This window comes from Ixodes scapularis, unplaced genomic scaffold (genome assembly GCF_016920785.2).
Source record: "Ixodes scapularis isolate PalLabHiFi unplaced genomic scaffold, ASM1692078v2 ptg001583l_1__unscaffolded, whole genome shotgun sequence".
NCBI classification, from domain to species: domain Eukaryota; kingdom Metazoa; phylum Arthropoda; class Arachnida; order Ixodida; family Ixodidae; genus Ixodes; species Ixodes scapularis.
The window spans coordinates 730,247-874,425 of NW_024610169.1; the positions used below are offsets into that span (position 1 = coordinate 730,247).

The 144,179-nt window shown below is 46.8% G+C and overlaps 3 protein-coding genes and 1 long non-coding RNA gene across 4 annotated transcripts; 2 read left to right on the plus strand and 2 right to left on the minus strand.

Annotated features, from left to right (window-relative positions):
* Positions 1 to 13,725: 13,725 nt before the first annotated feature.
* Positions 13,726 to 14,339, minus strand: LOC120837287 (the record flags this gene model as incomplete). The annotated part of the gene is made up of 1 exon (XM_040206522.3): positions 13,726 to 14,339. A coding segment is annotated over exon 1 (522 nt), but the record flags the coding sequence as incomplete, so codon positions are not given.
* A 42,174-nt stretch (positions 14,340 to 56,513) lies between these two features.
* Positions 56,514 to 78,551, plus strand: LOC121834572. The gene is made up of 3 exons (XR_006077261.1): positions 56,514 to 56,590; positions 78,204 to 78,375; positions 78,457 to 78,551. It is a non-coding gene; the product is annotated as an uncharacterized LOC121834572 (long non-coding RNA).
* Positions 78,552 to 78,838: 287 nt separating this feature from the next.
* LOC121834571 lies at positions 78,839 to 83,784 on the plus strand. Its single transcript, XM_042288292.1, has 3 exons — positions 78,839 to 78,884; positions 79,152 to 79,240; positions 83,305 to 83,784. Exons 1-3 carry the CDS (start codon positions 78,839 to 78,841, stop codon positions 83,782 to 83,784), a joined length of 615 nt encoding a protein of 204 aa, XP_042144226.1.
* Positions 83,785 to 88,880: 5,096 nt separating this feature from the next.
* Positions 88,881 to 95,281, minus strand: LOC115325031 (protein ALP1-like). The gene is made up of 4 exons (XM_040206513.2): positions 95,216 to 95,281; positions 94,409 to 94,510; positions 91,405 to 91,534; positions 88,881 to 89,735 (listed from the first exon to the last, which is right to left on the minus strand). The coding sequence occupies exons 1-4, from the start codon at positions 95,269 to 95,271 to the stop codon at positions 88,881 to 88,883; spliced, it is 1,143 nt and encodes a 380-aa protein (XP_040062447.2). The 5' UTR covers positions 95,272 to 95,281.
* Between the last annotated feature and the right edge of the window lie 48,898 nt (positions 95,282 to 144,179).

The window sequence follows — 144,179 nt, forward strand, 5'->3', positions numbered from 1 at the left end:
TATCTCTCCTCAAAAAGCTGTGTTCAGAGGGCGTTTAAGCGAATACGAGTAAAGGGAAATACGACTTAAGAATGCGCCAAAAGATTCGCCTAAAACGCAATAGCTGTTAGTGGATAACTTCGCGGTTTCACGCCACTGATACCGCTTCATATCGACGCGAGCCATTTTCGGCACTCCGCAAAAACATTCGACGGGCCGCTGATTACAAAATAACAAGCAAGCAAGATGACATGCACGGTCAGTAAAACAGCCCCTGCCGGGCAATCTGGCAGTGCACTGGGATAGGTGCCCATGTGACCGAGAATTATCACAAATAACACAAGGCACAAGTTGGGACAAGTTTGGCAGAAATTATCGTTCAATAAACTTTTAGTTTGAGACGGGATTTTCGCAGCTTCTGCTCGGAACACGTGGAGCGAAAGCTCGCGCTGCAGAACCCAGAGATCCTGGGTTCAATCCCAAACCCTGCCCGTTTCCTACTGAATGAGTATGGTACCGGCGTGCGGTCGTGTATCACTCCTGCTTGGTGCACATTAAAGACCCCAGGCTAGCTGTTGTACCTCAGTCGATATATTGCTCATCTACAGCTAAGGCGCTAGACGCCAAGTAAGGCAGACTGACTTCCTGTTTTATAAACATACACACATAACATTTTTTTATATCGAGTGTCGTGAAAAACGAACGCGTGTCTCATAAATCGTTAAAGGTATGCTGAATCGAAATTTCGAGCTCACAAAACAAGGCTGGAAGAATAGGCGGGACGCTGCAAAATCCAAAAACATAATAATATTAATGCGTTTTATTTTCCGTCAAAAAGTGTATGACCGAGAGAGACCGAGGAAAAAAATGAAAGCCGTTTACAACCCCCTGTAACGCCGAATTAGAGCGCAGCTCTTGAGGAGGAGGAGGGAAGGGTACTAAGTTCATGTGTTCTCGGGGGGGGGGGGGGGGGGGGGACTCACGTGACCTGGGGGTGGTGGTCACGTGACCCGGGTTGCGGTCACGTGACCTTGGTGGGGTCAGAACCCCCTCCCAAGGTCACGTGGGGATCACGTGACCTTCGGGGTCACGTGACCTGGGGGTGTCACGTGACCACAGGGGTCACGTGACCTCAGGGGGTCACGTGACCCCCAGAGGAATTTTTCCGCTAGATTTAGTGGGGAAAATTTTCCGCTAGATTTAGCGGAAAATTTTTCCGCTCTATTTAGCGGGGAAATTTTTCCGCTGGATTTAGCGGGGCAAATGTTTCCGCTAGATTTAGTGGGGAATTTTTTTGTCGCTAGATTTAGCCGGGAAATTTTTTCCGCTAGATTTAGCGGGGAAATTTTTCCCCTAGATTTAGCGGGGAAATTTTTCCGCTAGATTTAGCGGAGAAATTTTTCCTTCGGATTTAGTGGGGAAATTTACCCATAATGCACCGCGCGGTTACGCCGACAGCGACGGCGACGGCGACGCCGATGGCGACGCCGCTCAAGCTGGAAACGGGCGCCTAAGAGCTGCGCTCTAAAAGCTGCATAAACCGCTAGAGATATCACTCACACAGAGATGTCTCTAACGGTTCGCCGTGTTTTTGGAAAAGAAATGTAGGATTGAACACGGCCGACGAGGCCGACGAGACAGGTCACGTCACGATTTCGATTCCCTCTCCTCTTCGGTGCGTCCAGTTTAGCTGGGTAACCGAAGCGAGTAGGAGAGAAGAGAGGCCGCTTCCCCTTATTCTCAAATTCCCCTGAGGGACAATTACGTCAAAGACCTCACGTGATCGCGCCCTTCTTTTCCAAAAGTACGGCCATTCGTTTGAGATTACCGATGTATGAGTAATATTTTGGAGTTCGTAGTGTCCCGTTCAACACCACTGCGGCCTTATTTTGCAAAATATAAGTTTCAACTCAGTATCTGTTCATAGGTACGCAGCAGGGTAAGCTTGGGAAAGGTCGCAGAAGAAATAAAAAAGGGCATGAGCCTTATGTTGGTGGTGTTTTTTGCTGCAAAAACACACAAACCAGAAATACCGTTTCGAGCAAAAGGGTTAAAGCAAGATACCTGGCTTCAGGCGCTTCGGCATACCTACAAAAGCACCTCACTTACTACAAATAGGTGACACATTTTGGATTTCTACCTCAAAGTCGGTAATTGAATTCCTAAAAGTGAATAACCCAGTAGGATGGTGCGTGTTCAGTAATAATGTTGAAGAGTTATACTATGCCCAGTGATCAACTCATGAAGACTGTAAAATAATGTATTTCAGACCAAAATGATGAAAAAAGTTCAAGAAAAGAAGCGCAATTCTAGCTGAAGAGGTGCTTGAACTTTTGTTATTTAATCTAAAATCCACATTTATCGGCTGGCAGGACAACGCTTATGTACACAAGACGCGCGTTTGCACGGGTTTAAGGGTGGGACCCATGTTTCGCAGTAATATTCTCTAAAACGTCGGCGGGGCCCTTGAACATAGATTGGTAGGAAATACAAAACACATTTTCAAGTATGTAGGTGACTACTTGGTCTTCATAGCGAAAGCAGAATTCAGCAGGACAACTAAAGACGTGCCAAGGTCGTTCACTAAAGCAGGTTTAGGCCTTTGTTTCAACTTTAAGTCCCCAAGGAACCCGAAATTAATTTTTTGGATTTTCTATTGGACGTCAAATAAAACACTTATGCTGGATGCTCTAATCTCGAAAAACGAATACCTTATTTGAGGTCTTGGTGGTTCGGGAGCTTTAACAGAATCCTGCAGCCACAAAATGAAAGTAAGCTTCTCCTCACAAATCGCGAGGCTCAGAGACCCGAACTTTCCCGACACAGTTATTTGTAGTTTCATTTGTTTATTTTGAGAGCCCAATAACGGCCGAAGCCTACATATTGGTGCCCTTGTTAGCAACACCGTAGATTACATAAAATACAAACTGAAAGGAATAATCATTTCACACACTTTATAAAAAAACGAGAAAAATGGAATAGTTACAAAGCATAAACATTATGTCAGTAGTCGAATGAAGCACTTCTTGAATTGGGGTATTTCTGGTTGAAAATGGTATTGTCATCTGATTCCAGATGGCTGAAATAGTTTTGCAGTCGGCCTGAGGGTGACGTGAAATTAGAATAATGGACATAGAGTGTCCGATTAAAACGAAGATTTATGTCGGGTTTTTATTAGTTAATTGTTGAAACCAAGGAGCTAATTTTATAATACGAATGTATGCATTTAAACAAGAATACATCTAATCGGGATGTAAGAAACTAATCCGTAACATCGAAGTGGATCCCCCCAAAACGGCAAATTTATAAAGCTAAGAAAAACAAAAAGAATGCAGCAGTCATACTATATATTCACCGTTTTTCTCATCGGATAAAGGGAGTCGCCTCGAGAAATGAGGTCAATGTCGTATCCTCAGCCCGCAACAAATTGAGCAGGATTGCAACCGAGGTAAAACACGCGCAAACATAAGCAGACAAACAGACAACAATGAATGCCAAATTAAGCACGGCATGAAGTTCGTGCCTAACAAAAAGGGTCTACGAAATCCAATTCTCTCGCGCACACTCCTACATTAGACAAACGGGGAGACGCTTAAACATCTGACTTTAAAATCATCACAGTTCGTTAAAGCTGGAACATTCTCACATTTAGCAATGCATTGCCGTGACTGCATGCAGCTGTGAATCACGGTTCAAAGACACAAATATATTGTATAAACAACAAGCTCAGTTGTCTTGAACGATATTTGAGGCCTAGCATTAAGCAAGAAAGAAAACGCCGTGCGTAAACCCACTATCTGTGAACCTCGAAGACTGAGATTGCCTTTTTGGACTATGGATAATTTATCATTCGAAGAAACAAGAAACAAGAAGCGACACCACAGTGAAAAAAAAGACCCTATGGCCGCATTTTCTGCACAATAAGTGTAGCAAAGTGCCAACTGAATTTCCTGAGTGGTGATATGTAATACTGCTACTGTAAAGCAAGGCCAAGGAACGTGTTTATTCCATTATTGCGGAATTGGGAACGGTGCTGCTCGCTCTCTCGGCGCCAGAAGAACGAGCGTCGTCATTGTTGCCTGGTCACAGGTCCCAACATGTCTTCCCCCTTCGAGAGAAGCTTGAAAGTCCTGCACCTGTTTTGGCAACCGGTCTAGTCCTCATTCAGTTGTACCGAAAGCTCGTCTTTCCTCCTCTAGAAAGGTCCAAGCCCTTCTTGTTCTACCGACAGCTTCCGCGGCCATCTGCGCTGGGTATAGTTGATGACATCACGCAACACCTTTTCTTCCGCAGTCATCTGTGCCATCTGCTTCGCTGACACCAGACCGTTGTAAAACTCTTCCGGAGACGCAATTATGTCTGGAAGTTCCTCTTCCAGTTCGTTTGGATCCAGATGCAGGGGAAGTCTACTCATGGCGTCGTCATTGGCGTAACTTGTCCCTGTCGATACTCGATGTGGTAGTTGTATCCACCGAGGATGATGGACCAGCGTTGAATGCTGGCAGCGGGACCATTGCCGGCACGGCTTTGTCGAGGTGAAAAAGTCGTACCAAAGGCTTGTGGTCAGTCACCAGGGTGAAATCCCTTCACAACAAACCGTCGATATACTTCGCAACAGGGAACACCAATTCCAAGGCCCCTTGTTCTATTTGGGATACGTTTTTCTTCTATTTTAACGATGTGCGTGAAAGAAATCGAACAGGTAGCACGTCGCCTCTAGAACGATGAGAAGGGACAGCTCCAATTGCCTGTGGTAAAGCGTCACATTCAAGAACCAGGGGATTTGCAGGGTAGTAGTGAGTAACATGTTGGACTCACTCAGTGCTGCTTTTGCTCGGTGAAAGGTCCCGCCCTCTTCTCGACCACCGTACTATATGCGTCCCTTTTGCAATAAAGCATACAGGGGGGGGGGGGGGGAGGGGGGACGACAGCGCTGCCTCTGTGGACACAAACCGATTATAGTGGGTTATGAGGCCCAGGAACTAGCGTAGTTCGCTGACGCTCGTTGGTGGTCGCGCATCCTTGAACCCCTCCAGGCTCTTGCCAGTTGGATGTAGCCCCTTACATTGAATCCTGTGTCCCAGGTGGACCACTTCTGCTTTTCAGAAGCAACGCTTCTCCTTGTTCAGCTTGACTCCGTTATCGCGGAGCACCTGCAAGGCCTTACGAAGTCTTTATTCACCGTCCACGTTCTTCTCCGCGACCAGTACATCATCATGATACACTTGTACTCCTATTATGCCTTGTAGCTGGGTTGTGGTAGACGGTTGTAAAAGAACAATACTTCGTGCTTGTTCAATACTGACAACCTCCTGGACTCCTCATCTAGGGTAACTAGATCGTAAGCTTCCAGAAGGTCCAGCGTGTTGAAGCAGCCACCACAATTCAGCGAGGCGAAAATGTCATCGATCAGTAGTAACGAATACTGCTTCGTCCGACATGCCTTGTTTACGGTGAGCTTAAAATCAGCGCAAAGCCTTCAATTACATTAGATCCGATCCTGGTTGAAATTGTTCTTGGTATTCTGCCTAGACCTCATCCAAATCTCCACGTTCAGACTCCAAAGACAACAGTTGAGCTGGAAGAATGCCGAAAGCTCGAATAACGTCGCGGCCAACCAGACTTGGTCCGTTGCATTCGAAGGTGGTTATCTCCGCGTTCACGCTACGTCCTTCGTTACGGACCTACAAACTCAGCTTTGTGTCGACGGGAATGTTGCCAACTTATCATGACAAGCTTAATGCGGTGTGTTGCAAACGAGGCCAGCTTGTTTTTTTCTTTTCTTCGTATATTCGATTCGGAATGGTGCAGACCGGAAAGCCGCAGTCCAGTTTCATGAGCAGTTCAACACTGCCCTACGTGAGCTGCCGCTGAACTTGCGCAATCAGGTTTACCGTGCCCTCTTGATGCGGTCGCGGAATAATGATATCAGTACCGCCGGCATCATTAGACTGTTCCAGAAAAGGCGCTGGCCTCTGCAGCCGATGTTTTCTTGCGTGAAGTACTGCGCTGTGCAACATGTCCAACCTTGCCACAACCAAAACATGTCTTTTTCCGAAACCCGTTGTCACTGGGTAGGTGTTAGGTTGCAAAACAGTTGCTACCACAACTGTTTTAGAGATTTGATCTTCTCACCTTCCCTTGAACCTTGCTTGAAGCTTGGATTTGAGAAGCTCGGCTCTCTTTCGCTGGCATTCTGTAGTCCTCCCTCTGGCTTCACCATGCGAGTGGCGTCTTTCGTGGCCGCCTCTCTACCAACTGCCATACCTACTGCCGAATCCAACGTGAGGTCCCGGCGTGGCATAAAGTATGTCGCAGCTTCTCGTTGTGCAGCCCAGAAAAAAATGCGGTCACGCAACATGCGGCCGGGCAGCAACCCAAAATTTCAATGGTCCGTAATTCGCCGTAAGTCCACCAGGAAATCATGAACTGTCTCATTACCTCCCATTCGACGGTTATAGAAATGAAAACTCTCAGCTATCTCATTTGGCTTAGGTGTGAAGTAACTATCCTTGTGCTTGACAGTCGCCTCATGGGTGAGCTGAGACACTTTTGCAGGTACGGCAGTCGCGGATAAGACACAGAGAGCCTTCGTTCCTAGTGCCGAGACTAGAAGCTCTCGCCTTTGATCTGCATATGTGATTCGATTTCTTTCGAAGTAAGCTTCGACTCTAGTAAGATACGATTCCCACTTGTCTGTGACCTCGTCCAAGGGAGAAACGCTGTAGACCATGCCTAAGCAGGTTACCTGTGGTGGCCCGCCTATCAGAGGACCGTTTTCTGCGTAATCGTCCGTGGTTGTCGCAAATGTAGCAGAGTGCTAACCCGATCGCCGTTGTGACGATATGTAACGATGCTACTGTGGAGCCAAAAAAACAACAAAAAAAAACTACGTGTTTATTACATGACGTCGGAATTCAGAACAACGCTGCTGGCGCTCTCGGCGCCAGAAGAACGACCGTCGCCATCGTCGTCTGGTCACAGTTCCTAACAGTAAGGAATTTGATAATCAGCGCTTTGTCTTGTGTGTTGTCTTCTCTGTGTCCTTATGTTTCGCATTATTGTTTATTATAAAACCGTACAGATAAAGTTAATAATAAAAATGTGAAGTACCAAAATGTGTTAATTACCCAATTACACTTAGCGCTAATCATATTAATTAATGGAGCATTTGTCACAACCCACTACTGCTTCAACCTTTTTTCGCGCTATGCGTAGTTTTTGCAGGAGCTATTTCACCCACGTTTCTAAAGACATCCTGGCTCTAATGCGCTTTTGATATATCATCGAAAACGATCAAGATACACAGTTTGTGATATCGTGAAATTTGCTAGAGATGCAGCTTTATGCATAAATAGTCCGTGGATATATTACTCGTGATCTCGTGATTAAAAAAAAATCCACTACGTAACTATGCACTTACTGATACGATAACATATTATGTACGTATTTTTTTTTAATTGACACATCCCAATTATTGCGATTATTTCCAGAGTTCATAGAAGGTAGAACTGTGTACATTATTTTTTTTTTCAAACACAGACATGGGAAATCTGGCCATCGTTCTTCTACTAGTGTGCATTGTGTCAAGTTGTAAGTTTCTATTTTTTGTTTTTTATTCACATATTTTGTGTCGTGAAGCGTAATCTTGAGTAAATTTTCCACGCCAAAATACGAAGCACTAAAAATGCACCTGTGAGTTATTAGGGGTAGTGCGTTTGAGTAGATTGCGTTTGTGATTCGATAACATTATCCGATACTTCAATGGAATTTCTAGAGTGTGTTGGTTAAACATCTTGGTATCGGAACGCAAAAGGATACAGGGGACACACAAAAACACGTCAGACACGGGCAGTGTTCAATTCGCAGCAGGTTTATTATCTCTTCCGGCGTGCAGAGCCCGCGTGATCTTGAGAGCGACCTGCCGCCTTAAGGTCACAGACATTCCTCTCTGCCCCAACCGAGGCTTCCTATCTCCTTCTCTTGAAACCTATCCTCCTTTCTGCTCAAAAAAGGGATTTCTGACTCACACTGTTGCCGCTTCTCTCTATGAGGAAGGCCTCGTCCACTTCTTGTCCCAACCGGTCAGGGTGCTTTTTGATAGCCGCAAACATGGGCTTGCATCCTTCTCAGCTATACACATGCGCTTTTAGGGGGCGTTCTCCTGTTACTGAAAGCTTATATGTGTGCAATTTTAATCTAGTGTTAAGGCACCGCCCTGTCTGCCCGATGTGATACCTAATTCGCGTGGTACTTTCTGCACACTCTTGAGCGCGCTTTCCAGATCGCGCGAAATCTGGTGGTGGAAAGATAGTGCGGTGCCTGATCCGCTGGTTCTTTCCGAGGGCGCACTTGCCTCTCAGAGCGCTCCCTAGCACTCCGTCTGCAGCCGTCAGAGTGCGGAACGGCGCAGGCGTCACGCGGTACTTGGGCGGTGATCACGTGGTTTTGTTGACGGTGGCCGGAAGTGGTTTGCGGTAGTGCCCGGGGTCCGGCATGCCGGCGATGGATATCTGGTTCCACAAAGCGCTTGTGCATTCGACGCTGCGAGGATTAGAACGGACTGGACGACATTCGTTTTTGACCGTAACAGGAAAAGTCGACGTGGGAAGTATTCCCAGTGTCTCCACGAAGTCGCTCATCTAACGCCGGTGAACATGCTAAACCTAAACGCCGAAGAAACAGCTCGCAGAGTTCTCCGCTGTTTTACCGGGTTTTGTGGTCGCTTCAAGAAAGGTTCGGGTTTGGTAAAAGTGTGTTCAAAGCTTCATGTCTTAAGATAACAGGAGAGCCGAATAGAATGCACCGTGAGTTGCGTCACATGGCGATATGTGCTAAATCCTGCTTGCACAATATCCCCCGAGAGAAAAATGCGGTTTATTAACCATTTCATATTTGCCTGTTCTGCCGTACGCATGACCGCTATCACAGCGCGTTCAGAATCGAAAACGCGATGAGTCGACAACTCTTTCCAAACATTGGCTTTGGACCCTTTCTTCAAAAATCAATTCGCATACTGTTTTTTTTTTTTTAACATGTTATTACGCAGAATAATTTAGGTCACAACCGTTATTTCATCACGTTGTAAGTGTAAATGTTGCGCCATCGTCCACCGTACACTGGAAGATTTTTTTTTCTTTTGATACAGTACCAATGTCAATACGTTTTACTTCCGTGGATGGTCTGAGAATGTCAGAGCGCTCTGAACCCAGGAGTTGTGATGGGCTGAATAGGATCCCGAGTAACTCTGGTGGCGAGGAAAGGGGGGGAGACGCTTTGCTGATTCAAGGTCAGAGGAAAGAGGCGACCACCCGAATGCACCACACGTTTCGCCACAAGACAGTGGAAGCGAGTATACTACCTTCTCTTCGCATTTGCCAAATTTTTCTTTGTGTTTCTTTTCGCATTTATTTTCTAGCCTATCTTCTCCGTTAACTTTTTGTACAATTTTTGAAAGTTAGTTCTGACACGTGAACGGTGCGTTGAATCATCTGACAACAGTTTTTTGATGTAGTGAAAGAATCTGTGAGTGTGCGAAATGGTAAGAAATTTCTTGGGTCTTTTTGTTTTCTCATCACTTTTCCTCTTTGCTAATAGCCCAGAGGCCGCCATTTTTGCTAGGTCTGTGGGGTGCCGTGCTCTCCCTGGTCGCACGGATTTGTTCTTTATGCTGTCTTCTCCATTGATGGACACGACTTTATCAGTGTTGATGAGATGACCGACTTAATTCTTTTTTAGCTGTCTTTAAATCGACATTTTAAAGGAAGTAAATGTTTATATGTTCTCTGCTCGTACATCCAGCATGGCTCTGTTTCTTTTGTTTTTATTTTTGGATCTAGGATTTGTTGTCCTTCTTCGTTTCCTATATCCTCAGTGAAGTGTTATCTCAAAGAATGCCTCTGAAACCATGATGTTACGTTGTTTTTTTTTAAATTTCGTTTGTGTGCATTACTAAGTAATCATCTACGAAGCGAAATATATAGGTCTCCGGAAGTCAACCAGCGAGTCATCTCTGAATTGACTGCGACATCCACGGCGCTCATATAAAGCTCGCTCAGAAGAGGAGGCACAGCGGACCCAATGCACATTCCGTTTGTTTGATTGTAGACATTCCCTTGAAACTCTGCGAGTAGCGACCGAAGGTACAACTTGAGTAGCTGTAGAAACACTCTAAGGCTTATCCTTGCGTCATTCTGAATTTTTTCAAGTCTGCCCAATGATCGCAGATTCAACTTTTTGAGTCATAGTTTTCGTGTCAGAAAAGACAGACAACTTTTTGGTGTTGGGTGAGAACACTGCCATCCGTTTGTGGTGAACCCTGCCCAAAGTCTCCAAGCAATCTCTAAAGCCGTGGTCCTCAAATGGAGTTCCGCGGACCTTTTGGGCTCCGCGAAGTCATTCTCGGGGTCCGCGAAGCCCTTATTAGTCAATACCGGCAATAAAAGCTATGTATGTTTTTTTTAGATTGACAAGAAATGTTTCAAGTTTAGAGTAAGTTTTCTCGTGTGTATGTCAATGAGAGGAGTCTAGCTCTTAGTTACACTGATTTATTAAATAATTATCATAATTTCTCTATACCTTTTCCTTCCCGTCACCCCCCATCATCTCCGAGAATCCGAAAGGGGTCCGCGAAACATCAGTGGTTGAGGACCAGTGCTCTAGAATCTAGGATTCTGAAGGAATGAGAAATGTTGAGAGGGTTTATTTGTTTTTAACGAATGTACCTAGCGCCTCTGCCACGTCCCTACTTCGGGTACTATGCACCTGAACTGCTTCTCTGGCTTATGTGTTTTTAATTTTGAAAAGCACCTCTAGATGGTTATTCCTTTCCTTTCTTATAAATGCACAAGAAGACTCCAATTGGTTCTTTTCCACTACTTCGCCGACCTTCTCCTTAATCTCTCGAAAGGAATTCGATCGTTTTTAGAAAAATATTTCTTTACCACTCTTAATGATTCTTTATTAAACGTTCCATCCCTCAACACTACAAAGTCTCCTTCCTTGTCTGATTTCAGTAAGCGCAGATCAAAGGTGTTTAGCTTACGAATAGCATTGAGGTGGCTCCTGTGCTTTTGCATCACAAGTCCCTCCTTCCAACTTGAGCGCACCTCTGAGGTCACGAATCGGTCCCGCTGGGTCTCTGGCACCATGATTAACGCTCGATGAATAGTCATCACCATGTCGACACGAGAAAGTACAACGGCTGGGTTGAACTTCGGTCCTTGGTGAGAACTGTCGCAGTATGGGGTGTCAGATGCTGGTTGGATAAGTTGAGAAAACCAGGCCCTTGAGGTTTTCCAATGTCACCTCCTTTCTTGGGGGGTGGTAGTTGTGTTTTTAAAAACATTTCCCATGCTAATTCAAAGAACCTAAATGATCCCGTCTCCACGAATTCATGCCCTTTTGTGTGTTTAAACGAGACCTATATATGTTTCACTTTGTAGATGATTACCTCGTAATGCACACAAATGAAATGCATAAAGAAATAAATAAAAAAAAACGTAACATAATGTTTTCAGAGGCATTCGTTCAGATTAGAATTCACTGATGGCACAGGAAACGAAGAATGACTACAGTTTACAGATCTAAAGATCAAAAGCCAAAACAAAAACCAGAGAAATGCTGGATCTACGAGCAGAGAACTAATACACCTTTACTTCCGTTTAAAAGCTCGAATTCAAAGACCGTTAAACATGGAATTATTAAGTCGGTCATCTCATCATCACTGTTAAAGTTATGTCTTCACTATGGGTAGGACAGCCTTAAGGACAGTGGCATTCTCGCTCACCGCTTGTCCGGAGGAAGGGGCCAAGTCATGATGAAGACATGTTCATTCTTCGAGCCCGGTGTTCGGTGGCTTGCGCCACCATGCCTGAACTGTCCTGTCTCCCCGTCACGCGCCTCGCGCCCCGTGCTTTGGCCCCGCGCTCGTTTCTCGCGCGCCGTCCGCATCGTCGCCGAAGTTCTCAGTGTCCGAAATCCCCACAAAACCAAGCCCTGCGACTAGGGATCGCACGGAACCCCACATATTTAGCAAAAACGGTGGTCTCTCCGCTATTGGCAAACAAGAAAAGTGCAAAGGAAACAGAAAGAACCCAAGAGACTTCTTACCGTTCCGTATACTCGCGGGTTCCCTCACCACATCAAGAAACGTTCCTCAGATGATTTAAAAACACTTTTTACGTGTAAGAACAAAGATTCGAAAATTATACATTAAAGTTAATGCGAAAACAAACACAAAGGAAAATTTCCCAAATGTGAAGAGAAGGTAGTATGCTGAATTCCACTGTATTCCGGCAGGGCTTACATTGGGCAGACAGGGCGTTGTCTAACCGATAGATCAAAAGAACACAAATATAAGCTTTCAGTAACAAGAGATCCACCCCTAAAACCGCACATGCATAGCTGCGAGAGATGCAAGCCCATCTTTAACGATGCGCCGGCTATCAAAAAGTACCTTGCCAGTTGGGACGGGAAGTGGTCGCGGTATTCCTCATACAGAGGAGCGACGGTAATGCGAGTCACAAATCTCTTAATTTGAGCAGAAAGGAGGAAGGTTTCTCGAGAGGGAGATAATGAGCATCGGTCGGAGGGCAGAGGGAAGAGCATGGGCTGGTGCCGGCAGGGGCGCTGTCATCCTGTTTCCTGTTCCTGTTTCCTGTTTCACAAACTTCCTTTTTATGGAATCTGAGGTGTGGCGCTAGAACTGATCTGTAGAATGCAGTATACTTGTATAAATGGCTACCGATCAATGCGTGAACTAATCACTATGGGGTTCCTCAGAGGTCTATTCTGGAACCATTGTTCTGTATTATCTATATAAATGACATTGTAAACATCCCACAAATCCGGATATAATTTTATATGCGGACGATACGACCTTGTTCTTTTCTGGTAATCATTTGCGGGACCTTGAAACTGCGGCTAACATGTGGCTAAGGGAGCTGTGTTCCTCGCTAGGATCAAATCAGCTACAATTAAACGTGAGCAACCACCAAATATGTAATTTTCAAGCCACGAAATAAACTTGATGACTAATATTATCTTAAAGTTCCAAAACAGTGTAATTGAACAAGTCTCCATTTATAAATTTTTAGGTGTTCTTTTTGAAGAAAACTTATCATGGACCCGCCCATATAAATAAAATTCACAGGAACATCTCTCGATCCATTGGCATCTTATACAAAGTTAGATCTTTGATGCCAAATTGGTTAAAACTGCAATTGTATTACTTTTTAGTGCATTCTCATCTTAATTACTGTTTATTAGTCTGGGGATCGACAACTAGGGCAAACCTCGAGAGGCTTTGTATCATGCAAAAAAGGCAATACGCTGCATAGATAATCTAAATTTCATGAACCATACAGCCCCGTACTTTTTAAAGCACAATTTGCTTAACGTTAACCAAATGCTCCATCTAACACTTTCAATTTGCATACTAAACGACGAAACGAATATTATTTAAGGCATGAATCCCATAGGATACCTTGGTTAAGAACAACCTATGGGAACCAGAAACTAGAATACATGATACCTCAATTCTTAAACAAGCATCGAGATGTTATGGGAATAATACGAAATACTGCTTCACGTGGGAGTTTCAATTGATTGAATGGAAAGCGCCGAATAAACAAGGACCAAGAAGGGGACAGAGACGAAGCGCACTCACAACTGAAGGTTTATTGAAAACAACATTGACTATTAATACCGTCTCTCAGGGTGTTGGCTCAAAAAGAAAAACTCTTTATCAGTTAAGTGCAGTGACGGCGCACTAATACACAGACTCACCCCTTGCTCTCTTATGCGGAATGCCTCGTGTATTTCTCGCGCTGTTTTGTTTTCGTATCTGCCCAGAACTGTTGTTTTTTCCAATTCCGGGCTACATGGGCACCTATCACAATGCACCGCAAGATTGCCCGACGGGGACTGTTTGACTGACCAGGCATGTTCTCTGGCCCTTTCATTTATGCAACGCCCCGTTTGGCCGACATACGATTTCCCGCAACTCAATGGTATGTTATACACCACTGACGTTGCACACTCCACGTATTGATTAGCGTGTTTCTTTTGACACACCTTACCCTCTCCCTTTTTGTTGTTTATTTTTGAACACAAGTGAGACAGCTTATGCGGCGCTGAAAACACCACTGGCACTTCAAAATGAGCCGCCACTTTTTTTAGATTGTGCGAAGGGTTATGAATATAAGGAATCACCGCCGGTCTTGTTAGTTGTCTGGAAGGAATATGATCGTCATCTTTTCTTTTCATCTTGGAAACAAGGTTATCCGCTACTTCCACCAAGAAGCGATCGGGGTACCCTCCTCGTTTTAGACGATTCACCTGCGTGAGGAAGCTTTCATCCGCGACATGGTGGCATGATTTTGCAAGGGAGGCTCTCATTAGGCACGATGCTGTTCCCCTTTTAACGAGTTTTGATTGCGCAGAATTGAAGGGCAGAACCCCTTTCTTAGTTCGCGGCTCATATTTCCAACAAACATGGTCACCTTCGAAGTTGAGGCTCAAATCCAAAAACTGAAGCCTTCCCCTCGTCATAGTTTCATGGGTGAACGTCAATCCGTGTGAATTCAAGTTAAAACAATCCAACACATCGCTGATTAAGTCCATGGTAACAGTAACGGACTTAGGGGCAAGCACCAAGAAATCATCGACATACCGACAGATTGTGAACTTCCCCATTTTTTCAATATCATTGCATATTCTCTTATCACATCCAGCCAAAAATATATCGCAAAGCACTGGTGCAACACGGGAACCGATACATATGCCTCGCTTTTGAACATAAACGCCATCCCCAAAGGACGTAAAGGTTGAGGTAAGATAGCATTCTAGTAACTCTAAAAAAGATTCCACACTTACTCCGCTCGAATTTCTAAAGCATATTTCATCGTTTTCTTCAATGCAGTTTTTTACCGCTGGGAACAGCTTATCATGCGGGATGGAATAGAAAAGGTCCTCCACGTCAATAGAAAAGCCTCCACCGTAGGACTGGTCGCCCTTCGCCAAAAATTCTATGACAGCCTCCGAGTTCCGCACCAGGAATGGGTCCCTCAATTCAAGGCCGGCCAACTGCCTGCTAAGGAAGCCCCCGACTTCTTTTTGCCACGTATCCCTTTCCGTTACGATCGCTCTAAACGGAAAGTTTACTTTGTGGGTCTTGACATTAAAGAACACATCCAGACTGAGTTTTTTGGCGGCTTGTATCTTCTTCGCGAGCTGGCTCAGCTGCAGCCTGTCACACAGATCCCTGGCAGACGTCTTGACTTTGCTGAGGGAAATCTTGTTCACTTGCCTGAAGTTCTTGAGGATGGCGGCGTGGGACTTTTCACCGAAGAGCCCTTCAGGCAGAACCACGAAACCTCCCTCCTTGTCCGCAGTCAGAAGCTTGAGTTGGCTCTCCCTGAAGTATGTCACCACGTTGCGTGTCCTTATCGTCTCTCTCCTGTTGTTCGGCTTACTTCTGATGACGTCGACGGCCTCTGAAATGCATCGCTCCCTTTCTTCCGGAATGACTCGGTCAGCGAGGGTTCTCGCCAGGCAGAGTTTCTCAATGGGTTTAGGAGTGGGCTGGATGCTGAACTTCGGTCCAAGTTACAAGATCTCGGTGACCTCCTTGGGCGCTTGCGCTCCTCCCAGGAAAAGGACTTGGTTGGGTAACGGAGCACTTGCTTTCTTCTTCCTTGGCAAAGAGACCAACAGCTTCTCCCACATGAACTCCAAGGTTTGGGACGCCAGTTTCAGATTTTCCCCGTACACCTTCTCAGCTGTCCTTGCAGTGGGACTTGATTGATAACACCAAATCCTTAAGCTGTCTCGGTACCTGCCCACTTGCTTCCAGGCTTCAGATCTCAGGATTTTGCAGATCCTTTTTGCATGTCCGGCCGAGGGCAAAACGCCCCCGAAGAGGGCCAGGACGTCCGGAGGATAGCTTCCCGTGCGGATGGCGTAGGAATAATGTCGAGCCCGGCAAGTGGTAGCGGCAATAAGGGTGGCATACGAAACACCCGAGGACGGATTATTGTTAGGAAACAAAAAAGGGCCCGTTGCAGAAGAAATGAACTGTAGTAAAATAGATAAATGGGCTAGTTGGTACATCATTGAATGGAAAGCGCCGAATAAACAAGGACCAAGAAGGGGACAGAGACGAAGCGCACTCACAACTGAAGGTTTATTGAAAACAACATTGACTATTAATACCGTCTCTCAGGGTGTTGGCTCAAAAAGAAAAACTCTTTATCAGTTAAGTGCAGTGACGGCGCACTAATACACAGACTCACCCCTTGCTCTCTTATGCGGAATGCCTCGTGTATTTCTCGCGCTGTTTTGTTTTCGTATCTGCCCAGAACTGTTGTTTTTTCCAATTCCGGGCTACATGGGCACCTATCACAATGCACCGCAAGATTGCCCGACGGGGACTGTTTGACTGACCAGGCATGTTCTCTGGCCCTTTCATTTATGCAACGCCCCGTTTGGCCGACATACGATTTCCCGCAACTCAATGGTATGTTATACACCACTGACGTTGCACACTCCACGTATTGATTAGCGTGTTCTTTTGACACACCTTACCCTCTCCCTTTTTGTTGTTTATTTTTGAACACAAGTGAGACAGCTTATGCGGCGCTGAAAACACCACTGGCACTTCAAAATGAGCCGCCACTTTTTTTAGATTGTGCGAAAGGTTATGAATATAAGGAATCACCGCTGGTCTTGTTAGTTGTCTGGAAGGAATATGATCGTCATCTTTTCTTTTCATCTTGGAAACAAGGTTATCCGCTACTTCCACCAAGAAGCGATCGGGGTACCCTCCTCGTTTTAGACGTTTCAAAAGTTTCAAATACGATTTAAAGAGGTATCTTCTGGCCTGTTGTTTGGAATAAATTTGAACGTCAATTTGTCTTTACATACACTGTCTATAGTATTATTAACAGGTCTATTTTAGCTACTGTATAAAATATGACGTGTAATTTTCATCCTTGTGAAGGTAATGGTATCCATGATATTACACTGCTGTTTCTTCCCAATGTTGTTTTGTTCTTTTTTCCCCGAAGTTTCGTATTTGTTTTTTTCCATTGACTGCTGATGCAGTGTACTGAGGGGACTGGGCCTCGTCAGGCAGAGCTCATCTGCCTTTTGTCCTTTCTCCATGTGACCCTGTGTCCGAAATAAAACAAACAAACAAACTAATAATCACGCGGGCTATTCACGCCGGAAGAGGGAATGAACTTGATGGAGTTGAACGCGGTTCATGTCTGACGTGTTTTTGTGTGTCTCTTGTCTCCTTTTGCTTTCGCATACCAAGATCTGATACTTCGTTTTTGCCTTTACGAACACGGCAAATTTTTATTGGATATCGTTATCGAAGCTTGTCTTGGACATTTAGAAAACATTACGCCATAAAAAGTGCTTTAAACAGTAAATATAAACATTAACATCTTCCCTTACCTCCAAAGTCATAGATTGCATAAAATGCAGAATTTGAAGAGAGATCGTTTAAATTTGTTTAGAGGGCATTATACGGTCGTTTCAGGGAGCAAACAACCTTTATTTATATAAACTTTAACGCTAAATGAAAAAAAGCAAGCTGAGTAGAAAAGTCGCGTGACGTCAATTTTCCCGCTAAGCTTAGTGGGAAATTGATCTCCTGATGTCAGGTCATGGGGCATTGATTCTCCCGCTAAATGTAGTAGAAAATACACGAACACGGGGACGGACTGAATTTTGTGATGGTGCTGTTTCGTTAGAAATCAATTTATGCTTCAATAAGCAGTCTAACTTTTCACAATTACAACTACGAGAGATTCGAGCACGAATAGCACAATAAGTTTACTGCAGGCATCTCAGTGTTAAATGTTCGCAAGCACATTTTCGATCAATATCAAAGATACAGGCTCAAACTAGATCATTCCTTCAATCGGTACCATTCTCAGTAAGAAAATAAAAATAGCTTTTGGTAGCAGACAATATTTATTTCTATCTTTAAGTAGGGCCCGTTTTTCGTCATTTTCTTATTTAAATGTTCAAAAATCGTGTATAAATTTTCAGTCAAATGACGGAAAATACTTAAACGTTGGCATCTGGTTTTAGTTGCTGAAACTCTATTTGGGGTGGCCAGTGCAGACATAGTGTCCGACGATGCGTATATTTGTTTTGTTTGGTGTGAAGCACGCAATGTTTATGTTTCCGTGAACACCCATTGCACTTTATAAACTCCTTTTCCTTAGATCGTGTGCAATCGTGTTGTTCATTTTTTTCAAACTGTGTAGCCGGTGTTTCTAAACATTATATATATTTTTTTCTTTATTTCGAAAGCTTTTACACACGCAGTGCTCCTCCTTACCGCCGCAACTTCTGACTTTGTCTTCTTTGCGTCTTCAGTTGGGGTTCTTCCAATGGATTTTCGTTTTCTTGAGCATGGTAAGTGTCATTCAAACTCCTTTCCACCTTTAGTGTATGTATAATATTCTTCACACGTAAATTAAGCTCCACACCGCCTTGGTGTTAAGAAACTTCAATTGTCTGGAAGTAGAATTTATCACAAGCTTAAATATTGCAAACTTAAAAAAAAATAATCTGACACGTCAATAGAAGTGAGGACCGGTAACCCGCAGAGCGAAATATGGCGACCCCCGTCAAGCGAAATAGGCACGTGGTGACTCGCTCTGTAGGTTCAGGATCTGGAATTTCTGCTGCTGGCGCATGAATATTCCCGGAATAAAAAAGAGTGCGGGACTAATGGCCCGTTCACACTAGAGGCGGTCATCGGCTTCCAGTCTGAACGCGCGTTTTTGACCACAAAGCGGCTGGAATCGCGTGGATTTACCTGTCGCTACCGGGCCGATTCCTCCCAACCGCTTTCGTAAAACCGCGAAGCACCAACAAATCGCAACGGGGCAGGCTGGCGTGACGTCGGTGACTTTCCAAACAACACGACGCCCGTCCATGGTAAGACGTCCTATAGTCGGTAACAAGTCAAGCCTTGAAGCTCCGACCAGAAGCGTAATACACCCGTTTGAAGTTGCTCCGCTGTCCAGGAAATGGTGGCCTGGAAACGAAGCATTCGCTTTCAGCAAAACTCTCTTAGGTTCAAAGTACGCTGACGAAGTGTTTGTTTCATCTGCAGACGTGTATTTACGAGACTTTCCGGAGAAATAAGTGGGTAAAAGCGGTCCTGAGTTAAAGATTTCCTTAGAAAGGGCGCAGTGTGAGATAAATTGGCGATAAAATGCAGTCAATCCTAAGCAGCGTTGCAAGCTTTTGACGTTGTGTGGCTGCGGGTACTCGGTTATTGCGCGCAGCTTGCCCTCGTTCGGACGGAGTTGTCAATTACGAAACTAACAATGTTACTCTGTCGAGAAGCGAGTTGCATTTTTCTAGGGTGATCTGTCAAGCCGGCCGATCGCAATTGTTTGATGAGAATCTTAAGATGTTAGAGGTGTTCTTTGAAACACTGGGAAAATGAAAAAACACCGTCATGCAAGTAAGATATCGCCATGTTGAACTTCCTGTCACCGAGAACGATGTTCATTGTCGCTGGAAAATAGCGGGCGAGTTTGAAAGACTGAAATGAAGGCGAGTGAACTCTAAAAATCCTCTGTGAAAATTAAAGGCGGTCTTGGGGCATCAGTGGGGTCCAGCTCAATCCGCTGGAACATGTCTCTAAATTTTTATATATTCTTTTTTTTTTTTTAAGTTGGCTCACACGTAGTGTTCCACTTTATTGCCTCCAGTTCTGAGTTTCTATTTTTTGCATCCTCAGGTAGGGACGGTTTATGTCAACCTTACGAGGATCTTGGTAAGTGTCATTTAAACTCGTCTCAACCTTTAGTGTAGGCATAATATTCGTCCCACATAAGTTAAGCTCCGCACCACCATGGTGTTAAGAAACTTCAGTAGTCTAAAAGCACAATTTATTGCAAACTTACATAATACAGGTTAAAGAAAAGAGAGATAATCTGGCACGAACATATGAGTGAGGACTGGTCTCCCTCGGCATAAGACCTCCGTGAAGCGGAGGAGGCATGTGGTGTCTCGCTCTCCTAGTTCAGGCTCTGGACCTTCTGCCGCTGGCGCTTCGGGGTTACCGGAAGAAAATGGGGTGCGGGACTTATAGCCCGTTCACACTGGAAGCGGATTTTGGCTTCCAATCTGAACGCGCGTTTTAAACCAAAAAGTGGCTGGGATCGCGTGGATTTGCCTGCCGCTACCGGCCCGATTCCTCCCAACCCCTTTCGTCAAACCGCGAGGCGGCAACGAATCGGCACGCGCTGTCCGTGACTTTCGAAACAAGACGACACCTGTCGATGATGAGACGCCCTATAGTTGCTGACAAGTAAAGAACAGCCCCGAATCCTCGCCCGCAAGCGTAATCCACCAGTCTGAAGTTCCTCCACTGTCGAAAAAATGGTGCTCTGGAAACGAGGCATTTCGCTCTCAACAAAACTCTTTCAGGTTTAAAGTACGCTGAAAATGTGTTCTTTGATATACCAACGTCTTTTTAGGGGAATCTCTTGAGAAATATGTGGGCAAAATTGCGCCCGAGTAAAAGTTTTTCTTAGAAAATCCGAGGGACGGTTGCATACAATACCTGTGTCTTCAACTTAAAACTAATTGAGGCCTTTGTTGAGAATATGAAAAGTATGCAGCCAACCTCTTCATCATTTCAGTGGCTGCCACTCAAAGCGTGTAAAAGTGAGAGTAATTCGAAACCTTGTCAAAGCAGAAGTTAAAAAGTCCAGTTTTCATTCGATTAGTAAATCTCTTTATTGCCTTGTATAGCGCTTCAAAGTTGCAAGTAATCCTACGGAGTACATTTCAGGACATCAGATCGAAAGAATAATAAACCTTTCAGGCGAGTAGTCCTTCCCTACTTTCAGAGATTCTTCCACAACATCAAAAGAATAGCCAACAGATTTAATGTCAGAATCTCCTTTCGCACAGGTTATTGGCTGTTCCAGATGGCCCCTTTGCTTCAACACAGGTTTCGCGAAGCACAGAAAACACGATGTTGAGTGTGTGTCAGAAATTGTGTACAAGGTACTTTTTGATTGTAACCTGTATCGGGCAAACTGGAGGTTGTATAAATGACAGCTTATCAGAACAGAAACGTTGCACAAAATATAAAGGCAAATACACTTAAGTATATAACGATGTAGTTGAATGTAACAATCGTGTACCGCTGTGCGGTACGCAAGTGCTCCTGTAAAATTGCAAGGAAACATTAATAACAAGCGATTGATAAAATAATTGTTAACGTTACTAAATCACCGAAGCAGTGTTAACAAGACCTTGTTTTGCGTAGGCTCTGAACTACGACGGGTTCCTGGGTTTTGAGTGAAGGTGACCTTGAAGGTTTTTTGTTGAGGTGGTAAGAGTGGGTGACGTGGCCTTCTGTGTTTCGTTTTGTGCTTCCGAGCAAAGTTGCTCCGGCGAAGAATGAGGTTGTAGCGTTCACTTAGCGAAGGTTTAGTGGTGGAAGAAGAGGCGTTTGTCCCGACGTTGTTTTTTTTTGTTATAGTGGTTCCTTAACCTGCGGCCACGCAGCTCATACACCATACAAAATACAGGCTGCAGACACGACTCACCACAATATCCATAGTTCCAATGCAGCCTGCCAAGTTTCTTCTTGAACTCATTGCCAGCAGTGTGATCGCCGTCTTTAGGATTCAGTTCTAAAACTTTGTTCTGCTCTCTATCGGTGCCTAGGCCGGAATCGCTTGCCTCTGTTTCAGCATCAAACGTTCGGTCAAGATCCGGTAGGCGTAAGGAAGCGGCGTCATTTATAGCGCTTGATAGCCGAGGGTAGCGTCCTGTTGCTCTTGTCCCCAACGCCACTATTCTCCCCTGCGCAAAAGCAGATTCAAGGGGTTAGCGATCTCACTGCAGTATGGGATGAATTGGCGATAACGTCCGGTCAATCCTAGTAAACGTTGCAAGCATTTGACACTGTTTGGCCGCGGGTACTCGGTTATCATGCGCAGCTTGTCCTCGTTTGCACGGAGAACTCCGTTGTCCGCTACGAAACTAAGAACGTTGCTCTGCGGAAAAGCGCATTGCATTTTTCTAGGGTGATCAGTCAAAACGCCAGATTGCACTTTCTTGAGGACAATCTTAAGATGTAAAGGTGTTCCTGGAAAAACTGCGAAAAACACAACGATGTCATGCCAGTGAGCTATCGTAAACGTCTACGCCCTGTGACTGAGAACGATGTCCATTAGGGGCTGAAAATTAGCGGGCGGGTTTGAAAGATTGAAAGAAAGGCGAGTGGACTTTAACGATCCTCTGTGACTAGGGATGGGAGGGCTGGGAAAAAAACCCGAAAATTGTAAGGAAAAGCTGTTTTTTTCAAGTGTTTTCCCCCGACATAATATTGGAAACAAAACACACACGAAAAAACCTCAGTTTCTCAAGTATTAACAAACCAATTAAGCACACGTTTGCAGGAACGTTAAAACTGATATCACTGACCCCATCGAAAGGAGAAGTAGTGATCACCCACCTCTGAAATGAGTTTTGTCAGCAGAGCAGTCGTAATTTCGATTGGGCTATGCTCAGCATATTACACCTTTCAGCCCCTAAAAAAACAGAACGGCGCGACAACGGGGAAAGTGAAGAAACAGAAGCTCCTCGGGTTGTCTGCCACCTCGACCCGTCGTTGAACCGTTTTCTTCAAATCGAAAATTGCTGCAATATCCCGGTATGTGAACGATTTTTTATTGTGTGTACTAAGGGAAGTTGGCAAACAAAATGACGGATGCCTCAAAACCATTCTGAGAAGTTTCCAACAATGTTGCATGGGGTTCAACTTCACGCATGAGCTTCCCATCAGGAGAACCATCAAATATCGTGATTTTGCATTCGCATTCAAAGGAAGACATGTATGCTGGAGGTACCAAGCCCGTTCGGGTAAAGGGTTCCTCCCCTTTAACTCAGAGCATTCCAAAACCGTAAACCAGGCAGTAGCCACCACAGCCCTGCCATCCAGCCTATAAAAGTCCTGTGAACATCCAATCACTCGAAGCTTCCATACACAAGTATCCAGACTTCAGAATGCTGGCTACCCCCCACAAGTATTTGCCTCCATATGCGAAAGAATATGCCTAAAGATCAAGAAGACTAACGACCATATTGACTGCACGACACAAAAATGAGGCGTAAACCTTTTGCTGTGGTCCCTTATATCCATGGGATCATACATAGATTAAAAAAGATTGCGAGCCGACAAAAAATACAAGTGGTGTGTTCGGCCCCGAATAAAGCCTATTCGACGTGCCGTAAAGTGAACCTGGCACAAGTCAACAAAACAACTCTATGTGGCACCAATCACAAGACCAAATACGCCCAGTGTGAAAAGGAAGTCATTACAAACATTCTCTTGGCATGCGGGCGTTGCTGCTTCGGACAAACGGGGTGCTGCACTAATGACAAAACACGGGAACTTGCGAACAATTAAAAAAAACAAAAAACTTGACGACAGTAGGAAACCTAGCCGCACATTGTCGCGCATGCTCGTGCAAGGCCAACCTCGAGCATGTTACCATCTTGGGGCTCCACAGAAGCCAGTTTGCCTAGAGGTGCTGGGGGCTTTGGCCATAGAAGCGAAAGTAGACGAGTGCTTTGTTCGCCATTGGCCTCCCTGTCTAAAAAAGAGAAAATGTTCCTGCGAGGCAACAGCACTTCTAACAAGTAAAAAATCGAGGAGAAAGCATAAGCTAGTCGATGGAGAGTCTCTCATGAAATGCCGAACGCAGAAACAAATGAAGAAGAAAAATAGAGCAAACAAGCTAGTCGTAGAGGAAGAAGACTCATTAAACAGTTGGGAGTCCAGCGGTTGAATGCGCAGTGTTTTCTCTTATCATTCGTATAAATGATTGCATTTGTATGTTCAGCTGGTTTCGCTCAAATATAAATCACCAACAAGCTCAACTTTTCCCAATCGTAAGTCATATGAACAAAGCAACTTTAACGATGTCACCGGCGAAACCGGTTAGTTTTGAAAAAGCATTGAGCACGAGGTCTCTTCTCTTCAAACATTTTTTAACACCCCCTTCATTCATAAGTACTTACTCATTCATTTATTGATACCGTCAGCCCATTGGGCCATTACAGGAGCGGGTATACAAAAAATTAAAAGATGGAAGTAACCACCATACAATGAGCAATTAAACAAGACATTGGATTGCACAATTCCGCTTCATACACTTAAAAGCGCACAAGAAAAGTTACAAAACTGAAAGCAGCACAGGTATTAACATTTCACAAGAAAGCAGAAACTTGTTCCGTATTTGTAGAATTACGGCTTTTCACGACTGTCACATTCGACAATATTACTTATATTTTTAAAAAGGTATTAAGGGGTGTTCACGAGACAGCAGAATCGGGCAGCATATTACACTCTTTGGTGGTTCTAGGGAAAAACTGAATCTAAACCAATTATTTCGTTCAGATGGATTACGAATGAACATGTTATGGCGATGCCTTGAGGATTCGTTAGTGCTGATGTCGAAGTAATCCCATTTTTTTATCTTCATAAAGTCATGTATAATTTGAAAAAGGAATTTCAATCTTCCGCACTTGGTCCTCGATTCCAAAGTTGGGAAATTTGCGAGTTCACATAGTTTTGTAGGAGAAAATGCTTCACCGAATTCGTTAAAGATGAACCTGAAAGGAAGTAGCTGAATTTTTTTCCAATTTATGGCAATTTGTTACAGTATGTGGATCCCACAGAATTTTCGCGTACTCAATAATCAGTCTTACCAGGGCTGTATAAGCCAGGCTTTTTACTTCCGGAGTTGCACTGGTAAGGTTTCGCCTGGGGCACCATAGTGCTTTGTTGACCTTAAGACAGACTTTACCAATGTGTGTATTCCAACGTAGGTCAGGTGTAAATACTAAACCTATGTCCTTATGCGTTTTTACTCTTTTAAGTCCGACACTGTCAATGTGATAGTTGTATGCTAAAATAATTTTCTTCTAGATACTGACATGAAGAAAGATTTTTCAAGATTTAACACCGTCTGCCAATTATCACACCAGTGTTGAATTTTTTGTAGATTACGATTTAGTTCGACCTGGTCATCTGGAGTTTCTATCTCACGGTATATCACGCAGTCATCTGCAAATAGTCTGATTGGAACGGTTATGTCTTTATGCAGATCTTTTATGAATATTAAAAACAAAAGGGGACCCAAAACACTCCACTGGGGAACCCCTGAAGATACCGGTGAAAGGCAAGACTTGTGTCCTTTAACTTCGACAAACTTTTTTCTAGATGAAAGATACGATGATAACCACTGTGTGGAGGCTGGAGTTTTAAAAATGACGTGAATTTTGAGTAATAGCTTAGAGTGCGACATTTTGTCAAACGGTTTCGCGAACTTCAAAAACACTACGACAGTTTGACTGCGACAATTAATTGCATAAGAAAGGTCATGTACAGTTTCGATAAGTTGAGTTGTGGTGGAAAGTCCTTTCCGATAGCCATGCTGAAATTCCATCTCACGTTGGCCCTCGACCTTTCCGGAGTGGACTATCTGTCCCCCACACTCAAATGCGTTTGAAACCACTGGCCTAGGTGATATAAAACACCATTGAGCCGGCTAAAAATAGATGGGATGGTTGCGAGTCTATGGCTCGAGAGACGTACATGCTTCTATAGCCGGCTTATGCAGATTAAAGGGTCGGAGGCCTGTGGCGTTAGTTGCATAAAGCACCTTTGTGTCGTCTAAAGAAAATTTCATGGTGTAATCTTAACCAACTTAGACCAGTATATATCCAATATCGGAAAGCCAATGACTCTGAGAGTTCAATATTGGCCAATGCGATTCCAATATTGAAAAGCATATGGCTCAGTTGGGCCATTGTTGGGACATTCTTTGCCACATAAAATCCAATGTTGGCCCAATACTGTGTGCTGCCTGGGGAATCTCTCACCGTAACCACGTTGAATCTGCGGTAGTCCACGCAGAGGTGTGCAGAGCTGTCTTTTTTTGGTGGTAAGACTGCGGGGGAGGCCCTTGGAGTCTGGGATTCTCAAACAGCTCCGGTGTCCAGCATCTGTGGAGCGGCGTCCAGGAGGGCTCACTTGAGGACGCTGACGAGTCTCGGGTTGCACTGCAAGGGCCTGGCATCACCACTCAAGATGCACTGAAGCAGCACGTCGGCCTTGCCCGCGACTGCCATGAACATCTATGCGTACGGCCGCAAGGCGCTCTCCAGCTGCCTCTTCTACACGCTGGACACTGGACACGCCTGCAGAGAGTCTCGGACGCCGGCAGGATGGGCAGCAGCGGGTTACGCTGCGAAGTGGGCTTATAGGGGTGGCCCGGTGATGCAGTACTCTCGCCGGATAAAGGGGGTGCCTCGGTGGATCCGAGGCAAAGCGTCTCTATACGGATGCCCAGGTGGCCGGTTAGAATTCCGGCCGAGGTGCCCGCAATCTGACGGAGGCTTATTGCGTAGAAGGGGCTGCGTAATTGAGCTTCCGGTTGCACTTCACAAGGTCCCGTCAAAATTAATCCTCAGTCCTTCGCTGGGCCGTGCCAGATGACCCTCGTTGGTATGGCTCGTAAGACTCCCGAATTTTGATTTGTGTAAATGGGGTGATGTCAGGCTGGTTGCCCAGCCGGTATACGCAAGAAACAAAATGGAGTGAAATATTTCGCCTGCGATAAAGCCTCAGTCCAAGATAATAAAAACGGTCAATTTAGGCAGATATAACAACGCTGACGCCTTTTTTCTTCGTTAAAAAAAAATGCGGAGCCTTATGGCGCCTGCTGCGCTAAGCGGTGATCCTGACGGTAATTGCAAAAGCGTGCTCAGGAAGAAAATATTACTTTTTTTGTTTTACAACGCTTGAACACGACGTCTCCTAGAAGTGAAATTCCCGATCTCGTGTCGGCCAGTGCAGCAAAAGGCACGTCAATTAAATAAATTTTCATGCGTGGGTCGATATCCTGATCCGTAGGTCGGAATCGACAGACAGAAGGGAGCATTGCTGGCGACTCACAGGTATTGAGGCTGGCCGCGGCCTTCCGCGGTTAGAGCTCCATTTTCAGTGCCACTGACCTCGATGGTTTCCCTGGCTCTGCTCACGGGGATGACGGTGTGGGCACTGGTTGCGGAAGTGGCCACGCTGTCCGCAATTGAAGCAGGCGCCCGACTGTCGTTGCTGTCGCACGTTGCCCTGTTCACACCCACGTCGCCAGCTGCTCTTGGCTCCACAGGTGCTGTACCACGTTGCAGCCGCCTCTCGGCTGACGCTAGGGCAATCTCGAGCATCGGAAGGGTAATATTGTATTTCCTTATTGGTTGCACAAAGTCGGCAGAGCTCCTACAGTCTTTATAACTCTCATCCACTATTTCCTTTTAGAGCGCAGCTCTTAGAAGCCCGTTTCCAGCCTGAGCGGCGTCGCCGTCGGCGTCGGCGTCGGCGTAACCGCGCCCCTCCCTCTCCTCCTCCTCCCTCTCCTTCTCCCCCTCCTCCTCCTCCCCCTTCTCCTCCTCCCCTCCTCCTCCCCCCTCTTCCTCCTCCTCCCCCTCCTTCTCCTCCTCCTCCCCTCATTGTCCGGCTTGAGCGCAAGGAGGAAAGCAGTACGAAGGTGGAGGAGGGGGGGAGGAGAGACGAAGAGGCGGAGGCGAGGGGAGGGGAGGAGCTTGAAGGACGAGGAGGTGGTAAAGGAGAGGGAGGGGGAGCAGGAGGGGAGGAGGACTAGCAGGCATGATCACGAGGGAGGAGGAGGAATATACCCTCCACTCCTCCTCCTCAAGAGCTGCGCTCCAATTCGGCGTTACAGGAAGTTGTAAACGGCTTTCACTTTTTTCTCCTGTAACCAATGACTACCTTCGAGGGCTACGGGCACTTCCCCCTCGGAAAAATAAATATTTTTCTGAACTGGATGGAAGCCATGTAAAATAGAAACAAAAACTGTAACAGTGGTGTCATAAGTGAGATGCTAGGTCTCTAGCAAAATACGTTATTAGCCGGTGGAACTTCATTGATCCCCACTTCTCGGTAGACAGTCTCCCGAATTCATCAGCTGAATCTTTTGCTGGACTCATTCGCCACCTTGACGAAGGGACGTAAACCTCGCTACCTTCCGCGCATATAGTATTCAAAGTGCTCAAGTTTGCATTGGACTTGAACGTTAAGTTAATGCACGTTGCCACCATGGAATGTCTTATTTTCTAAAGGCTGGTTAACAAAGGCACGTCTGCTTACGCTTACTTTTTTACGTTATGAATCAACGGGACATTCGTGCTTCGAACGGCGAGTGTAATGTTGCTCCTTAAACTGGTTACCATGCATTTTACGAAGTACAGAACTCTCGGTCACTCTCGTCGTAAGTAGATGTAAGCTCTCGCAACGTAACGTAATATAACGTAACGTAACGCAACGTAACGCAATGCAACTAAACGTAAAAAACGGGGCTGTGTGGGCCATTCTTTACTTTCATGTGACTACCACCAAATGTCCGCAAAGCACGCAACCGTGTGCAGGACTTAGGTAGTGCTGGTACACTTTGTGGCGTGAATTTTTTACGAAAATGCATAGTGAACTGTTGGGCGATTGTGTTCCACATACAATTTGTGGCGTCTACGCTTTCGGCGCTCTGTATCGATTACTTTAGCGACTGGCTTATCACGTGGCATGTAGACTCGATAGCAATTCCTGAAAGAGAACTACCGAGACTATCCCGGGTTTTCAAACGTGTGACAGGGCATCAAGTTGCCATCGGCCGGACTCAAAGCGGATGCTCCGCAGGGATTTCCCGTCAAATAGCACCTCAACTCACGGCGTTGAAATAAAAAAAAATTGTGTCGTGCCTGGTTTCCTCCTGGCGCAAACACATTTTTATTGCGATGGCCTCTTCCCTCCCATTCAAAAAGGTGGCGATGTTCGAAATACAGGATGACGTCAACACCTGGAACAGTCGATGAGCATCGAGATAATCGGCGTCATGACAAAGATTTAAAACTCAGCGTGGTAACTAAACTGACATGTGCCACGTGACGTCAGTTAGCACGCTAAATTTAGCGGAACATGCACAGACGGGCGGGAAGGCGGAAAAAAAATTTAGGAATACGGAATTCTGCTGAAAAAGCATGTCATGCTTTAAATGTGGTCACTTTCATGTGTTCAGTAAGTCTGGCATGCCTTAATAGATGACGCCCCACAGCGCATATTTAGTTAATTGTGCTAAACAAAGATACATAAAAAAAACGTTCAAAAGTACCAGGAAGAGATCTCTATAATACAGTGAGGAATATAACTAATACATTGATTTTTTTTAATTACTCGAATGTTCGGATTGGAAACAGGGAAGAAGACAACGGACATATCAGTATTGATAAGCGTCACGTTACAAAATTTATTTTTATTTTAATATTCGCTACAATCGACAGTTCAGTGAATAATGCACTACGATCCTCACCTGTATTCAAAACTGGTGTACTGGATCCTAGCTGTGAGAGAGTTTTGGCACGTTTTGATTATTATTTCTGTTTACATTGTTCAGCATAGTTGAGGTATTCTCTTTGAATGTTATATATCGTGCAATCACATAACATGTGATTGATTGTTTCGTCGCATGCGCAACCTGGACACTTTGATATTCTTGCTAGTCCGATTTTCTACATTAAAGACTGTGCATAGGTGACACCCAGTCGTAGTCGGTGTTTGACTGGCTCATGTCGAGGAAGGTCTCATGGAAGCTGTAATGAAAGTTAAGGGTCCAGTCCATAGAGACTAGCATAATGATAGGATTCGTCATGCTACTGCTTCTTCGTTGCTTTGATTTCGTGAGGATTAATTGAAGGCCTCGTATCGTTCCGACAATACGGTCTTGTAAGAGTTGCCTGTAGGGTATGGGCTGATTTCGCTCCCGCACCTGTCGCCTCGTTGCCAGGTAACCCTCAGGGACAGTCGTTCAAACGTAATATATGAGGGGGGGGGGAGGGGGGAAGAAAAGCACTGAATACCTTGGCCCAATAAAAAAAAAAAGAAACAACTAAGAATAGTTATTTATTTATTTATTTAGGTACCCTCAAGGCCCTGGTGCATTACAGAGGGGAGTGGTACAAGACAAATTTGGAACACAAACAATATACAAACACTAAAAGCCAAGCACTAAAAATGTAAAAAAAAAAGATGTGTAAACAAATTAAGAAATGTATAGAACAAGGCAATCAAACAAAGAAAAATATTAACATAGGCAAGTAGTCAACGCACATTTAAACAAGTCAAAGGACGGTATGTTTACTAATTGCGCGGGAAGGCGATTCCACTCTGAAGATGTCCTTAGAATAAACGAGTTATAATAGGCGGAGGTAAGGCAATGAGGAATTCCGACTTTGAATTGATGATCCACGCGCGGCGAGATGAAAACAGGATTTAACATTAGTTTGTTTTTTAGCGAAGTATTGGAATGATAAATTTTATAAAAAAAGACACAAACAATTTATCACTTCCTGCTGAAAGAGCATGAAGTGATAAATTAGTCTTCATAGTTGAGACACTAGATGTGGGATGATAGTTAGTAAATATAAAACGGACACCGCGATTCTGTAGGGCTTCAAGGTCAGTCACGAGAGTTGAGAGACCAGGATCCCACTTTGCTGAAGCATAGTCTAGCTTGGAACGGACAAAGGTTTTATACATTAGTAGTTTAGGGACACTGGGGCTAACCTAAAGTTTCTCTTTAGGTAACCAAGCATGGAGTTAGCAAAAGAACTTGTTGTTGGGCTAGTTGGTGTCGACTGAATTGAACCATGGTTAGCGTTGGCGATAATGTGGTCAGTGCAAGTTTTCCATGACTTGTTAGAAGTGATGTGCACCTCAAGGTACTTGTAGCATGGAACAGCTTCAAGAGGAATTTCAAATATTGAGTAAGTAGAAAATATAGTGATTCGGCGGGAGATATTCATCGCTTTACATTTGTTAGTATTAAGGGACATTTGCCACAAATCATACCAATCAGCCACAACTTGTAAGTCATTTTGAAGAAGTTCGATGTCAGTAGTATTAGTGACTTCTAGATAAATTACACAATCATCACCAAAGAGGCTAATAGATCATGATACACACAGTGGTAAGTCATTTACGTAAATTAAAAACAACAGGGGCCCCAAAACAGACCCTTGCGATACACCAGAAGTAACAGGTTTGATAGAAGAATTTACATTGTTACCATGAACGAACTGACAACGATTACTTAAAAAAACATGTAATCCAAGACAGCACGTTAGGATATCGAGATTGAGTTGACCGAGTTTAAAGAGTAAACGTTTATGAGAAACTTTGTCGAAAGCTTTGCAGAAATCTAAAAAAACACAGTCAATCTGGGATTCACGGTCAAGTATGGAAAATACATCATTAGTGAAGGTCAGTAGTTGTGTCTCACATAAAAGAGATTTACGAAAGCCATGTTGGGATGGAGAAAATAAGGAATTAGAGTCCATGTAGTTAGCCAAATGAGTAAATATTATGTGCTCTAAAATTTTACAAGGTGTGCTGATTAAGGAAATGGGGCGATAGTTAAGAGGACTTTGTTTATCTCCCTGTTTATGGAGTGGAATCACCTTCCCTATTTTCCACTCCTCGAGCAATACACCGGATGCAAGAGATTGCTCAAAAATCTTGAAAAGGTAAATTGCGATGGAATTTTTAGTATTCTTAAGGAATGTAGAGGTGACACTGTCTACTCCAAAAGACAAACATGTTTTTAAGTTATCAATCAAATTTAAAATTCCGTCATAGTCAATCACGGAGGATCCATGGGCAAAAAGTTATAGTTAGGGTTTACAAGGTGAAAGCAATCATCATCTACACAAAACGCTTTTACAAAAATGTCATTTAAGATGGAGGCACACTGGTCATATGGAATAACAACACCATTATTAATGAGCGAGATATCGTTCGTTTTGTTTCTATTCATAATACGCCAAAACTGTTTAGGACTGGTCAGAACCATGGAGGGCAAGGTCACATTAAAAAATGTTAGTTTAGCGTCCTTGATGGATAGTTTATAAGCATCCTCAGCTGCATGGTAGATTTCCCAACGTGCGTCACTACAAGAAAGCTTTGCAGAAGGAAACAAACGTTTCTTTTTGTTGTTAAGGCGCTTATGTGTTACATTAAACCATGGAGACAAGGAATTGATTTTAATGGACCTGTACCTATATGGAATGAATAAGTTAATTAGAGATACTAATTTATTTTTAAATATGGACCAATCGCTTTCAACAGAGCGTTCAGAAAAATTGGGAAGGAAGTCGTCAAGGAAGCCAGCTAAATCGTTATTTAGCTGGCTTCCTTGCAAATCTTTTAACACGAGGGAAATTGCGGGGTAATTAAGGTTAGAAATCGTCTTGAATTCCGATATTCATGTTTTTCTGGACTAATTCCAATGAATGAAGCAGGGGCTTTGTTTTTAATGGACTCTTGTCTATTTATGAAATATTGCTGTCGAAGCGGCCGTATTGGGCTGGCACATACTAGTTTAGATCGGACGACCGTTTTATATGCAGTATGTTATACGCTCTCTTGTGCTAAGTAAGAATGTCTCCTAAGAAATCAGTGGTGTTGGTGCTTTGATAACTAAGTTATTGAAGTGAGTGAGCTAAGCAAGACCTTCGATGAAAGTGATACCTAGGTACTTTTATCAGGGAACAAATTAAATAGAAGCGGTAAAAATGGAGTTGTGAGAAACGTAGTCCAAGAACAATAAATACATCAGCTTTATTTTAAAAAGCATTAATGTTTATTTGCCATGTGAAGCATTCCATCAAAGTCTCAATGCCACGTTGAATAATCTCCGACTTGCTAAGATAGGAAGATCGGCGGTATGCAATGCAGTTGTCTACAAAAACATCAAGGGTGCCGAGAGTATTGAAGGTAGGTCATAGATGTCGATGAGAAACAGAAGTTGTCCCAAGACGCTGCCCTGAAAAACTTACAATTTCACGTGATGGCAGGGTATGAGGTGCCATCGGTAAAAAAAAGTGCTCACGATTAGTAAGAAATAATAAACTGCAACTGATAACATGAAAATTAATGTTTAGTTGAGAAATTCATTCAAGTAAACGTTGATGAGGAACACAGTAACAAATGCTTTAGCTAAATCAATAAAAATGGCATGCATATTACAAGAGTCATAGGAGGTAGTATGCACGTCTGTTAGAAATTAAAACAGCCGAGTTTCACAAGAAATATTTTTCTAAAGCCAGGATGGTGAGCGTGAAAATAGGTCAAGTTATGAAGGTTGTCAGTGGCTTCATAGTAGATGACGTGCTCTAATACTTTCGATAAGATGCTAACAATAAAGCTGTAATTAGATGGATAGTTGCGATCTCTAGGATTATACATGGGGATGAATGTGGCATTTATGTTTTCCCCCACGATCGAGCAGGTGCTTGCGGGCATAAACTGCATTTTGCGTATTCGTAACTTTCGGCGACGGTGGTACCGCGGAGTGAAAATAGCGCTCCCTAGCTCCTGGATGATCACTAAATCAGGAGAGTCCCCGCTTACACATTCCTAACGTGAACGCATAAGTGGAGGCCTTTATATCTCTCATATTTGACAAAATTAAGATTAGTTACGGGTCACAGACCCGACCTCGTACTACTGTTTTACGACGATCATACAAATGACAACCATTTTGCGCTTCCTATAAGCCTAGAAAGTTGCGAATCATCTTCGCTCGTTGAAACTTTCTGTCCTTCTAGCTTAGGAGCAATAAAAAAGAATCGCTGCTTTGATTTTTGTTTAATTGCGACGTACTACAATGGGTATTTGTTTACCATTTTGAAATTCACCCACCCGATGCGCGTTTTCGATCAAACTATAGTTTGATCGAAAACGCGCATCGGGTGCGTGAATTTTTTTCCGGTAAGTAGAATGAATGGAATTCGGTATTCTGGGTACATTCAGTGACTCTATAGTGTCACTGAATGTACCCAGATTACCGAATTCCATTGACTAAACTTACCGGAAGTCAATCCCGCAGAATCTTTCTCTTATTGGCTGGTTTAGCTCGTGGCGGAAGTGATTAGTTGCCCATTTTGGTGATGGGGCCAAAACAACAAAGAGACACATATAAAACGTTTCCGCGTAACAACGCATTCTCAAGGTTGGGAGCTCTGGTCATCGATGAGTTAGTACCCAACGAAAGGTGCTTTGAATTTTTCTACTTTTTTCTTATATCAAGGAGCCGCTCATTTGGTTCACCAAAGAAGATTGCCGGTTCGTTTGCTCGCTCGGGTTCCGCTGGTGCTGTTTCAAAATCTACGCCTCACACACTTCGACTAACACTCGACTTCGGTGTTTTCTATGCAAGAGAGAGAGAGACGACACAGCAAGGAGGCGAGTCACGCACCACTCGGAACGGAGTGAAAAATTTTGATAAACAAACTATACTGTCGCTACAGACCAGGAAAGTGGATTGAAGAGCTCGCACGAGAACGAAGGCTACATTGCATACCCGTCACTTCGACCGCAGAGTGCAGCGCCATGTTGGGGATGGGCTGGATGGCGACTGCTGCGTTGCGGCTCCGGTTTCAAACGAAGCTTGGTAGCTTCGGTACCATGGGACCATTCAGTGACTCTAGATCAAGCTATATTCCATCGGTATACGCAAAGCCTCGGAAACAAGCTTGAGAGAAGTAAGTTCTGACTAGTGCAATGTTTCAGTTGGGTTGTCAGATAAGCAAGAAAAAAAAATAGAAAATAGAAAATGTCTTCTCAGACACTTTTTAGGGTCATTGTAAGTTTAGAAAATTATGTTGGTATGTTTAGAATTTTTACTAGCGGCGACTTTAAGTTGGTTCGCGTCATTTTAGCCCATTGACCATCTAAGTTCTTGATCTTTCTTAGCTATCATTGTGTTAATCGCGGCGAGAGTGTTCGTCAGCTTTTTTTTGTTTTGTTTAGCTGAATGTTTTGAGTGACATGCAGAAGCTTGTTCTCCTCGGCTTCTAATATAGTCAGAAAGACAATTATTTCGTTCTCGGTTTCAGATGGACTGCTCAAATTAGCTACTGCCAAATCTTTGAGGCCGAGATTTGTTCGAATATCACCCGCGGACAAGAAAAGTATCCGAATACCAGCGAGAACACTACATGCAGAACCAAACACAAATTAAAAAAAAAATAGTTTGCAGGACTAGCAGGCAAGGCATCTCAAACAGGAAAACGTTCTCGTATTGGAATTTTGAGTGCAATAGGTAACTAGCATCTATCAAGTATAAGGGTAGGTGCACATCCTTCCGGTGCCAACCCCAAGTGGTGTGAAGGCGTTTGAAGGGACATTTTTCCGGTGAAGGCGAACTTCTCGGGTCGCCAGGGCGTGTTGGCACGCATTTCACATAGCATGGTTTACGGCTAGAGAGAGGAGTGGGGTCCAGGGTTTAGGTAAGCACCCCTCAGTGATGCACGCGTTAGTCTTTGGTCGACTCCCAGATTTGCTTATCCGATCTGCGTAAGGAATCTGAAAGCCGGCTCCTGGTTAACACGTTAATCACTTAAGAGTGTTTACCTAAATCTTGAACTCTACTCTCTTTCCTCTTCCTCTAAACCAGGCGATTTGACATTCATGAAAACGCAAATCAAATGGACAATGTTGTCCCGTTCAATTACTCCACAAAGCTTTTCTGAGTACGTCACCCGCTGCAGAAAAACAAGAGGTAGCGACATTTCTCCTTCTTATTCTTTACTTTTTCCTCTTTCTTTTTTTTTTTGCGATCCACGCACTATTTAGGGGAAACAAGGAGAACCAGCAGACGGCGGCCGTATCACCTCCTTGCATTCAAGGAGCACAATCGTTCGCGTTCCGTAGTTGCATGGACAGGTTGCTCATACATACTCAGAGTGTGTAGTGCCAAGCAAATGTTCAATAACAAGAAAGAAATAATGAAACGTGCCGGCCCCGCTTTCAGCGTTGGAATGAAGCTCACAGAACTGAGGAGTACCACGTGGTGCTCAAGAGCGTTGTAAGCTACCGTCGTCGTAAGTCAGTAAAAACATGTTTTTTTATGTTTGATTTGCACGGCTTTAAATGGTTAGTGTGTTGTGAATACGTCAGAAAAGCTTCGTGATATTCAGGCCCGCTTAATCTACACGGCGAGAAATCCTCAATCCTGCGATCTTCCACGAGCCCAAGGTCTACAAGCCCTAATTTGAGTCGCTGCTGTCTCCGTGCTAAAAAGAGCTGGAAAAACTCTAGCAATCATGCCATAGATAAACATTTATAACCTGTCGGTAGTCACGACGCCGTACTATGCAGCCATTCGCCGCAAATAAACATATGCTGCACGCGCCCATTTATGTAAAAAAACAAAAAAAACAAAAACAGGACCGATCATGCCACATTTTTATGCGTTGAATTCCATAGATCCGTTTTCGATGTATTACATAGATCTCGATTATATTGATTGCTAAGTAACAATTAAGCTTTCCAACTCAAGCTTCGTTAATTACCGGAATGGAAAACAATGCATTTAAATTAAAAAAGCAACCGACTCTTAAAATGAAAATATGGAGCACCTATTCATTTCCAAATTGACCCCAACTATCGTAAAGAAGACATGATTGAATGTAAGCTCTTTTACATATACTGAGATAAAATGTTTACGCTATCAGAGACAATAGAAGAAATGGTATTGAAAGGCATCACACTACACAATTTTAGCGGGCAATTTATAAGAATAAGTTATAAAAAGGCTCGCAGTAGACAGTTTACACAACAGAACAAGTACCCCAAATAAATTATTGAAAGGTCGCATGCTAGCTGCAATATATGTATAAAACACTAATATATATGAATGTATGTATATATATATATATATATATATATATAATTATGTGCAAGACTGAAGATATACAAGAGGTTCAAATAATAATGTAACGAGAAACAAACTACAAATGTTACATGAAAGTTAACACTCTAATAAACATGAAGTAAAATAGAGGAAACACGATAATCAGTCATCGAACAAGATGGGATCTTACGGTCGTGAAGGGAACCCCGCGTTGCCGCCGCAGCCAACGAGGAGTCACGGCCAAACCTCCTGGATTCTTAATAGCGGCCAAAGGGGTGGAGCTCTAGAGAAGGAGACGTGTCATACACTGAGCTCGGCAGTGAAATTAAAGCTGGTCGTATTTTTCCAATATAGAGGGACTCTACTCAGACGTGACTAATCATAGGGTGGCCGTCCGTGGCCTATTAATTCCTTGATTTCTACATCATTGTGCAGGGCAACCTTGCAAAATCAACGCCGACTGCTGCTACGATTCGGTTTGTAAAAGTGGATCTTGCCAGCGTAAGTATCACGAAGGTTGCACTTAACCTTGGAGAATTCCCATCGTGAAAACACTGACCAGCTTAAATTAAGCATAGTTGTCAACCATAACTGGGGATAATGACAAGGGACAAAACACAGAACGACACGGACGAAGTCTCAATAATTGTAAACCTAAAATGGGGGGACTGAGAAGAGACAAAACGCAGAACGACAGGGACGAAGTCTTTCTCAGTGCCTTGTCAGTATCCCCAATCTCGGATTTACAACTATGCTCAATTTACACCAGCAAGCCTGCACCCTCACTATTGCTTCATAACTTAAATTAGTCCGAGCAGCAGCTCTTGACTGACAGGAAACCTTGCTGGGATAATTTTGACATCCGTCTGCCTGTGTAAAAGTATGGATTCTGTTGCGTAGACAGAACTATCGGCACCTCATGCCCAAAGCCGTACAATGAAGCCCTTTGTCTTATACAGATTCGACCGCGAGTCACCGCGAGATCCGTGCATCGAATGCCGCATGGAAATTAGTTCAAGAAGAAACTTGGTACGCGGCATTCGAACCAATGATAGTACGGTGACTCTTATTTGCAGACTGTCTTTTATATGATGAACGAGTAGTGTGACCCCGGCTTAAAAAAAGCACCCAAACTACTAACTCCTCATTTCCGAATAATGATCTAAACATACACAAACACTCCTTGGTCCTGAGACATCTCGTAAGGGCAATCAGTATTTTAAATAAGTAAATATTCAATCACCAGGATACATCCAACACATAAATCGAGCTGCTAGGACTACTGGAGCTACCATGTTGCCATTGGGATTATCAACACGGCAATAGAAATTGCTATTACTGATTTTAGTGGTTTGTCTTTGAAGCTTCACTGCATGTTGCTGCTTTTGATGCGAAAGGTCCTAAGCACAATGGTCCAGAGAAAGGTTTTCTATTAGCAGTGACTATTTCGATGTGTACCGTCAGAATATTTCAAAAATTGTTTCGACGTCTGTGACGTTACTTTTGTAAAACGTCAAAATAGCGGCTTTATTATTTCGACGTACCCCTTGAATGCAGCCGTCGCAGCGGTAGCCGTTTCGTGGTTTCGTTCTGTATCGTTTTTTATGGTGTCGTCGCCGTTGCGTTGACGTGTTGACGAAGCCATGTGTTGCGTACCCAAGAGGTTTCGGTCTTAGTTGGCAGTCCAAATGACTCATTCAACGTGTGCGGGACTGGCTCAAGAGTCGACGCTTTCGGACGTGACACGCCCGGTGGCGATGCTCTGAGCTCTCGCACGTCATTTCTGCGCGCGTCTCACTTCAAAAATTTTGAATTTACGAAAGAGCCGAGCTGTATAGCCCTCTGTCTTCACTGCACGTAATCAATTTAAGTGTATACATTACGTGATACTAAGAAATTGGGCACGCTTTTTGTGCCTTTATATCGTGCGAGCGTATCTTCGTATCATTGCAGTCTCGCTTTGAATCTGGCTCCCGCCTTTTTTAACCGGGGTTCGTGGGTTCGTTGATTAGTTTCGACTTTCTGCTTGGTTCGTGTATAACGAGCCGATTAACTACGAAACGATCGGAAATTTAAATAGGAGGTTGTAAATAAAAACACTGCCTCTTTGACGTTTCCTTGACCGGTGTGGACAGAAAAAAAAAGGTGCGGCGTGGTTGTACGATATACGCGCATTTTTCAATCAACTGCAAATTTTATGACGCGACATTCAGCGCCTTTGTTTGTGTAAAACACGTAAAATAAATTGTGGGAAACAACAGTGGCGCATTCTGTAATGTTGGGCACAAACAAGCAAAGGTTACTTGCGGTCTTTGTTGATGCTGTATTTTGATAACTTTTTTTTTTTTTTTACATTGCACATTAATTAACAGATTACAAATACTGCAGTAGACTGCGCATTTGTTTTCGGAAAATGCGTGTTAAACCGCGATGCCTCCGGCAAAGAAGGTGATATTTGTTTGACCGCCACATTCGGCAACTCTCCAGTCCGAACTGCGAAGCCCCAAATATCCCAAAGCTTTTATTCGGGATACGAGAAGAAGGAGAACTATCTTGACGGGGGACGTCAGTATAATTTTGTTTTAAATTATAACGTCTCAAGCAAGTGGCGTCACAGACGTCAAAGTAATATTTTAAATTATTTTTAACGTGAACGACGAAATAGTCTCTACCTTTCCTACACTGTACCTGTAACAAATAAGAGAATTGTAACTGTATTGAATACGTACGATGCACGTTAAGAGCATATGATTTCTTTCTACGTTTTACTGACTAGGAATCTAAAACGGGAACAGCTGTTGTTATTTTATACCTAATCTAAATACCATTGATAATACGAAAGAAAAGCTGAACTACTCAAAACATAAAAAACAAAACTGAGCTAGGAGCGGCCTACCATAGCTTATCTTCTGAATTAGATAACAGCACGAAAACGGAACCGTAACTAGCGTAAACAACTTTTAGTTTGAACAACTGGCAGCAATTTAAATTTTTTAGTAAGGAGCGCCGTTTGAGAATTCGCCTGCAAATGGACCTTTTCCACATATCGACGGCGCCAGGCGGTGACTGCACGAACTAAATATCGAGGAAGTAAGCTACCTGCGCTACCAATCGATAATGGTAGCGACGCCACCAGTTTCTTCGCTCTCTGAGCTGCGGCGCGTGCCCAACGCGACTTTAAAGAGGGGCATTCGTGGCGTCCACCTAAACGCCGTGTTTTTCTTTCCGTCCACGTTCTTTTTTTGTGTAACACAATTATATATATGCTGCAATTACGTGTTCTACTCGCTGATCCAAAGCCTCCTTCCGAATTTCCTCGATTTTTCGTTCCGGCTTCCACCGCTTGGCGTCGGGCGCTCGCGCGTGCGCGACGCTTCTCGGAAAAGGTCTATTACAATGGAGAGCAGCCCAACATACGTCCCTCGCTCAGAACACGTTCACATGGTCCCACTGCATCAGTTTTCAATACGTTTTATGCCCCATGCTACCGATACTCAAACAAGAATCGCAAAAAAAGACAAAATACACACAAAAATAGGTGATAGAAAATGTTGGTCGTGAGGGACGGTGCCCTTGGGAAATGGCGACATAAGAGACCATGGTGATGAGAGAAGGCCTCCGAAAGCGCAGGGGCTTACTGGAAAAAAGGTTTAATGCCTCAAGCAATGGCCGAACCTGTTCACCGCGTCTTATTTGTCGAAGACATGGTGACTCCATCGTCGCAACTTCTCCGAGCCTAGTGAAAGGCGAACAACAGTCACTTGACATCTACGATGACGTCATTTCCGCTTGTCTTTCTTCTTCCTTCTTGTTTTACACTTGACTAGCACCACGGGACGGAGCTGCGATGAAAATATATTTTGCGGAAAAGTGACTCTTACGAAAGACATAAAAAAATACACAGATTACGTTTAAGGCGATTACATTTACATTTACACGTTCACAACTTTTTTTCTCAAATGCGGCTTTAGCTTTGGTTTTCCGCTAACTTAATTCATCCCTTACTATTATGTTTCCACAGGTCCCTGAACTGGAATGAACTGCGGCGCCAATGCTACAAGTGTTACAATGAGGAAGATTGGGACGCTTCCAAACAACGCTACGATCCTGTAATCTCAGATTAAATAAACAATTACGCACCTTATCACTCTACGTTGCAATCCTGTTCGGTCTGCTCTCATTCAGTTGCCGGCAAAATATAAATCCTTATGGTAGCGGCAACTTCCCCATAACTTTAGAATTCAGACTCGTGCCGCTCTAGTCTTTATGCGGTGCTCTACTTTGTGGGTTCGACAAAGCGAACTGCTCAGTCTTCAATCGAGTCTTTATTTCCTTCTGAATTTTATACGATCTCTGTATTGGCGGTAATACACCACCATGTAAATTTTAGATATGTCAATCCCTGCTATACTTTTGACATCAACTCATCTTCCCATGTGGGCAAAACAACAATGAAACGACGACTGCCGTGAAGCTAAAAATTGATTTATAGATGACCAACAAAAGCAGCGCGAGCGAAAAGGACAAAAGAAAGGGCATACAGGACAGGACAGGCCCCAACTCGATATTACTGGTTTCTTTTTTTTTTTTTTTATGTTAAAGGAAGCAAACACGCAAGGGAGAAATTCACTTATAAAAAAAAAGGAAGACAAACAACAACGCATCGCGCATTTACACACCTGTCGTGGATTTTCCTTCTTTTGTCCTTGTCATTTGCGCTGCTTTTGTTCACCATGTCTACCGACTACCAACTAGCTCAGTTTTCAACTTCATTACAAAACATTGCCGACGACCTATATATTCGAAGTTCTAAAATGCATGAAACACAGTAATTGAGAAGTCAGCCCTGAAATTCGCTTTTAAAGACATTCGACATCCGTTTCGGAAAGTGTAGGCAAACCTATGTTTATTATTTTCTCGATAAATATGGCATGGAACTCAGATTGATATTTAGGCCACATGACATAAGTTACTCGGCTACTTTTTGCCGGAAGTGTGAATTAATATACAGGTCACGTGAGGCAACATTTCCTTCTAAGTTTAGCGGATATACTTTATTGGTTTGAACGTCTTGGGACGTCAAATATTCTAATAAATTTACCAAAGAAACTTTGTTGGTGTACATGTCACTTGACATCAGTTTCCTTGCTAGATTTAGCGGGAGAACGCAAAGACGGACGGACACATATTTGGTTTAGTTAAATGGAGTCATATACTTTAAAAATAAACTAAACAACCTATGGCCCAACTTTTTTCGTTATCCTGCAATAACTAAACGAAAATAAAACAAAGTTTATATTCGTTATCCTAAAATAAGTAAATGTAAAGAAAGCAAAGGTTATAAGTTTTCGTTCCACACACAACCTTGCGTATCAACAGTTGTGAAATTACTCAAACAAACGCCTGCAGGGGTTTAGGGGTTCGCTCTTAAACTAACTTAAGTCGAAATGATCACATTAACAACCTGCTAATAAAAATAGCCGGATCTATTGGATATAATATCCAGGCAAAAACATGTATCACTGAGTGTAGAAAAAAATTGCACTTCTGACTAGATCACTCCCATATCTTGTGTATTGTCATCTTACCCTGGGGTACGTGCAATAAGACCGATTCAGATCGACTTCTTTCACTTTTTGAAAGGACCCTACGAACCAGGGTGTAAGATAGGCAGGTGGGGAAACGTGAGCCAAATGAGCGACTGGATTGTGTCCCCCTCGGTTTTCTCTTTTTCTGTGGCGCCATCTATGTGGAGCACCGTGAACTCTCACTCCGGGTGGGCGACCGGTGGCGACCGGCTAAACTGACGGAGATGGTTTCTCGTGGATTTTCAATGGAGGACTGTCGTGCTTACGGTTTATTTTGCGCAGTCTCCCATAGAGTTCCACGCAAATCCGATTCCGACTTTTTTTGCCTCTCGCTGCAGTGCACTCTGTCGCAAATTGGGGCTACCCGCAAGCAGACGAGTACACAATCCGGTCACGGCGCTGCGGTAGGCTTCTATGGGCCGTTTCTCCACCTGTCTATCTTACACCCTGCTACGAACACTGTTTACTCGTAAAACTGTTGAAAACTGCTACCTATATAACAAACTCGTGACACTACCATTTTCTGAGTTCTGAAGTTGCTGCCTATGTACTTTAATCTATTACAGTTAAACACGACTTTATTTATTTTGTGAACAAATACTTATCAAGAAAAAAAGAATAAACCTACGCACCATATCCTTGGTTGGGTCCAGGTCCCGGACAAACTATGGTGCCCAAACTATTACCAATCAAATCATAGCCTTATGCAGTCTAAACCCTTCTTTACTGAATGCGCCCAAGAAAGTCGAACCATCTACCAATTAAAAAAAAAATACTACAAATTTTCTTTTTTTAGTTTTCTCTTACTTATGCGTGCTGAAGTCAAGTAGAACATTTCAAGCGCAACTCGACAATGATCACCCCCTTCTCTGTCTGTAACTTTAAGAAACACCTTATCGTCTGTGTTTTTATTCTCTCGTTATTGTCTATAAATTGAGCTGTTGGCTCCCTTTGCACTGCGCTTGTGATAGGTGAATATATAAATCTATTGTAAAATGTTTTTCATTTATGGCTTTTTAGCATGTTTTGCAGTCTGATGTGCAAACCTCAGGTGATTGCCTCGTCAGGAGACACTTTGGTCCCCTTTAGCCGTACCTCGTGGAATTTGTACTTTGTATTTATATTCAAACAAACTTCCATTGATAAACCTTGATAGGTTAATAAACGTCTAGCAAATTAAAAGGGCGAGGATTGTATCGGCACGCCAATACAATGCTCATCCAGATCGAAACGGGCAAAGGTGGGGATTCAACCCAGGATTCCTGGGTTCTGCAGCGCGAGCTTTCGCTCCACGTGCTCCGAACTGGTGTGCGCTAGCCCACTTGGCCACCGATTTTTTTTTTTTTTTCCGCCAATGTTTTTATTAAAGGAATGGCTATTTACAAAGTTTTCAAATGACCACATTGGTTGCCACACACTTATCATGACCGTGAGCACTGTTTGACAGGCGAGGACCGGGATTCACACACAAATTCAAAATGTATGTGGCTCGGTCATTTCTTTGTAGCGTCACTGTCATGATTCTAAGGAATGACATAAAAAAAAGTTGAAGGGGCAAGAAGAAAGAAGATGATGCCACGTGAGACAACAATTTTAGGAGGGGAAGAAAAAGAAGAGGACGGGGTGAGAGGGAGAATCGAAGACTGAGACCGGGAGGAAGCGGCGGATGGGGTCCATGGCTACGCTCCAGGACGCGCCCGACCCTTGCTGTGCACAAGCTGTCGCGGCGAGAGTTCCGCACTCCCCTTCAGACGCCTAGGAGACAAGGGCCTTCGCTGCCTTGGGCAAGTAACTTCTGCTCGTCGACGCAACGAACTCAAACTGTAAGGCCTGCTCTGAACAGCTTCATTTCTTGGAACTGCAGATATGCTTAAGCGTGTGTGTATTATTTCCCCTTTTACTGTGTACATACTCCTTTGCTTTCCATTATATCTTCGTCTCCCTTTTGTAAATATAATGGGTTGTAAATTATTTGTTTTCGGCCTCGCCTCTATGGCATTCGCAACGTCTCCGGCCGAACCGTGACAGTCACATGCACAGCAGCCACTCGCGAAGTGGCCCGGTAATTCTTATTTACTACTGAGCCTACAGAGCGCGGTTATGGAAACGCGCTCCAATTAGAGACCAGCATTCAAGCCCTTGTGGCTCCGTCGCCTGAAGAAGTCTGCTCACGTACCAAAATCCGTCGCAGAAGTGCTGCCACGCGTGCTTGCATCCCTCTGGGACCTCCAAGTGATCCGTCCTCGACCGCCACAGCGCATATAAACCGAGAAGGGCCTGCAGCTCCCATGCCCTGCACTGCCCACTGTCGCCGAAAACCAGAAATTTCCCGCTCTTTCACTCCACGAAAATATCTATCTGCAGCGCTGCCCGAAGTTCTGCCCAAAACATTTCGCATTCGTACAGTACAAACACACATGCTTAAGTGTTTCATGCGACGGACACAACGCACAATTGATTCACCACTATTTAAAAATGTTTTTCTTTACCAGTCACGTCTTGACTGGCAGCACTTAGAAATGGAAGCGTAGAAAAAAATTCGTGACCGCCGTTCTGACATGGTACCTACGTACGCGACGAAACACATCCTGTTTTTCCGGACTTCCCTGAAAGCTGCGAAAGAGAGGGGGTGGTATAACCATGCAAATCAACTGTCTCAACAAAGAAATTGAAAAGATTCCTCCCAGCTCTTTAAACTCAGAAATCACGAGGGAATTATCTTGATCGGGAAAAAAGAGGAAACGCTGTGCTTCAGTTCTACGCTTACGAGACCCAAGCCGCCTTTCTTCTGGCTTACAAATAGGTTGTCACGCCTCATACGTTCAAAACACGAGTCCCATATAAATGTTGCGATAAATCGATGAACCTTCGCCACATCAATTTGGGAGCACCGTAACTCTTGCGCAACGTACCAAACGGTCGGGAAAAAAACAGAGTTGCAAATGAATGCGCGAGTGAACAAAGAGAGTTCCCTGGCATGCCAGTCAAGCACCTTGCTTCTGAGGCGATTAATGTCCAAACGACCGCATCTTGCACACAGTTTCTCTGCGGTCAAGCTGAGCCATACATAGTTCAACACGTTCGTCGTCTAGGTGACACCTAGGAACTGCTCCGGTTTCAAGTCCCAGTCTCCAAGCCAGACGCGGATAGTGTCTGTGTTCATCAGCGCACCCGAGACACTGCAAAAGTCTGCGATGTGTTGGGTTACAGCGCGCACTTGCTTCCTTGACGAGCACACCACCGTGACGTCGTCCGCGTAGGCGAGCACTTTAGGCGCGCCCGACGGCAGACAGCCCACGAATGCTCGCGTCACCGATAATGGTCTTGCAACACGGTGTCAGGTACAATGCGAACCGAATAGGCGACATCAGACAGCCCTGTCGTACGGATCGGGTACCCGCGATGAGAGCCGTCCTGTTGTCATTGACCAGTAGCCGTGTCATGATGTCACGGTAGCACAGCTGCACATACCGTAGCAGCCGCGCCCCGATCCCACACTCCTCCACAAGCCAGAAGAGGAACGAATGGCGAACCCGGTCGAAGGCTTTGCTCAGATCTACCTAGACGCTTCCACACTTGCGCTGCCTGGTGCACGATTCGCATCGCGTGCAGGCAGATACTGATGGTCCGTCCCTTGATGCCGTAGGCCTGGTGCTCTCCGACGACGTCCCGTAGACCCCCTTCCAGCCGCTTTGCCAGAATCTGGGCTAGGATTTTCCAGTCGCTTGTTAGCAGACTGATGGGCTGAAAATGAGCGACCTTCGAGGTTCCCTTCGAGTTTTTCTTCTGAATGAGCACCGTTACCGCCAGTCGCAGGGATGGCGACAGTAGTCCTCGCTTCAGTACGTCGGCCTACACGTCTCGCAGGATAGGACACAGCTGGCCTGAGAACGTCTTGCTGAACTGTCTACCGAGCCCGAGCACTCCTCGCCACTTGCGGGGAGCTAATTCCTTGATGGCCTCCTCGACCTTTGATGCCGTTATTTTCCGGTGCATTTGTTTTCGGACCTTTGCAGATATCTTGGGCAGCGCCACTCCAGCCATTTGGAAAACGCCGTCCTCCTCCACTTTCGTGAACAGGTCGGTGTACGCCTGGAGAAACGTGTCTTCGATTTCTTCTTGCCGGGTGACCTCGACGCCGCCTACTTGGACCTTCTCGATCTTGTTGCGGGAAGCGGGCTGGCGTCCCTTCGTCTTGAATATTCTGCTCGGCTCTTCATCTCTATCGAGGAACAGCATGCTCCTTCGAACCATGGCACCCCGGTACTCCTTCTCGAGGAGCTCCAGAATTTTGCCCTTGCAATCGCGGATATCTTGAGTGAAGAGTCCCGGGGAACGGTTTTCCTCCTCGATGAGGATTTTCAGGGTCTTCGTCAAGCGACGCTGATCTGCCCTTTTGCGGGCCGCTTTGTCCTGACTGTGCCGGAACACTTTGAGCTTGACGTCCTCTTTCAGCTCCTCCCAGGTTACCGCGTTCATAGGAGCTCTTCCCGTTTTACCCTCGAGGAGGTCCTTTATCTGCGTGCGCAGCTATTCGTCCTCAATGATGCTTTCGTTTAGCTTCCAGCCGCTCTACCATGAGGACTTCTGGGCTCGCGGTACGGGTCTACCTAGCGTTACCGTGACCAGAACGTGGTCCGAGAACGCCAAGGGTAGGACTTCTAGCACAGGCGTCGTTGCTGAAGATCCCGAGAGGTAAACACGATCTAGTCTAGGGTGACCACCCGTCCCGCATTGAGGGCTCGTGTACCGCGTCCCGCGAGAAATTCTCAAATCTTCAAAATGTCTCAAATCTTCAATATGTAAAATTCACTCTGCAACTCATGGCGCTGCCGAACAACGGAGCACGGAGAAGCGCGGATGTCGCTGGTAATCGTGTGAATCGCAAAGGTACACCATTTTCGATCCAAGCATTGTGGGAAGCAACCGTCTTTCTTGCAGGAGAAACAACGCGCATGCTCCGTTGTGCGTATCCCCTTGGCAAAATATTCTAAGAAGAATTGCTCACAAAAAGTTTCAGTATAAAATATTGTAATTATTTTGAAATCACTGTGTCAAAGCGAAAGGGTTGATGTGGATTTTTGTTTTAGTAAAGGCAGCCATACAAGGCAAAAAGCCTACAACTCCCAACGGTCGAAAAATAATATAATGTTAAAAATTTGTGTAGGACCATGTTGACAAAAGTAAGCCTTGACAGGAAACAATAACCCGAAAAAGATTTACTGTTTCTTATTTCCATCTGATGCATAGAGTTCTGCTACAGTCGAGTTTTATATTTTCAACTTCGATACATTAATAAGCATTTGGCATAAAAGGTATATCACTGGGAGTGAAAATTAATTAAGCTTAATTGCCGCAATACAATTAGCAGGTGCATGAACAGCCCAGGATATTACATGTGTTACCAGAGCCTTCGTTCGTGGTGCGTGTGTTAATAAATTTTCTCTACTTCCCCCCCCCCCCCCTGCCCCTTCCCCCCCTTGCGTGTCCCGCATTTCGCTAGCAGGAAGGTGGTCACCCTAATCTAGTCGAGCATAGTTTTCTTGCCAATGCGTGTACATTGGGTCGGCTGTTTCCTCGTTGTCGCTAGCGTCCACCAGGTCGAAGTCATGCAGCAGTTTTCGCAGTTCCACCCGGCTCACGTCCGCTTTCAGCCGCTTTGAGCAATTCCTCTCGGCCAGCACAAAATTAAAATCGCCAGCGATAATCGTTCTAAAAGGTGTGACGAAGTGACGATCAAAAAGCCGGTCATCTCCTCCACTTGGCCGCTTGTGGCAATCTTGGTCTCTTGCGAAAAGGCGACATCAACCCGCTCGTGCAGAATAGTGTCCAGCACCCATTGCTTTCTTTTTTTTGCCACAAGACTGACAGAAGTGAGGGTTGCAAACTTCAGGGGTCGCATTTTGTGGAAAAGGAGGTGTGGGCGAAGTCATGCGACGAGTACACTGTCGAGAGATGAGCAGGGAGGAAAGAGAGAAAAAAAAAAGACGTAATCCACGTAGGGGCTGGCCGGCGTCGCTCTTCCGTCGGGATGCGCGGATTCGGGTTAAAGCGCTCCCTCCGAGTAATGTTCTTGTGCCACGTGAACTGGGAGCTTGCTGATGCTTCCCTGGCCGAGTCCGCGGCGGATTATTTGGGTGTTTTCTTTCTCTTCCCTACTTATCAGTAAACGTAGTTGTGAGGAGCGCTCTTTTCTGTTCTGTCATTCTTCTCTCTACCTTGTGCGCTAAATACCTCAATATGTTAGACTACCAACTTGCCCAAATGTCAACTTTACTTCCCTGGCCGAATAGCGGTTTTACTTCCCTATTGAAAATATTTCTAAAGGGCCCGTCAGCCTTGAAGGATTATGGGACCTCACAGGAATTCAAAACCCTTCAAAAATACCCTACAGAAAAACCCTTCAAGGATACCCCATAGAAAAACCCTTTAGCCCCACAGCCCTTCAACCCGTCAGACCCTTTAGCCCATCAACCCTTTAGACGCCCAAATGACTGTGAACCACAGACAAAAATGCAGTTCAAAACATTATTGAAAATTTATTGCCGACATTTAGTTTTACATGCATATTATAACTCAAAAAGGTGATAAAAAGCAACGCTTGTTCAAACCCGGTGCAAGGAGCTGTAGACGAAAGAGATCACATCAAACAGGGACAACTGACTTCTTTATCACAAAAAAAAAAAATACATTTCAAAGTACTCACAATGCCGCTGGGTATATTCCTGATGTACGGTAGTTCAGCTAATAAAACCGAGCAGGTGCACCTCACGGACAAATACACAGTCTCAGTAAGCACGTTTAGCGAAAACCACAAACTCGTAAGCAGCACCCGCCGCCGTTGAAAAATCCCGAGCACAGTCACGGTTTCGTCCATGACGACATCGCGCAGGCGTCTTCGGCGTATTTTTCGCTCGCTGGTCTGAAGTCGGACGGACGAAGAGGCGCAAGGAGCAAGTCCGGACAGCGGCCGTCACCCACCGTCTCAACACCCACAGTGCCATAATCCCGGTGCGCAGGCACAACATGCGGTGGGGCGCTGAGTCCGACTGCCAGGCTTTGCAGCGAGTAAGCCGACACCGGCCACCATCTCCTTGAATGCGCTGAACACAATGGCACTCGAGCGGTGCTGAAGGCGGCATGCGCCGAACTATGGTTCACCTGCGGTCCCAAGAAAGAAACTGCACGGATCAAAACAGACCAAGGGGCGAGCCCTCAAAACCATGCATGCTCACCTTCCTGGAGGAAATTTGTCCGCTCCAAACATCCCGGCTCGTGGGATAACCGGAACCGCACACGAGCAGAGAGAAAATGGCTATGGCCTCCCCACTTGCACACACCCCCCTCCCCCCCCCCCCGACCGCTGGTCTGGCAGCCCTGCACCCTCTCCCCGTCGCCGGGCGGAGAGTGGCGCAGCAAATAGTGGATTGCTTATTGGGGACAGTCCCCCGTGGAGGGACCAATTCCCGGAACGAGTCGCTCACGCGTGCGTCCTTGTTCCTGGAAAGCGCGCACTGCTCTCGGCTTGTTTTTCTTTTTTTTTTTCTTTTTTCATTCATGGTTGCACGGATTTCGCCTCAAGCGGACAGGATTGCGTTCGCCTCAAAACGCCGCTCGGCCAACACCACTCGGCCCGCGGCTCGTCAATTCTCCACACGGGGCGGTCGCCCTCAGTGGCCTCTTTGGCGACCGAACACCCGGGCAGTGACAGACGGGTCCAGGAGCCTACTCGTATTTGATGGAAGAGCAGTAATAAAAGTCTGACCGTACACACACACACGATCGGCATTCTCCAAATACTTATTTTTCCCCCGTAGCGTACAATAAGCAGCCGTGGTCATTAATTCTGTGAAATGTGTTTTCTCCACCTAGGCCGTTGCCCACAGACACCTCAAGAAGCCTGAAGGTTTTCCCAACCCCATTAGAAAAGTTCTTGACAGGCTTTCAGACATTTCAAGGCATTGTAAAGGGCACTTTAGACATTTCAGGAGAGCCTCTGAGGGGCCAGTGAACCCACCAGGAAATATCTGTGCCACCTTCAAACATCTCAGAAATTCCTGAAGTCCCCTTCACACCCTTTAAAAAAGTCCTGAAGTCCCATCAGAGCGATTTTCGATAGGGACACGCGCGCTTTTGCTTTAGTGGTGCACCATCTCAGCCATTTTTCCGCCCAATCGTTTTTTATGCATCCTGAAGTGCGTGCAATCCGATGACACTCAGCTCGAGCGCGTAGCTTTGTCTGATGCATAGACGCCATTTTACCGCCCAAGTCACGCACCGAGTGCGCCAGAGTGTCACGCGCTGGCACATTCAGGGCAACAATGGACGTCTTCACCCTGAGACAGACAGACATGTAGGCACCCTAGCTCAATCTAGAGCCGTCACGCGTGACATACCTTCGAAACTTTGCCGCGGCGCCAAATATTGATCGGTATCCAAGCGTGCGAAGGCACAGAGACGCAGCGCTTCGGCATGCCAAGAAAGCTTTCACCATGCACACCGTAAGACTGGCGAAACTTGCTTTCGACGAGTTGTCCTTTTTTCTGTACGGCACTGCGCTTCCGTAAGGATTGCCTCTGGTTCCAGACGGCAGGTCTCACGGCTTACACGGGGTTTTCAAGAACGTCTTCGGCGAGTGACGACGAACCAGTAGAAAACGTGTCTTTAGCACGCTGCCACCAGCCTCCGCAACGCTGCAAAAACGAGGTTTTTCGAGATGCAAGATGGCCGTCCGGTGGCCGCATTCGCAGAGCGGGGACGCGCGACCCAGCAATTGTCGTGGATAGAGGTGTGCCATGTTCGCCGAGACGCCGCCGTCGCCGCAACCCGATCGGCGCGCCGCCGACGCCGCAGACGACGTAACCAATAACCGCAATCACACAAGATTTTTTTTTTTTTTTGCGACAGGGATGGTTTTGCACACGCTGGGTCTTCTGTGATCTGTATTGATGGCTGGTTGTTCTTAGGTGCTTTCGCCCTTCCAATTATTGTGTCTCCGCCAGTGTTGGACAAAATACTCGATAAAAGTATTTAAGTAAAGTTACTAAATACCTGCTTCATAAGGTATTTGAAATACTATTTAAACTACTTTTACTGTAAAGTATCTTGAGTAGAATACAAGTTCAATTACTTTTGAAGATAATTCCGCATTGCGTAATTTGTATCGACGTCAGTGAAAACGACAATTATACAGTTGTACAAATCTGGTTTACCGGAATGGTTTATTAGCTGGTAACAACACAAAACGGGGAAACAAATTCCGAGGAAAACTAAGCACTTTTTATGAGTTTTGAATCCGAAAGCATAAATGTCGTCCTTCCGCTCCCTTAGTTCGTCTGCGATGTAGCTGTGTGGACGGGCGGGTTTAGCTACTACCGAGGTAGTGGCCGCCGGCAATATAGAGGCTTCAGGCGCCCCCAAGCGGCCGCAGCCCCGTCAACGCGTACAGGAGAGCGGCGGCCGAGCGCGAACCACGGGGGACTCGTGACAATGAGCCAAAAGGAATCTATCCATCGATTCGCCGCTACAGACTACAGGCTTCGCTCCACTGGACAGGGGAATTTAGGTACCGTTTTGCGCGGCTTCAAAAGCTGGGAATGCCGGATCGCTCCATAAAACAATTAATGCTTTAGCATGAAAACACACACACACACACGCGCACAGATTGCAGGACTGTTTTATGCAGTCCAACTATCAGCAGCAGCAAATTGTCACGAATGGCAAGTGATGAGGCCGTGAATAACTAGAAACTAAACGTTTAATGGAGCGAACTTGTGTCCAAAACAAAATAGAGAAAGGCCAGCGTCCCAGGCGTCGATGTCGGCGAAATAGCGGGATAGAGCGCTGGGACGAGACTGACTCCATACCGCCACGCGGAGCACGTTTTGTACACGCGTGGGTTTGTGGAACATTCGGTGTAGAACTTTCGGCGCGTAGAACATTCGTAACTCGATCACACGACAAAGTTGTCGAAGTTACGAGAATGTCAAGTTGAAAGAATAAAAAAAAGAAGAGTCCGCTCCCTGGAATCGAATCCGGAGGCTCCGCGCGAGAGCCAAGCGCGGTAACCATTCAGGCACGCGCTCGCTCGGCATTGCGCTTGGCAATATCACTGATACATGTTATACCCCTGTCAGACGGGCACGTTAAATGACATTTAAGCAAAATGACATAACAAGTCGTCCAATCCGCGTGTTTAACACGCCACGCGGCACGTCCACGCGCAACGCGCAGAACCAGGATCACGATCTGATTCGCCGAGCGGTGAATGACATTCGATCAAAATGAAATTTACTTTCCCGTCTGTAAGCGAGCGCCATTCTGTACTGGCTCTTTTATTTTATTTCGCCGAGCGCATTCCAAGCAGGCGCCATAGACCCGTAGCTCTCAAGTTTTATGCAGCGCTCCAGGCGAGCAGAGCAGAATATTTGGCTCGCGTTTCGAACGTGCATCAATACGCTTCCCCACTAGAGTTTTTTATACTCCGTTGATTCTAAGTGCCAGCGTAGCAGAGGCTACAAGAGCGAGCTGCGAGCTTTCAGCGTTCCTGCCAAGCACGCGCGCCTGTGCAGTGCGAGCATCGTTCAGGAGGACGCGCTTTTGCGCGTTGCTTCGGCTTCGCTATCACGTAAAGTGAAATATACGTGCACGAGGAAGCTAGGAAAGAAAGCAAAGATGAAATGAATGTTTAATTCCTTTCATAATTCGCTGCGGCGTCGAGCTGCATAATTTTTTTTTTCCCTTTTATTAGACGATTTGTTACCGCGCATCTACAGATGCTGACAGCTGCTTGCCTTCGAACGTGGCACCTGCAAAATCGAACGCTACAGCGCCACACGGATGATGCAGCCAGCATAACCTGGTCGCGTCTTGCATACGTCTTCCGGACGCACTCCCGCCCCCTGCCCCAGGGCAACGGGTCTATTGTGTTCTGCCTTTTTCTTTTATTTCGCTGGGCGCACGGTTCAGTTCTCAGAAGATTGTGTTTTATTTTGAACTCCTCGGCGCCGGGAATCTCGCGCGTAGATGCCCGTGCCACGAAGGCGCGACTGGCTGGCGTCGGGCAGGATGCGGATCGGGTTACAGCCTTGGGCGAGACCAAGCTGCTCAAGAAAACTATGCGGCAGTCTAACAGCGGGACTCATAGCGAGAGTGTGTGTGCGATGGTGGTGCGCGACCACGAATAGTGTCCGTCTTGTAAACTAAAATTGTATCAAGAATATTAAATCCAGTGTTTTTTAATTCCAAAAACCCATTTGTCAAGACCTCGTTTATTATCAAGAAGTTATTTTATTTGAAACAACCAATACGATTACACGTCTGACAAGCGGTATTACGAGCCATTTTTGGGACAGAAAAAAAAAAAGAATATCACGTCCTGCGCCGCACCTTAGACGCATCGTTTAACTACAGTCCATATTCTTTATATGGTGAGTTCACTATAAACAAACTTGGCATACGAATAGGAGTGAATGGAAAACAAAGAGTTCCCACATAATAGCCACGTTAGTGGTCGAACCTTCTTCAAGTAGGTTGCGTTCAGAAAGGCACTTAACGTTGGGGGACGGTTTGTTAGAATTTTGAGAGTCATCCAGCTTTTAGTTAGTTTCCTGTCCTGTTCTCTGCTTATCAATGCTCGCTTACAGAGTGTTCGCGATAGAAATGTGTGAAATAAGTGACAGACTGACGACAAAGGGAAAATAAACAGAAGAAAACCTCGACGTTTTGCCATAGCAGGGTTAAATATACAACAAGCAAAACAAACTTTTTTTTGTGCCCACTTCTCATACTTTTTTATTTATTTTTTTTTTTCACACTTAAGTCCGCATTGCTGTCGTAGGTCATTTCCCAGTCTGCGTTGTGCCTCAGTGTGGCAATCTTTACTTTAGTAAAGCCACCCCTTTTGTTTGAGGATTTTTCGGGGGAAACTCTAAATAACAAAAGGCGCATTTGGTAAGGCAAGGGGAAACCTTCATTGTACGATCTTTGGACTGAAATATGAGTCACAATCGGCAAAAAAGCGATGCTTTTTTCGTGAGTTCAATCAAAGTCACCTTAGCTAATCGGAGCTAGCAACACGATTTGGTTGCCCCAAAAGAATGTTGACGTTTGCTCGTGCAACGCCCACGCCACTTCATACCGAAAAACTCGGAAAATGGCCGAATGTGAAGTTGAGATAATGACTACAAGATACTCAGAAAGGTAATCAAAACAGAGTATCAAATACTCTCGATCAGAAGTATTTGCAAGATACCAAGATACTTCAAAAGTATTTTAAATATAGTATCTTGAGTCGAGTATTTGAGATAGTCACAAGTCTGGTTTCCGTACACAGCAAAAGAGACGAGACGAGTTGCCCCATCAGCCACTCTTGGGGAAAAAAAAACAGGTGTGCAGTTTTTTGTTATACTCCCCCGAAGGGGGAACAGAGTTGCGGATTTGTTTTCTCCGAGCCGCCATGCGCTATTTGCCGAAATCGAGCACGTGAGGAGCAGAGCACCTAGTGCCATGCAGGAAAGCCACCGCTACGGTCGCTCCGCCGACGTACGTTGCCCTGCTTCCCCCTCCCTCTTCTCCTTTTCTGTTTTTATATCTTTTTTTTATGCGAAAGCATTAATAGTTTTATTGAGCGGAGCCGGCGTTGTCCTTAACCGCGAAAAATGGCAGAGATATTTTCTCTGCGCCGTAACGGCTCTTAAAATGGCTGAGGCGCGGCCCGCACTCCTCATAGTTCCAAGAAACGCCAGCCCACACTCCTGGCACTGCCACCGCTCGCTGTCGCAGCAGCGCACACCCGCCGCTACCCAGAGCCCGGCCGGACAGCGTCCACGGAGGCCGCCCGACCGGCCTCAGCGGAGGATAGCAGCGAACGCTTTCGCATTCCTACACGTAAGCAGTCTCAAGTGTCCTCCTCTAATTTCTTATGCGCGGCGGCGTCACACCGAATTTAGTCACGTGACGAGCAAAGCATCCAGGGCCGTGCAAAAAGCCGGCGCTACGGACGCAACTCTGCTACCGTATGGTATCTATATACCAGGGGTGGCCAAACCGTGGCTCTCGAGCCGCATGCGGCTCTTTGCTGGTTCATGTGCGGCTCGCGGATCCCTCGTAAAGTGACTCCCCCTCCCCTCCCCCCCTCTGCCCCTTTCCGCGTTTCCCCAAGAATGAAAGAAAGGATTTCATAATAAAGAAGAGCTTGCGGTTTGGCAGCCTTGTACCCCCGTACGTACAGTCGAGCCGCTTTTCACTCGTATATTTGCACAGATCATGCTTCTTTCAATGTTCGAGGGAGTTTGCAAGACCATAGGGGGAAAGGCAGCAAGGGCAGGGACTCTCAAATCATGTATGCACTTTGGCTTGGGGTTGAGGAAATGTTCTGTCTCAAGGCCTTTGTTGCTCGCCGGTGATACCTGTCCTCTTTAGATAAAGAATAACGGATGTTCCCTCCATATCGTTTCTTCTTGAAGGTCGAGGAAACCCTGTTTGAACTCATACATAGCTTCCACTAGTCAAAGACGTTATGTTCAAGTTTATAAAGAAGCTGCTTCTTTATGCTTTTTTTGGGGGGGGGGGGGGGATTACTAGGCAGCGGTTAGTGAAGGCGCGTCTGGAACGCTTGTATGAAAGGGCAAAAGTTTTGCTGTACCAAAGTCTTGCCAACTTTTGTCCAGAGTCTGGACAAAATTTGGCTCCCCCCCCCCCCCCCGCCGCGACTCTTAGAAGTTTTGGGATTTTGCTTGCGGCTCTTAGGCCGGGGCATCCTGGCCACACCTGCTATATACAATAAAGGCCCGTTCACACTCTTGCGACCGACTTCGACCGAGTGCACTAAAACTTCTTGAAACCTCTTAAACCACTTGGTTGCCATGGCAACCGAGGACGCCGAGGTCTGCGCTACTGCGCTTAGCCGGTCGTACCTGGTCGTAAGGAGTTGCAAGCGGCCCTCCGACGAACCAATAAGGAGTCGACAAAAAAAAAAAAAAAGGAATGTGGCTCCTCCTACCTTTTTCTTCATCCCGTCTGTCCCGACTCCCGTTCCCTCGAAGATGGCCGACGAGTTTAGTTCTTGTTTCGAGGTAGCACTTATTGAAAAAGTTGAGCAGTTCCCATGGATATGGGATACATCCCGACACGATTATCGTGATAAGATAAAGCGGGAGAATTCCTGGAAGACCATCGGCAACCTCCTAAGTAAGTATTCATTTCTCAACGTTTGTTTTGAGAGAGGTACGTATAGCGAGCACGGCAGCTGGATCGCCGCGCCCGAGCGTATTCCAGATTTTTACTGTGAATAGGTGACCAGAGATCAGCAAACTAGTTTTTATTTATTTATTTATTTATTTATTTATTTATTATACCCTCAGGGCCGAAGCATTACAAAGGGGGTGGGCAACGGAAGTACAAAAAACGCTGAAAATGGTTAGTCCGGCACAGATCATGAATAGTAACTTGTTAAAGCTTCTTTAAAGAGGACAAAATCGCCAATGGACGCAATGGGTGTGTTTCTTTAACGCGTGAAAACAGTGTATTAGCACTACGGCACCTCTGCATGTGTGTATATTCGAGGCGCACGGGCAGCTACGTACTGTTGAGACACAGATGGTCGCGGTCGGTGACGCTCGCTGCGATCCTCCATCCTTTACTTTCACGGTCTGAATCGAAAGCTGGGCACAAATGCTCCCTCTGCTCGAGCGGCACAGCTCTTATTCAAAGCTAGATCAGCTAATTGCTCAGACTCGCAGGAATCACTCCAGCCAAACACTTTCCCCCGTCTTTCAATCTCGCGGTCTGATCTGAAAGCTGGGCGCAAATGCTCCCTCTGCTCGAGCGGCACAGCTCTGATTCAAAGCTAGACCAGCTAATTGCTCAGACTCGCAGGAATCACTCCAGCCAAACACTTTCCCCCGTCTTTCAATCTCGCGGTCTGATCTGAAAGCTGGGCGCAAATGCTCCCTGTGCTCGAGCGGCACAGCTCTTATTCAAAGCTAGACCAGCTAATTGCTCAGACTCGCAGGAATCACTCCAGCCAAACACTTTCCCCCGTCTTTCAATCTCGCGGTCTGATCTGAAAGCTGGGCGCAAATGCTCCCTCTGCTCGAGCGGCACAGCTCTGATTCAAAGCTAGACCAGCTAATTGCTCAGACTCGCAGGAATCACTCCAGCCAAACACTTTCCCCCGTCTTTCAATCTCGCGGTCTGATCTGAAAGCTGGGCGCAAATGCTCCCTCTGCTCGAGCGGCACAGCTCTGATTCAAAGCTAGACCAGCTAATTGCTCAGACTCGCAGGAATCACTCCAGCCAAACACTTTCCCCCGTCTTTCAATCTCGCGGTCTGATCTGAAAGCTGGGCGCAAATGCTCCCTGTGCTCGAGCGGCACAGCTCTTATTCAAAGCTAGACCAGCTAATTGCTCAGACTCGCAGGAATCACTCCAGCCAAACACTTTCCCCCGTCTTTCAATCTCGCGGTCTGATCTGAAAGCTGGGCGCAAATGCTCCCTCTGCTCGAGCGGCACAGCTCTGATTCAAAGCTAGACCAGCTAATTGCTCAGACTCGCAGGAATCACTCCAGCCAAACACTTTCCCCCGTCTTTCAATCTCGCGGTCTGATCTGAAAGCTGGGCGCAAATGCTCCCTCTGCTCGAGCGGCACAGCTCTGATTCAAAGCTAGACCAGCTAATTGCTCAGACTCGCAGGAATCACTCCAGCCAAACACTTTCCCCCGTCTTTCAATCTCGCGGTCTGATCTGAAAGCTGGGCGCAAATGCTCCCTCTGCTCGAGCGGCACAGCTCTGATTCAAAGCTAGACCAGCTAATTGCTCAGACTCGCAGGAATCACTCCAGCCAAACACTTTCCCCCGTCTTTCAATCTCGCGGTCTGATCTGAAAGCTGGGCGCAAATGCTCCCTGTGCTCGAGCGGCACAGCTCTTATTCAAAGCTAGACCAGCTAATTGCTCAGACTCGCAGGAATCACTCCAGCCAAACACTTTCCCCCGTCTTTCAATCTCGCGGTCTGATCTGAAAGCTGGGCGCAAATGCTCCCTCTGCTCGAGCGGCACAGCTCTTATTCAAAGCTAGACCAGCTAATTGCTCAGACTCGCAGGAATCACTCCAGCCAAACACTTTCCCCCGTCTTTCAATCTCGCGGTCTGATCTGAAAGCTGGGCGCAAATGCTCCCTCTGCTCGAGCGGCACAGCTCTGATTCAAAGCTAGACCAGCTAATTGCTCAGACTCGCAGGAATCACTCCAGCCAAACACTTTCCCCCGTCTTTCAATCTCGCGGTCTGATCTGAAAGCTGGGCGCAAATGCTCCCTCTGCTCGAGCGGCACAGCTCTGATTCAAAGCTAGACCAGCTAATTGCTCAGACTCGCAGGAATCACTCCAGCCAAACACTTTCCCCCGTCTTTCAATCTCGCGGTCTGATCTGAAAGCTGGGCGCAAATGCTCCCTGTGCTCGAGCGGCACAGCTCTTATTCAAAGCTAGACCAGCTAATTGCTCAGACTCGCAGGAATCACTCCAGCCAAACACTTTCCCCCGTCTTTCAATCTCGCGGTCTGATCTGAAAGCTGGGCGCAAATGCTCCCTCTGCTCGAGCGGCACAGCTCTGATTCAAAGCTAGACCAGCTAATTGCTCAGACTCGCAGGAATCACTCCAGCCAAACACTTTCCCCCGTCTTTCAATCTCGCGGTCTGATCTGAAAGCTGGGCGCAAATGCTCCCTCTGCTCGAGCGGCACAGCTCTGATTCAAAGCTAGACCAGCTAATTGCTCAGACTCGCAGGAATCACTCCAGCCAAACACTTTCCCCCGTCTTTCAATCTCGCGGTCTGATCTGAAAGCTGGGCGCAAATGCTCCCTCTGCTCGAGCGGCACAGCTCTGATTCAAAGCTAGACCAGCTAATTGCTCAGACTCGCAGGAATCACTCCAGCCAAACACTTTCCCCCGTCTTTCAATCTCGCGGTCTGATCTGAAAGCTGGGCGCAAATGCTCCCTGTGCTCGAGCGGCACAGCTCTTATTCAAAGCTAGACCAGCTAATTGCTCAGACTCGCAGGAATCACTCCAGCCAAACACTTTCCCCCGTCTTTCAATCTCGCGGTCTGATCTGAAAGCTGGGCGCAAATGCTCCCTCTGCTCGAGCGGCACAGCTCTGATTCAAAGCTAGATCAGCTAATTGCTCAGACTCGCAGGAATCACTCCAGCCAAACACTTTCCCCCGTCTTTCAATCTCGCGGTCTGATCTGAAAGCTGGGCGCAAATGCTCCCTCTGCTCGAGCGGCACAGCTCTGATTCAAAGCTAGACCAGCTAATTGCTCAGACTCGCAGGAATCACTCCAGCCAAACACTTTCCCCCGTCTTTCAATCTCGCGGTCTGATCTGAAAGCTGGGCGCAAATGCTCCCTCTGCTCGAGCGGCACAGCTCTGATTCAAAGCTAGACCAGCTAATTGCTCAGACTCGCAGGAATCACTCCAGCCAAACACTTTCCCCCGTCTTTCAATCTCGCGGTCTGATCTGAAAGCTGGGCGCAAATGCTCCCTCTGCTCGAGCGGCACAGCTCTGATTCAAAGCTAGACCAGCTAATTGCTCAGACTCGCAGGAATCACTCCAGCCAAACACTTTCCCCCGTCTTTCAATCTCGCGGTCTGATCTGAAAGCTGGGCGCAAATGCTCCCTGTGCTCGAGCGGCACAGCTCTTACTCAAAGCTAGACCAGCTAATTGCTCAGACTCGCAGGAATCACTCCAGCCAAACACTTTCCCCCGTCTTTCAATCTCGCGGTCTGATCTGAAAGCTGGGCGCAAATGCTCCCTCTGCTCGAGCGGCACAGCTCTGATTCAAAGCTAGACCAGCTAATTGCTCAGACTCGCAGGAATCACTCCAGCCAAACACTTTCCCCCGTCTTTCAATCTCGCGGTCTGATCTGAAAGCTGGGCGCAAATGCTCCCTCTGCTCGAGCGGCACAGCTCTGATTCAAAGCTAGACCAGCTAATTGCTCAGACTCGCAGGAATCACTCCAGCCAAACACTTTCCCCCGTCTTTCAATCTCGCGGTCTGATCTGAAAGCTGGGCGCAAATGCTCCCTCTGCTCGAGCGGCACAGCTCTGATTCAAAGCTAGACCAGCTAATTGCTCAGACTCGCAGGAATCACTCCAGCCAAACACTTTCCCCCGTCTTTCAATCTCGCGGTCTGATCTGAAAGCTGGGCGCAAATGCTCCCTGTGCTCGAGCGGCACAGCTCTTATTCAAAGCTAGACCAGCTAATTGCTCAGACTCGCAGGAATCACTCCAGCCAAACACTTTCCCCCGTCTTTCAATCTCGCGGTCTGATCTGAAAGCTGGGCGCAAATGCTCCCTCTGCTCGAGCGGCACAGCTCTGATTCAAAGCTAGATCAGCTAATTGCTCAGACTCGCAGGAATCACTCCAGCCAAACACTTTCCCCCGTCTTTCAATCTCGCGGTCTGATCTGAAAGCTGGGCGCAAATGCTCCCTCTGCTCGAGCGGCACAGCTCTGATTCAAAGCTAGACCAGCTAATTGCTCAGACTCGCAGGAATCACTCCAGCCAAACACTTTCCCCCGTCTTTCAATCTCGCGGTCTGATCTGAAAGCTGGGCGCAAATGCTCCCTCTGCTCGAGCGGCACAGCTCTGATTCAAAGCTAGACCAGCTAATTGCTCAGACCCGCAGGAATCACTCCAGCCAAACACTTTCCCCCGTCTTTCAATCTCGCGGTCTGATCTGAAAGCTGGGCGCGAATGCTCCCTGTGCTCGAGCGGCACAGCGCTTATTCAAAGCTAGACCAGCTAATTGCTCAGACTCGCAGGAATCACTCCAGCCAAACACTTTCCCCCTTCTTTCAATCTCGCGGTCTGATCTGAAAGCTGGGCGCAAATGCTCCCTCTGCTCGAGCGGCACAGCGCTTATTCAAAGCTAGACCAGCTAATTGCTCAGACTCGCAGGAATCACTCCAGCCAAACACTTTCCCCCTTCTTTCAATCTCGCGGTCTGATCTGAAAGCTGGGCGCAAATGCTCCCTCTGCTCGAGCGGCACAGCTCTGATTCAAAGCTAGACCAGCTAATTGCTCAGACCCGCAGGAATCACTCCAGCCAAACACTTTCCCCCGTCTTTCAATCTCGCGGTCTGATCTGAAAGCTGGGCGCGAATGCTCCCTGTGCTCGAGCGGCACAGCGCTTATTCAAAGCTAGACCAGCTAATTGCTCAGACTCGCAGGAATCACTCCAGCCAAACACTTTCCCCCTTCTTTCAATCTCGCGGTCTGATCTGAAAGCTGGGCGCAAATGCTCCCTCTGCTCGAGCGGCACAGCTCTTATTCAAAGCTAGATCAGCTAATTGCTCAGACTCGCAGGAATCACTCCAGCCAAACACTTTCCCCCGTCTTTCAATCTCGCGGTCTGATCTGAAAGCTGGGCGCAAATGCTCCCTCTGCTCGAGCGGCACAGCTCTGATTCAAAGCTAGACCAGCTAATTGCTCAGACTCGCAGGAATCACTCCAGCCAAACACTTTCCCCCGTCTTTCAATCTCGCGGTCTGATCTGAAAGCTGGGCGCAAATGCTCCCTGTGCTCGAGCGGCACAGCTCTTATTCAAAGCTAGACCAGCTAATTGCTCAGACTCGCAGGAATCACTCCAGCCAAACACTTTCCCCCGTCTTTCAATCTCGCGGTCTGATCTGAAAGCTGGGCGCAAATGCTCCCTCTGCTCGAGCGGCACAGCTCTGATTCAAAGCTAGATCAGCTAATTGCTCAGACTCGCAGGAATCACTCCAGCCAAACACTTTCCCCCGTCTTTCAATCTCGCGGTCTGATCTGAAAGCTGGGCGCAAATGCTCCCTCTGCTCGAGCGGCACAGCTCTGATTCAAAGCTAGACCAGCTAATTGCTCAGACTCGCAGGAATCACTCCAGCCAAACACTTTCCCCCGTCTTTCAATCTCGCGGTCTGATGTGAAAGCTGGGCGCAAATGCTCCCTCTGCTCGAGCGGCACAGCTCTGATTCAAAGCTAGACCAGCTAATTGCTCAGACTCGCAGGAATCACTCCAGCCAAACACTTTCCCCCGTCTTTCAATCTCGCGGTCTGATCTGAAAGCTGGGCGCAAATGCTCCCTCTGCTCGAGCGGCACAGCTCTGATTCAAAGCTAGATCAGCTAATTGCTCAGACTCGCAGGAATCACTCCAGCCAAACACTTTCCCCCGTCTTTCAATCTCGCGGTCTGATCTGAAAGCTGGGCGCAAATGCTCCCTCTGCTCGAGCGGCACAGCTCTGATTCAAAGCTAGACCAGCTAATTGCTCAGACTCGCAGGAATCACTCCAGCCAAACACTTTCCCCCGTCTTTCAATCTCGCGGTCTGATCTGAAAGCTGGGCGCAAATGCTCCCTGTGCTCGAGCGGCACAGCTCTTATTCAAAGCTAGACCAGCTAATTGCTCAGACTCGCAGGAATCACTCCAGCCAAACACTTTCCCCCGTCTTTCAATCTCGCGGTCTGATCTGAAAGCTGGGCGCAAATGCTCCCTCTGCTCGAGCGGCACAGCTCTGATTCAAAGCTAGATCAGCTAATTGCTCAGACTCGCAGGAATCACTCCAGCCAAACACTTTCCCCCGTCTTTCAATCTCGCGGTCTGATCTGAAAGCTGGGCGCAAATGCTCCCTCTGCTCGAGCGGCACAGCTCTGATTCAAAGCTAGACCAGCTAATTGCTCAGACTCGCAGGAATCACTCCAGCCAAACACTTTCCCCCGTCTTTCAATCTCGCGGTCTGATCTGAAAGCTGGGCGCAAATGCTCCCTCTGCTCGAGCGGCACAGCTCTGATTCAAAGCTAGACCAGCTAATTGCTCAGACTCGCAGGAATCACTCCAGCCAAACACTTTCCCCCGTCTTTCAATCTCGCGGTCTGATCTGAAAGCTGGGCGCAAATGCTCCCTCTGCTCGAGCGGCACAGCTCTGATTCAAAGCTAGACCAGCTAATTGCTCAGACTCGCAGGAATCACTCCAGCCAAACACTTTCCCCCGTCTTTCAATCTCGCGGTCTGATCTGAAAGCTGGGCGCAAATGCTCCCTGTGCTCGAGCGGCACAGCTCTTATTCAAAGCTAGACCAGCTAATTGCTCAGACTCGCAGGAATCACTCCAGCCAAACACTTTCCCCCGTCTTTCAATCTCGCGGTCTGATCTGAAAGCTGGGCGCAAATGCTCCCTCTGCTCGAGCGGCACAGCTCTGATTCAAAGCTAGACCAGCTAATTGCTCAGACTCGCAGGAATCACTCCAGCCAAACAATTTCCCCCGTCTTTCAATCTCGCGGTCTGATCTGAAAGCTGGGCGCAAATGCTCCCTCTGCTCGAGCGGCACAGCTCTGATTCAAAGCTAGACCAGCTAATTGCTCAGACTCGCAGGAATCACTCCAGCCAAACACTTTCCCCCGTCTTTCAATCTCGCGGTCTGATCTGAAAGCTGGGCGCAAATGCTCCCTCTGCTCGAGCGGCACAGCTCTGATTCAAAGCTAGACCAGCTAATTGCTCAGACTCGCAGGAATCACTCCAGCCAAACACTTTCCCCCGTCTTTCAATCTCGCGGTCTGATCTGAAAGCTGGGCGCAAATGCTCCCTGTGCTCGAGCGGCACAGCTCTTATTCAAAGCTAGACCAGCTAATTGCTCAGACTCGCAGGAATCACTCCAGCCAAACACTTTCCCCCGTCTTTCAATCTCGCGGTCTGATCTGAAAGCTGGGCGCAAATGCTCCCTCTGCTCGAGCGGCACAGCTCTGATTCAAAGCTAGATCAGCTAATTGCTCAGACTCGCAGGAATCACTCCAGCCAAACACTTTCCCCCGTCTTTCAATCTCGCGGTCTGATCTGAAAGCTGGGCGCAAATGCTCCCTCTGCTCGAGCGGCACAGCTCTGATTCAAAGCTAGACCAGCTAATTGCTCAGACTCGCAGGAATCACTCCAGCCAAACACTTTCCCCCGTCTTTCAATCTCGCGGTCTGATCTGAAAGCTGGGCGCAAATGCTCCCTCTGCTCGAGCGGCACAGCTCTGATTCAAAGCTAGACCAGCTAATTGCTCAGACCCGCAGGAATCACTCCAGCCAAACACTTTCCCCCGTCTTTCAATCTCGCGGTCTGATCTGAAAGCTGGGCGCGAATGCTCCCTGTGCTCGAGCGGCACAGCGCTTATTCAAAGCTAGACCAGCTAATTGCTCAGACTCGCAGGAATCACTCCAGCCAAACACTTTCCCCCTTCTTTCAATCTCGCGGTCTGATCTGAAAGCTGGCCGCAAATGCTCCCTCTGCTCGAGCGGCACAGCGCTTATTCAAAGCTAGACCAGCTAATTGCTCAGACTCGCAGGAATCACTCCAGCCAAACACTTTCCCCCTTCTTTCAATCTCGCGGTCTGATCTGAAAGCTGGGCGCAAATGCTCCCTCTGCTCGAGCGGCACAGCTCTGATTCAAAGCTAGACCAGCTAATTGCTCAGACCCGCAGGAATCACTCCAGCCAAACACTTTCCCCCGTCTTTCAATCTCGCGGTCTGATCTGAAAGCTGGGCGCGAATGCTCCCTGTGCTCGAGCGGCACAGCGCTTATTCAAAGCTAGACCAGCTAATTGCTCAGACTCGCAGGAATCACTCCAGCCAAACACTTTCCCCCTTCTTTCAATCTCGCGGTCTGATCTGAAAGCTGGGCGCAAATGCTCCCTCTGCTCGAGCGGCACAGCTCTTATTCAAAGCTAGATCAGCTAATTGCTCAGACTCGCAGGAATCACTCCAGCCAAACACTTTCCCCCGTCTTTCAATCTCGCGGTCTGATCTGAAAGCTGGGCGCAAATGCTCCCTCTGCTCGAGCGGCACAGCTCTGATTCAAAGCTAGACCAGCTAATTGCTCAGACTCGCAGGAATCACTCCAGCCAAACACTTTCCCCCGTCTTTCAATCTCGCGGTCTGATCTGAAAGCTGGGCGCAAATGCTCCCTGTGCTCGAGCGGCACAGCTCTTATTCAAAGCTAGACCAGCTAATTGCTCAGACTCGCAGGAATCACTCCAGCCAAACACTTTCCCCCGTCTTTCAATCTCGCGGTCTGATCTGAAAGCTGGGCGCAAATGCTCCCTCTGCTCGAGCGGCACAGCTCTGATTCAAAGCTAGATCAGCTAATTGCTCAGACTCGCAGGAATCACTCCAGCCAAACACTTTCCCCCGTCTTTCAATCTCGCGGTCTGATCTGAAAGCTGGGCGCAAATGCTCCCTCTGCTCGAGCGGCACAGCTCTGATTCAAAGCTAGACCAGCTAATTGCTCAGACTCGCAGGAATCACTCCAGCCAAACACTTTCCCCCGTCTTTCAATCTCGCGGTCTGATGTGAAAGCTGGGCGCAAATGCTCCCTCTGCTCGAGCGGCACAGCTCTGATTCAAAGCTAGACCAGCTAATTGCTCAGACTCGCAGGAATCACTCCAGCCAAACACTTTCCCCCGTCTTTCAATCTCGCGGTCTGATCTGAAAGCTGGGCGCAAATGCTCCCTCTGCTCGAGCGGCACAGCTCTGATTCAAAGCTAGATCAGCTAATTGCTCAGACTCGCAGGAATCACTCCAGCCAAACACTTTCCCCCGTCTTTCAATCTCGCGGTCTGATCTGAAAGCTGGGCGCAAATGCTCCCTCTGCTCGAGCGGCACAGCTCTGATTCAAAGCTAGACCAGCTAATTGCTCAGACTCGCAGGAATCACTCCAGCCAAACACTTTCCCCCGTCTTTCAATCTCGCGGTCTGATGTGAAAGCTGGGCGCAAATGCTCCCTCTGCTCGAGCGGCACAGCTCTGATTCAAAGCTAGACCAGCTAATTGCTCAGACTCGCAGGAATCACTCCAGCCAAACACTTTCCCCCGTCTTTCAATCTCGCGGTCTGATCTGAAAGCTGGGCGCAAATGCTCCCTCTGCTCGAGCGGCACAGCTCTGATTCAAAGCTAGACCAGCTAATTGCTCAGACTCGCAGGAATCACTCCAGCCAAACACTTTCCCCCGTCTTTCAATCTCGCGGTCTGATCTGAAAGCTGGGCGCAAATGCTCCCTCTGCTCGAGCGGCACAGCTCTGATTCAAAGCTAGACCAGCTAATTGCTCAGACTCGCAGGAATCACTCCAGCCAAACACTTTCCCCCGTCTTTCAATCTCGCGGTCTGATCTGAAAGCTGGGCGCAAATGCTCCCTCTGCTCGAGCGGCACAGCTCTGATTCAAAGCTAGACCAGCTAATTGCTCAGACTCGCAGGAATCACTCCAGCCAAACACTTTCCCCCGTCTTTCAATCTCGCGGTCTGATCTGAAAGCTGGGCGCAAATGCTCCCTCTGCTCGAGCGGCACAGCTCTGATTCAAAGCTAGACCAGCTAATTGCTCAGACCCGCAGGAATCACTCCAGCCAAACACTTTCCCCCGTCTTTCAATCTCGCGGTCTGATCTGAAAGCTGGGCGCAAATGCTCCCTCTGCTCGAGCGGCACAGCTCTGATTCAAAGCTAGACCAGCTAATTGCTCAGACTCGCAGGAATCACTCCAGCCAAACACTTTCCCCCGTCTTTCAATCTCGCGGTCTGATCTGAAAGCTGGGCGCAAATGCTCCCTCTGCTCGAGCGGCACAGCTCTGATTCAAAGCTAGACCAGCTAATTGCTCAGACTCGCAGGAATCACTCCAGCCAAACACTTTCCCCCGTCTTTCAATCTCGCGGTCTGATCTGAAAGCTGGGCGCAAATGCTCCCTCTGCTCGAGCGGCACAGCTCTGATTCAAAGCTAGACCAGCTAATTGCTCAGACTCGCAGGAATCACTCCAGCCAAACACTTTCCCCCGTCTTTCAATCTCGCGGTCTGATCTGAAAGCTGGGCGCAAATGCTCCCTCTGCTCGAGCGGCACAGCTCTGATTCAAAGCTAGACCAGCTAATTGCTCAGACCCGCAGGAATCACTCCAGCCAAACACTTTCCCCCGTCTTTCAATCTCGCGGTCTGATCTGAAAGCTGGGCGCGAATGCTCCCTGTGCTCGAGCGGCACAGCGCTTATTCAAAGCTAGACCAGCTAATTGCTCAGACTCGCAGGAATCACTCCAGCCAAACACTTTCCCCCTTCTTTCAATCTCGCGGTCTGATCTGAAAGCTGGGCGCAAATGCTCCCTCTGCTCGAGCGGCACAGCTCTTATTCAAAGCTAGATCAGCTAATTGCTCAGACTCGCAGGAATCACTCCAGCCAAACACTTTCCCCCGTCTTTCAATCTCGCGGTCTGATCTGAAAGCTGGGCGCAAATGCTCCCTCTGCTCGAGCGGCACAGCTCTGATTCAAAGCTAGACCAGCTAATTGCTCAGACTCGCAGGAATCACTCCAGCCAAACACTTTCCCCCGTCTTTCAATCTCGCGGTCTGATCTGAAAGCTGGGCGCAAATGCTCCCTGTGCTCGAGCGGCACAGCTCTTATTCAAAGCTAGACCAGCTAATTGCTCAGACTCGCAGGAATCACTCCAGCCAAACACTTTCCCCCGTCTTTCAATCTCGCGGTCTGATCTGAAAGCTGGGCGCAAATGCTCCCTCTGCTCGAGCGGCACAGCTCTGATTCAAAGCTAGATCAGCTAATTGCTCAGACTCGCAGGAATCACTCCAGCCAAACACTTTCCCCCGTCTTTCAATCTCGCGGTCTGATCTGAAAGCTGGGCGCAAATGCTCCCTCTGCTCGAGCGGCACAGCTCTGATTCAAAGCTAGACCAGCTAATTGCTCAGACTCGCAGGAATCACTCCAGCCAAACACTTTCCCCCGTCTTTCAATCTCGCGGTCTGATGTGAAAGCTGGGCGCAAATGCTCCCTCTGCTCGAGCGGCACAGCTCTGATTCAAAGCTAGACCAGCTAATTGCTCAGACTCGCAGGAATCACTCCAGCCAAACACTTTCCCCCGTCTTTCAATCTCGCGGTCTGATCTGAAAGCTGGGCGCAAATGCTCCCTCTGCTCGAGCGGCACAGCTCTGATTCAAAGCTAGATCAGCTAATTGCTCAGACTCGCAGGAATCACTCCAGCCAAACACTTTCCCCCGTCTTTCAATCTCGCGGTCTGATCTGAAAGCTGGGCGCAAATGCTCCCTCTGCTCGAGCGGCACAGCTCTGATTCAAAGCTAGACCAGCTAATTGCTCAGACTCGCAGGAATCACTCCAGCCAAACACTTTCCCCCGTCTTTCAATCTCGCGGTCTGATGTGAAAGCTGGGCGCAAATGCTCCCTCTGCTCGAGCGGCACAGCTCTGATTCAAAGCTAGACCAGCTAATTGCTCAGACTCGCAGGAATCACTCCAGCCAAACACTTTCCCCCGTCTTTCAATCTCGCGGTCTGATCTGAAAGCTGGGCGCAAATGCTCCCTCTGCTCGAGCGGCACAGCTCTGATTCAAAGCTAGACCAGCTAATTGCTCAGACTCGCAGGAATCACTCCAGCCAAACACTTTCCCCCGTCTTTCAATCTCGCGGTCTGATCTGAAAGCTGGGCGCAAATGCTCCCTCTGCTCGAGCGGCACAGCTCTGATTCAAAGCTAGACCAGCTAATTGCTCAGACTCGCAGGAATCACTCCAGCCAAACACTTTCCCCCGTCTTTCAATCTCGCGGTCTGATGTGAAAGCTGGGCGCAAATGCTCCCTCTGCTCGAGCGGCACAGCTCTGATTCAAAGCTAGACCAGCTAATTGCTCAGACTCGCAGGAATCACTCCAGCCAAACACTTTCCCCCGTCTTTCAATCTCGCGGTCTGATCTGAAAGCTGGGCGCAAATGCTCCCTCTGCTCGAGCGGCACAGCTCTGATTCAAAGCTAGACCAGCTAATTGCTCAGACTCGCAGGAATCACTCCAGCCAAACACTTTCCCCCGTCTTTCAATCTCGCGGTCTGATGTGAAAGCTGGGCGCAAATGCTCCCTCTGCTCGAGCGGCACAGCTCTGATTCAAAGCTAGACCAGCTAATTGCTCAGACTCGCAGGAATCACTCCAGCCAAACACTTTCCCCCGTCTTTCAATCTCGCGGTCTGATGTGAAAGCTGGGCGCAAAGGCTCCCTCTGCTCGAGCGGCACAGCTCTGATTCAAAGCTAGACCAGCTAATTGCTCAGACTCGCAGGAATCACTCCAGCCAAACACTTTCCCCCGTCTTTCAATCTCGCGGTCTGATCTGAAAGCTGGGCGCAAATGCTCCCTCTGCTCGAGCGGCACAGCTCTGATTCAAAGCTAGACCAGCTAATTGCTCAGACTCGCAGGAATCACTCCAGCCAAACACTTTCCCCCGTCTTTCAATCTCGCGGTCTGATGTGAAAGCTGGGCGCAAATGCTCCCTCTGCTCGAGCGGCACAGCTCTGATTCAAAGCTAGACCAGCTAATTGCTCAGACTCGCACGAATCACTCCAGCCAAACACTTTCCCCCGTCTTTCAATCTCGCGGTCTGATCTGAAAGCTGGGCGCAAATGCTCCCTCTGCTCGAGCGGCACAGCTCTGATTCAAAGCTAGACCAGCTAATTGCTCAGACTCGCAGGAATCACTCCAGCCAAACACTTTCCCCCGTCTTTCAATCTCGCGGTCTGATGTGAAAGCTGGGCGCAAATGCTCCCTCTGCTCGAGCGGCACAGCTCTGATTCAAAGCTAGACCAGCTAATTGCTCAGACTCGCAGGAATCACTCCAGCCAAACACTTTCCCCCGTCTTTCAATCTCGCGGTCTGATCTGAAAGCTGGGCGCAAATGCTCCCTCTGCTCGAGCGGCACAGCTCTGATTCAAAGCTAGACCAGCTAATTGCTCAGACTCGCAGGAATCACTCCAGCCAAACACTTTCCCCCGTCTTTCAATCTCGCGGTCTGATGTGAAAGCTGGGCGCAAATGCTCCCTCTGCTCGAGCGGCACAGCTCTGATTCAAAGCTAGACCAGCTAATTGCTCAGACTCGCAGGAATCACTCCAGCCAAACACTTTCCCCCGTCTTTCAATCTCGCGGTCTGATCTGAAAGCTGGGCGCAAATGCTCCCTCTGCTCGAGCGGCACAGCTCTGATTCAAAGCTAGACCAGCTAATTGCTCAGACTCGCAGGAATCACTCCAGCCAAACACTTTCCCCCGTCTTTCAATCTCGCGGTCTGATCTGAAAGCTGGGCGCAAATGCTCCCTCTGCTCGAGCGGCACAGCTCTGATTCAAAGCTAGATCAGCTAATTGCTCAGACTCGCAGGAATCACTCCAGCCAAACACTTTCCCCCGTCTTTCAATCTCGCGGTCTGATCTGAAAGCTGGGCGCAAATGCTCCCTCTGCTCGAGCGGCACAGCTCTGATTCAAAGCTAGACCAGCTAATTGCTCAGACTCGCAGGAATCACTCCAGCCAAACACTTTCCCCCGTCTTTCAATCTCGCGGTCTGATGTGAAAGCTGGGCGCAAATGCTCCCTCTGCTCGAGCGGCACAGCTCTGATTCAAAGCTAGACCAGCTAATTGCTCAGACTCGCAGGAATCACTCCAGCCAAACACTTTCCCCCGTCTTTCAATCTCGCGGTCTGATCTGAAAGCTGGGCGCAAATGCTCCCTCTGCTCGAGCGGCACAGCTCTGATTCAAAGCTAGACCAGCTAATTGCTCAGACTCGCAGGAATCACTCCAGCCAAACACTTTCCCCCGTCTTTCAATCTCGCGGTCTGATCTGAAAGCTGGGCGCAAATGCTCCCTCTGCTCGAGCGGCACAGCTCTGATTCAAAGCTAGACCAGCTAATTGCTCAGACTCGCAGGAATCACTCCAGCCAAACACTTTCCCCCGTCTTTCAATCTCGCGGTCTGATCTGAAAGCTGGGCGCAAATGCTCCCTCTGCTCGAGCGGCACAGCTCTGATTCAAAGCTAGACCAGCTAATTGCTCAGACTCGCAGGAATCACTCCAGCCAAACACTTTCCCCCGTCTTTCAATCTCGCGGTCTGATCTGAAAGCTGGGCGCAAATGCTCCCTCTGCTCGAGCGGCACAGCTCTGATTCAAAGCTAGACCAGCTAATTGCTCAGACTCGCAGGAATCACTCCAGCCAAACACTTTCCCCCGTCTTTCAATCTCGCGGTCTGATGTGAAAGCTGGGCGCAAATGCTCCCTCTGCTCGAGCGGCACAGCTCTGATTCAAAGCTAGACCAGCTAATTGCTCAGACTCGCAGGAATCACTCCAGCCAAACACTTTCCCCCGTCTTTCAATCTCGCGGTCTGATCTGAAAGCTGGGCGCAAATGCTCCCTCTGCTCGAGCGGCGCAGCTCTGATTCAAAGCTAGACCAGCTAATTGCTCAGACTCGCAGGAATCACTCCAGCCAAACACTTTCCCCCGTCTTTCAATCTCGCGGTCTGATCTGAAAGCTGGGCGCAAATGCTCCCTCTGCTCGAGCGGCACAGCTCTGATTCAAAGCTAGACCAGCTAATTGCTCAGACTCGCAGGAATCACTCCAGCCAAACACTTTCCCCCGTCTTTCAATCTCGCGGTCTGATGTGAAAGCTGGGCGCAAATGCTCCCTCTGCTCGAGCGGCACAGCTCTGATTCAAAGCTAGACCAGCTAATTGCTCAGACTCGCAGGAATCACTCCAGCCAAACACTTTCCCCCGTCTTTCAATCTCGCGGTCTGATGTGAAAGCTGGGCGCAAATGCTCCCTCTGCTCGAGCGGCACAGCTCTGATTCAAAGCTAGACCAGCTAATTGCTCAGACTCGCAGGAATCACTCCAGCCAAACACTTTCCCCCGTCTTTCAATCTCGCGGTCTGATCTGAAAGCTGGGCGCAAATGCTCCCTCTGCTCGAGCGGCACAGCTCTGATTCAAAGCTAGACCAGCTAATTGCTCAGACTCGCAGGAATCACTCCAGCCAAACACTTTCCCCCGTCTTTCAATCTCGCGGTCTGATCTGAAAGCTGGGCGCAAATGCTCCCTCTGCTCGAGCGGCACAGCTCTGATTCAAAGCTAGACCAGCTAATTGCTCAGACTCGCAGGAATCACTCCAGCCAAACACTTTCCCCCGTCTTTCAATCTCGCGGTCTGATCTGAAAGCTGGGCGCAAATGCTCCCTCTGCTCGAGCGGCACAGCTCTGATTCAAAGCTAGACCAGCTAATTGCTCAGACTCGCAGGAATCACTCCAGCCAAACACTTTCCCCCGTCTTTCAATCTCGCGGTCTGATCTGAAAGCTGGGCGCAAATGCTCCCTCTGCTCGAGCGGCACAGCTCTGATTCAAAGCTAGACCAGCTAATTGCTCAGACTCGCAGGAATCACTCCAGCCAAACACTTTCCCCCGTCTTTCAATCTCGCGGTCTGATCTGAAAGCTGGGCGCAAATGCTCCCTCTGCTCGAGCGGCACAGCTCTTATTCAAAGCTAGACCAGCTAATTGCTCAGACTCGCAGGAATCACTCCAGCCAAACACTTTCCCCCGTCTTTCAATCTCGCGGTCTGATCTGAAAGCTGGGCGCAAATGCTCCCTCTGCTCGAGCGGCACAGCTCTGATTCAAAGCTAGACCAGCTAATTGCTCAGACTCGCAGGAATCACTCCAGCCAAACACTTTCCCCCGTCTTTCAATCTCGCGGTCTGATCTGAAAGCTGGGCGCAAATGCTCCCTCTGCTCGAGCGGCACAGCTCTGATTCAAAGCTAGACCAGCTAATTGCTCAGACTCGCAGGAATCACTCCAGCCAAACACTTTCCCCCGTGTTTCAATCTCGCGGTCTGATCTGAAAGCTGGGCGCAAATGCTCCCTCTGCTCGAGCGGCACAGCTCTGATTCAAAGCTAGACCAGCTAATTGCTCAGACTCGCAGGAATCACTCCAGCCAAACACTTTCCCCCGTCTTTCAATCTCGCGGTCTGATCTGAAAGCTGGGCGCAAATGCTCCCTCTGCTCGAGCGGCACAGCTCTGATTCAAAGCTAGGCCAGCTAATTGCTCAGACTCGCAGGAATCACTCCAGTCAAACACTTTCCCCCGTCTTTCAATCTCGCGGTCTGATCTGAAAGCTGGGCGCAAATGCTCCCTCTGCTCGAGCGGCACAGCTCTGATTCAAAGCTAGACCAGCTAATTGCTCAGACTCGCAGGAATCACTCCAGCCAAACACTTTCCCCCGTCTTTCAATCTCGCGGTCTGATCTGAAAGCTGGGCGCAAATGCTCCCTCTGCTCGAGCGGCACAGCTCTGATTCAAAGCTAGACCAGCTAATTGCTCAGACTCGCAGGAATCACTCCAGCCAAACACTTTCCCCCGTCTTTCAATCTCGCGGTCTGATCTGAAAGCTGGGCGCAAATGCTCCCTCTGCTCGAGCGGCACAGCTCTGATTCAAAGCTAGACCAGCTAATTGCTCAGACTCGCAGGAATCACTCCAGCCAAACACTTTCCCCCGTCTTTCAATCTCGCGGTCTGATCTGAAAGCTGGGCGCAAATGCTCCCTCTGCTCGAGCGGCACAGCTCTTATTCAAAGCTAGACCAGCTAATTGCTCAGACTCGCAGGAATCACTCCAGCCAAACACTTTCCCCCGTCTTTCAATCTCGCGGTCTGATCTGAAAGCTGGGCGCAAATGCTCCCTCTGCTCGAGCGGCACAGCTCTGATTCAAAGCTAGACCAGCTAATTGCTCAGACTCGCAGGAATCACTCCAGCCAAACACTTTCCCCCGTCTTTCAATCTCGCGGTCTGATCTGAAAGCTGGGCGCAAATGCTCCCTCTGCTCGAGCGGCACAGCTCTGATTCAAAGCTAGACCAGCTAATTGCTCAGACTCGCAGGAATCACTCCAGCCAAACACTTTCCCCCGTCTTTCAATCTCGCGGTCTGATCTGAAAGCTGGGCGCAAATGCTCCCTCTGCTCGAGCGGCACAGCTCTGATTCAAAGCTAGACCAGCTAATTGCTCAGACTCGCAGGAATCACTCCAGCCAAACACTTTCCCCCGTCTTTCAATCTCTCGGTCTGATCTGAAAGCTGGGCGCAAATGCTCCCTCTGCTCGAGCGGCACAGCTCTTATTCAAAGCTAGACCAGCTAATTGCTCAGACTCGCAGGAATCACTCCAGCCAAACACTTTCCCCCGTCTTTCAATCTCGCGGTCTGATCTGAAAGCTGGGCGCAAATGCTCCCTGTGCTCGAGCGGCACAGCTCTGATTCAAAGCTAGACCAGCTAATTGCTCAGACTCGCAGGAATCACTCCAGCCAAACACTTTCCCCCGTCTTTCAATCTCGCGGTCTGATCTGAAAGCTGGGCGCAAATGCTCCCTCTGCTCGAGCGGCACAGCTCTGATTCAAAGCTAGACCAGCTAATTGCTCAGACTCGCAGGAATCACTCCAGCCAAACACTTTCCCCCGTCTTTCAATCTCGCGGTCTGATCTGAAAGCTGGGCGCAAATGCTCCCTCTGCTCGAGCGGCACAGCTCTGATTCAAAGCTAGACCAGCTAATTGCTCAGACTCGCAGGAATCACTCCAGCCAAACACTTTCCCCCGTCTTTCAATCTCGCGGTCTGATCTGAAAGCTGGGCGCAAATGCTCCCTCTGCTCGAGCGGCACAGCTCTGATTCAAAGCTAGACCAGCTAATTGCTCAGACTCGCAGGACTCACTCCAGCCAAACACTTTCCCCCGTCTTTCAATCTCGCGGTCTGATCTGAAAGCTGGGCACAAATGCTCCCTCTGCTCGAGCGGCACAGCTCTGATTCAAAGCTAGACCAGCTAATTGCTCAGACTCGCAGGAATCACTCCAGCCAAACACTTTCCCCCGTCTTTCAATCTCGCGGTCTGATCTGAAAGCTGGGCGCAAATGCTCCCTCTGCTCGAGCGGCACAGCTCTGATTCAAAGCTAGACCAGCTAATTGCTCAGACTCGCAGGAATCACTCCAGCCAAACACTTTCCCCCGTCTTTCAATCTCGCGGTCTGATCTGAAAGCTGGGCGCAAATGCTCCCTCTGCTCGAGCGGCACAGCTCTGATTCAAAGCTAGACCAGCTAATTGCTCAGACTCGCAGGAATCACTCCAGCCAAACACTTTCCCCCGTCTTTCAATCTCGCGGTCTGATCTGAAAGCTGGGCGCAAATGCTCCCTCTGCTCGAGCGGCACAGCTCTGATTCAAAGCTAGACCAGCTAATTGCTCAGACTCGCAGGAATCACTCCAGCCAAACACTTTCCCCCGTCTTTCAATCTCGCGGTCTGATCTGAAAGCTGGGCGCAAATGCTCCCTCTGCTCGAGCGGCACAGCTCTGATTCAAAGCTAGACCAGCTAATTGCTCAGACTCGCAGGAATCACTCCAGCCAAACACTTTCCCCCGTCTTTCAATCTCGCGGTCTGATCTGAAAGCTGGGCGCAAATGCTCCCGCTGCTCGAGCGGCACAGCTATGATTCAAAGCTAGACCAGCTAATTGCTCAGACTCGCAGGAATCACTCCAGCCAAACACTTTCCCCCGTCTTTCAATCTCGCGGTCTGATCTGAAAGCTGGGCGCAAATGCTCCCTCTGCTCGAGCTTCACAGCTCTGATTCAAAGCTAGACCAGCTAATTGCTCAGACTCGCAGGAATCACTCCAGCCAAACACTTTCCCCCGTCTTTCAATCTCGCGGTCTGATCTGAAAGCTGGGCGCAAATGCTCCCTCTGCTCGAGCGGCACAGCTCTGATTCAAAGCTAGACCAGCTAATTGCTCAGACTCGCAGGAATCACTCCAGCCAAACACTTTCCCCCGTCTTTCAATCTCGCGGTCTGATCTGAAAGCTGGGCGCAAATGCTCCCTCTGCTCGAGCGGCACAGCTCTGATTCAAAGCTAGACCAGCTAATTGCTCAGACTCGCAGGAATCACTCCAGCCAAACACTTTCCCCCGTCTTTCAATCTCGCGGTCTGATCTGAAAGCTGGGCGCAAATGCTCCCTCTGCTCGAGCGGCACAGCTCTGATTCAAAGCTAGACCAGCTAATTGCTCAGACTCGCAGGAATCACTCCAGCCAAACACTTTCCCCCGTCTTTCAATCTCGCGGTCTGATCTGAAAGCTGGGCGCAAATGCTCCCTCTGCTCGAGCTTCACAGCTCTGATTCAAAGCTAGACCAGCTAATTGCTCAGACTCGCAGGAATCACTCCAGCCAAACACTTTCCCCCGTCTTTCAATCTCGCGGTCTGATCTGAAAGCTGGGCGCAAATGCTCCCTCTGCTCGAGCGGCACAGCTCTGATTCAAAGCTAGACCAGCTAATTGCTCAGACTCGCAGGAATCACTCCAGCCAAACACTTTCCCCCGTCTTTCAATCTCGCGGTCTGATCTGAAAGCTGGGCGCAAATGCTCCCTCTGCTCGAGCGGCACAGCTCTGATTCAAAGCTAGACCAGCTAATTGCTCAGACTCGCAGGAATCACTCCAGCCAAACACTTTCCCCCGTCTTTCAATCTCGCGGTCTGATCTGAAAGCTGGGCGCAAATGCTCCCTCTGCTCGAGCGGCACAGCTCTGATTCAAAGCTAGACCAGCTAATTGCTCAGACTCGCAGGAATCACTCGAGCCAAACACTTTCCCCCGTCTTTCAATCTCGCGGTCTGATCTGAAAGCTGGGCGCAAATGCTCCCGCTGCTCAAGCGGCACACCTCTTATTGAAAGCTAGATCAGCTAGGCGCTCGAAGCCAGATATTTCGGTAGCCGAATCCTATCGTCGATCGCTGAAGTCTATCGTACGCACGCAATGTAAGGGCATACTTTAAAACTGAAGCAGACTAGCTGAAGCAAATAACGAACTAGCGATCGAGTGCGTTGTCAAGTGAATTGTCACGTCATTGTTGAATCGCTGTCGAATTGATACCTACACTGACCGAGAAGCTTTAACACGCGCTAGCATAAAGAAAACACTATTCTTGTAGAATAGTCTGTTCCGAGTTTTCCTGTACGTCACATGCTCATCAGAATTTCATCACGCACAAAAAGATGGAAACAATTATAGTGCACTCTAGGTTCGCCGTAATAGTATTGGGAATCTGTTTCAAGGCAACTTGCCCCTTGCAGCAAGCTGCTAAACTTTTGTTGTTAAATCTGTGCCATGCTGTAGCATGCAACGAAAGGTTGTGTGTAGAGAATACCTGCATAGATGAAAAACTGATGGGCATTTGTTTTCTCGGGACACAAGTGCGGGCATTGTTCGAGCTGAAGCACCCATGAATGCCCGGTACCTTGAAGAGGCTATAAAAGACATACCTGAGGTACATTACAAAAAGATTATGTTCATTTTAATAAACCATGGTAGTCGCGAGCAGTCTCATTAAGGAGGTAGCGCCATCTATCAATACAAGCGCCAAACCCGCCCGGCTATTCGACTTGGTCTGCGTCGCCGCTCGCCGTTGACCCTGGCAAGTTTCTTGGCCCTATTTTTTTACAGAAAGATAGCTACGCTTTCTAATTTTGCAAGAAAACACCGATCTGTGAAATACACTTTTGACGAAAAATTTAGATTACTACGTGCAGGCGTCGATTTTTACGGTGTGTTTTAGATCGAGCCTGGTGACTTGGGTCACCCTATTTAAAGCACTTGAGCCGGCTTACAAATGTTAAACAGTGAGTACATTCTAAACATAATTTATTGCCTCTGAGCCAGACTTAGTGCATGTTGAAAGATTTATGCGGTCCCCACATCATCAAGGAACAGCCAAACCTCCCCCACAAAATTATGGAAAATGAATAACGGACCCAGTGAAATCATATGGGAAGAAAATTAGTAAGATTTTTATGACTTGTACCATGGTGACTCGAACTAAGACAAGTCTTCTTTCCTTTCGTTATGGGCTAGAACGTTTCTTCAAAAGGTAAATGCCTTAATTTGTAAATATTTGGTTTTTTTACTGCAGAGCGCAGTGCAGATGAATGCAAACGTGCATGGCAGGCCATACGAGGCAGGTATGGTCGGGAGGCCAGAAACTGTACGGGCCGAAGCGGGGCTGGCAGGGACGACATCCGGCAGCCAAGCTGGACGCTCTGGAACTTGCTGAGCTTCCTCAAGCACCAGATCCACCCCAGAGCGTACTATGCATATTATATTATTAGACTATAAATAAACTTTAATTTCTTTTGCGAGCGTAACATGCTCATACTTCCTTTCAGCTCAAAAAAGCCACAAATGGCCTTGGAACAGGCAAATCTAGTGGTGGCACCCGAGGCAAGCGGGGGATTGTCGCCAGTGACACCTACAGGCAAGTTTCCTTTCACGCAACATTCTGCTTTTTGTAGGCCCTACGCCAAAAATCTCTAGTGCTCATTAGTCGAAACTAAAGTTACGGAAAAAAACAGGGTGGTCGTACATAGAGGGTCGCGAGTAAAGACTAACAGGTTTGGCATGCCTTGCAAAATTCAAATTACAAACATACATGCTTAAAATTGGGCACACAAACATAATTTTGCAAGATGCTTTATGTCCTTTTTTTTAGAGCTCAACTTGGAGGTGGTAAAATATTAAAAATGGAGCAAAAAAGGCAGCTTGCCCCACATGTCAGTACTTACAGCCGCAGCCTGTAGATTCAGCACTATTGGAGGTTAGCCTGGAGTGTACATTGGCAATGCTTCAATGTTGTAAAGGGACAATATTGTTGTTGCTGTATGACTGCTAGGCCGAGGAGTTTGCCTGTCATAATTGTAAAGGGATTATGACAAAACATTTTGGACAGTAGCGTGAGCATATATTGAGTTCAAACCTCATTTGTCACAGACATGTGTGTTGATTCATCTTGAGCATGTTGGGCAATCACACTGATGAAATATTTTGAATGCTTAATTTTTAAGCCAAGCCTTTTAATTTGCAGAGCTCCTCATGAGAGCTTTCGCTCCTATTCCTGACCCAGATGAGTGTCCTGAGGCGACGGACAAGGAGATCCCCGACACGGACACCAGTGTAAGTCACAAGATCTCTATTTTAATTTCTGTACTTGCCAACAGGCCAAGTGTGTGGTGTTCCAATACTTTCAGATCAAAAGTTCAGCATTTCTGACTGCCACCTACACAGGAGTGCAGATACAGTATGCACATGAGTGCCACTGGTATTCACTGTTTAAAAAAAAAACTCGCTGTTAGGAAAAAAGGACAGTTCAGCGAGTGCATGCTAGTTGCTCTGGGCAAGATTGTGTGTGCTAAATACAGAAAAATAGCAATACCTCTTGCCAAAAGGTCTATTTTATTTGGGGCAGGAATCAAATGCAGGAGGAGTGGGATTTGATGTTTTATGCATTCATTGCATTAATAATTAGTTTATTTTTTAGTCTTTCAGCGATGCATTCTTCATTCGCTAGTGCACCATTAATAATGTAGGACGTGTGAAGCAATGCAAAGGGATTAGGGAGCACAAAGGTCGCGAGCACCGGAGGCAGTCTCGCTCTTGCGCTCGATCGTGCTACACCGCCGACCTTCAACGCCACCTTTTTGTATTTCTTGTTTTGGGCACAAGTTCGCCTCTATTCAACATTTAGTTTGCTACTGCACTAACCATCTCTCTGCCTGTCATTCGTGACCATATGCTGCTTTGCTTGGAAGTGACATAAAGAGAATAAAATATTCCAGGACTGAGATAAAAGGGTATTAGACAGTCGAGCATGTCCGAAGTCCTTAGGTCTGCGACGCCTCACGCCCAGTCATGAACACGGACCCATACGAATGGACCAGTCATATAAAAATTGAGTGCACCCTGCCTGGATGGCATCAATGCAAACATGCTATGCAACACCCAACAGGAGGCTAGAGACGATCCTTGCCTGGCTGAATGAGATGTGGGCCACAGGAATACTCCCCGTTTAGTAGCTACAAAATGACATCTCAAAGGTGTCAGACTCGATCTGTCAGCTGAGAGGACCAAGTATGTAATCTTAAAAAAAAGGCAACCAGCACGAAATGCTTTCCATGACGAGCACGTCTCGACTACACCAGACAAAGCTGAGCCTTCAACCGATACTTGCGCATATGGAAGTGACCGAGCTACTACTCATCCAGGCACAGACACTGCCATGGCACTTAATAGACGTGACTATAGTACCTGGAGAGTGTTTCTGAGAAGCGTGTTTACTCTTCCCAATGTGGTCCGTCAATTTCAGCCTGATGACGTCATAGAAGTGTCATGCTGTTGCTCTCTCTGTTTCACAGTACAAAGAGGCTTCTACAGCAACAAGTTGGGATGCTGTGATGACAGAGGCGCTTACACTAACCTCGTCTCTTGTGCCAGAACACTTCTACAACAGACCGTCAGTATCGCAGTGTCTGACAGAATGACATACCAGCTCTTATGATGCGATTTATTCCCTCCAACCTTGGAACCACCTTCAATACGTGAGTTGTGTAGGACACTATACACAAACTCAACTCTCCTACGTCACGCCGCGGTGGTGGCGCGTCAGGCGCACTTTCGGTCTGGGGCGGTGGGCAGAAGTCGCCGTGCCAGACATGCATTCCTGTGATTTTTTGGAAGAAACCGGACAGAAAACCTGCCTTCTCCTCAAAATCCTGCGACGGGGGCTGTACCAAGAGAGTCTGGAAAGGTTTGAAGATTAGTTTTCATGTGTTTCTGCCCCCTCCGTTCATCTGAGAACGTGGATAGTAGCCGTGAAAAGGGCAAACCAGACGCTGTCGAACTACGATTGCTTGTGCGGGAAACACTTTGTGGTCGCCAGATGTATTTGTTTTGTTCTAACATGATTGAGAGAAAACCACCAAGTTGTCCGGACCACCCACGGGCTCAGTGCATCTTCAAAATCACACGGCCGCCTGATCGTTTGAACTTTCGTCTGCTCTTTCAAACTTGTCTGCTTTTTGTCGTCTGCTCATTCAAACAAAAGCGACCCGTAGACCAAACTTTGACCCGGTGATTGCAATAAGAAGTAATTGCAGGCCTCAAAAGACTTAAGTAGGCTCGGTGTAAACAGTAGATACAAGATGTTGATCATTGGTACCAGTGGCCATCACCGACTTGTTACGCTTGGTCTGTTCTTGCCTCCAATTTTCAGTATCGACGTCAATCATCGCCGCTACCTTCTACACTTTTGCAGCACGAGCGACGTCGCGACCGAAAATAGCTAGAAGAATCTCATCATGGTTTTGACGTCCATTCTGCGGCGTTCATGCGAATGAATCGCCGCACGTCAAACTATTTACGCAGAGTTTAGCGGCGCAATGAGCCTTCATAATTTCGCTCAGGCGATTAAAGTGGTAAGACATTGCTATGAGGACGTAGAATCGACAATTTTAACGCGAAAAAGAGTATACACACTCACGCAGACGCCGACAACGTGACATTCCAATGGTTTGTTGATGCGGGATGCAATGCTTCTTTCCCGCATTCCATCGCGCATGCGTTCGAACTGTTGTCTGCTCTTTCAAACTTGTCTGCTTTTTGTCGTCAGCTCGTTCAAACGACAGCGGCCCGTAAACCAAACGTTGACCCGGTAATTGCGATAAGAACTAAGTGCAGGCCTCAAAACACTTTTGAAGGTGGTTGGTTGGGGTAAGTAGGCTAAGTGTAAACAGTAGATACAAGAAGATGTTGATCATTGTTACCAGTGGCCATCACCGACTTGTAATGCCCGATTCTACTCGCAGTTTTCAGTATCGACGTCCACCATCTCAGCTATGGTCCACGCTTTTGCAGCCCGTGCGATGTCGCGACTGAAAATAGCGAGCACAATTTCATCGTGGGAGTCGGGTTTTAGCGCCCATTCTGCGGCGTCCACGTAAAATGAATCGCCGCACGTCACAGTATTCACGCAAAGTTTTGCTTCGTTAATTTTGCTGAAGCCGCTCAAGTAGTCAGACATTGTTAGGAGGACGTAGAATCAACAATTCCAGCGCGAAAAAGAGCACGGGGGCTCCCAGCGACGCCGACAACAACGCAATTCAATGGTTTGTTTATGGGCGACGGCGAGCTTCTTGCCCACCGTCCACCGTGCATGCACGGCGTCGGTGGCATCCGCTAGGGGCGCTCCGGTTTGTTTGTAAACATGAGCTGGTGTATAGGCACGAGTCGAGAATGCATTCTAGTCACTGTAGACCTGATGCAGACAACCCCTTCCCCTCTTTTAAAGAGCACGGGTCTGTTATACATGAAAAGGAGACAGAAATACTCTGAAAAACACACTAAAGCAGCAACAAAACTCTTTGTAAACCCCTAAAACTAACTCATATATAGAGATGCATCTGCCGGAATTGGTAGCTGGAGTCAAGCTTCTCCACTTCACATCAGAGCAAAACAGAAAAGCTTAACTGCGTTTCACTGGCACTCATCCATCAGTCGTCATTGCTCTGCACCGGTGTGCGAGGATAAATGGCTCATGTGTCGAAAAAATCTCGGTTGGCTTGATGGTCTCTTCATTTTTGCTCGCTTTTACAGGTCAGCCTTTGCCGGTTATGATTATAGTTGAACCCCCAAATTTAAAGGGCAGTGACAAGAAAGAAAACCTTCAGCAATATTCAAATAAATAAGGTAGTCATTGCCTCGCTTGCCATGTTACACCTAACTTGTTTTTTCTGGGCCTTCCTTTTCTTAATGCAAGCAGTGAAATGTTTCATAGATAATATTTTAGTCATTTTGATAGGTATGCTTTGTATCAAAGGTTTCCAGCCATGTTTTATTAAGCTATTCCTGCTCAATTTGTATGAAATGTAATTTATCTTAATTTGATTTGCAGTTAAATTTCCAATATTGTTTGCAGTAAAGAATTTGATACCCTCACACGTGTACAGAAAGCATATGAGGACGCTCAACTAATGAAAACCGAAATTTCAAGATATATTCTTGGAGTGGCTGTTTCAATCTAAGTTTCCGCACACCTTTACAGAAAGCATATGAGTACGATCAACTAATAAAAAGCAAAATTTCAATATATATTATTGGAGTGGATGTTTCAATGTATGTTTTAATGCAACTCTATTTTTGTTCCTGCCAATTGTGGTTGAGTAACAAGGCTGCACTCTTCCTAGGACTCATTGCAGGATGACCTGCAGCTGTCTCCAACCTGCCAGCTGCTCCTTCAGCTGGAGCAGAGCAACCAGGTGCCCACCTTATCTCAGCTGGTGCCACCGCAGTGCGCACCTTCAGGAGCCCACCCCACCCTGCTGTCGCCGCCAAGACCAGCCCTGGTTGAGCGGCAGCCACAAACCCCGCAGCCAGTCCCACTGCGCTCCAGGAAGAGAACGCACAAGGGCACCTCTCCGCAGGGCAGGGCTCAAGAGGATGCGGCTCTGGCTACAGTTATTGAAGAATCTGTGCGTCAGATGGGCAGGGTGTGCACAAGGCCTCACCTTGATATAAGCACACCCAATAGTGCATTTATGGCATTTATGATCAGCGAGGTTGAGAGCCTGCCACCTAGCTATCAAAGCCGTTTTAAACTTAACATGCACAAGATGGCATATGAGCTAAAGATGGAAGCCCTTAGCGATAAAGAAAATCAGGAATAAGCCTTGATATCACAAAACATGATGTTGATACTGCTGGCTTGTTATCAGGTGCAGCTACTACTGGGAGTGGGCTTGGGAGGGCCCACTCAACAGAGCAGCAGTTGACGCTGAGAGTAGGAAGCGGTCACCCCTGCTGCTGGCATGCTGTTCCTCCCCCCCCCCCCCCCCCCCCCTTTGACTTGGTTGCTTAGCTTGCTGAACCCGTGTTGGTCCTGACGAGGCTTGCCGTTTGCTCGAGTTTGAGATTATAACATATTTTTAAAAAAGGCAGTGGAGCGAAGTATGTTGAAAATGGAGGCCTAGCTTGTTGAAATGGTCTACTTTGGTCGGCAAGCTAGGCTTCGAACTCCTTGCTCCTGGAAAAATTTGTTATAAAGTCAGGTTCGAGCTAACAGCAAGGCTTATCGGAACCGACAAGGGCTCAGCAAACTAGGCAACTGTGTCTGGGGAATACGGAAGCAGCATGCCGGCAGAAGGGGCGGCTGCTTTCTACTTTCAGCGGCAAGTGCCACTCTGCTGAGTGGGTCATCCCAAGCCCCTCCCCCAAAAGCACCTACAACTGACAAAGGCCCGTTCACACATTTGCGTTTGACTACGACCGACTGAGACGAGACCGGTTTTTAAGCTTCTTGCTGCGACGACTTCCGACAGGCTCTGCAGCAGTGCATCCGCTTGTAAGCCGTCGCGCAAGAGGCTTAAAAACCGATCTTGGCTCAGCCCGTCGTAGTCGGTTGCAATTGTGCGAACGGGCCTTTACAAGTCAGCAACATCAATACCAAGTACTTCCTGCCTTTGTGCACACACTGAAACCAAAAAAAAAAAAAAGATAATAGTGAGATATTGTGTACCTTGAATGTTGTATAGCCCAAAATGCATAGATGTTTTATTTTACTCATTGTTTATTTTATTTCTTGATTATAATGTTGCATTGATGCATTATTTTGTTATGCATTCTGTTTTGACCTGTGCAATTAGCAAAAAATTCATTTTTAATTTTTTTTATTGCATGTCATGATAGGAATATATTGGTATGCCCACCTGTGATGCATTATTATCTTCTTTACTTGTGCATAAAATATATTGATGTGTTATTTTGCTGGTTGTTTAGTTTATGTCATGGTTTTAGTGTATTTATTGCAGATGAAATAATATAAGGTATTGACTATTTCTACGTCCATCGCCAACATATCTAAAAAATTATTTTGACATCCCCCGTCAATGCAGCTGTTGCAGGGATAGTAGGGTGGTAGCCATTTTGTTTGGTTTAGTTTCCGACTGGAGGTGTGAGTGTCGACGGTCCCATGTCGCTGTGTCGCATGCCGGAGAAGTTTTGGTCCTACATGGCGCTGGAAAGGTCTTGCATAGTGTGTGTGTGCTCGACTGGCACGACATTTGACCCTTTCAGGCATGACACGTCTGGTGGCAATGTTCTCAACTCTTGCATGTCATTTCGGCACGTGTCTCACCTAAAGTTTTGAATGCCCAACAAAAACGAGCTAGATATTCTTTCATATTGGCTGCACATAGCAAAAGTAAGTGCGTGAACTACATAACAAATGTAAAGTACAAAGCACTGAGAGTTTTGAACAATTTTTGTGCCTCTAGGCTTCCACACCGTGCGAGCGCATCTTCAAATCGTCGCAAAGTCTCGCTTTGCATCTGGGTTTGCTGTTTAACCTAGATTTTATTTTTGGTTTGTGTATAACTTGCATAATGAATGTAGGTTGCTTACGAAATGATAGTGATGTTCAATAAAGTGTTGCAATTGCAAACATTGCCTCCTTGACATTGACTGGTGCAAACAAACAACCGAGGTTCCAACACACCGATTAAAAAATTACCATATAGCAATCTGCATTGTGGTTGTACGAGAGACATGCATCTTCCTACAGCAAGTGTCATGCAATTGACTGCAAATTTTGTGACACGAGAATCAAATCCAAAACATCACAGAACGCGAGAGCATTCTGTAATGTTTTCCACAACCAAGCAAATATCACGTGCTGGCTGATACTTGAGTTGTATTTTGAGTTTCTTTGCATTCCCCATAACTTAAAACGTCATAAAAGCAGCAGTGGACATTTGTGGCCAGAAAGGTGTGTTGAACTGCAACGTCTATTGCAAGCAAGGTGACATTTTCCCCGGCTACTTTCGATTTGAAGTCCCAAGTTGGAGACGTCAAAATAATGAATTAGTGCTACGACTTATGACATTTGTTTACTTCAAGTCGTGCGATTTAGTGATGTCTCGTTAATGCACACCTTCATTCCCAAAGCAAAATGTCCATAGTGTGAGTTATTCATAATAATGAGACAAAAATGCATGTATTTACCCAGTTTGTCTCCCAAAGTGTTCTCATAATAAAGGGGTCTGTGTTAAGAGATGACACATACATTGCTAATTGAGAAACCTGGGATATTCCTCAAATAAAAACAGTTTGAACAAGTCAGTTATTCGTTTTCTTAAATTTTTATTTGCATACGTGGAAAAAGGTAACACCACACCAACATAGAAAAATATCAGTTCTCTGACCAAGCCTCCTGATCAAAACGCAGTTGCCAAGACAGTCCATCAAGCATCGTCGGATGTAACTGACTGCAGATAGAGCAGAAAACACGCACCCTTGCACAGCGGCCTGCCACCCATAAAACGTTGCAGTTTGTAGTGGTAAACCATGCCTGTAATGATGCAAGAGTAACAATGCCTGCCGCAGGCAGGCATTGTTACTTCTGCATCATCCGAGTTCACGGCTTAGGGTAGGTTTGTGGTAAACTTCAAACGAAGATTGCATGAAAATATTTCAATGAGGAGCAGTTGTGAGATAAGGTTTGACATCTAATCAACCATTGACTGAAAATCTTCGTAATTAACCAGAGTTACCCTTAAATTTAAGTGTAAACTGAACAAAACATTCCGTGATCCTTCACCGATCCAGACTGCTCAATTCAAGAGGCTATCAAAAATGGACACACTGCAATTGTAGAATGGATTCCAAGTCACAGGAAGGAAATCACAATTTAATTCATTTGGAGAGAAAGCAGAAGAACAATTAGTTTCTTGCTTGACAAGTGCCTGCCTCCCAAAGTAAAGAGAAAAAAAAAGTTTTGTTTTGTTATGTTTACACAATTAAAAAAATTGCATTACAGGCAAGAGGAGAGAAAGCATCCAACAAATTTGAAATGGGGAAATATAACCAACATACATTTTTTTTAGTGTCACTAAGATTTTCTTAGGGTCCCTGCACGAGACCATGATGAAAGAATATTCCTGGCTTGAAATCTTGTTGGAATCCATGTTCACTTTCGTCTGCTTTTGTTTTATGCCTTTTTATGTGCAAAGGCACTGTTTTCCAGAACGCTAGTTCTTTGCGTCACAATTGACTGTGCCAGCCGCACAAGTCGCCGGTGCTCAATTTTTATACATACCGGTCTTCACTCAAACCTAAGACAAGCCTCAAGACTGGTTTTGCTCACTGAAATGGCTTCTGCAGTCACAGTCAAGCCCACTAAGGCAGCTCAGAAAAAAAAAAAAAGTTAGTCTGGGATTTAGGATGACGTTAGCAAAGAATCGCTTACATTAAAAATGAATAGGGAAAATGGTACAATGTGCAATACCGCAGACGGCTTATTAACATTAGACTTCATAGTTTTTTTTTTTAAAGGGCAACTCCGCTCGATTTCAAATACTTTGACATGATGAGTGATTTCGCATTAAAAAGCCCTAGTAAAAAACACTACATCATTTGCTTTGCGAAAAATGGAATATATATTTTTAAGTCCTATTTTAAACACGAGCAAAAATTGAAACTGAAACTTTGGCTCCGTTTGGCAACATTGGCCTCGGGCCGCCAAGAACATGGCTATCACATGGTACAACATGTCACGTGATCCTCTACACGACAACGGGCAGGATTGGAATCGGGGCGGGCGTGTGCCAGGCGCAAGTGTCGTCTGCACCACAATCTTCACCAAGTTTTGGTGTCTACAGCATTCAGTGACGTCTGCCCAACTACGGCATAAGTCTGCACACGTAGTGGCTGTAGTGTGGACTAAATTGCGAGAGACAATAATCACAAACAGGGAGACGACGAGGGCGGTTGCGACGCGGGAGATGGCGGTAACGGCGAGGCGACAAGACGGCTCCCAAGAAACGTGTTGCGCAGGCGCATTACGCCAATCATGCGGACACCGCTTAGCGCTAAGAAGAAACGTTGCTGACATTACACATTACGCTTGCCCGGAGAAGTAAAAACTGGGGGCAATGGTGATGACGTTTAGCTCAAAGTTGGCTACGCCCACGCTGTAGCCTTGACTGCGCTGTTGGTTGCGCCTCAATTCGCCCGCTCGAGTCAGCCAATTTCGGCAACTTGGCGAGTTGCAAAGTTTGCCGCACCCTTTAAAGAACATTTAGAGAACTACGTTGTAATATTTGACGTGTGGTCTTCCTAGGTGATACTGAAGAGGACTGCATTGGTTTTTCAAAAACAAGTATGAAGCGGAGTGGCCCTTTAATATGCCGCTAGGATTTCCAACTATAATGGCATCAAGTGCAAGAACCCTATATGTATTCAATTTACAATGTTTAAAAGATGGGGGAATGTTATCGATAGAGTGAAAGGGGCTGTGCAGCAATTTTTGGAATTCGGTCAAATAATTGTGGTAGTTGTTCCCTGTCCTGTGTGGAGCAAAGGAGCTGAAAACCAATTTTGCTTCTGCATGTAAGTTTGTTTAAAATAAAAATAAAAAAGTGACATAGAACTGAATATAGTGCCGTTTTTTTAATGATATGAGGATTTGTAGACATTTACTCATGTTGAAACGACAATATTTATGAAAGATAGCATTAGATATTGAGCACATAGTAGCACACCTTGCCAAGTTATTACAATGCACCGAGGTTGGTGTCATGCCATAGCTCCCATGGCCGCCACTTCCAGCTGTAAATAGCAAAACGTTCCTTGTTTTTTTATTTGCTAATACACAATGGAATTGCGATATTTCACAAGAATGAGGTGGTTTCTCTATAGCTCGTGGTAAGGTGATGTCAAAATTAAAAACTGCAAATTCTTTCGAACCTAAAATTGTTGCATTGTCCCTTTAAGCATTGGGTGCTGAGCCCCTGAACACTACATTGTACTGCCAAGGCACTTCACCAGTGAGAGAGCAGAAGTACCTGCTGAAGGCGTCCCTCACCGCCTTAGCCCTGTCGCCAGGCACAGTCGAGCTGATGCAACCTACATCTGACAGGGCAGTGCCATCATTTACATCAGCTCTCCAGCCTCCGCTCACCACGCCACCCAAAGGGTTCTCGTGGTCAGCGTAGTTTTGAGGGCAGTAGCGGCAATGTCCCTGCTCACTCTCATCACACACCCTCAAGTAGTTGTGCAAGTCGACGCATGCCCAGACAACGGCCTCCAGGGTTTCCTCAGAAGCCTGGATTGGTTGTCTGAAAATGCGCCACCTCGCCACCAAGATGCCAAAGGCATTCTCAATGATCCTCCTTGCCCTGGAGAGTCTGTAGTTAAACACTCGAGAGAGTAACTGCAGTTCTCTCCTGGGAAAAGGGCGCATGAGGTTAGGGAGCAGGGGGAACGCCTCATCGCCCACGAATACAAAAGGCAGCTTGGTTTCTGTTTGGGGTAGGAGCCCAGCTGGCGGGAGACCAAGTTCCCCCGACAGCATAGACCGCCCCATTTCAGACTCTCTGAACACTCCCCCGTCACTAAACCGCCCCGGCTGCCCAACATCTACGAGAGTGAACTTGTAAGTGGCATCGCAGCTGGCCATGAGTACAGTGCTGTGGAACCCCTTGTAGTTGAAGGTGTCGGAGCCCGCACCGGACGGGGCCTGGATGGCCACGTGCTTGCCATCCAGGGCTCCGACACAGTTTGGGAAGTTCCACAGCCTGCCAAACTCTGCTGCGATCCGCTCCCACTGGGCAGTGTCGGGGGCCTAGAACAACAGTTGACCAAGTCTTAGCCAGAATCACACAAACACCACCAAGACATACCAAACACCTCAAATCCAGAAGTGTCATATGTTACACCATTTACAGTTTCTTTTTGTAAAAAGGCATAAGTGCCATGAATACTAAGATGTTTTTTCAAGTGATCCTAGCACAGCACTCATAGTCCGTGTTCCCAAATTGACTTAATCTCACTGTAGGGTAAAGGTTCTGTACCTGGTGTTTGAAAACCTAAACGCGTCCAGCGTTTCTTTATCTGTCTTGTCCGGTGACATGATCTGCTGCAGTAACTCGGATCCATTCGAGTTGGATTTGGGAAACAGCCGTAATGTTGCATTGGTCGCAATTATTTGCAGTTGAGAGTTTACAGGGAGTGTACGCTTTACACAGAGAACGTCAAATCCGAAGTATTCATAAACAGCACAAGCCACGGCATTAATTTCTGGTAAAGAGATGCAGTCATAACTGTCTTTCACTTTACCTTCCTTATTTTATTCACTTCACTTCATCACTGTGGTTGCACAAGAGGTTGTTGTCTGTGTTTGTTGCATCTTCAAGAGTTTTGTGAAGCATTAAGATCACAGCCATGAGATATTGGCTTAAGATAGGGCTTTTGCTGCACAGGGAATTGAAGTTTCTGTATAAATGGTTAATTAGCAAAACCTAGCCTGTGTCTTTGATTTACTTCTTTAACTCCTAAGTTGACCAGGCACTAGAAGCTACCTGCTCAATCGACTAGTCGTGTGTCTACCTTTTGTCACATGATCATGCTCCCTTCTGTGGCCACGAGCAGAAATAGCGGTCAGAAGACGAAAGGGTGGCGGTTGATTTTTCTGGCAAGCATGTAGCTCCCACCATACTGCCAGCTTAGGGGTGGAGGAAGTGTAGTGCAGCACATAACTTGTACGATGGAGCATAAACACCATTGTGCTTCTGTCACTAATGGAGGCTTTTTGTGGGTTCGCTCCTTGTCATCAAAAGTGCCAGTGGTCAGCATTTCTGGGAAACAGAAATAGGGCAGTAATGGCAGCTCGTACTTGGCTACAACTTTGCCCTGCGAGCAGAGAATGCCGCGGGAAGGCTAGAAAAAGAGGCAAGCTGAATTCAAGGAAGTGCACAACGAAGTACAAGTGGCTACAAAATGCAGAACCAGGATCGCTCAAATAACCAGACGAACTATATTAGAACGCTCAGCACTGCTGGCGATGCAATGCGCAGCACACTCCAGACACTTACAAATTTCAGGCAGCATGTTGCAACTATTGCAAGAAATGCAGACACATTGTCAAGGCATGCATCAAGAAGCGGAAGGATACGAAACATTCGCACATAAATCACAGCATCTATCTATAACAGCACCAGGTGCAGACAAGTGTGCCACAATTGTCATGCACCCTCCCTCACTGGCTACGTCAACACTGTATGAGCTGAACACCGTGCAAATACTACCAATGTGCTGAACTTCACAGCGGACGTATCAGTTGACAACAGGTGCTTGAATTTCAAGGTTGACTTCGGAGCAGCCTGCACACTCATCAGCAAAGTGCGGTTATGTTCTACATGGATGAACAGCCCGCCTCGGCTGGAAACTGAACTGAATGAGCCGACGCTGTGTGACGTTAGGTCCGGACATAACAGCAACACTGACATACTCACCGGGCGGTACAATGGGTCCAGTACATGGTGCAGTGCCCAGCACGTCTCCCGTAGGATGTTGCTTGCTGTCGATCGTCCGATCCTGTAGCACATGGATGCCAGCTGCTGAGAAGACCCATGAGCCAGGCACCTAAAATGTTAAAGTTGTGGGTCACAATGATACATGGGCTATTAGACAAGCAACAGAAATAGTCAATGCTTGGAGCAACAGAGAACAAAAAGAGTGATATAAAAGATGAGTGGGGCTCAAAATAATGTAAATGAGATGTTTGTATGTAGACAGTTAAAGGATGTTCTACCTTTGAAATCTGATGACAGTGGGTTACAATCAGGGTTCCATGCTTTCAGTAAATACCAATAAAACCTAGAAAAATAAACCCAAGTCAGTTTTGTCAAAATCTGGGAAAACTGAAAAACTGATTTCGAGCTGTCCTTGAATTACAAGAGCCCAAGCTTCACGGGAACAAACTTATTACGTACAGCTTTATTTTGTGCTGATCCAGAAGAGGGCTATTAGTAAAGTGCCTGCTTCTTTCTCAGGAACCACAGACCTTATTCCATTTCCTTCAATTTTGGTCCTTGGAAGTTTTCAAGTATTCGGGTTGCGTGCATATTTATTCAACATTGTCGTTGAAAAACAACCAATCCGTGGGGACAATAAACCCCAAAAATACACCCCCAATTTGAAAAACAAGAACTCTGAAAACATGGAACCTTTTTTATATTGCAAATAAATTAAGCCAGTGTAGTATAAATGCTAGCCGTAACATACACCGTGCAGTGGTGACACGAGCAAACACCAATGCGATGCTCATTCAAATTGAAACGGGTAGGCGTGGGGATTTAGGCCAGGCTCCCTGGATCCCGCAGCATGGACCTTTTGCTCTACCTGCTTGGAGTCATGGTGCATTAACACATTCGGCCACTGATCCCCCACACCAGGAGTCTCCTCACGGAAAAGTGTCAAGATGGCCTTGCACGCCAAGCGCTGATTGGAACGATTAGTGGGTTGCCAAGAGCTAGCAGCCATTGTCTTATTGCACTCATCGAACCCACTCGAATGTGACAGCAAAATGCCAGACGCTTGCGTTCCACCTTTTAAAGCGCTCGACGAGTGCAGTGGAGACAAAGGCTGCCCTTGTCTCCACTGCACTAGTCGAACCCTTTCGAATGCAAGAGCCAAACAACAGACGCCTGCGTTCCACGTTTTCACGCGTTCGACACTGCAGCGGATACAAAGGCCGCCTTTATCTGCACTGCACTCGTGTGTTCGAATGCGAAAGCCAAACACCAGACGCCGGCGTTCGAACGTGTTTGATGAGTGCAGTGCAGACAACGGTTGCTAGCTTTCAGTCTACCCACTAATCGTTTCAATGAGAGCTCTGCGTTTTGAAGTCCCTGCACGCCCTCGTCTCCTCCTTTCCCTCACTTCCTTGGCACACTGTCTTTTCTCTCTTTGTCAGGCATTTTGCATGGCATTAGTCACTTAAAAAAAAAAAGTCTCGGGGTTTTACGTGTCACACCAACGACGGGCACCTGGCACGCCCCAGCAGAGCACTGAGGATTAATTTGGACCACCTGGGGATCTTTTGACGTTCAACCGAAAGCTCAATTACACGGCACCCTCTCCGCAATAAGCCTCTGTCAGATTAAGGGCACCTCAACTAAGATACGAACCCGTCACCTGAGTATCCATAGCCGGTGCTTTGCCTCGGAGTCAGCGAGGTAGCGATTAGTCACTTCAGTACACAGACCGTGGATAACTGAATGTCATGAAGGCATACACAGAGCGCTTATACATGCCTTGCGCCTGACGTCACGCCGCGATGCCCCGCCCTCATCGCAATTGCTCCGTACCACCGGGGGACCGGAGAACCTACAAAGCGTAGTCGACGGCGTGTTTCGCCCGACCGTGACGTGTTTACGCAGTTTGAGAGCATAGAGTTTTTTTTTGTGTGTGTGTGTGCGTTTGTTGTTTTTCGCACAATTTATAAACAAAAAGTTTTAATCTATTTTTACCAGCGCCTACGGGCTAAATATGCCATCGCCGGAGGAGCGGATGTTGCTGCTCTGCGGAGATTACTTCGACGAGCTCGTTGGGCCTACGAGAGCGAGATAAGCGAAGAAGGTGGAACTTTGCGAAGGCGAGGATCCCTACGAACTTCACATCGGCGTGGACACGACATTCGACACCGCCTTTTTCCCTAACGTAACTCGCTGAGCCTCGAGCACTGCGACTCGAGGCTTAGCAATCTCCTTCGTCCGTGTAACCGAGCTTCAAACTCGGCGCCCAGTCAGGATTCGTGTCATCGAACAACTTAGAAGGAGGTCCTGTAAAACAAAGAAAAAGCGCCATTCGCTGACGCACTCACGTTCGCGAAACTCGGCGCAGCAGACAATGCTGCGCCGAGTTTTACATTCTTGCGACAGCAACCGGGTGAACGCGTCCTGAAAACGGAGAACGACAAGAAGCATTTCTTATCTGTAACAAAGTGCTCGCTGCACACCTGTGTGTTCCCGTTTGTGACCAAGTCGGCCCTGTTAATCTTCGCAAACCACATGCTCCTTCGCTTCTATGACAGTTCCTGTGTCCGCCGACACTGAGCGAAGATCATCTTCGATAGTTTGAAAAATCTCGCATCCCTGACGGTGTTACGATCACGACGCTTGTTGCTCTTAGTCCTGTTTGCACAATTAATAACCACATGCAACCATTCTACGTAGCAAAACCTTCGCTCAGCGAGGCAAACTGACGGCAACTGCAGGGAACTTCCTATGCAGCGATGACGATTTGGTACAGCATAATGGCGACGTCCCTCCAGCATGCAATTTTAATGACGTAAGTGCAAGGCATGTATATGCACTGGAATGCTGCGAGAGATATAGGATGTATAATAGCTGCTTTACTTTGGCTAAATAAATAGGACTGCCTCGGAATTCCCATACATGTACACTTTTTTAAGTTGGCTTATGGCAAGGTTATTTGAGAGGTTCTTCAACTTACCGGATTGTGAACGACAAACGTTCTGCAGGGTTTATGGGCTCCCTGAAGAAAGTCGCCTTTTTCTGCAGAAGAGGCCCCACCAAGGAGAGCAGGTGGTCAAATCTGTAGACAAAGTGGTTATTAATGTTTGTACTCAAAAGCAATTTGTTCAATACTGTGGGAAGCTACTCTTAAGAAGTGAGCCACTGAAATTAACAATTGCAGGAACAGCCTGTAAAACACTATTTTGTAATTTGGTCTTGTCCTCTCGGTACAATGAAATCAAAGCAGACAAACTTGTGCACTTTAGAATTTGTCGAACACAGCTGACAGGAGTCTACTGAAAGTGACCAAAAATGACCTGCCAATGTTGTTTTTTTCTCAATCTTTTCTTCAAAAGTGATCGAAGAAAAACTGGTTACATGAACGTAACCCAGCCATAGTGAAGTAATTGCACATGGTCGAAAAAGGTAAAACTCGGGAGTTTTACGAACCAAATCAACGAATTAGATTACATGTTTGGATACATGGTTTTGCGCAAAAAAAAAGACGGACGCAAGAGAGAGAAACAAACACGAGCGCACGTTCACCAACTCGCCCAACGACAAACTATTTTACAGTAGATTACATGGCACGCCCCAGTCATGAAACAATTTCGAGCACTTTCTTTCTCGATTACACAGCAGGCACCGCGGGCGGAATTCGAACCCGCCAACTGGCGAATCATAAGCAAAGTGCGGCCCTTTGCCTCAGAGCCACCGAGACGATCAAACATCCAAACGTATCTTTTTTGTGACTGTTTATGTTCAAGGAGAGTTAAGTACCCACCTTTGCGGCGTCATGCGGAAGTATCGGAAGAAGTCGCTTCCGTCGTCGAGGCGCATGTCCCGGACAAGCTGGTGAAATTCACCGTGCGTTGCCCGGGACCGGAGCAGAAAGCGAATCCACTCGCGTGGCTCCCTCCGTCGGGAACGCAGGCGCATCGCTGCGGACGCTCGTGCCACAAGTAGCCAGTCCACGTCGTTCCCTGACTCCGCTACATATGCATCAACACACTGCAGGAACAGTGTCCGCAGCACATCACTGCTGCCGGAATCGGGCCAGTCCGGCGGGATCGGGGCCAGGGGTGAGCTACTCGCCGGAGCAGCAATGTTGGGACGAGAAGCGAGCACCGTAGCATCATCCAGTGTTGCCTGACTATGTCGATTGCTAGTGGCTGAAGCCGAGCCCTTTTAGCGTTCTGCTATTGGTTGTCGACGCGACTACGTACGACGCGACTACGTACGACGTGAACAAAATGTTTAGCTGGTCGTAGCAAAACGCAGTGGTTGCTATAGCAACCGTTGTCCTAAGAGGTTGTAAGAGGTTTCAAGAAGTTTTAGTGCACTCGGTCGAAGTCGGTCGCAAGAGTGTGAACGGGCCTTAACTCTAAACAGGTGTAGCTTAGGAAGATCCGGCTGTCATTCCGCGCACCAGCTGTGTACATAATGTTATTCAAAGTGTACCGCCGTCTTCTGTGGTAGCTTTCTTGAAGCAAGTTGAGCACCTGGAAGGTGCCGAACTTGATCTGTGAGTCGACGTGTTTGAGTAATTAGACCTGGGCGCGTAGTAGCTTTCAAGACACAAGTATCTAAATCTCTGTATCGAGGTACATTTGAAAAGTGCGTTTGTATCTCACTAGTGTAATACATTTATGATCATGTATCGAGAGTATCGCAATATCTGCCGGGCTTGGTAGTTCGTTGCATTTGTTTTCGCAAATTTTTAGCTGCTGCGTTGTCAGGAAAATACAAAAAAAAAGACAAAACACCCGCTGTGTTTTCTTTTTTTTACGTTCTTCTAGCCCCGTTTTGTGTCATAGAATCTCGTTAAAGCCATTCGCTTAGTGCGAGGGGTCCCAAAGTTTATAATATAAACCCAGCGTGTAACATCCTCAGTGAGGGCCTTGTTGCCTGGTTAATCACAAAAGAATTTTAAAAAAGTTTTAAAAAAAGGGGGCTAACAACGCTACTTGGATATCGCGTCATATTACCGCGCGCAGGGGTCACGGACTTCTAGAACTTTCTCGTTTATTCTTGCTCCGGACATAACTTCTATCTTTTATCCCCGCTTATGTTGTTCTAGAAAGTGCGTGTTCATTCTCGCCCCGAGCGCGCTACGCTCGAACCTTCTTCGCCGAATCTTCGAGATAGTGACTTACTCTAGATAAGACGCCGCTCGCGACCTTGTCGAGTCGGTGTCGCCCCAGCGCTCGATTCTGCTGACACGCCGACTTCGACGCCCGCGACGCTCTGCCGTTTTCTTCTGTTTCCTTCTTTGTTTTTGGCACAAATTCGCCACATTAAACGTTTATTTATTTCTGTTTATTTCTTGTTTATTGGTCACCACCCGTGACATTTTGGTGGAGGTGCGGGGTACCGCATGTCCGTACAGCGCAGCCCTCCGAGTTCCCGCAGTACAAGTCCGAATCCAAGCTTTCGAGGACCCAACGAAGACCAGATCGAGACTCGATCAAGTCGCCGCACCCAAGGGCTAAACCCGGAATACGGACTTCTACCACCCAGGACCAGGCAGCCGACGATGGCCAACCAGTCGCAGACCCCCGCCGCTCCTGCCGTCGTCTACCTACCCGTCGCTCCTCGGACACCGGCTCCGTTCCACGGCGAACTCCACGAAGAATTTGAAGATTGGATCGACCAATTCGAACGCGTCGCCCGCCACAATAGCTGGACCAACGAGCAACGGCTGCAAAACGTGTATTTCTCGCTCGAGGGGACTGCCAGAAGCTGGTACGAAAATCACGAGTCTTCATTGACATCCTGGGACATTTTCAAGAGCCAGCTGAAGGCGACATTTGTCAACCAGCACCGCCGAGAGAGAGCCGAAGACTTACTTCGTACCAGGACTCAAGGCCCCAACGAGAGCATCACCGGCTTCGTGGAGGATGTTCTCCGCCTAAGCGCCCGCGCCAATCGTCAGGCTACCGAGGGGAAGAAGCAGCACCACCTGATGAGGGGTGTGAAAAGCGAGCATTTCGGCGGTCTCATCCGGAATCCCCCAACAACAGTCGACGAGTTCATCACGGAGGCGACAAATATGGAACGGGCCTTGCTAGCCCGCGCCAGACACTACCAACGACACCCTGGCGTAACTACTCTAGCGACATCTGGATCCGACCTGGGAACCACCCTCCCCGGCATCCGTGACCTTATCCATGAAGCCGTCCAGGAGGAATTGAAGAAGTTGCTACCTGCTGCCACAAACCTGGCTACGCCCTCAGTCGCCGAGATTGTCCGGGAAGAACTTCAGCAGACGCTGCAGCCAGAAGTTCTCGCCAGCTCCGCTCCTGAACCACCGAAGCTGAGCTACGCCGCAGCTACCCGACGACCACTTCCCCCTGCTCACCCGTATACGGCGCCACCTCGACGTGAACCTCTAGCGCCGCAGTATTCACGACGCCATGAAGATCGGGCGTACGTCCGCCCAGAACAAGCTGCTCCACGAAAGACCGACGTGTGGAGGACGGCCGATCGACGCCCGTTGTGCTACCACTGCGGGGAGGCCGACCATATCTACCGTCGTTGTCCCTACCGGCAAATGGGCCTGCGTGGGTTCCACCCGAACGACCCACGCCCGAGGTACGGCGAACGCCCTCGCGACATCGAGGAGTACCTCCGACGTTCGCCCTCCCCAGTGTCGTCTCTCCGCCGTGAAGCCCGCTCCCCATCGCCACGACGTTCAGCCTCCCCAGCGCCACGATCCCGCCGAGAGAGCCTGTCTCCCCTGCGTCGTCGGAAAAACTGAGTGCGGCAACGCCTGGAGGTGACGTTGCCGAAAACGACGGAAGTAAACAGCCTCCAAGAACGCCGGAGCGCTCCCACTCTCTCGACGCCCCGCATTGCACTAACGCGCCTGCAACGGTGTCCAACAACCTAAACGTTGTTATCGATGGCCAAAACGCATCGGCACTCGTTGACACCGGGGCAGACTACTCAGTATTGAGTGGGAGGCTCTCTCGCCACCTTCGAAAAGTCACGACGCCGTGGGATGGACCGCAGATACGAACCGCCGGAGGACACCTCATCACGCCTGTCGGAAGGTGCACCACTCGCGTCGAAATTCACGGCGAGACGTGTCCTGTGAAATTCGTCATTCTACAAGACTGTTCCAGAGACGTCATTCTCGGCATGGACTTTTTGTGTGAATACGGCGCCGTCATCGACCTTGGAGAAAACAGATTGACGCTGCGGACACCTGTTCCGCCTTCAGAGAAACTCCAAACTGCGTCAGCCGCCGTCCGAGTCGCTGCCGACCACGTGAATCTGCCGCCGCGATCAAGTGTTGTCGTACCCGTCGTGACCGATGCAGCTACCCGTAGCGAAGTTCTTCTGGAAGGTAACCTCCAGTTGCTCCTGGGAAGAGGAATAGGCGTCGCACGAGGAGTAGCTGAACTTCAGGATGGCCGCACTGTGGTCCTCGTGACGAACTTCCGGAATGAAACACAACACCTCACAAAAGGTGCAGCCGTTGGCCACGTTGAGGATCTCCAAAACTCCGCCGAAATCGCCGCCATTACTGATGAATCCTCGCCACCTCAGCAAGACGGTACGTCGCCAGCGCAACTCGACATCGACCCTAAGCTTCCAGACCCGAAACGACGGCAGCTGGTTAACCTCCTCGCCGAATACCGTGACTGCTTTGCGACGTCGTCGAAGGTACGCCAAACAGCCGTTGCGAAGCACCGCATCATTACCGAGGACGACGCGCGCCCTGTGCATCGATCACCGTACAGAGTCTCCGTTAAAGAAAGGGAGGTGATCCAGGAGCAAGTTCAAGAGATGCTGAACGACGACATAATCCAGCCATCAAGCAGTCCGTGGGCCTCTCCAGTCGTACTGGTTAAGAAGAAGGACGGGACGCTTCCGTTCTGCGTGGACTACCGGCAGCTGAACGCGGTGACGAAGAAAGACGTCTACCCACTCCCCCGAATCGACGACACGTTAGACCGGCTGCGCCACTCTCGATACTTCTCATCGATGGACCTGAAGAGCGGCTACTGGCAGATCGAAGTCGACGAACGGGACCGAGAGAAGACAGCTTTCGTCACGCCGGATGGGCTGTACGAGTTCAAGGTAATGCCCTTGGGACTATGTACGGCGCCAGCAACGTTCCAGCGTGTTATGGACACCGTACTGGCAGGACTGAAGTGGCAGAGCTGTCTGGTCTACCTCGATGACGTCGTGGTGTTTTCCAGCAACTTCGACGAGCACTTGCGACGACTCCGAGCTGTTCTTCAAGCCATACGGACCGCTGGACTCACCCTCAAGCCGTCAAAGTGTCGGTTCGCCTATGACGAACTGAAGTTTCTAGGTCACGTGGTTAGCAACGAAGGCGTGCGCCCAGACCCTGAGAAGACTCGCGCCGTCGCGTCATTTCCAGCGCCGACAGACAAAAAGGCCGTGCGAAGATTCCTTGGACTTTGCGCCTACTATCGTCGCTTCGTTCGGGATTTCGCACGGATTTCCGCACCGCTCACAAACCTCACGAAGGACGCCGAGAGGTTCGAATGGGCCGAGGAACAGCAGCAGGCATTCGACGAGCTGAAGCGACGACTCCAGACGCCTCCGGTTCTTGGGCATTTCGATCAGGATGCGGACACCGAGATTCACACTGACGCAAGTAACGCAGGACTTGGCGCGGTACTAGTTCAAGCACAAGAAGGCACCGAACGAGTCATCGCCTAAGCAAGTCGGACGCTGTCCAAGGCAGAGAGAAATTAGTCCATGACTGAGAAAGAATGCCTTGCGGTCGTCTGGGCAATCACGAAGTTTCGTCCGTACTTGTACGGAAGCCCGTTCCGCGTAGTTACGGACCACCACTCGCTCTGCTGGCTTGCGAACGTCAAGGACCCGTCAGGACGCCTCGCTCGACGGAGCCTCCGGCTACAAGAGTTCAACATGACTGTGGTTTACAAGTCAGGACGCAAGCACAACGACGCTGACTGCCTGTCCAGGGCCCCTGTCGAAACACCTTTCGGCAGCAGCGACGGCGATGATAACGAGTGCTTTCTAGGGGCAGTGAACACCGATGACATGGCACGACGTCAACGAAACGATCCGGAGCTGCGAGCCTTAATCGAGCACCTGGAAGGGCGCGGCGGTACCGTACCCCGTGTTTTGTCACGAGCCGTGCCGACCTTCGCCATTCGACAAGGTGTACTCTACAAAGAGAACTTCGGGGACAACAACTCGTCGTGGCTGCTGGTAATCCCGACCGACCTTCGAGGGGAGATCTTTCAAGCATGTCACGACGACCCGACGTCCGGACACCTTGGATACAGCCGGACACTGGCCCGTATTCGTGAAAAGTATTACTGGCCCAAGCTCTCCAAGACCGTACACCTGTACACACGATCATGCCACGAGTGCCAACGACGCAAGAAACCTCCGACGAGGCCGGCCGGACTCCTGCAGCTTATTTCTCCTCCAACTGCACCCTTCCAGGAGATCGGAATGGATCTACTTGGTCCTTTTCCGCCTTCGACGTCGGGCAACCGCTGGATCATCGTCGCAACAGATTATCTCAGGCGGTACGCCGAAACGAAAGCTCTTCCTTCGGGGACTGCTGTGGAAGTTGCCAAGTTTTTCATTGAGTCCATCGTCCTCCGGCACGGCGCTCCAGAAGTTCTGATCACAGATCGCGGATCATCGCTCATGGCACAACTGACCCAAGAAATCCTCCGACTCAGTCACACCAGCCATCGCCGTACAACTGCGTACCACCCGCAGACCAACCGGCTGACGGAGCTACTCAACAAGACAATCGCCGATATGATCTCTATGTACGTCGACGTAGAGCACAAGACGTGGGACGAGGTGCTGCCCTACGTCACGTTCGCCTACAATACGGCGGTTCAAGAGACCACTGGATTTACCCCTTTCCAGCTGGTACATGGTCGGAAGGTAACGACCATGCTGGACGCAATGCTGCCCCATGAGCCATCTGACAATGAGAGCGACGACGCCCAGGCGGTTGCTCAACGCGCCGAAGAAGTCCGCCAGCTCGCCCGACTTATGATTCAAGACCAGCAACGCGTCGACGCCGGCCGCTACAACCTTCGTCGCAGGGACGTCCACTTCCAGCCCGGAGATAGGGTGTGGGTATGGACGCCCATCCGTCGCCGCGGCTTCAGTGAGAAATTGCTGAAACGATACTTTGGACCCTACAAAGTGCTTCGTCGACTCGGGGATCTGAACTACGAGGTGATGCCCGACGGAACACGAACATCATCACGCCGCCCACCACGACCTGAAGTCGTCCACGTCGTGCGCCTGAAGCCGTACTACGCTCGATGGGACTGTGGATCTTTTGTGTTTCAAATGACTCTTTAGTTTGCCGTTCTTTTTATGTGCTTTGTTTTGTTTTGTGTTGCATCGGGGCGATGCACTTTTATAGGGGGGAGTAATGCCTCGCGCAGGGGTCACGGACTTCTAGAACTTTCTCGTTTATTCTTGCTCCGGACATAACTTCTATCGTTTATCCCCGCTTATGTTGTTCTAGAAAGTGCGTGTTCATTCTTGCCCCGAGCGCGCTACGCTCGAACCTTCTCCGCCGAATCTTCGAGATAGTGACTTACTCTAGATAAGACGTCGCTCGCGACCTTGTCGAGTCAGTGTCGCCCCAGCGCTCTATTCTGCTGACACGCCGACTTCGACGCCCGCGACGCTCTGCTGTTTTCTTCTGTTTCCTTCTTTGTTTTTGGCACAAGTTCGCCACATTAAACGTTTATTTATTTCTGTTTATTTCTTGTTTATTGGTCACCACCCGTGACAATATTGGTTTCTTGCAGACTATACTCCGTTTCAAACATCGCGTGCAACGCTGGGAAAGCTACTGAAGTAGTGCGCATGAAAAAACACACAAAATTGTGTTACTCCGCGAGATTTCGTGGACGAGCGGTACAAGGCGCTGCTCTTGCGATTCCGACATCTCGGTGGCGGTGGTTCGAATCCACTTAGGGCGCAAAGTTTTTTTTTTTTTTTTTTTTTTTTTCTTGATTGATTTTTTGTGCAAGATTGTGCGTATTGCGGAAGTGCATATTTCAATTCCTATTTTCTTGTTGATTTTATTTATAAGAAGGTAGACTAGGGGCTGGTGTTCCGCTCGAACTTGCGCCGGCCTCGTCAAAACGGAAGAACGGTCGAGATCCAGGGCGTCTCTATTTAAAGCCGTTTATTTACATGGTAGCGTGAAAATCAGAGAGTACTTTGAGAGTGTGGTGGACGGTCCTTTATATAACGAATATTGTGATTAGGGGACCGCACTGCCATTGTTCAGACGGCTCGGCATTCCCTCACGTGATGTGACTTCATGGAAGTTTCCTTCAGAGTCAGAATACTCGCCGGTGTATGGAAGATGTCATCCAGACGGCAGTATCTCGGTGCTCTGGTGCCGGCGCCCCCATGAACCGGGAGTGATTCACAATAGACGCGTACACAACACACGGCACTCGAGATGAGGATCGAGTGTTGTTTCCTTTTCGAGGAAAGCAGGGGCCTCGGAATACAGACACGGGCATGTGCGTCGTTTACCTAGCCGACCAAGGTTAAGGTGCCTCAGGCAGACGGAGCCGACCATGGTTACGGTCCCGCAGGCAGAAGAACCCAGACGCTTCGGAATGCAATCACGGGCACCGCCTGCTGTAAGGTCCCGCAAGCAGACGGAGCCGTAGGCACGATTCATCACCGACACAGTTCTTTCTTGACGCTTGTTTCACTTTGAAGCCATAAGGCCGATTTCAACACCAGAAACAACAGGTGGCAGTTCACAATACTGTCCGCGTGCTCAGAACTTTCACGTTCCGAGGTCTTCGCTTCGGGGACGCAACCTTGCCAGACACTCCGGTGTCGTTACTGACCGTCTCCAGGACCTCACGGACCGACGTCTCCGGGAAACACGTTCTTGAAGTCGCGTACACGTTGGCGATCACCTGCTTGCACTTTTGCGAGATCTTCACACAACGAATCTTCGAAAATATCCGAGCAGGAAAAGAAAGCTTCCCGCGTAAGACGCCATCTTCACGAAACCGGCGAGGCAGGGGCAGCCGCACAACCCGAAAACCCGAAGCGAGTGCGAGTGCCGCACGAACGAAAACGGAAAATAATTTGGAGTAGTTTACATTATCTTTTCCTTTTTATTGAAAAAGAATTGGTGTTCCCTCAAAATCATAACGCCGCTATTAGTTACTAGCTACAAAGATGTACACTTTTCGACTTTTTTTTTTTTTTCAGGGGCCGCACTATTTTGTGGAGCGAACGTAGTCGCGGTCGGCTGTGCAAACCGGCGCGCTAGCTTTGACTACGTTGCACGCTATGATTGAAACGGAGTATAGGGTGCCAGGGTGTGGAAAGGTTCAGCTCCGTTGTCCAACCTCCCTCTTCCCTACCAGTTTCGACGCGCATTTCCTTAACAAAAAGTACTATAGTACTTTTCGACCTCGAGACTCGAAAGAGTAATCGAAATACACCAATAGTGCAATAATAATATAAGCTCTTTTCTAATCGGAATCTATTTTGGGAGTATGCTCGAAGTATAGTCGCTATTAGTGTATATTAATTGCACTCAAAAGAAGTTTCATTACTTTTAGAGTATTTAAACCACGTTGTTAGTGGTATTTAGGAATGCATACATTGGACGCCTTAAATATACGTCGGAAGTGCCTCAACAAGATATTTCCGGCGTGCGGAGCTTCTACTCATCGTGCACTCGGACTACTACGGATAAACGAAGGCAACCTTGGGCGGAAAAGTGTCGTTCGAGGTTCGACGGAGCAGGGGCTCACCAAACCCCGGCCAGCTAAGACTTTCGAACAGGCCCGCGGCTGGCCGCGCTCCATCCAGTGACGCCCTCCCGCGGCCCGCTTCAAGCAGGCCCTCTGCTACCAAAACCAATTGAAAGGATTCTACAAGAAAAAGAAAAAAAGAACGACGTTGTTTTGTGCACGAACAGTTAGAAGCAATGGTAGAATTCTTTTTCCCCCTTACTTTGCGTTTTTATATTTATATTCCCGCCCTTGAGACTGCAACCAACCCTCAGACGGGCCACTCAGCAAAAATTTTGGAGATCCCTGGACTAACCTGTAGTTGGAGTGTAACTCTGCTCGTCCGATGGCCCGGTCAGTAGTTCGTCCTTCGCTTCACTACTCTCTCCAAAGCTCCGGCGGTCGACTTCCTCCTGTATGTGGCCTTGCAAGTTGTTTATAACGCATGAAATATGACATTGTTCATTCGATACACTTTCACATCCACATTGCGGGCACGGGTGTTCGGCCGATTGCGAGCGCGAAACGGGCGCGGGCCGGAACGGCGCTCGGAGGCGAACGCTGACATCACGGTCCTGGACATCCTGTCTTGCTGTGGTGAAGGGCGGTGGGCGCGTTCGTAAATTGACTTGTGATTTAAACGCACTTTTAATACATTTATTTCATAAAATTCTAAGTAGCTTTAAGGGGAATAAGGTATATTCAGAGTGTGCTGACCTTGCGGTTTGAAGTTTGTAAGAAGCAACACAAAGAGCGCGAAGAATACAGTCAAGTTGCATGTGTAGTGTACTGGGGATCGGCCAATTAAATTTACGAAAAATAGACGGAAAATATTTATATTAAGTTTCCCATCAATATATTTGAAACATGCTGTTTTTCGCTAGGGAATTCACGTTCCCGATTCCGGACCCAACCGTCGTTGAAGGTACGGCAGCCCTCATAACAACGGGAAGACATGCGGAGATAGACTTTTTGCAAAGAGAAATAATGATGTTCTAAAAGCAACGTGAGGCCAAACAGGATTCCATTAGGGTAAACGTCTTTTGTCAAGCATGTCAATAATAGGTCATCGGCCTCCTGGCGACATTTGAGGTAAAGGAAAACGCGTAAATTGACACAAAGAAGAGAAGACAAACGCCATTCTGCATTCACCGTGAACTTCATTGTCCACAGCAACCACCGTTCGGGTGAAGATATGCATTTAAGTATGTATAGGTGTCTATATTCCGGGATGTTCCTTTGTACTGTCATGCAGGGTCCTTTTCTCTCTCCTCGTCTTTTGGTCAACTGTACTGTTCACCGTGTCATATTCCGGGATAACTTTGCAGAAGGATCTTAGGGTTATCCTTTTAAATGAAGGGCAAATGTACTCCGAAATGCTTGTTTGAGTATCGCTGCTCAGCCCTGGCTCATGGGAGGGATCCGTGTTAGAGCCGTGGTTCCTAAACTTAAGCGATGGGTGGACGCCAAGTTGCAAGGGTGTTACGGGGAACTGACAACTTTCTCCTGCGCCTGCCGGGGCAGCCTTGAAGTGCGTGATTGTTTGGGATGCCTGGTGGTCAACGCAATGTTAGAGATACGTGAAGTCAAAATCGAGACCTGCTTGGTATCTGACGAATGCACCCCGATCGTACAAAGGCGTAATATCGTTGCGAAGTACTTTAGGCCGACTTTTAAGAAAATACTGCATTGCAACTGTTCAATTGTTGATAATGACGTGTGAACTTTGGGCGTAAGTGGTCCGTGCCTTTATTCGTAGGAAATTCCATTGATGGGAATGATAAACGTATATGCAACAGAGAATATTCCTACTATTTTGATTTAACTTGATACTACTTAGATATTTTAAACGTAATTAATGCACGTGTGAAGCTCTTAATCGCCCTACTACATTCTTCATGATCTTTTTACGACTCTACAAAACTGCCCAGTAAAATAGTCGCGTGCCGAAACGTCCGTGCAACGAAAAGTATGTGCACCGAGAACTTTGCGCATTGCAACATCCAGACACTAAAGCATGCCTGCTCCAAAAATCTGCACCAATATGACATACACAAAAGTGCGCTCCACGATTTATTTTTACTTATGAAACTCCTATAGGAAGGTGTGTAGCGATTTCTATTCCTTTGCCTATTTTTGCAAACAAAACGCCTGCGCTGGTCAATTTCACCCCGTTCTAAAAAAACGGTTTACAACACTATACGTCCACGCACCCAAAAGTCGGAGAAGGACGCAATAGCTCCTTGCCTTGCTTCAGCCTTAAAAAAGTCATGTTTCCGCACCATCAAAGGCAGATTTAATGTTCAGATTGAGAGGCTTGCATAGTCTGGTTTTTAATGCAGGTGCTAACTGAGGTGGTAGGAACACTGATAAAAAGAAGTAAAAGGATGTAAGAAACTGCACGTATTGTCAAAAAAAAAGTGGGGGTGGTTTTGTGTATACACAAAATTTCTCACAATCTATATCAGGTACACAAACGGTACGGATTCCAATTAGTGACGTCAGCCCCCCGAAAGAGGGGTCAAACTTGTTCTAAAGTTCGAGCAATCGTAAAAAATATTACAAAACACAGGTGCGGCACAAAAGACGTCTACCCTTATGTGCTCTGTTCAACCAGCGTGATTTATAGCATTCCGCTTTCCTGCGGCAGAGTCTACGTATAGACAAACATGATGGTGTGTTAATGACCGGTTAAGGGAACACAATCTTTCTTTAAATTCCACGGTGGGGGAACACCTACCCCTTCGTTGTCAAGCGTGTAAGTGTACACCATCTTTACAAAAACGTCAATAACTGGCATATTCCATGAAAAACACACTATAGGAAAATGTTTGAAGCTTTTAGTATACTCCGCCTAGGCGAGCGTTGTGTCATCCAACGTTCTGTGGCAGTAAGCGACAAGGAAATCGCATTTCTGCTATCATATAAGTGTGGTTCAGGGGATCGGTGGCCGAGTGAGCTAGCGCACACAAGCTCGGAGCTCGGGGATCGAAACCTCGCGCTGCAGAACCCAGGGATGCTGGGTTCAATCCCCTCCCCTGTCCGTTTCGACCTGGACGAGCATCGTACAGGCGTGCGGTCGTGTATCATACTGCGTGATGCACATTGAAGACGCGAGTCTAAGGTTTGTACTGAACTGGCTAAATTTTTTTATCTCTAGCTGGGAGACTCGTCACCCGTTGAGACAGACCAAGTTCTAGGCTGTATAAAGATACACACAACCCTTTTTTTTTATGAGATTGGTCGATGTTCTGTGCACTCCGCGTGCTCGAGTGCCCCGTGCCACTGTGGCCTCGCTCCAAGCTGATACTGCGGGATGTTCTTCTTTTTTCTACCTTCAACACATCGAGTTGTGAGTATGCGCTTGTCTCTTGTCTCTCCTCTGTTCCTTTCTATTTGTGCGCATAGTGAACGTGTCTTACTAGATAACGATTTTAATAGCAAGATCGGCCACGCATGAATGTGATGTTCGATTTTTGCAGGATGCCTAGAGCCTATAGATTCAATTATAGCCATAAATAAACTACCACAGAAAGTGGTTTTGTGCCATTTAATGGGACTGCAACGGTATAAAATAAGAGAGAAAGAGAGGGAGAGAGACAGATAAAGGTAGAGATTCGAATGAAAGTTGTTTACTAGCATTATTTGAATATGAGCTCCAGGTGCACTTCACTCATGTAAAGTTAATAAAATAGAATTGAGTGGAACATATGGTCATGTGACGCTTGAGGCCAGTTGTTTCTAACGTCAGACTCAGCCGGCCTACAAAGGTGATGTTTTAATGCGTCAAGTTTGTACGCAGCACAGCTTCCATTTGGTAAGCTTGGTTTTCAGTGGTCGCTACCTTTCATTCCCTTTTCTTTGGGGGTCTTTTCATATCTAACTCAACCAGACTTTGCCGCGAGCTCGTTTTCGGCTTGATCGGGGTTTTCTCGCTTAAATACATATAGAAAAGTAAATTCTAAACAGCATAACTGAATGCAATACACTGTTAGTTTATTATCGCTATACTTCCAGTTTACTATAATATATAAATATGTAACACAAGTAAAGACATAGCATTTGAGTAATCCGTATTTTGGCTTAAATACTACTTCTCATTTACGCCTACAAACAATTTGAATTTATGTTGCTTGGATCTGCATGCTAAATAGATAACTGGTATATAGAGGCGACACTACAAAGAAATATAGTCTTTCTGTGTGTTAATCTTAAAAAAAAAAATAAGTTCCGTTATTTAGCGCGCGAGATTGGAGGTATTGGTAACTTGAAGATAACGCGAGGTATTGGTGGTTTTATGTACTGTAGCAATCTTTGCTCACTTAATCGAATAAGCATTTGGTAAAGGCAGGCTTTACTCGCCGTAAGCGATAACTTTTAGATAGAATAAAGGATATTTCTTGTGTTTTTTCGACTTTTCAGAGAAGGGCGTGCCACATAGTAGTAATCAAATAATGAAACGTTGCCGTGTTTTATTCGCTTCTCTTTACCGGTCTCATTTCAAAGATATTAAATTGTCCTCGATTTTATCAATTGATTTTAGCGCGTTTTTAGGGAGTAATTATGCCTACCTCTTAAGTCAGCAGGGCGATTACGTCCGTCGACTTTTTCTACAGGAGAGCTCTGGCGGTGGGCGTTTAAAGACAGAGCATAAGTTTTGTTTTATTGAGATGTAAATTTGGGCAGATGCTTTTATGTAGATGATAAATTTTCCGAATAAATATCTAAAAATGAATTTGCCTGAGTCGAAGCAAATATATGAAAGAGAATGTGGTATGCACTCAACTCAACCTTTGAGGAATCATCAAAGGCAGTGATGGATCGCTCTGGTCTTTATTTTGACAAGTTGGACACCAAGTGCAAGCAATGTTTGTTACTTTGCTCCTTCCCACCCCCTCCCCCCGTTTTCCTGTCACAATAAATGCCACGATGATTCACGGTGGCATTTATGAAATCACGAAATACTATTTAACAAAACTTCTTCTGCGAATAATAAAAAAGGTATTGTCCGTGTTTTTTTGTCCTTTATGCATTTCAGGGTAAATCTCGCGGAGAAAATAACCTTGCGTGACCTTATGTCGCGTGACCTATATAGGAACCGTGCGGATCTAATTCAAGCCCCGACCAGGGCGCCCCTAGCGGCAAACGGGTCCGTTGCATCGGGCATCTTCTGCCAGTCGCTGCGTTGGTTGTGCGTTGTAGTGGGTTAGCGCTGTAATTTCTGAGATGGCTATTCCGCACCAAGAAAGCCGCAACAATTGCTGCATGGTCGGCAAGATCGCGCACGGCACGAAGTACTACATCGTCCCTTCGAAGCCGTACGAGGCGGAGTACTGCGCGACCTGGGTACGACTTGTACCACTTGTACGTCCATACAGGTTAGTGGTGTTTCTTACCTTCCAGTTAGCGCTTTGTTTAAGCTGCTGACGAATGATACAATTAACTTTTTTTTCTCTTCTAGCGACGATGGAACAGCATCGACACCGACGGCAAACTCTAAAGTATGCAGCAAATACTTCACCGGAATCGAGAAGCGGAATGCGGTCGCCCTCCTAAGCCTACCGTTCGATGTTTCCATCAGCCTACAGGAAAATAGTAAAGAGAATCGCGGAATGGCGCGGAAAAAAAATCGCCCAGTTATTGTCAAGCTGATTCAGAAATAAACGTACATAATTACCGCAGTCCACTCAACGCCAACAAATTTTTTTTACGGGCGCGCTTAATTTTGTTTGCAGAGTACGGCGCTCCGTGACAACCACTTGTCCGTCCAAACGGGCCTCCTCACGTCGCACACGCGGCCAGATTCATGAAACAGTTTTCTCTTCGTCATATTGGCACCACGGAAGAAGCTTTCTGGATTCGTAACCGCCTTAAACCCCGTCGTAATCACCCCGGGAACGCTGTCCGCTGTGCTGCTAATCGCCACTGCTTCCCCCCGATGATTCTGCACCGGTTTACCGAAGAAGCTTTCCGGATTCTTAGTCGCCCACGGTCCTCTGTGCTGTTCGTTGCTATTACTTCGCGATGATACTGAGCCGGTGCAAGCCGGTGGCACCGGCTTCCGAAGGAACTTTCCGAACTCGTAACTGCCTTAAATTCCGTCGTAATCACGACGGGGACACTGTCCGCCGTGCTGTTCGTCGCCATTGGTGCCCGATGCTCCTGCGGCGGCTACCGCCAGGTCGCGGCGAACAATAGGCGACCGCCGCGACACGGCTGGCTTGCTCGCTTCCTATAGGAGTTTATAGTCTCCCAATTAGACGCATAGGCAAACCTCCCATCCCGTGACTTATACACCACTTCACTTTCCACGCTAACTATAGGAGAAATCGATGTCATATGAATTCGCGAGACTTTTATACCAACACAGTTTTAACGCCATATGTTTCGGGGGAAACAGAATTTTTGTGTAGGTGGATTTTTCAGGGGTAGCTTCTTCTTTCTTTAAGCCCTGCGTTTCTTGTTTTTTTAGGTGCCCTTGAGCAGTTTTCGATTGTACCCCTACTGAAAAAAAACATTTGGCGCCTATAGGAAAATAAACGGGTCCATACCGGTAACAGTTTAACCATACCGGTCACCAGTTTGTCAAGGGGGTCGCCCGTATGGCTCAAAAGGGTCCCCCGTATGAGCCATAGCGGTCACCTATTTGGACAAACAGGTCACTCCTTTGGCAAACGGGTCGCTCGTCTGGGCAAATGGGCGACTCGTTTGAGCAAAGTTGTCGCACGTTTGCTCAAACCGGTGACCATGTTGCAAACTGTACCGGTTTAATCAAACGGCTCTCCGGAGCCCGTTTGACATTGAACGTACAGATCAGCGGTGTGGGCACGCCTAGCGTTTCAGCCGTGGCAGCCAATGTTTCCGGAAGGCTGGGATTTCATCGATTTCAGATCGTCCGCGTAATGCAAGTAATTATATTTATATTTCAATTGAGCTGATGTTCGATTATACTGCAACTAAAACTAACAGCTTTTTTGTTGTTGTTTCATGTAAACGCGCGACGTTGGTGAGCCGATATTTTTGACAGAACTTTAAAACTTTGTCCATCTTTGTTGCCTCAATTTACTTATTCAGCTCGAATCTCTCTCGCAGAAGACGCGACCGCGTGAAAGAATGTACGTCTAGACTCCGTTTCACTTTAATTCAAGACGCAGCGAAGGTAGCACGCGTACACGCGGCTGCAAGAACGTCGAGCATTGCGAGAGCACGCCCGCCGTTGCAGCAGTCAAACTACGAGCTCGCGCTGAGTACTTTCTTCGCTCGGGCGCAAGCCGAGCTTCTGGCCGCCCCGCCGCCATTTCTAAGGTTCGAGCGTGCCAAAATGCGCGCGCGCGCGCGTTTGTTTTTTGAGGTTACAAAGTAATTCAAAATAAACAAATAAAAATTATTTGGTTGTTTTTTTTATATATTAACTTTTGTCCAGCCTGCTTCGGAGTACGGGTATGATTTCATAGCTTTATGATATGTTTTATTAAGCTCATGGACAACTTTCTGTGACAAAGCTGTCAGAGGTACGAGAGAGCTTGCTTGTATGCTTTTAGAAGGTGTGCCTGCGCACTGTTCCTCTTGCCAAAAATGCTACAAACGGTTTTAATGAGAATAGAGCAAGAAAAATAAATGCACCGAGTAGAACCAGGGTATTCTTTTATTTAATTATTTCAAATACTCACAAAATAAGCACATCGAAGAGGGGAGAGAGTTGTAAAATATTACTGTAAATTGCACATATTAGTAACAGACTTATTAAACAGAACCATATCAGTGATGTTAGCAATTGAGGCGGGAAGGTGCTTCCAGTCTATAGATGTTTGTGGCATAAAAGAATATTGGAAAAAAAGAAGTTTTAAAAGATGGAATACCAACATTTTGGCATGATCAATGCGAGCAGATATGAAGAATGGTGGAGTAATTAGGGTGTATGACAAAGCGTAACATTTTTGATGGAATATTTTATGAAGAAAACACAAACGGGAAATATTTCGGCGATGTATTAGTAACCACAACACCTAAAATTTTTTTATGGTAGTAACGCTGGCCGTGCGACGGTAGTTTTGCAATTGTAAAACGAGCTGAGCGGTTTTGAATGGATTCACTAAGAGCAATTAGTGACGAGTGAGCGGGGTCCCACACAGCAGCAGCATATTCTAATTTTGGACGGATTATGGTCCTGCCCTCCGTTCTTCCACGTCATTGCTGCGTTGGCACAAGTTTTATGTGAAGTGTCAACAATCGCTGCTGCGTTGGACTCTTCCTCGATTGTTCTCAATTTAGCTGCGAGAGATTTTCCGGTATACAGCATAAAAGAAAAAAATTGAAAACAAAGAAAAGTGTTTTCAGTGACTGTCATGTTTCTTTACACGTAAAATGTATCATTTTTTCCTAAAATAACAATGGTTGTTTTTGCTTGGATGAAAAGTGTAGGTGCACAAGTTTCCATATTACGTAGATAGGCTAGGCTCAGTTCAAGCAACTAACAGGGATTGTGCAGGCGAGGTGGACTTTATTAAAGACTGTGGAGCAGAATTTTGAGAAACATTCAATTCGAACAAAATAGCAACAGTACGATCTCCTAGTTTAGTATTTTTCTTTACGTTTACAGTTTCTGATCATTTCCACACCACAATCTCAGTTGTTGCATAATAAATAGAGTTTAACTTTCCCTGATTATTTTGTTAAAATGCACATTTCGAAATGCAGCCGCACAGCAGTTTCAAGCTATATTTCATCACCTGGGGCAGCTGAATGCAACGCACGCACACAAGCGCGTATGCACACACACACACGCATGCACGTGGAGACACAGGCACCCACAACTCACGCACACATGCACACTCGTAGAACGTGCACGATCGCGCGGACTCGATCAGTGACATATATCTGCACAGACGACGCACCTACCCACCCGTGCACGTGCCCACACACGTTCACAGACGTTGGCAGAAGAAAATCACTACCGCATTGCACGTCGCAAGCATTCTGCAATATATAAGTGGGAGACGGCGTACGTCTTCACTGTGTGACTTTTATGGTGTGGTAACCCAGCTGTTATTCCACTTTATCGTCAAGGAATAAAGCCAGCATTAAAATTTTTTTCGCAAGTGCATTTTTTTGCATAAATGTCTCACAAAAAATAGATCTGTTTTCTTTAAAAAAACAACAACAAAAAACAATGACTTTTTCCAGCCTCAGCATGTCTGTAAGTACTGGGCCCACGACGGCCAGTACCATGAACTGGACGGCGGAGTCCGGCCAGTGGCGGCAGTGAGATCGTGTTCAGCAAAGAAGAGCTACTGAAAGCTCAGCAGAATGATACGTTTTTGTCGAAAGGTGGTCGACTGGCTCTCGAGAGAGTCGGACTCCGTGGAGTTGGGCGGCACCGCGTCCGCCGGGAGTACGACAGCTGGTGTTGCAGCGAACGCCGAGTGTCGGGATGCATCTGAAACTGACACTGACACGCCGGATCAATTTCTGCTGAACGCCCACGAGCTCCTGCTGAACTACATCTCATCCGAGAAGGACACAGACGAGGTGTTCAAGGCAGTAGTGCCTAAAAGTCCGAGGTGCGCGGTAGTGCGTTACTGTCACGACTCGCACTTGGCCGTACGCGCGACCGGCTCTAAGACTTGCACAAAGTTATACCGTGTCGCAACCAGGCCGGGCATGAAAAAGGCACGTATTCCGCTGCGACTGCACATGCCACACTTGCCAAAGCTTCAAATCTAGAGATGGCAAACCACCGGGCCTCTGCAGTCCATCCAGAGCCAGGAACCGTGGTCTTTGGCCGCTTGCGACGTCGTGGGCCCTTTACCCAGGAGCCTCACAGGACACTAATATTTGTTGGTTGTCACGAAGCACTTCAGCAAATGGGTAGAACTTCTCCCACTACCAAAGCTGACATCCGGAGCGATCATGGAGAAGCTCATGGAGTTATTCACCTGATTCGGGTTCGCCGAAGCTCTTTTAACAGATCGAGCGAGGTACTTCGCCGGGAAGGTATTTGGAGGCGCTTCCAAAGGCCTTGTCACCAAGCACGAAACGACCACAACCTACCACCCGCAGGCGAACATAACAGATCGGTGTAACGGAAACATCAAACCCATGCTGGCAGCATTGGCCGAAAAGCACCGCGACTGGGACGCCTATATCCCTGAGATCGGGTTCGCACTCTGTTCCACGGTTAATCGATCGACAGGCTTCACACCCGCCTTCCTCACATTCGGTACGGAGTTGCCGTATCTTATGTATCGTGTCCTAAGGGCAAACGCCGGGGTGAACGACGCGCAGTCTACGCAAACTGAACTTGCGCACTCGCTACAAACTCGGATGACGGAAGCATTCTCGGAGCCATGTCGCAATCTCTGGGTAGCGCGAGCTAAAGAAAAAGCTCAGTTCGACCGCTCTCGCCGAGAACTCCCCTACGAAGTTGGCGATTTCGGGCTTAGACGAAACCACGTTTTGAGCGACGGCAGAAGAAGCTTTTCTGCTTCGCCGGCACCCAAGCGGTTGGGCCCACACCGAGTGCACGAAATACTTTCGCCACTCGTGTGCAAGCTCACTGAGAAAGACTCGAGAGAAGTCGGCGGGCCGGTGCATGCCTACGATATAATGCCCTACCATAGAAGACGAAAAAATGAAAGCCGTTTACAACCTCCTGTAACGCCGAATTAGAGCGCAGCTCTTGAGGAGGACGATGGAAGGGTACCGAGGGGAGGGTATACACCTCCTCCCTCCTCCTCACCTCGTCATCCTGCCTGCCGCTCCGTCACAAGGGCCACGTGGCCCCCGTGAGGTCACGTGACCCCCTGGGGTCCCGTGAGCTCACGGTTACGCTGACGGTGGCGGCGACGCCGCCAAGCCGGAAACGAGCGCTTAAGAGCTGCGCTCTAAAAGCGGGGAACGAACAAGCACAGGCCCCGCGGCAGCATGCGCGAAAAACGCGAGACGACGCCGACAAGGAGCTAGAGGCACCTTGCTACAAACTGCGAACTCGAAAAGCCTAATATCCGCAGTATTCCCAAAGGTAGACCGGCCATGTAAAGGTAAAATATCATATTAAGATATCCACAAAGAGTGCACAGACTGCATTCGAGAACGCGTCAGCCACCATTGCTGTTGGCAGGTGGTGGCCTAAATAGAAGGTCACCTGAACGTTCGCTCCCGGATCATCCCGTAGGGGAAATTCTCCTCCATACTGCGGGTTCTGAGGGAAAGGGTAGGCAAGCAACCATTGGTCAGTTTGGTCGCCCGAGACTCCCCGGTGTCCCGCCAGGGGCATCTTTCTAGTTTTTTTCGAACGCAACCACAGGCCGAGGGGTCATTTTCCAGTTGTCTGCCGATCAGCCCTGCCATTCAGACAAGAATTTCGCAATTACCGAGTCACTGGTCCCGCGATGTGGGCCGCGGAGGAGCGCGCCGGGAGCCTTTGCCATATTTGGGAGCCGGGGCCGGTCGTCGCCCTTTGGAGGTCGTGGAGGTCCGCTCTGTGGCCACTTGGACTTCCCAGGAAGGGACGGCGAGGCCCCTGGCCTTCGTGTCCGCTGACTTGTGGTGGGAGCAGCCCCCGTGATCTGTCCAGGACGGCCGAGACGGCGCACAGCTCCTACATACGGATAGACAGCTTCTTCTTTAGCGACTTCGGTTAGCGCCCAACTCCAACGTGTAGACGTCACCGAAGACGCGCTATTTGTCAACCCGGCCATGTAAAAATCAATACCAGACGCGGCTTTTTTTTTTTTTTTTGAGGGTCAGTAGGTCAGTTTTTGTGTTTAGTCCGACTTTAGCCTTATGGGGTGCGGAGTGTGGGAACCACGTGTTCCCTGTCTCCCTATCTAGGCCTAGCACACGCAGGCCGTGGGGACCGCTATGGCAGCGGACTCCCGGATACGGGGAAAAGCTTCCCTGATATAGGGCAAGGCCGCATTACTCCGAGAGGGCGGTGTCTACCTCCCTTTTTTGGGTGAATATGCCTCTGGCGCACCCCTGAGAATAATTGTGCGGGATAGGCCGAGCCACACACCCCGGGCGCGTCCATTTCCCGTGGGCTAGATAAGCCGGCCACGAACGGCGGCCGGGACCTTCTTGTTTGGGGGAGGCTTTCTTCTCGAGGCTTTCTTTTCGAGCCTTTTTCGTTTTACACTTCCACCTCGTCCCACGAATCTGCCTAATACGGCAGCGGGGGATCCCTCCAGGTGAATCTGTTTAATACGACAGCGCCAACACTTTTACTTTTCTTAATCTATTAGTTTTTCCCGACGGGCACAGCGTGCTGGCACAGGAGCTAATAAAACCCGCTTCTTCAGAATTCTTGTGTTTTGGAGTGATTCCTCTCCTCGGAGCCCACGGCAGTCCCCGGACGGGCCCGGCCGTAGCAGTCCTTTACATTGAGCTACGGAGTGGAATCAACCTCGTGGGGCAGTAAGGTAAGTGGAATCCCCCAATGAATACCAACATAATAATGCACCTGGAATACCATAGAGCCTTGTTAACACTTCAGGTTTGTAAATAACCAGGCAACATGTTAATGCACAACATTCAAGCATCAAAAACTCTATATTCATTGAGTTCTTATTCATCACAGTGTGTAGCCATTTATGGCGCGTTCAGGGCCCGTTTGCTCGAAGCACTAGCCGCGGCTAAAGTTAGCCGCAGTACCTAAGAGAGGGATTTTGAGATCACGTGACTGGGCTCGGTAGGAATGCGGGGAAACATGGCGGTGAGTGAGCGCCGCTCGCTTTGGAACTAATATGTCGTTGTGGTTGCAATATCGGGCGCGTTAGTCAGCAACGAATGGTGCAGGAGGCTTTCGCTTTGCCTTGCCTCACTTAAACCGCAAAGAATGGGCAATGACATCGCCGCATTTTTTAGATAGTGTTTCTATTCTGGGCACTCCTAAGCCCAAATGAACTCAATAATTGTCGGCATAGCAACGTCTTTAGAAAGCGGATTGTTGATAGCACACAAAAGCAGACAGCGCCCCAACAGACCTTTTTTTCTAAATTATCCAAGCACCGAGGTGCATGCTACGACTGTAGTTGCAGGCGTCGCACGTGCTGGCGTCTGCAGTAGTAACCGTTCTAAAGCAAAAAGTATAAAACAAAATTTTGTTTGCACGCGCGTTCGTTAAAGCCTTATTATGATTTTTTACTTCAAATCTTTTATAAGAGGAAGGCCAGCGCGCGTGAACCGTAGAATTACACTTCCAGCGTTCTCCTCGCGATGCTTGGATAATTTAGAAAAAAGTCTGTCGGGACCACCGTGGTCGGGACGCTGTCTGCTTTTGTGTGCTATGAACAATCCGCTTTCCAAAGACGTTGCCATGCCGACAATTATCACGTTCATTTAGGCTTAGGAATGCCCAGAATCAAAACACTATCTAAAAAATGCGGCGATGTCATTGCCCATGCTTTCCGGTTTAAGTGAGGTAAGGCAAAGCGAAAGCCTCCTGCATTATTCGTTGCTGACTAACGCGCCCTATATTGCAACCACAACGACATATTTGTTCCAAAGCGAGCGGCGCTCACTCATTGGGGCACCGCCCATGTTTCCCCGCATCCCTACCGAGCCCAGTCACGTGATTTAAAAATCCCTCTCCTAGGTACTGCGGCTAACTTTAGCCGCGGTTAGCGCTTCGAGCAAACGGGCCCAGGTTCACCTTACATAGGGATCCAAACATTGATTTCACTTCCACAAAAACTAACGACCAAGACGTCTTTCCCTGCGTTCGAGGAAGTAATAGGTTTACACATAGAACCTGTTTGATTTATCAAGATGTTTTGTGTCGATTAAACTAATGTATATTAAAGCGCAACTTCATAGGGGCACGCAACCTCAGAAGCCGCGTAAGCACAACATCTGTAGGTCTGTCAGTCCGTAGCAACTAAGCAAATCGTCAACCGGTGCCCGGGATCGGTCCCCGGACAGCGGTGAGGAAGTTGAGTGCCTTGCTGAATGAACTACCCACCCAGCACGCAGGAACGGGACGAGCAGAGGCAGGTGGAGTGAGAAAGCGCGCGGAGCAGAGAGGGGTGAGAATGGCAAGATAGATAGGAGCCGAAACAGCTGGTGTAAAAACAGTGCGAGGACCGAGGAAGACTGGAAATGTCAGGAAATGCGCGTCCCCACTCTCGATGAAGATTTAGCGCAAAGGCTTTTAATCTGGGCGGTGCTCAGGGGAAGCGCGGACAGCGTCCTAAAGAGACGATTGCGTGACGGAATCTGTTTCCATACAAAGCCCTGGCTTAGGCACCATCTCAACTTGAGCACCACCCACTCCAGGCAAAGAAAAATCCTGCCCTATACTTCGTTTCAGATTCGGTCCGAGCGCGGCCGATGTAATGAGCCGAAAGGCCAATCAAACAGCGAAAGAGGCACAACGTCATGGCGTGCTCTCTGCAGTTGATAGGACCAGCCGGTATTTGCCGTCTTTCTGTGCGCGCTCCTCCGCCGGCTAGTCCTATCAAGAGCTGAGAGCACCCCATGACGCTGCGGTTTTTGCGCTCGTCGATTGGTCCTTCAGCTCACAACGTCGTCCGCGCTCGGACCGAAGCTGAAACGAAGTATAGTCACCCAGAGCCCACCCAGGGAGGCATCCTGTGGGGTGTTTGAGGTTTTTCAGCCACATTAAGGCTTGATGGTAAGTCTGGATGGTACAAGTCGCCCCATCAAGGTACATGCCGAACTTTCTCAAACCGAATATTATAGCTAGACGTCCCTTTTTTGTTACCGTATCGTTACATTCGGCGGCGGTAAGAGTATGACTCGCGAATGCAACGGACCGGAACGCTGCGTTATGTTCCTGGAGTAATATTACTCCTATAGCGTACACTCTAAAAAAAAAAGGTGTCAAAGGAAAGTAAGTGCCCTAACTTACTCTACTTTAATTTTCTCTTCGTCAAAGTTACTCTTCCGCGACCGCTTCTTTCGATGATACTCTCCCTTAACTCTCACTCGAACTCGAGGGTAACTGTAGCGAGAGTTAGTTTCTCCTCACGATATCACGGGCTGTCAACAGATGGCGCCGCTATGGGGTCGGCGCTAATGCCCCTTGATAAAAGCGTTTTTTACAAGTACCGCCAACCATTGTTGTGGAAGCGCTCGAGTCAGGTGCCATGAGCGGGTGCTCCGCCGCCATTCGCTTCCAAGGCCCGCTCATTTCAGTGCTGCGTCGCCATTTGCTTCCAAGGGCCGCTCGAGACACGGATCTCCCGCACTCGCGCATTTGAAGCTACTTGCAAGACGAACGCATACACATCGAGGGGCTTTTTTCGGCGCTAAAGCCCCTTGATATGTTTTCGTTTGCCTTTGCAAGTAGCGCCAAATGCGCGAGCACACGTGGCCCAGGTCTCGAGCGGCCCTTGGAAGCAAATGGCGGCGGAGCACTGAAATGAGCGGCCCTTGGAAGCGAATGGCGGCGGAGCACCCGCTCGTGGCACGTGTCTTGCGCATTTCCACAACAATGGTTGGAGGTACTTGTAAACACACTTTATCAAGGGGCTTTAGTCGGCGCATGTTCGACGCTGATCGGCGAAGATTTCTTTTTTTTTCTTTTTCCGGGGAAGGTGTTTTTTTTCCCTACCGGCTTCTTCTTTTTGTTGAGGAGAAGATGGGCAAGGAAGTTTTAAAATGAGAGTTGGTACAGCCTACCTTTATTGAATTTTGTCAACGCGCAATTAAAATGTTTTTCTGCAACTTTAGAAGAAAAAAAAAGGGTGCAGATTTTACATGTGAGTTTTTGCTGCTCCTTTGTGCATATGCGTCGCGAGCGATATGAGCTCATAGCAGACATGTGCAAGTTACTCAAAAAAGTAATTAAGTTAAGTTACTGAGTATTGACGTCAAAAGTCATTTGAGTAGAGTAGAAATTACTCAAATAGAAAGCAATTGAGAAAATTACTAATTACCGCAAAAAGTAGCGAATTACTTTGAAGTTACTTTTGAAGTTACTTTTATATGTTTTTATGGTAAAAAAGAAAGTACATAGGTTCTTATGAGTTAGCGAAATTGTGCTAGCCAAATATGAATCGGCTTGTTTCTTTCACAGAAATGCTTTAAGTAGCTGGTTCTGCTTCTGCGTGCCAAATTGTTTTGTACTTCCTTGTTTGTTTGGTCAATGATATACTGCAAATGTGTAATTTCTACTTTTAGGTTTAGCACTGTTTGAGCTTGATTATTTTGTCTGTGTTTGCTTGTTTACGGTGTTGCGTAAAGTACACCTAGAAAGTACTTGAAGTAAAGTTCAAAGTAAATGAGAGGGTATGTACTTCAAGTAAAGTAGTAAGTACATCGGGTGAAATGTACTTAGTAGTAAGTACACCGGGTGCAATGTACTTGAAGTGACGTATATAATGTAATAGAAAAACTGGGTGGTTTATCTTGGGAACAGTTATTAGAACGTACATTTGGTACAAACTCGGAAACTTGGGTGCGAGCCGTATGCCCATCCGACCGCCTCGATGGTCTCAATAAACGCAAAATGGCGGATACTAAAAAAAACAAAAAAATGCGTGATGTCCATTACGCTAAAGCTGACGCTAACAATAAATACAATATATTTCACGGTAAAGTACACGCACTTTTAATGCAATCTTTCATGATGCCCTTTCATTCCCTATACAGTGCATTTTATAAATGGTATGATTGCTCCAGGGGTAATCGGAGGTGCATCATTTTTTATGGAAATGGCGGCAAATGTTGTATAAGGTGAAGTCGCCGCAGAGTAGATGTTTTACTCTCGCTGACGAGCTATTTGACACAATCAACTTTTAATGTACTTATTTCCATCGTTCTTACAGCCGCCATTACTTCACTCAGAGAAATGACCAGATGACGTCTTGAAAGAGCGCGTTTTCACAGGACGATACCGTCATTTTTTGTATTTTTTTTTCAAACTCTGGGATTGTGCATTGAAGTCGGGAGTTTCACTTTCCTCTAAAATACATACACATGTTCAGAGAATCTAATTCAAGTAAAGTGCAATTTGTCTAAGCAGTAGAACTTTAAGTACCATGTACATAGAGTACACCCCAACACTCCTTGTCCATTATTTTTTATATAAAAACGTTGGGGGAATTACTACACGTTTCTCGAACGATTTTTGAATCTTGGAAGACCTGCATATTCTGAGTTTTTGGAGGAAAGGCAACGCGAAAAGGTAATCTTTGTGTTGCCCTTTAGCACGCGATTCTTCGAGTTCAGCACAAACTGCGGGAGCGCCAGATGAGTTTCAAAGCAGGTGCTTCATTTTGTTGCCTCATTAGTGTGAGGATGCAGTGTGTGCACCTCTTGCAACGGGCGAGAGTTTCTACGTTGGGGAGAAGCGGAGACCAGCCCATTCTTCAAATGGGTCAAGTCTTCTTGAGCTTCGGGACACAAACTAACGCCAGTCCTCGGCGCTAATCCCGCAGTTACTCGGCCTCTCTTGCGTCGTGTCTATTCGCTCCCGCGCCTCGTAGCAGTGTTGTTGCAGAGGGGAGGGAAAAGGGGAGGAGGGGGGAGGGGGGCATGTGAAAAATTTTGGGGGGTTTCGGACTGTCCTAACTATTATCTCTTCCCCCCCTTTCCTTCGCCACAGGCGAAGGAAAGGCTCTTTGCAAATCTTATTTCCCTTGCGCAGAAATGTTTGTTGATAAGCAAAACAACAATTAAAATTCGAAAGTAATTTGTAACTTGAGTAGAAGTTACTCAAAAGAAGTAGTTAAAGTAAACTACTAATTACCGAAATAAAAATATAATTGAAAGTTACTAAACTCCTCAGAAATGTAGTTAAACTACAGTAACTTGAGTTGAGTAGTTGAACTACGTACAAGTCTGGCTCATAGGTACCGAAAATGGGGCCGCCGATGTCCGCGTCTATGCATTGCCCTCCGGTCGCGGCCAAACGCATGGAACTTTTCGCTTTACATTATTATGTTGACTTCATGATCTTTACAGAAAAGCTTCGTACCCTAACTACGGGTTTATGGACTGCATTTCGTGTCAGGTGAAGAACATTTTTTGCCTCCAACATGGCGCCAAGGCACTAATAGTAGACGACAATATCGGTTTTGACCTACAGTTTAGCCGGAAGTGACGTCAGCTGCAACAAACCTATACTTAAAAGAGCAAGAAAAAGCAAACAACCGAGCTGAAAGAAGTAGTAGTGCAAACTAGAAGCGCTACTGGCAACTGAATTTTATTTGGAAAATACGAATATATTTGCACACCAGTGGGGTAGCCAGGGGACGGGGGGTGAGGGGGGGGGTGTTCAAGGGTCGGAACAGCCCCGAAATTTCATTGTTGTCCTCTTTACCCCTTCCCTCTTTCCAATGTCAGTATGCTTTTTTTCTGTGGGTTTCGTTTCGACAATCCACTACGGCGAGGGGCTGTGCCCACAACATACCGAAGCAAAACGAAGAAGACGACGCTGTCCGTGGAATGTTTGAAAAACACATCTCCGGCTCCGGCTCTTCGAACAGCTCTCTCCAAACTCGGAGTAACCGAAACCTTTCTTAAGGCTCGCAGGTGCGAATGGCGCAGCTCCCGACGTCACAAAAGCCGCGAAATCCTGACCCCGAAGGGTACTGGCCTCGCCTCGGGAATTGCAGGTGGCTTAACCCTACCCTACCCTTTGAATGTCAAGGACTCGACGACAATTTTAGGGCAGGAGAACAAAATTCCAAAATAGCAATACTCTGACTTTACGAACCCTACAATGAGAAGAAAACCGGACGACGAAATAACAAACAGCTTAGCGCTTTTTTTTATCCCGTCTTTTTTTTTTTTTTTAGGATTTACTCGCCTGTACTTATTTAGCTTCAATAATACACAAACAAAAATGCAAAAAAACACACACACAAGAACATCCCCATCATTGAAAAAAAGAAGAAGCAAGAAAGAAAAGCGACAGCATATATGATGACATGCACTGTTGAAGCAGCTTTGGAAAGCTGAAGAGGTGCACGTTCCAAACGCCAAAAGCATCACTTTTTTCTCCGAGGACCAAACCTCGTAAGAACTACTTCGCACCGCGTGTGAACAATGCGCAAAACTTTCTTTTTTCTTGAGGTGAAAACGGGTATTAGCCCCGAGAAGTTCGCGTGGCGCCCTCTTATGGTAAACCGGGGTGACGTCACGGCGAGGAGAACATTTCTCCCCGACTCGCGCCGCTCGCCCTGTGGAGGCGTGACGACGCAAGCTGTCGGCGCACTCGTTTCTGTTTAATTTTTTTTTTGCGTGTTTTTCGTAGGAAGTGTAAATTTTTATATGTGCTTTTATTGAGGTATGGCCTGTAGCTACCATAGGGCTATTATAATAAACGCTAGAGGATCAGCTGGCGCTAGTGTCTATGGGACTTCCGGTTGCAAATTGAAGCAGACAGCATGCAGTATACTTTTCCAGTCTTCCTCTGTATTCCAATGGGAAAACGCGCGTGAATTTTGTCTCGTCGTCGGAAAATAACATAAATAACGCTTGTTATTTCGGTTGTACCGGATAGTATGCACCTTTATTACTATTGTGAAAGTGTAATTGCTTTAGTTACAGCATCTTTATTTTACCACTGAACGATGTTAAACTTCGCTATATTCCACGCCCAAACCTCTGTTCCATCACAGGTATGTAGAAACGACCGACGACTCTAGGCAAAATAACGATCGAAAGGAATGTAGAGTGTGTTAAAAGTCCGCCAGCATTCCGTTGGTGCTTATATATTGCTAATATGCCTTTCCTCTCACTATAAGAAAATGACCCCGTCGTGCATCTTTACGAGTGGCTGAAAAAACGTTCGAAACGTAAAGAATAAAGTACGTGGGCTACGAAAGGTGTGTTTTCTTATTATTTCCTATGTCGGGCAGTTTTTATCGCGCACATGTTCTCTGACTTCCCTTATTTTCAAAGATTTGGAGCGCGCTGGTGATGATTTGAGCACAGAAGAAGCATCTTCGCACATATTCATGAGCAGGAAGAATAAAGCAGTCCAGCGGGGTGCTAACGACACGTCTAACGTCGATTCTTCTGCATTTTCTAGCACCCAGGATGAACGCTGCATGAATACAACGGGACGACGCAGGCATTGCGTGGCATCGAAGGCTTTGAGGCTACAAGCATTCCGTGGCATCGAGAGCTTTATAAGTTGCTCATCATCGGTGACGAAAACGACCGAGGCAAGGCGACACCCGCTTTTTGCGCTCCTCATCGATATAAGTTATCGACCTTCAAGGGGCTACGGAAGTCTGTTCATCGCACGGTGAATCTATTATCGCTCTATCGGACAATCCGCCGTCGATAAGCTGCCAGGTGGCTGATTGGAGCATGTGACGGTTCTCTTGTTGCTGTGTTTTTCGGACTGGTCTTCAAAAGCCAGCGGCAGACGACGGTGTGGCGCAGTCCAGCGGGGTGCTAACGACACGTCTAACGGCGATTCTTCTGCATTTTCTAGGTAAGAATTTGCTTGATTTTTTTCGTTTTCATTTGTTTCACGCCTCGCTGGACTGCCTCATTACCCGAAATGTCGACTGTTTATTGCGTTACCTGTTTGAAGTCGATTCCAGACGATAGCCAGAGTTTGAAGTGTGCTGAATGCGGAAAGAGTTACCATGTCGGGAAATGCGCGGGGGTTACAAAGACTGTACTTAAAACATGGTCTAGCGAAGAACGAAACATTTGGCTATGCGTAACTTGCAATTCCCGCAAATGTCAGCAGGCAACACTTTCGGCTACGTACTCTCAGGATATTGGTCAACATAGCACAAGCGAAAGCTCGGAAGAACCAAATGTAGCACTTTTGATGAAGCATATTCTGGACATGAGTACTAAGCTGACACAAGTGCTAGATCGAATGAATAATTTCGAGAAGTCAATGGAGGAACAGGCAGGAAAACATGACGCAATAATGGTGAAGTTAACTAACCAAGAAAAAACAGTGCAAGGAATAGAACATTCTTTAGAAATAATGGGAAAGGACTATCATGACCTTCTGGAGAAGGTTACCTTGCAGGAAAGAAAGTTAAAAGAGCTAAAAAAAAAATCCGCAGAACTTGAAAGAGAAGTAACAAAAAAAGACACGGAGATCGAAGAGCTCAAGACCGCCATAGATGCTGTTGAACAATACTCCAGAAGGAATAATGTGGAAATTCATGGTATCACCAAAAAAGACAACGAAAATCTTGTGGAAGTTATCCAGCACTTATCTGGTAAACTGCAGCTGCCGTGTCCGGCACCTGAAAGCATAGAAGCGGTCCACAGGTTGGGCCAAGAAGAGGGTAAAATAGCACCCATCATTGTTCGTTTCAAAGACAAGGCGGTTAGGGACCTCTGGCTCTCTAAAAGAAGAGTGCTTAAAAATGAAGAGGTGTTGATTAATGAAAATCTAACGAAGTATCTAAGACAACTTTTGTGGAAAACTAGGCAGTATGCAAAAGAGAAGGAGTACAAGTTTGTATGGGTTAGTAATGGAAAAATTTTTGTCCTGGAAAAAAAAGGCTCGGCTGTGATTCGTGTAGAAAATGAACATGACTTGTCTAAATTACGTTAAAATGGCGAATTCATATTCATCATTTTATGACTGGGACCTTAGTACCCAGAGCAGGTTGGCAGATATAGACGGTGGAAGGATGGAACTTAACCTGTTGCACATAAATGTTAGAAGCATACAAAAGCACTGGGACCAATTAAATGTATATTTGCAAAACAGACTAGCAGGCTTGGATATATTAATTTTAACAGAAGTAAATATTGACTCAACAATGGTAAGTTCTTTCAATTTGACCGGGTTTCAATTGTTTTCGGAGTGCAAGGAAGGAAGGAGAGGTGGTGGTATATTAGTCTTTATAAAAGGTTCCTGGATGTCCGATCACCTGGCAGTTTCTTGTAACCACGCGGAGGTTTTGGTACTTCGTGTGTCAAATCGGGAGTTATCTTTTGTAATCTGTGCAGTATATAGACCGTCCAGTGCACACATACCTTTCTTTCTCGATGAATTAACTCAAATCTTTAAACAATTCAATAACAACAAATACTTGGTTGTTGCTGGCGATCTGAACATAGATGTAATGAATACTGCTAAGTACGGTGTATCTGATTACCTGAATTTACTAGCAGATTTTGGATTAGAAAATATAATTACAGATTATACTAGGGAAGAATACTTGGGATCCCGCATAACAAAGTCGTGTATTGACCATATTATTGTTAGAGGGGTTGATCTTAAAATGCTTTCTGGTGTAATTAGACAAAAAGTTGCTGATCATTATTTTATAGCTCTGGCGATAATAGGGGTAAGTACTGAGGAAACCGATCGTGTAGTATACAGGCGCATTCTTGATAATAATAAGATTGACAAAATGATACGAGAATATAACTGGGCCTCCCTCCTTGATTTTGATCACATTACTGCTTACCAGATGCTTGCGAATAATTTGAGGTCGATATATGAAAAGTGTTGGAAAACTGTAAAAATAAGACAAAGAAATCCACAAAATGCCTGGATAAACGATGAAATATTGACACTATGCCGTGAAAAAGATAGGCTGTGGAACATTTGTAAAGCAAGACCACATGATCCTATAATTAAAGGAGAGTTTAAAAAACTACGTAATAAGGTAACTGCCAAAATAAGACTGGCAAAAAAATATCATTATACATCTAAATTTCAACAATGCGAGGGAAATCCGAAGAAAACTTGGGATTGGATAAAGGAAATTACGGGAAGTAAAGGGAAACAAAATATAGATGAAACAATTAAAAAAGCTTTTGGCAGTAACAATATCAGTTCTTTATGTAACCAATTTAACGATTCTTTTGTTAAAAGGATTGTGGATCTGCGAAAATTACTACAAAATCAAGAAGAAGAATCAAATAGCTACGAGAATAGTGAGCACTCAGCTTATTTGCCTCAGATGACAGAGGTAGACTTTAGATGCATAATAAACAACATGAAAGCGTCCAAACCTACGGGGAATGACTCCATTCGATTAAAGGACATTCACAATAATTTTGAGGTATTAAAAGACGTTATAATAAAAATAGTAAACGAGTCACTCTCGTCAGGGAAAGTTCCTATTGAATTAAAAACAGCTGTTGTTAGACCATTATATAAAAATGGCAGTAAAAACGAAATTATGAATTATAGACCCATTTCAATATTGCCAATCATAGCGCAAATTATGGAAAAATTTGTCTTTAACACAATGACATCGTATTGCGAGAAGTTCTGTTTAATAAACGAGTCTCAGCATGGATTCCGTAAAAATAGAAGCCCTGAACTTTTGCTGCAAGATCTTTTAGATTATGTAAACTACAGTCTTGATAGGAATCAATTTGTTTTAGCCCTATTTTTAGATTTAACTAAAGCTTTCGAAACTATTGATCATGAGCGACTATTAATAAAACTAAGGGATATGGGTTTTAGAGGTCCTTTTAACGCGTTCTTGAGAGACTATATTACAGACAGATATCAGTTGGTCAAAATTGACAAGTTTAAAAGTAGATTAACATCACTTAACTCGGGAGTATCTCAGGGGTCGGTACTGGGACCCCTTTTATTTAATATTTATGTAAACCAAATTGGAACTCTACCGTGTACATCCCGTCTGTATCAGTATGCAGACGATACTGCCTTGATATTAGGGCACAGTGATGAACAAAGTGCATTGTCCATTTTTCAGAAAGATATTGAAATAATAATGGGCTGGTTTTCTGTTAATCATCTTTTTGTTAATCCCAGTAAGACAAAACTAATATGTTTTCGTAGTCCGTATAAACATTTACATCTTAGCACTCCGTTATTTCTTCATTCACAGAACTGCACACGGTGCAGTTGTGTAGCCTTAGATTATGTTACAACAACTAAATATTTAGGATTACATCTCGACCAACATCTCCTATGGAATGAGCATCTAGAATATCTCATCAAAAGAATGCGTGTTGTCTCGGTTTATTTGTATAAGATGCGTAGTGTAGCGACATTGTCATTACGAAGGAGGGTGTATGGTGCACTGGGTGCGTCTATTCTCCGATATGGGATCTCTTTATATGGAGTGTGTTCTAATTATAAAAAAGAAAAACTTGACAAAATACTACATAAAATTGCAATTAATATTACCTATGGGACACCCTACTCTGAGTTGGAAATTAATAGGAAAATGAATGTCTTAAATTTGTTATCCATAGAGAAACTGCATTGTTATATTATTTTAGTAAAGCACTATTATAAAAGCAACTTTAAAATCGTATTAGAAAAAGAACGAACACTTAGGCGCAAAGAACGTTTTGTTATTCCTAAGATTTATACAAACTATGGAAAAAAAACACGGGCATATTACGTCCCATTTTATTTTAATAGGCTTCCAGACACCTATTATAGCATGGAGTCGCTGAAACAAGTCAAATATGATTTAAAAGAGTGGTGTTTGAATTTTGAAATGTAATTTGGCTTTATTGCTTTAGCAGTCGACTGAGTTTTGTCTCTTTTATTCTTGTCTGTTTTTTATTCATTTATTTATGTATTTATTTTATGTGTGCCAGTAATGCACACAATAGGAGAATTTCAGTGTAGCAGCCCGCTGGACGCCAGGTCCCGCATACAAGCACACCAGTGCTTTTGCGGGCCTGCATATGTATTATGTTTATGATGTGAATAAAATTTCTTCTTCTTCTTCTTCTTCTTATTATTATTATTATTATTTATTGCAAATCGGACTATACTACGTGACTTTCAATTTATTTTGATCGTCTGCAAGCACAAGGAGTTTCTTATCCACTGTCACTGCGTATTTCTTGTCGTCTCTCTTGGTTTTCCACATGTCCTTCGTTCGTTTGGCACGTATATCCCCCATGCTGGAAAGCGCCAACGCCGTGTTCGCGCTAACAGTGTCCGACAGTGCACATAAATACATGTACCAAAGAGTTTTAGCACCGTTTTTCATGCCACGATTTTAAAATAAAAACGCCGTAACTGACCAATTATTTCATCTGCGTGACTGGGAAATCTTCTAATGTGCCTAGTAAGTATGAATTGTTCGTGATATTTGCTCTTATAATCGAGCGCAGAGAGGAAATGCACCCGCTTTTTTCCATAGAAATGCATTACCGGAAGTCAATTTCGGACTGCTTGCTGTCTGCTTCAATTTGCAACAGCACACTAGCGCCAGTTGAACCTCTAGCGTACATTATAATAACTTTATGGTAGCTACAGGCGAAACTTCAACCAACATTTTAAGCATGGTTGACAGAGCAGGCAACGCATCAATCGCAGCTGGTATATGAAAATAAAGAAATATGGTCACAATTGCAGGAGCATCACTATAGATATACATATCGCACAATAAATGCTGCTGATGGTCTGAATGAATTGGCAGGTTATGTATACTATTTTTTTTGTATTTCCGTTTTTAAACAAGATCGCCGAAGCAGAAAAGCTGCATGCTGCTCGAGCAACATGCTAAATACAGTCTGGGCATGGGGAGAGAATCACAAGTAAGACAGCCCAAGTGCAAGGGCAAAGTAAAAAAAAAAAAAGAAACAAGGAACATTTACTATATACATTGCTCGCATTTGACCTTTGCTGGAATCGGATAGTATTTCGATGAACTACATGGGTAGTTTCTGTGTACTTGTTTATATCAACCCTCAAGTAATGTATAACAAACGTAAGCGAAGGTGTCTAGCTCGTTATTATAGTCCCTTAAGCCCTAAAATTTAGATTTTACTTAAATCGAATTGTCCTAAAGCTAATATACCTGAAGCTTTTCTCACGAAGACTGTCGCCCTTCACAGGTTTCACATTTTCTGCTACTAGTGTTGCCTCCACCACTGGACAGACAATCGAATACTTGCTTTTACTTCTGTTTTACTCTGTTGTCAAAGGGTCCAGCTGTGGGGAGTTTGGAGGCTGAGGAAGCTTTGGGAGACCTGCAGCAGTGTCTATTTTAATTGGAAATGACAATCCAGACTAAACGGTGTATTTTCCGAATACCCAAGGCTGGAATAAAAATGTCAGGAAAAAGTATAATCATTCCAAATTACGGCACTATTGCTGTGCATATTTTGGGCAGTTCAATACATATCATACAGGCAACTGGGGGCAATTCGGCCGTCTTTGCTGCTACTATACAAACTAATTTCCAGTAATTGTGCATCTTCTAAGAAATATGCCTTCGTACGTGTATATGCTATATAATTAATTCACGAAGAAGCTACATTTATGTAAAACAACCCTGTTCCACGAGCACTCCAAAAATAATCAGACACAGGGGCTTTAAAACATCTGCGAACCAGCGCATGCAGCGTGGCAGCGCAAGGTCGGGGTCGCGAGCTAATTTTCCGACCGCCCAAAGGCCCCTGATATAAATGCCACTTCAAATGCCTTGAAAGCGGGATGGAATATCGTCCTAAATCATGAACATGCAAGGAACAGAACTCCAGCGTCTGAAACACTTGCGCCACCGCTTCACCGATCCCTCGTAAAATTGCCTTGTGTCGTGTGGACGGACGGAGATGTTCATCGGCGGAATTGCCTCCGCCGATAGCTTTCGGGATTTGTAACCCAATTTTAAAGGTAAAAGGAACGAGCAGGCTTAAAAATTGTACGGAAGCACGTCAATATCGGCCTAACTCAACGTCCTGTACATCGGGTAAACGAAGTCCAGCTCCTCGAAGAGCTTGCGGCATACAACACCAAACAAGCCGGTTTGCTCACATTGCGGCTGCGGTCGCGGCTGCGGCCAAGAGGGATTATTACGTCACGTGACCAGCTCTATGGGGACAAGGAAGTACCTAGCGTCCCTGCCTAATGGCGGAGAGATCCGCATCGCTTCAAGCATAAAAGCCTAATTTCGCTCGCCGAAACTGATTGGAGGGACTTTCAACTGGAGTCCAATTGACCACCCCCGTTATACTGTAGGAGCGGCAGGTGAAGTTACGGCCAGGGAGGGTAAAAATGAGCCAAAATAAAGGAAAAACCACTGGAGATGAAAGCGGTGGCAGAATATTTATATACCTCTGCCAGCGCCGGCGCCTCGTGCCTGCTGCTATGGTCGATAGCTTAAAGCGCCGGTATTTGTCGTCGCGGCGTGAAAGTTCCGGGTTCAAATCGCGCTAGGGACTTCTTTTTTTCTTTTTTTTTATTTTGTGCGCGTCTTACTTTTTAGCTGTGATCCTTTTTAGGAAATCATCCACTTGCACTACTGCGCCTTACACGGTTTTCTTTAGTCCCACCTGTTCAATCGAAAAATCGGGAAAAAAAAAAAGATGAACGCAAGTTAACGCGCTAATACAATCATTTTATTCCAATTGTATCCAAAGTCATTTTAGGAGTTTGCATTAGAGTGAGGGACCTAAAATGACTTTGGATCATAAATGGAATTAATTATAATGAATTCCATTTGTTGTTCCAAAGTCATTTTAGGTGTTTGCATTAGAGAGAGGGTTTGCGATGTCGACGCCCGATTCATTTTTGCATTCGATCGTGATCGTCCGCTAATCTAACTAAAATTCAACAAGTAATGTGGTAATCTTACAAAACGATTGCCCCAACAAATGTAAAGAGTATAAATATACTTTTTATCACATTCCATGCAAGTAAAAGTATGATCGCTTTTATTTCGGTTTTACTACTTTCTCAGACGTTTGACTTGCTGCCTTGACTGTAGGATTTCGCTCAATCAGTGTAGCCACAGTTGCTAGTCTTTTTTTTTTCTTTTTTTTTTTTAATTGTCACAACTGCATTTTTTATTAGTCCTAAATAGGCGTCTCTTGTTATTGAAAGGAATCGTAGCAAGAGCGTTGTATATTTAAAAACACATAGAACTAGTTGCTGGGGAAAGGATTCTTGTTTCGGCTCCGTTAGTGTGAAAGCCATAGCGATGCTGTTATATTGGTTTTCTTTTAATAAACATTATGAAATGATTGTATTAGCGCGTTAACTTGCGTTGATCCTTTTTTTTCTTCCCGGTGTTTCGATTGAACAGGTGGGACTAACAGTAAAAACCGTGCAAGGCCCAGTAGTGCAAGTGGATGGTTTCCTAAAAAGGATCACAGTTAAAAAGTAAGACACGCGCAAAATACAAAAAAAAAAGAAAAATAAAAGAACTCCCTAGTACGATTTGAACCCGGAAGTTTCACGCCGCGTCGACAAGTAGTGGTGCCTTAGCCTCTCGACCATAGCAGAACGCGCGAGGCGCCGGCGCCGGCGGAGGTATATAAAAATACTGCTACCGCTTTTATCTCGTGTGGTTTTTTCTTTATTTTGGCTCCTATTTAACCCTCCCTGGCCGTAATTTTACCTGCCGCTCCTAGAGTATAACGGGGCGGTCAATAGGACTCCAGTTGAAAGTCCCTGCAATCAGTTCCTGCGAGCGACATTAGGCTTTTGTGCTTGAAGCGATGCGGATCTCTCCGCCATTAGGCAGGGGCGCTAGGTACTTCCTTGTCCCCATGGAGCTGGTCACGTGACGTAAAAATCCCTCTTGGCCGCGGCCGCGGCCGCAGACGCCAGATGAGCAAACCGGCCCTGCCTCTTCTTTATTTTTCCCGCTTGTGCCAGTAAATTAGCTACGGTTCAGAGTAACGACACTTGGCCATATTGTGACTTAAAATCATGGCTGCCAGTTATATGATGCTTTATCTAAAATCAGGGGAAACGCTTTTCTGTCCCTCACAAATGTTTAAACAACCCGTGACAGAGCATTTCAATATTGCATCAGCTTCCTAGCACCGCATCTAATGCTGAGCAAGTCGTACTTTTGGATAATAATGATCGGCAGTGGCGTTTGCTCTGAGCAAGACCCAAAATGGCGGCGCCCAAAACAATTTTGGGGAACGGAGTGCCGATACTTTAAAGCTCATTTAGTGACTCTAGGCATAAAGTGAACTGGGGTGTATTCTTTTCCTTTTCGTCTTCATTGTTTATTGATTTCAATCATATCGAATAATGAACACATTATATCACGCTACGCTTGTGTAATTATTTCTCTTAGATTTATTAGCTTGACCCAGTACTTAAACCATTCAGTTGACGATAGTAAATTTTCCAATACATTTTTTAAATGCGAGGATAAAAGACACGGAGGTTGATGATGATACAGACGCCAACGCCGCCCTCGGAAATTTTTTGAACATTAGAAATCAGCAGTTTGCCTGCCATCCTCCAGGTAGCGCAACAAAACACCAAACAGTTTTTAATTGTTTTTAAAATTAGCTAAGCTCTACACCTATTAAGAAACCAAAGCAAGATCATTGTGAAAATGTATACATCACAAGGTATACAATGCAATATATACACATCACAATGTATATCTATTGCAAACAATAAATGTTATTAGATGCCAATAAATCTGTTTGATGTCCAAAAAAGATATGCGTCAAAAACAGGCAAGTTTGAAGGGTTCCTGGAGCGTTATGACTTTGAAAATGAAAAAAAGCCATCGTCCACCTCTTGGGCAACCATGGTAGCTCTAAATGTTATAAAAGGTTTTATCATAGTTTATAACTATTTCCTCTGCGGCATTTGAAGTACCATGACTCGAAGCACAAAAAGGGCTACGTTTGATATAAAATATTCAAACAAAAAAATTTTACACAACAGTAATTTTTTTCTGCATATTACCAATTATAAGCACTACATCTGTAGCTACTTTCATTGCCCTAGCGCTTGTCATTAAAACATATTTGTGCTGAAAAATGTCAGTTTTAGGGCAATATTTGGAGGGATGAAAAAAACAAAGTAGTGCAAATACCAAAAAAAGTGTATCGTTACATTCTGCTCCGACATCATCTTAACAAAACTGCTATATTGGAACCGTGTTACCTTTAATGGATCGTTCATAAAACATGAGCTAGCGGAGCAAGTGAGGGTCCGCGCCATCATATTCACAACGCTACAAATGCGCATGTACAGTAAACACCAACACATACATAATATCAAATGAAAGAGGATTGCATTGCCTTTCGAATGATATCAATCATACAAAAAAGTAGTTAATAGGAGATGAGTAATGACCTGCCAAAAAGTACCTAAACTGCCACATTCAGTGGGACCGTGGCCTTAATGGTGTGTGAGCACAACCAGTCCTTGCCTGAATGGGCTAATAATTTGGAAAGCCGTGTGAAAATCAAAGAATTTTAAGTGTGCCGAAAGTGCCAGGCGGTTTGCCTTTCAATATATGCTTGTAAATACGCGCTGAATAAAGAAAAAAGAAAATAGAAAGCTAGCGTAACTTTGTAGAAAGGTGTCTGCTTCATACGCATTTGACCCAGGTTCAATCCGCGGAGAGTGGCTACTTTTTTTTTTTTCTTACATTTCTTTTTATTGAGCATTTGGCGATATTTACATTTCATTTTTACAATTAGCGCAAACAAAAAATAAAACCGAATGTTAATTGTCGATAAAACTATGCTGAATTATATGGTTTGGGACTCCTTTTCCGGCGGCTTGGTCTAGTGTGGGTTGCCCGGCTGGTAGCCGCTAAGCGGCACGCACGGTGGGGCCAAGGGGGTTAATATTTTTCTAATGAGCAGCAGTACTGTCGCCGAGAAGCGGCGTGAACGTAGGCGAGGAATATTTACCAAGAGGGAACTTTAGTGCGATGTGGTGACGCTGTGAAATAACAGCACTTATTTCAATAAAATGTTTCTCGCCATCACAATCTTAAGTACCCCCTCCCCCCCCCCCCCTTTGCTGGGACGTCCCGCTTTCTGCCTTAAGGAAAATGGTCAGCCTACGTTAGAGGTATTTCACCCCAAAGTGCAGAAATCAAACTGCTCGCTTACGCGGATGATGTTGCTCTACTTTGCAAGGATAAGAAAAGTATTGTCGAGGCAGCACGTGAGGTGAAGGACTATTGCGAAGTGACTGGCGCGGCTATCAATTGGCAAAAGTGTTGTGGCCTTTGGCATGAAACATGGGTTACTAAACGCGATGTTTTTCAAGGCATAAAGTTTACGTCGCCACCGACCAGGTATTTAGGTGTTCCACTGCAGCATTACGAAAACTCCAATGCGTACCGGACTTCGGTACTTGAGGAAACACGTGAGAAGGCTAGTGAACGGAGAGGGGGATTCTCACGCGCGCGACTGCGTGTAATATGCTTTTACTTGCGAACTTTCGGTATATTCTTCAGGTTTTGTCGTGCTCTAGATTAAACGTACAGAAGTCGAACCGCGTGTTTGCTGTGTTTATCTGGCAGTCTGGATGCAAAAGTACGTCGTGATATTTTTCGCGTTTGTAAGGTTGGACTGTCATTGCTGCATATGTTTGTAAAGAAAGTTGTTTCGCGTTTTACGTGTCTTGGAGAACAAACCAACCCCTTCATTCGTGCTGTTATTCAGAACAGATTGCTAGAACGCCTACCTATGTTTGTTGTTTCTTCGTATTGTTGCGAGCAACGCAGCTGACAGTTTTCTTGAAATCATTGATGCGTACCGTTTTCTGACCGTACGCCTCTCCTGGAAGTATTTGTCGAGTGTTTCGCGAAAGCGTTTATGCGGGATAATATTGAAAGTGTTTTTCCTATGCCGGCATGTGTACCGCTATCTGTTTCATGCAGATCCAGGGCAAGACGTTTTGTCCAGAGTCAAAATAATGTCAATCGCACCGTGCATCGACATTTTTTCTTAAATTACAGACAAACTGCCTGCCAGTGAAAGCGTGGCTTGACCAAAGAAATATGTTTGCTTCATGGGGTACTGTGTTCCTTGTGTAAAAGGCCGGAAACTGTTGAACACGTATTCCTAGATTGCTGGGACGCTTTACTGTTCTTGGACGTCCTCAAGCGGACGATTAAAAAAGATTTCCGTCAACGCCACATGGTATTAGGTTCCTTCCCGTGGAGAAAAATAACAAAATCCTTTAAGATCTCGTCATGCCCCTGCGCCTGTATGCTAAATGACGAAGCAGAATGGCTCTTAGGCCTGCCGATGTGGACGTGCGCCCAGTAATGTTGTGTTTTATAGTATCTGTCTGCAAACTAAAATCGGTCTAGTCTTTTTTAGAGTCCCCACCTGACTACATGCCAACTCCGGATGTACTGAAAAACTTAGAAGGTTTTAGTCCATGCACGCGTACTATCCGAAGTGTATGATATTTTAACATTCTCTCTGAAGTTTTGTTTTTCGTCAAAGCGAGCAAGAAAAAAAAGAAGTAGGAAGTATTAGGCGCAGTGTTGTAGTAGTGTTTATGCGTATGTCTATGTCGGTGATGTGTAATATGGGGTGCTGGTGTTGTCTGCGATGTATGTAGAATTACTCTCTAGTCGTGATCGTTCGCAGCGCACTAACAAATTCGTTTTTTTTTTAGAGCGCAGCTCTTAGGGGCCCGTTCCCGGCTTGAGCGGCGTCGGCGTCGCCGTCGGCGTCGGCGTAACCAAGGTCATCCCAAGGACACGCGACCCCAAGGTCATCCCAAGGTCACGTTGCCCCCAAGGTCACGTGACCCCTCCCCCAGGGTCACGTGACCCCCCGAAGTCACGTGACCCCCCTCGAGGTCACGTGACCACCCCCAGGGTCACGTGACCCCCCCCCCCCCCGGAGCATACTAAAGAATGAGGGGAGGAGGAGGAGAAGGGGGAGGGGTCTACCCTTAGTACCCTTCACTCCTCCTCCTCAAGAGCTGCGCTCCAATTCGGCGTTACAGGGATTTGTAAACGGCTTTCACTTTTTTCTTCCATAGTTTGTTAGAAATCTCACTAAGTGGCGCAAGTTGCCTCTCGATTACAAATATTTCGCTCGTGTTATTTATTCATCTAAGTTCGGCATTTGTTTGTCTGTCTAGCAGTCACGCTCTAGCTACCCAACGTCGCTATGTCTAAGTGGAGCGAGTGGTCGCCCGCTTCCAATATTTCGCTTGCTCGAGTACTTCATCTATTCTCTAAAAAGTTCGGCATTTTTTCATGTGTCTAGCCGTCCCGTCGTAGCTACCGACGCAAGTGCCTTTGCACGTAGCTACGTCGGCTAGTCTAACGCAGCGACGCAGTTTGTGCGAGTTTCATTCGCGTGAAAGCCGACGGAAGGGTACGCGTGTAGAAGTTGTACAGGATATCGGAGCGTAAACATGTGCCAGGCCGAGGCCGAGGCTATGGCGGGGCACGATCGGGGTGGTGCCTTCCTCCGCTAGTCACCTCGTCCTTGCTCTACTAGGTACGATGCTAGCGCTTGGAGACTATTTATTGCGCATGAAATACATCGAATGAGGGCAGTCGCGTCCTGAGTGCTTTCATCGCTTTCACTTCGACGGAAAGAGGAGCGGCTCGCTGGGATCGCCCCTCGCCTGCTCTCGGCTGCTGGACGACATGTTTTAGGAGGAACACGCTCAGCTGTGCTTGGCAGAAGGCAGACACGGTGGTTCGTGTAAAAGATTACACGGCATTTCATGTGTACAGGAATAATACGGATGGCTGCGTGTAAAACAAACGCTTTGACGTGTCCGCTATGGGACAACGGTTGACACGCCTGGTCTTGTTATTTTTGCTAAGAGTGTGGAAGCTCAAAACGACAGGCGGGTGGACAAAAAGATATATAAAAATAAACTTAGCGGAGATTCGTTATACAAGGCAAGTTATACATATAAAACCTTGTGGGCGGTACGTCCACAATTGCACGGTTTTAGAATTCTTTTTCCCCTCTGAAAGCCAAATATGTTTCACAGAACTCTCACTCCTATGGATTTGATAGTGTAGCACACGACTTGTAAGCTAGCGTAATGTATAGCGTTCAGATGTACGCTTTCGAGTGCAAGTGGGAAGCGTTATACCAGAAAATATCCTGACTAAATTTAAAAAACAAAGTTTAAGATAGCATTCTTTCCTCCCCTCTTTCGCCTGACTCCGATAATACGAGAAACAAAGAGTTCGTCTATCATCTAAACACAGGATAACACGCACGGTTGTTGACATGATTCATTATAAAGATACAAACAAATATTGCATCCTACTCGTTTTTTCCTTAAATTGTTTCTAATTTCTTCCAATCATAGACGGTTTTGTTCTTCAAGACTTTTAATTTTGAAGAACAAATCTCGGTCTACATGATTGAAACTGTGATATATTCAAAAACCACCCAGATGTTCATGAAACTAAGGCTTTAGATCAAGATTAGAACGCGAAATGCATGAATCCTTCGTAATTAAATGATATGGGCCTACTGTCTGTGTCAGCACTGCCTCTTGAGTCCTTTCCGATAAGTAGCTTGCCTTTATCAGCCGAGCCTTAGCCATTCACCATGTCGCCCGGCTTCTTCGGGTTTTTAGTTTAAGTGTATCCTCTTTGCACATGTGCAGTTTTGCAATTTATATACGTTTACTCTAATAAATTTCAGCTGAAATATACGCCCTTTCCAGTGTGTCGCTCACCTTCTTTTCCTCGATTTTCTGGCGTCTATCGATCCCCATTTTATTTCTAAAACATTAAGCATTATAGGCCAGCTATGTTCACGTGGTAGATACGGGATAAAACATATGTAAAGGAAGGAATGAGCAGCACGCTGCTGTCTCATACCGGAACACCACAGCCGCAAGACAACACCATGTGTCTTTGAACGGTACTGAGTTTCTGCCCGACTCGACAATCTGGTAGCGCGCAAGTTCTCAAATCCGTCACGTGGCCTTGACGCTCCGGGTCAAGTGCACTCCCTGTATGGTGGCCAGCCTTCCCCTGCTGGAGAAGAGGTGACGAGCAATCAGAATGCCAAATGTGTGCCTGTTCCCTCCCCGAGCTAGGATGCTTAGCGCGTTCGTGGCAGGGCCAATTGAACGCTTTGGATCGCGTTACCTGTACGTTCGTGAAGGACTGGCTAGTCGTAATGTACGCTAAGTCGTCTCCCGACAGCCCACCGTGCCGCGATGGCCCGCCGATAGTCACACTTTGTCAAAACGCGACTGTCCGTTGCCCTACACTCTTACACTCTGATTACACGAGCACTGTCAACTGTTATCCCGAGCCAAGGACAGTTGATTCAATCGCGATTGGCCGGAGTTAGACGGCGGCAGCAACTCACATTAAAGCGCTAACGATCATGGAGTCCAATTGTGGCTGAACTGAGCTGGCCTTTGTCAGTTGTGTTACAGGATTCGCCCCAATCAACGTTACTAAAACACTGAGTTGGGAAACTGCCGAAGAGCCTGCCCTGAAAAAGTGTCACCGACCTTTACTTGAGTACCGATCGAGCTAATGGCGATCGAAACACCGGCTTTTCTCCCGCAGCGACCCCTCGGGGAACTGCACGGCTGCTTGTATTGGCTCGGGTATATCACATTCGATACCATCCGTTGTAACTTCTATTTTGGCTTTAATCAGCAATTTTGGCGCCGAAACATATGCGGTGGAAGTGTTTTTAGGGATAGCAACCCCCGTCTCACAAGCGGACGCGCCGTGGTTTACGACCGAAGTTAGGACGCGCCCAGGTAGGGACGCGCTACCTGAAATCACCGGTGAGACAAGGTTGTATAAAAAAAAAATATATTAATCGTGCCGCTAAACCTTGTAAAATAAAGATATTGGAAAGCATCGCGCGCGTGTTACTTTTTACTGATTCCCCCCAAAAAAGGTTCCTACAAAAATACTTTTTTTCGTTTGTTTTTCTGCAAAGACAAGCTTTCTAAAATCTCATGGTGATCACAGCAAAGTAAAGGAGATTGAGCCGCCATCTTGGCACCTCGAGCCTGGGAGTTTCGGTACTCCGGGAACATTCAATGACTCTAGCAGTAGCCACATAAAGCGACTTTCATGTTTCAACTCGTCGCTAAAACGTGGCGCTGTTATCGTATTTAGCTCGGTCGACGCCAGGGGCCGAGGTTTCAAGCGTGAGTTTTCCGACCGAGTGTACTCGTAACGTTCTCCCCAATAGAGCTAAAGATGTCGGCGTCCGCCGCATTGCCGCCGATGGCCAGCGCCGGCGAAGTACTTACTATTGCGGAGTATTGGGGAGGTATCTAGAAATTATTGTACCAGCAAATGGCAGAAGAGGTATGATGCGGGGCCAGAGCTGCCTCTAAACCGACCACGGCACGTTGCGGAGGCCCGCTCGCCGACGGCGGCTTAATGACGCAGAGGGGCTCAGAACGATAAACCAGGGCTCCAGTCCGCACACAAAAGTGCCTCAACCCCCCCCCCCCCCCCTTGCCCCCCAGGTCGTCGATATAGTACGGGAATGGGACTACTCGTCACGTGATTTAACCAAATATATGACATCACAGGAAAGATGGCAGCGCCCGGGCAGCTCTTACCCCAGCTGGGTCGAAACTTGTCGGATACGTTGTTCGTTGTTGTTGGTCCGAGTAAGTTCATTTTAGACGCAGGAGCCATGATCTGAGGCTGCTCGAAAGCGACTTCAAAGTTCAGCGTGGTTTCGTATGTAAGTATAACGTGAAAATACAGAGGAACGGTGCTCATTTCGCTAGTGATCGGAGGGGATATTGTCATGAAAGAAACAGAATCGGCTCTGCGTCGCTCAAACCTCGGATTTGTTCTGATATCGCTATGAATTTTTACTTGACGTTTTTGTTCTCTCATTGACCATCGGAATCTCCATTGTCCGCAGTCAAGCGTATGCGCTGTATTTGGACCAGCGTTGTGCCCGTTACCGAAAGTAAGTAACGAAGTAGCGCTACTTGTTAACTTGGAAAGAAGCTAACGCGTTACAGGGCTTCGTTACCAATTTGTAAATGCAACGAAATACCGGTGCCGTTACTTACCATCACTAACGAACGTTACAGCTACGTTAGTTTATCGTGACTTTGTGTTTCACTGTTAGTATATGACAGCTGTTAGTATATGACTAGCGTCTCAACTGGAAACGTCTCCACAAGATTATCGAAACGTTATTGAGAAACGTGAGCTTGATGTATACGGTCGATTTTCATCTGCTTCAAAAGGTGCTCGTCGGGAAAGTAGGTTGTAGTCGCGCTCTTTCGTTTTTTTTTTTTTTTTTTTTGAAAGACCGAAACTTTCCTTAATGTAAGCTACTTTTCGCTAGCTTACATTAATGAGCATTGTGAGATGTAGTTGTAAAACTATGCGACTAACAAAACGATATCGAAAGAAAGGTGCGTTCTTTTGGCCAACAAAACTTAACCACGACATTCTGAAGGAAAAAAAGTTTCATTAAAAATAACTGACATTAATGAGCTTTTTCATATTACAGTTCGAAGTACCGGGTGTGCGTATCAGCTTGAGCTTTGGCATACAGAGTAGACATTTAAAAAGCAAATTGTCTGACTTCACTTACCTCACTTCAAACATGGCACCTAGCCCGGGCCATGGTAACGGAGTTTCGGTGGCCGTTGCCCTCTTGCACGAAAAATTAGTGGGCGACGGCAGTAAAAGGGCCTTTTTTCACAAGCGTTCCAAAACGGCCTTGTTGGTTAGAGGCAGAAGTTACATGACAGAGACAACTGTTCATTCCAGGGACTGCCGCCCAAACAACGCACCTCATAGCCACGCCGGTTTTAGTCACGGTCCGGTTTAGGCTACACAAGCAACAAAAAGGGGACACTGATCGCTTATTATAACCAATAATTATATCCAAAGAGGATTATAGGTGATTATAAAAAAGTAGAGCACCGGCCATACTTTAGCTATAATACCATGCATATCTCAGTATCTTTGTGTGTATATAAGACTAAAAAAGGTTGCGAGCGTTTATAAGCTCTTTACAGTAAGTTCCTCTTTCACAACCGAAGACTTTTTTTTTTTTTTTTTTTCACGCGGGCAGCTGCAAAGTTAGAGCAAAGCAGACGAGAGCCATGACTATCACTTCTACGAATGTGTGTATCTCTAGAACAGGGGTCTCAAACACGCGGCCCGCGGGCAGCATGCGGCCCGCGACTCGCTGGGTCGTGGCCAGTAGGGAACCGGCTAAGAGTCCCGGTTCCCATGTCTCGGGCGCACACGCCATCGCGATCTCATCTCGCCGATTAATGTTTGCTCGAAAAGTCGCTCCACTCTTTTAACGTATTCATATAGTTTTCACTTATCTTTGTTCGTTTGCTTTTGTTTCGCTTTATCGTTTGCTTCTCAGCTTTTTGTAATGACAACAATTCCGGTACAAGGCTGCAACGGCGAGCTCCTCGTTGAAGGATGCATCTCGGATGCGCAAAGTCTAGAACAGTAGGAGCAACTACCGAAGATGAAGCTACGAGCTCAGAATTCTCGGCTTAAAAAAATATTCCCATTAAAAGACAAGTATGGGTGATGTAATCGAAATCATCAGGAAAGCAAGACCTGTCAAACAACTGATTGTTTTTTGAGACATGTTGAGCCTGGTTAATTCTTCAGTGGATTGAGCAAAGCAACGGGAACGACAGTGTCCTTGGTTTTTTGTCCTCTTAAAAATGCGAACACGTTGGCGGGACGGTATCATTTTAATTATTGCTATCACGTCAGTTCAGGGCCCAAAGTAGTCTTATAAACAAATCAAACGTAAAAATGGCATGGCAAAACTGAGTTCACAAAAAGCACAGAGCACGAGGTGTGTTCTCTTTTAAAATCTTTTAAACCCCCCCGCCTCTTTCTCTCTCTCTCGCCCCCCTCCCCCTAACTTTGGCCCCCGGCCTTCCCATGCTCACAGGAGTTTGAGATCACTGCTCTAGAAGAATGCTACAGTAGCCTTCACACACAACCAGGAACTGCATGAAGAAAAAAGCGGGCGCAGCGTCCAGCACTAGACTATTTGGTCTGAATGCCGGGGAGTTGGGAGGAAGGGGGGTTATGGTTTCCTGTGGAAGACTGCGGTACTTATGTCTGACGTACTGTGATACGAAGAAGGTGCCTTCCGTTGTGGTAGCGGAGCCTCTCGTCAAATCGTTGAGGCGCTATGGTAGAACGGATGCCCAGAGGATTTGGTAGGGGGCGATTTTCTGTACTGAGTCGTTATCCAGTGAGAGACCGCACATTTGCACCTCGGTGGCAGGGTTTTTTAAAGTTGGTCACGCCTTTCCGGTGAAGGTCGCCGTTCAGTGCTACGATTGCCTCACCAGTTGTTTTGGTTCAAAGCGTGGAAACCTCAACGCTTCCAAACTTATAAAGTTTATCCCTTCTGTTTTTGATGGAAATATCATTTATTTCTTTTAAAGAGAAAGATTAGATCAGCTGGAGCAGCTAGGTATGCTGAGGGAAAATCCTTCCAGCGGCGGCAAACTGCTGCCTTTTAAACGGAAGTTCTTTTTTTTTTTTTTTTTCAGCGAGACAATTGCTTTTTTAGCGTAAGGCGACAGTGATTTTAGCAGCTTCTTTACAAAGACTCCACCAAGATACTTAGTGGTTCCGCGTAGCGATAATTTCGCACCTTTTAGGCCCGGTTGTGGGAACTCTTCCGAAAGAGTTTGAAATGACGCCGTTTAAACATAGCTCTGTTGGGGTTTCTTTGCTAATTTTACGTAGCGTACAAAATAAACATTATTTGGTTTTCAAACAATCATGAAGATATATTTAATCAAAAGTAACGAGTAATGAGTACGCAATTTGATTGAAGATTTCGTAACATAATGATATTACTTTACCCGTTAGTCACTTGGGATTCTAACGAGTACAATACTACGTCAGTCAAAAAAACTAACGTGTTACCAGTAACGTCGTTACATCTAACGCGTTAGTTCCATCACTGATTTGAACGCAAAGTTTACCTACGCGAACTGCGTAAGGCGTGCATGGCAGTGTGCAGTCGTGGTGCCGGTTCTTTCATATAGCCGGAGGCTCACTTCGGTTGTGTGGCGCATCGAAAGGCTGCAGCCTTGAAGCTGGTAGTTCCCTTGCCGTGCTAGATGATTCTGTGCTGCTTTCGACATGGTTTTGGCGTAAACGTGCACTTTCATCATGCACAGGTGTTGCAGTTGAGTGCCATAAAAGTGACCCGACGTCCGTTTCAGTTCAGTTCGTCCACGGCAGTCGTTGTTACATCGAAGGAGATAACTTGTGGACAGACAGTTTTGCCAACTCGGCCATCTCAGCCAGCCTTGCAGCTTCAGCGCGTCGGAGGTTGGTGGTTGGATATAACAAATGGTCACAAGACGGC

Excerpts from the sequence above, each read along its gene's own strand:
- LOC121834571 (XM_042288292.1), top strand. The coding sequence starts at position 78,839 with ATGTCAGTACTTACAGCCGCAGCCTGTAGATTCAGCACTATTGGAG. Across the intron at positions 78,885-79,151 it reads TAGATTCAGCACTATTGGAG|AGCTCCTCATGAGAGCTTTC; the intron begins GTTAGCCTGGAG and ends TTTAATTTGCAG. Across the intron at positions 79,241-83,304 it reads TCCCCGACACGGACACCAGT|GACTCATTGCAGGATGACCT; the intron begins GTAAGTCACAAG and ends CACTCTTCCTAG.
- LOC115325031 (XM_040206513.2), bottom strand. The coding sequence starts at position 95,271 with ATGCGCCTCGACGACGGAAGCGACTTCTTCCGATACTTCCGCATGACG. Across the intron at positions 94,511-95,215 it reads TTCCGCATGACGCCGCAAAG|ATTTGACCACCTGCTCTCCT; the intron begins GTGGGTACTTAA and ends CTTTGTCTACAG. Across the intron at positions 89,736-91,404 it reads TGGACCCATTGTACCGCCCG|GCCCCCGACACTGCCCAGTG; the intron begins GTGAGTATGTCA and ends CTGTTGTTCTAG.